General features: G+C 42.4%; 3 protein-coding genes across 3 annotated transcripts; 2 read left to right on the forward strand and 1 right to left on the reverse strand.

The window, feature by feature from the left end:
• The first annotated feature begins 17,152 nt into the window (after positions 1-17,152).
• LOC120033624 (chloride channel CLIC-like protein 1) lies at positions 17,153-38,767 on the forward strand. The gene is made up of 9 exons (XM_038980057.1): positions 17,153-17,418; positions 19,056-19,136; positions 27,043-27,267; positions 28,666-28,806; positions 29,432-29,489; positions 32,042-32,139; positions 32,532-32,630; positions 32,908-33,330; positions 38,333-38,767. Exons 1-9 carry the CDS (start codon positions 17,263-17,265, stop codon positions 38,438-38,440), a joined length of 1,389 nt encoding a protein of 462 aa, XP_038835985.1. The 5' UTR covers positions 17,153-17,262; the 3' UTR covers positions 38,441-38,767.
• Positions 38,768-48,917: 10,150 nt separating this feature from the next.
• LOC120033183 (glutaminase kidney isoform, mitochondrial-like) lies at positions 48,918-73,854 on the forward strand. The gene is made up of 18 exons (XM_038979466.1): positions 48,918-49,076; positions 50,705-50,865; positions 55,301-55,397; positions 55,858-55,976; positions 57,359-57,488; positions 57,605-57,684; positions 57,974-58,137; positions 59,563-59,621; positions 63,125-63,157; positions 63,270-63,328; positions 63,846-63,912; positions 64,047-64,097; positions 66,246-66,422; positions 66,734-66,865; positions 66,965-67,057; positions 67,281-67,342; positions 67,576-67,716; positions 73,016-73,854. Exons 1-18 carry the CDS (start codon positions 48,918-48,920, stop codon positions 73,170-73,172), a joined length of 1,941 nt encoding a protein of 646 aa, XP_038835394.1. The 3' UTR covers positions 73,173-73,854.
• Positions 73,855-74,873: 1,019 nt separating this feature from the next.
• Positions 74,874-119,809, reverse strand: LOC120033139. Its single transcript, XM_038979416.1, has 42 exons — positions 119,706-119,809; positions 118,496-118,623; positions 118,124-118,268; positions 117,790-117,885; positions 117,552-117,638; positions 117,337-117,415; positions 117,144-117,235; positions 116,745-116,896; positions 116,465-116,623; positions 114,484-114,576; positions 114,317-114,376; positions 114,119-114,230; positions 113,610-113,651; positions 113,389-113,472; positions 113,174-113,272; positions 112,835-113,032; positions 109,466-109,557; positions 109,144-109,283; positions 104,580-104,768; positions 103,495-103,570; positions 103,263-103,365; positions 100,169-100,296; positions 99,797-99,941; positions 99,463-99,558; positions 99,215-99,301; positions 99,000-99,078; positions 98,807-98,898; positions 96,460-96,611; positions 96,180-96,338; positions 95,940-96,032; positions 95,788-95,847; positions 95,569-95,686; positions 95,074-95,115; positions 94,853-94,936; positions 94,638-94,736; positions 94,299-94,496; positions 93,319-93,410; positions 92,979-93,118; positions 87,652-87,840; positions 81,489-81,561; positions 81,239-81,347; positions 74,874-75,930 (listed from the first exon to the last, which is right to left on the reverse strand). The coding sequence occupies exons 2-42, from the start codon at positions 118,621-118,623 to the stop codon at positions 75,886-75,888; spliced, it is 4,506 nt and encodes a 1,501-aa protein (XP_038835344.1). The 5' UTR covers positions 119,706-119,809; the 3' UTR covers positions 74,874-75,885.
• Positions 119,810-121,821: the final 2,012 nt, after the last annotated feature.

The raw sequence follows: 121,821 nt of genomic DNA on the forward strand, positions 1-121,821 counted from the left end.
TCCCACAACAGATAAATAGGGTTGAGATCCGGTGACTGCTGGTCACTCCATTATAGACAGAATACCAGCTGACTGCTTCTTCCCTAAATAGGTTTTGCATAGTTTGGAGCTGTGCTTTGGGTCATTGTCCTGTTGTAGGAGGAAATTGGCTACAATTAAGCGCCGTTCACAGGGTATGGCATGGCGTTGCAAAATGGAGTGATAGCCTTCGTTCTTCAAGAACCCTTTTACCCTGTACAAATCTCCCACTTTACCACCACCAAAGCACCCCCAGACCATCACATTACCTCCACCATGCTTGACAGATGGCGTCAAGCACTCCTCCAGCATCTTTTCATTTTTTCTGCGTCTCACAAATGTTCTTCTTTGTGATCCAAACACCTCAAACTTAGATTTGTCTGTCCATAACACTTTTTTCCAATCTCCTTTGTCCAGTGTCTGTGTTCTTTTGCCCATCGTAATCTTTTCTTTTTATTGGCCAGTCTGAAATATGGCTTTTTCTTTGCAACTCTGCCTAGAAGGCCAGCGTCCCAGAGTCACCTCTTCACTGTTGACGTTGAGACTGGTGTTTTGCGGGTACTATTTAATGACGCTGCCAGTTGAGAACTTGTGAGGCGTCTGTTTCTCAAACTGGACACTAATATACTTGTCCTCTTGCTCAGTTGTGCACCGGGGCCTCCCACTCCTCTTTCTATTCTGGTTAGAGACAGTTTGCGCAGTTCTGTGAAGGAAGTAGTACACAGCGTTGTACGAGATCTTCAGTTTCTTGGCAATTTCTCGCATGGAATAGCCTTCATTTCTCAGAACAATAATAGACTGATGAGTTTCAGAAGAAAGTTCTTTGTTTCTGGCCATTTTGAGCCTGTAATCAAACCCACAAATGCTGATGTCTAAAGAAGGCCAGTTTTTTTATTGCGTCTTTAATCAGCACAACAGTTTTCAGCTGTGCTAACATAATTGCAAAAGGGTTTTCTAATGATCAATTATCCTTTTTAAAATGATAAACTTGGATTATCTAACACAACGTGCCATTGGAACCCAGGAGGGATGGTTGCTGATAATGGGCCTCTGTACGCCTATGTAGATATTCCATTTAAAATCAGCCATTTCCAGCTACAATAGTCATTTACAACATTAACCATGTTTATACTGTATTTCTGATCAATTTTATGTTATTTTATTGGACAAAAAACATACTTTTCTTTCAACAACAAGGACATTTCTAAGTGACGGCAGTGTATATATATATCTCATTGAGTTAATAAAGCCACATACAAACATGGTCTCTGTTTTCTTAAGGCAGCTCCAAAATGCAGTTATTTCAGCCTTGCTCACCCAATGTTTATTGACTTGATTATTCCCGTTATTCTTAGCTTAGCTAAATGGTATAGTTGTTGTGCGTTGACAATGGATATTCGGTTGCTTTCGTAAATACGCTCTGGCTATCTACACCGATTTCAGAGCACTCTCGTGTACCAGAGTGCAGAATAATTAATTTACGAGCGCTCAACACCCATTTAATATGGCTGGTGTCAGTAAACGTCCGCAAAAAAAGCGTAATGAAATTGTTTCAGCAGCACAATTACGGTCACCAATGCTCTGGTTAACACAAACTGCCTAACCAGCTCTGCTAGGGCGAGTAAAATGGTCAGAGTGGTCTCATTTGTGTCTGGAAGTAGCTAGCAAGCTAGCCAACGTTAGCTTGGGTGCTTGACTGCCGTTGTAAGGCCAGAACGCTCAAATCAACCCTAACGTTACTCCTCAGCCCGAACGTCCAGTGTGCGATCCGAGAGCGAAACGGTCTGAATTTACAAACTGACAACGATCTGAATTTATGTGTGCAGGCACTCCAGATTGAATTTAAGAACACATCCAAAGTCGAAAAATGTCTAACTAGTAATTTGTTATGCTAACTAGCTAGCAAGAGGTTGCATACAGTAGCAACAGCATCAACTTCTTGTAGAGAAAGCAAAGAGCTAGTACGCTCAACTGAAAGTTTGGTTACACTACAATTAGGGTGTGGAAATGTTATGCCCCTTAGATATTAATTTAGAATCCTTCAATCCACTTATGCTGAAGCCTACTCAAGACCGCCACGTTGTACAGCGCCATATTTGGACACACCTACTCATTCCAGGATTTGTCTTTATTTTTACTATTTTCTAAATTGTAGAATAATAGTGAAGCCGTCACAACTATGAAATAACACATGGAATCAGTTAAGAACAAATTCTTATTTACAAGGACAGCCTACTCCTTCCTTCCTGTCGGGGAATTGAACCCCGGGTCTCCCGCGTGCCTGCAATATGGAAGACTATCAAATGCTTCTCAAAGATGCCCTCTGGTGGTCAAACTAGCAATAACTGGCATTAACATAAAAAATGGCTGACAAATAGATAACGTGCCACAGAATGCTGCAGCAGCCCGCAAGGTGTCCTGCAGTATGACACAACTTTTAAAGGAGGAACCACTGTAGGCCTGATCACCGACAATGATGGTAGGTGGTAGGGCAATTTTTCTTCCCTTTTCCTCATCATTTTTCCCTTCCCTCTTTGTGTCACAAAGTGTAATGAATTCACACTCTAAAACAGTAGGGGGGAAACATGGTTAGATACTGTATAGTAGAAGGGAGGCCTCACACTCCAGTAGGTGGCAGTGTATGCACTTTTCAGTTTGTTGCAATCCTCCAATACAAATTTAAAGCAGAAGAAGGGCCCAAACAACCAATGACAGAAGACTGTTCAAGAACACCTGCTGTAAAGCAAAGAGGACCTGTACCCTGCTAACATGTGCTGACTAGACCGGAAGATGGTGACGGGGCCCCAAACATAAAAATCAGAATGTTTCAGATTAAAATAACGTACTGAACAATATGTGTTATTAAATGTACTAACTATAAGCTTCTGCTGCTCTATACTACAATTGTGCAGATTCTAGTTTCCACCTTCATCCTTTGCCTATATATTAACAGTATTGCAAACATTTTTGGTTCCTAATGTTAACAAAAGCTGTCTGTCATGAGATTTTTAGGATGCTTTATTATAAATAACTACACAATTAATGACTTATTTTTTAATATATGGTATTGTAGTGTTGGGTTCTCATTTGTCAGAGTAAATAACCCACGGACACTAGAGAAGCTTTAACCAAGTTTAATTCTTCCCAAAGGTTCTGTACAGCTGAAAATCAGACAGCAGAACATTTCAGACATCACAGTTTATATACATCCTACTTAAGACACTCCTCTTCCTTACAGTTTATGGCTCCACGGGAAACTGCTTCAGCACATTCTGCTACACTCTAGCCGTGTCTGAATCCTGGCTTAGGAAGGCCACCAAAAATCCTGAAATTTCATTTTCCGACAAGATAGAACTGCCAAAGGGGGCGGAGGTTAGCCTGCAGAGTTCCGTCATACTATCCAGGTCTGTGCCCAAACAATTCGAGCTTCTACTTTTTAAAATCCACCTTTCCAGAAACAAGTCTTTCACCGTTGCCGCTTGTTATAGACCCCCTTCAGCCCCCAGCTGTGCCCTGGACACCATGTGTGAATTGATTGTCCCCCATCTATCTTCAGAGTCCGTACTGTTAGGTGACCTAAACTGGGACATGCTTAACATCCCAGCCATCCTACAATCTAAGCTAGATGCCCTCAATCTCACACAAATTATCAAGGAACCTACCAGGTACAACCCCAAATCCGTAACCATGGGCACCCTCTTAGATATCATCCTGACCAACTTGCCCTCTAAATACACCTCTGCTGTCTTCAACCAGGATCTCAGCGATCACTGCCTCATTGCCTGCGTGCATAATGGGTCCGTGGTCAAACGACCACCCCTCATCAAATCAAATTTATTTATAAAGCCCTTCTTACATCAGCTGATATCTCAAAGTGCTGTACAGAAACCCAGCCTAAAACCCCAAACAGCAAGCAATGCAGGTGTAGAAGCACAGTGGCTAGGAAAAACTCCATAGAAAGGCCAGAACCTAGGAAGAAACCTAGAGAGGAACCAGGCTATGAGGGGTGGCCAATCCTCTTCTGGCTGTGCCGGGTGGAGATTATAACAGAACATTTACATTTAAGTCATTTAGCAGACGCTCTTATCCAGAGCGACTTACATTTTTAACCTTTTTTATTTTTTATTTAACTAGGCAAGTCAGTTAAGAAAAAACTCTTCTTTTCAATGACGGCCTAGGAACAGTGGGTTAACTGCCTTGTTCAGGGGCAGAACGACAGATTTGTACCTTGTCAGCTCGGGGATTTGAACTTGCAACCTTTCGGTTACTAGCCCAACGCTCTAACCACTAGGCTACCCTGCCGCCCCAGAACATGGCCAAGATGCTCAAATGTTCATAAATGACCAGCAGGGTTAAATAATAATAATAATCACAGTGGTTGTCGAGGGTGCAACAGGTCAGCACCTCAGGAGTAAATGTCAGTTGGCTTTTCATAGCCAATCATTCAGAGTATCTCTACCGCTCCTGCTGTCTCTAGAGAGTTGAAAACAGCAGGTCTGGGACAGGTAGCACGTCCGGTAAACAGGTCAGGGTTCCATAGCCGCAGGCAGAACAGTTGAAACTGGAGCAGCAGCACGGCCAGGTGGACTGGGGACAGCAAGGAGTCATCAGGCCAGGTAGTCCTGAGGCATGGTCCTAGGGCTCAGGTCCTCCGAGAGAGAGAGAAAGAGAGAATTAGAAAGAAAAAAAGAACAGATATAGCCCCAGACTTGACTGCCCTTGAATGCCCTTGACCAGCACAAAAACATCCTGTGGGGTTCTGCATTAGCATCGAATAGCCCCCGCGATATGCAACTTTTCAGGGAAGTCAGAAACCAATATACTCAGTTAGGAAAGCTAAGGCTAGCTTTTTCAAACAGAAATTTGCATCCTGAAGCACTAATTCCCCAAAAGTTTTGGGACACTGTAAAGTCCATGGAGAATAAGAGCACATCCTCCCAGCTGCCCACGGCACTGAGGATAGGAAACACTGTCACCACTGATAAATCTACGATAATCGATAATATCAATAAGCATTTTCAAACAGCTGGCCATGCTTTCCACCTGGCTACCCCTACCCCGGCCAACATCTCAGCACCCCCTGCAGCAACTTGCCCAAGCTCCCCCCAGCTTCTCCTTCACCCAAATCCAGACAGCTGATGTTCTGAAAGAGCTGCAAAATCTGGATCCCTAAAAATCAGCTGGGCTAGACAATCTGGACCCTCTCTTTCTAAAATTATCCACTGAAATTGTTACTAGCCTATTGTTACTAGCCTATTCAACCTTTCTTTCATATCGTCTGAGATCCCAAAAGATTGGAAAGCTGCCACGGTGATCCCCCTCTTCAAAGGGGGAGACACTCTAGACCCAAACTGTTATAGACCTATATCCATCCTGCCCTGCCTTTCTAAAATCTTTGGAAGCCAAATTAACAAACAGATCACCGACCATTTCGAATCCCACCGTACCTTCTCCACTTTGCAATCTGGTTTCCAAGCTGGTCATGGGTGCGCCTCAGCCACACTCAAGGTCCTAAACGATATCATAACCGCCATCGATTAAAGACAGTACTGTGCAGCAGTCTTCATCGACCTGGCCAAGGCTTTCGACTCTGTCAATCACCGCATTCTTATCGGCAGACTCAATAGCCTTGGCTTCTCAAATGACTGCCTCGTCTGGTTCACTAACTCCTTCTCAGATAGAGTTCAGTGTGTCAAACCCTCCCGCTCGACTAGTATCACTACTCTGGACGGTTCTGACTTAGAATATGTGGACAACTACAAATACCTAGGTGTCTGGTTAGACTGTAAACTCTCCTTCCAGACTCACATTAAGCATCTCCAATCCAAAATTAAATCTAGAATCAGCTTCCTATTTCGCAACAAAGCCTCCTTCACTCTTGCTGCCAAACATACCTTTGTAAAACTGACTATCCTACCGATCCTAGACTTCGGCGATGTCATTTACAAAATAGCCTCCAACACTCTACTCAGCAAACTGGACGTAGTCTATCACAGTGCCATCCGTTTTGTCACCAAAACCCCATATACTACCCACCACTGCGACCTGTATGCTCTCGTTGGCTGGCCCTCACTACATATTCGACACCAAACCCACTGGCTCCAGGTCATCTATTAGTCTATGCTAGGTAAAGCCCCGCCTTATCTCAGCACACTGGTCACCATAGCAACACCCACCCGTAGCACGCGCTCCAGCAGGTATATTTCACTGGTCATCCCCAAAGCCAACACTTCCTTTGGCCACCTTTCCTTCCAGTTTTCTGCTGCCAATGACCTGAACGAATTGCAAAAATCACTGAAGCTGGACCCTTATATCTCCCTCTCTAACTTTAAGCATCAGCTGTCAGAGCAGCTTACCGATCACTGTACCTGTACACAGCCAAACTGTAAATTGCACACCCAACTACCTCATCCCCATATTGTTACTTATCCTCTTGCTCTTTTGCACCCAAGTATCTCTACTTGCACATCATCATCTGCACATCTATCTCCAGTGTTAATGCTAAATTGTAATTATTTCGCCTCTATGGCCTATTTATTGCCTTACCTCCCTACTCTTCTAAATTTGCACACAATGTACATAGATTTTTCTATTGTGTTATTAACTGTAACTGTGTAACTTTGTGTTGTTGTTTTTGTCGCACTGCTTTGCTTTATCTTGGCCAGGTCGCAGTTGTAAATGAGAACTTGTTCTCAACTGGCCTACCTGGTTAAATAAAGGTGAAGTAAAATAAAATAAAATAGATAGTTATGCTGCTGCTGGAAACCCGATATTGTTTTTGAGGGGGGCATAGTGGTTATCTCTCGTGAATGCTTAAGCTACATGCCGGAGCAACTGTCAGATCAGCTGTATTTTTTCTCTCCTCGTGGAGAATAGACCAAACCACGTGCATTGTGGGGGGGGGGTAGAGATGCCTGATCTGATTATGGTTATACGTTTTCATTTTCATCACAGATTCTTTTGGTCAAACATTTTAAAAATGATACACAAATAATTCTATAAACATTTAAGGGCCCCTACCAGGCTAGGGCTCCACACCACCCTTGGATGGTGGGTCAGTGATTCACATGTCTAATAAGCCAGTTTGTCAATCAAGTTATCCCCTCTTTGTTCTCTGACACAATTAAACACAATGTTGTGTGTGGTTAGTCCCAGGAGCAAAGAGCTTCATCTTTTGGAATATTTGGCCATTGTATGGATGTACAATGTACACAACCACAACATGTTTGTAGCAGACGCCCTCAGGCATACAGATGTGGGGGCCAAAATCATAGAGACACTGACCTAGCAATTTGAAATCGGGCACTCCCCCTCATCCTGATGAACGACCAGCAGATGGCGTATGAAGGACTACACCTTCACCTCGGCGAACAGATACCTCTGTCCAGACCTCCAGATCTGTTACCGGTAAGTAAAGTAATATTTTTTAAGGAATCTGCCTAAGATACTGGGTGATATTTGTAGTTATGATAATTTCCTTTTGTATTGTGATTAGTGTCATAGTATTAGTAGTGGTGTAGGAAATTGTGGACACATCGTTGTGCACAGTGGGGAGCTCTGCTTCAGTGATTCATCTGGGATCATAGCCAGAGTTACCTGCAGAGTTTTTTTTCCTTCTCCTTACCCACACCTGTCTCCCCCTTGGGGTTATCCTGACTCAGTCTGAGGATGAGGGCCTTCAACTGTTGAATGACATGCTGAGGGAGAACAGCTTTGCAGGGAGAGGTCAGATACGACCAAGTAGTGGTATGGTGGTGACCCTCTTCGCTGTAGTCAATAATATCATGGGATGAGATGGTTGTCCCCTTTATCAGCAGGCAAAACAAAACCCAGTTGTAGCCAGGTTAGTGTAGTATAACAGTATATTGATGTGCAATCTATTAACTTATGCTTTATTCTTAGTAACTGTTATGATAAAAGCAGGACTTGCTGATCAGTTTTAGGTTTTTTAAATGACATTTGCCCAGTCCATGTTTGGGATATGTTGTTATTTGGGATACATTTTCCCTTATTTGACACCAACATGTAATAGTACAAGACATTGTTCAATTACATATTTTACCCCAATTACAGGTTAAGAAACTCACGGCTGTCACGTCGTGTATGTAGGCGGCAGGGAAGTCAAGCGCAGGAGAATTAAACTTGGTATAAATGGAGTATTTTAATAACTTAAAACCTGTTGAGGACAGAGGGCGCTGTTTTCACTTTGGGGGAAAATCGTGCCCAATTTAAACGGCCTCGTACTCAATTCTTGCTCGTACAATATGCATATTATTATTACTATTGGATAGAAAACTCTAGTTTCTAAAACCGTTTGAATTATATCTGTGAGTAAAACAGAACTCATTTTGCAGCAAACCTCCTGACAGGAAGTGGAAAATCTGAAATCGATGCTCTGTTCTAGGCCCTGCCTATAAATGTCTTTGATATTTATTAGTATACATGCACTTCATACGTCTTCCACTAGATGTCGACAGGCAGTGAGAGAAGAAATGGAGTGTATAACTTGATCTGGGGTCGAATAAAAGCTCTCGGCATGACGTGTCACCAGTTTCCTGTTTTCTGGAGAGCGTGTGAAGGGACCTGGTTTTGCCTTCTGAAAAGCTGTCGTTATAGACGACTAATATCTCCGGCTTTGATTTTATTTGATACATGTGACAATATCATCGTAAAGTATGTTTTTTCAATATAGTTTTATTAGATTATTGAAATTTATTCGGGACGTTAGGCGTGTTGCGTTGTGTGCCTTTGTTCAGGAAGGAGAGCTTCGCGCTACTTTGCTAGCTTTCCGTGCTAATTGACTGGAGAAGAGGACATTCTAAAACCAAACAACGATTGTTCTGGACAAAGGACCCCTTGTACAACATTCTGATGGAAGATCGTCAAAAGTAGGACCCATTTTATGATGCTATTTCATATATCTGTCGAACATGTGAAATAGTCGTTTGCGCCCAGATTTTGGGTACTCTCTCGCTATAACTAAGCTGGATGTCGTAATTAAGTTATTTTTAGAATTCTAACACGGCGATTGCATTAAGAACTAGTGTATCTATCATTTCCTATACAACATGTATTTTCTAGTAACGTTTATGAATAGTTATTTGGTCAGAATAGTTGAGTGTCATAAAAATATCCGCACATTCTGGGAAAAAGATGCTACGTTAGCACAATGTATAACCACTGATTTCAGCTCTAAATATGCACATTTTCGAACAAAACATAAGTGTATGTATAACCTGATGTTATAGGACTGTCATCTGATGAAGGTTTATGAAGGTTAGTGAAAATTAATATCTTTTGCTGGTTTATTCGCTATCGCTAACGTGCCTATTGCTATCGCTAACGTGCCTTGATGAATGAATGCAGTAGTGTGGTAGGCTATTGTAGTAAGCTAATATAATGCTATATTGTGTTTTCGCTGTAAAACACTTAAAAAAACGGAAATATTGGCTGGATTCACAAGATGTTTGTCTTTAATTTGCTGTACACCATCGATTTTTCAGAAATGTTTTATGATGAGTATTTAGGTATTTGACGTTGGTGTCTGTAATTACTCTGGCTGCTTCAGTGCTATTTCTGACGGTAGCTGTGATGGTAGCTGCAATGTAAAACTGATTTATACCTCAAATGCACATTTTTCGAACAAAACATAGATTTATTGTATAACATGTTATAAGACTGTCATCTGATGAAGTTGTTTCTTGGTTAGTTTGGTTGGTTCTTGGTTAGTTAGGTTGGCTTTGTGCATGCTACCTGTGCTGTGAAAAATGTCTGTCGTTTTTTGTATTTGGTGGTGAGCTAACATAAATATATGTGGTGTTTTCGCTGTAAAACATTTTAAAAATCGGACATGTTGACTGGATTCACAAGATGTGTATCTTTCATTTGCTGTATTGGACTTGTTAATGTGTGAAAGTTAAATATTTCTAAAAAATATCTTTTGAATTTCGCGCTCTGCCTTTTCAGTGGAATGTGGGAGGAGTTCCGCTAGCGGAACCCCGGTGCCAGACAGGTTAAAACAAACTCCAAAACCAAAGTCCATAATAAAATAAATGTGGGTACAATATATATAATATATATTATATAATCCACCGACAGGTGCGACCACGGCCGTTGTGGAACGGGTAAGGGTTGTAACTTACCTCTGGGCAGGTGTCTAGGAGCCTTGCACTGAGCGCACACTGAGCAGGAGGAAACATAAACCCTTACGTCTCTTTCTAAAGTGGGCCACCAGTACCTCCCACTAAGACAGCGCACCGTCCGACCGATCCCAGGATGACCAAAGGAGGGTGACGTGTGGGCCCAATAGATCAGCCGATCGCGGACAGCAGACGGAACGTACAGACGCCCAGCTGGACACTGAGGGGGAGCGGGCTCTGCACGTGACGCCCGCTCAATGTCCGCGTCCAGCTCCCACACTACCGGCGCCACCAAGCACGAGGCTGGGAGTAGGATCCATGGACCGCTCAAAAAAAAAAAAAAAATATCAGGAAAAGTGACAGACACAAATATATGTGCGACAGAGGGCTCTGGGTGAGAATGGTGCCGACTCACCTGGGGTGGCGCAAGAGCGCCCTGCCTACTGCCTTGATTCCCAGAGGAACCAACCCGGAACCGACCAGCAGTGTGCCCTCTGCGGCCACAGATGGTGCATGAGCGGGAACCCCCTCCGGTCTCCCTGCGCACCGTCCCGCCCAGCTCCATGGGTATCGGAGAGGGGGTGCGGGAGGATGGAACCACTAGACCCCGATCTGGACGTCCGCGAGTAGCCAGCATGTTGACCAGCCGGATGGACAGATCCACCAGCTGGTCAAAGGTGAGGGTGGTGTCTCTGCAGGCCAGCTCCTGACGGACATCCTCGTGTAGACTGCAGTGGTAATGGTCGATCAGGGCCCTGTTGTTCCATCCCGCGCCGGCAGCCAGGGTCCTAAACTCCAGAGAAAACTCCTGCGCGCTCCTCGTCTCCTGACTCAGATGATAGAGACGCTCACCCGCCTCTCTGCCCTCGGGTGGGTGGTCAAAAACTGCCAGGAAACGGCGGGTGAACTCCTCAAAATGGTCCAACGCCGCATCTTCCCCTCCACACACGGCGCTGGCCCACTCCAGTGCTTTCCCGGTGAGGCACGAGACAAAGGCGAAAACCTTCTCAAGGTCCGATGGAGCTGGTTGGACCGTGGCCAGATAAAGGTTTAATTGGAGGAGGAAACCCTGGCAGTTGGCAGCACTTCCGTCGTACCCCCGTGGCATGGGTAGACGGATCCCACTGGCTTCAGGTGGTAAAGGGGCGCCCAGGATAGACCCCAGTTGTGCTGGTGGAGGCAGTGGAAGAAATCCCTGTCTCCCACAGCGGTCCATATTCTGGACAACGCGATCCATGGCGACGCTCAGATGGTAAAGCTTCTCCGTATGCTCCTGGACGCGTTCCTCCAGCTCCATGTCCGGGGTATTTTCACCTGCTGACTTCATATTTTGGTCAGAGATTCTGTCACGTCGTGTATGTAGGTGGCAGGGAAGTCAAGCGCAGGAGAATTAAACTTGGTATAAATGGAGTATTTTAATAACTTAAAACATAAACTCCAAAACCAAAGTCCATAATAAAATAAATGTGGGTACAAGAACCCGACGCACACCAATCCATAGAACATGAACATAACAATAAACAATCTCTGACAAGGACATGAGGGGAAACAGAGGGTTAAATACACAACAATTAATGAATAGGATTGGAACCAGGTGTGTAAGAAGACCAGACAAAACCAATGGAAAATGAAACATAGATCAATGATGGCTAGAAAACCGGTGACGTCGATCGCCGAGCACCGCCCGAACAAGGAGAGGCATCGACTTTGGCAGAAGTCGTGACAACGGCCTACTTCGACTGACTGTTCAGTCGTCGAGAGTGTTGGGTACTCCACTATCGGGAGGAGCTGCCAACCCAAGGGAACAACACAAAAAACTTTGTGTAGGCAGCAATGCGGGTCCTTAAGGAGAAAATCCTCCAGATGACAAAACGTTGAAACTCCCTGCCTGATTTGACCTGCTGACATGCCGCCTGGAGGCTGGGTGACTGAAGTTGCTCTTGGCCGCTGGAAAACGTTCCAGTGCTCACATTTTCTGGCCCAGGAGAGCAACGTCAACCCATCTGACATCGAGCAGGTAACATAGTGATGAATACAGGTTTGTAATATTACAAAAACCCATTGTGGTCTTTTTATTATTTGTTGTATCTTATAGCTCACATTATAAGTTGTCTATCCTCTCTCCTAATGTCTGCAAGCTGAGGGAGAAGCAGTACAGAGTTAAGGGCACCACACCAGGCCAGACCTATATTGTGGACATGAAGATGGACCTCTGCACTTGTCCAGTTGGGCACACAGGAGCTCCATGCAAGCACCAGGCTGCTGTGGTCCTGGTCCAGATATACAAATGCCTGTCCAGCAACTTCCTCCCGACAACAATGGAAATGAGGGCTGAGTTGCTGAAGATAACAGGAGGTAAAATAGTGACTATTTTATTATAGTTGATTGTTAGACAATCATTTATGTTTGTATTTTATGTACCAAAGCAGTGTGCTGACATTGATTTTAAATATATCTTACGGCAACAATACCTCTGGATTTTCTGCAGCCATTGAGATAGGCAATTCTGCCATTAGATGGTGAGTGAGCACATAAAACAGACAGGTTATGAATATGAGGCAACAATACAGAATGTCATCTTTTATTTCAGGGTATTTGAATAGACATCTATTTGAGCATTTCACAATGAAAACACATGCAACTAGTTTGAAGAGTTTCAAATGGCCATTTGAGGAATTCATAAGCATCTGGACAAATTAGTGACGTCCCAGCCCAGCTCGTGACCTGAAGAAATAACAAGTTTGATGCAGTCCGTGATGAATTACCACAGCTATGTTACTTATTTGCTTCATAAAATGATACTACAAAGTATATTTTGTTTTATTGTTCAATATATATACAGTATATATTATGTATTTAACAGCTATATTTCAGACGATGCAATGACTTCATAAGATACATCATGTAATCATCTGTACATACAGTATCTATACTCTAGACCACATATGTCAGAGTCAAGGCCCGCGGGCCACATCCGGCCCGCGAGAAGGTTTTTTACGGCCCCTGGGATGATCTTGATTTATTATTAGAACCGGCCCGCAGACCGCAGCAAGCCGGCAGCCCGCAGATCTTTTACACGCACCAATACTACATTTCCCACAATGCAACGGTGACGCACCGAGCAGTAGGCTGCTTCATTTCAATATTTATTGGCACAGCAGTCGTCAGCATCACAGTAAAATTAACTTTCAGATACCCATCAAAAATGGCAAAACGGAAGGTGGACACTGAGAACCGGGGGTTTCAAACAAGGTGGGAGTCGGAGTATATGTTCACGGAGGTAGCTGGAAAACCTGTGTGTCTTCTGTGTGGAGAAAGTGTGGCGGTACTGAAAGAGTATAATCTGAGACGACATTATGAAACGAAACACGCGGACAAAAACAAGAATATGGACATGGAACAAAGGCTACAAAAGGCTAGATTTTTGCACTTTATTTTATTGTATTTCAATCCAATTATATTTTAAAAATATTTCAGTTGAGTGGATGATAGAAAATTGCTATTATTGTTTTTTTCTTTGAAGTAAATTTAGCCCACTTTTGCTAAAATAGAAAATATAGGCTACTGATGGTGCCTTGAATACCGGTTTCTTTCATTTAATGTTCATGTTATGGGGATTTTTATATAAAGGAAATTTGTCTTTTGTGTCTGTTGAAAATTAAAGATTACTGACAGAGCCATAAGAAAATATTGCTTTATTTATCTGATCATATTGGAATATATTTGTTAGGTTTTCAGTAGGTTCAATTAGGTTCACTAGACTATATGCGTCATTTAAAAATGTTTCAATGAACATTCGAACAGTCCGGCCCTCGGCTTGTAGCTAAATTTTTTATTTGGCCCTCCGTCCATTTGACTTTGACACCCCTGCTCTAGACAAACAATCTTCTGTTTATGTCTAGACTAACAATGATGTTACTGCACTTACTTGACAGACATAACCACTGGCTTGGTGAGGGACGATGCAACCTCCAGTTCTCCTGACCACCAGCCTCTCGCTGTGCGTACCTCCAGTTCTCCTGACCACCAGCCTCTCGCTGTGTCAACCTCCAGTTCTCCTGAACACCAGCCTCTCGCTGTGCCAAACGACTCAGAAGAGGGTGAGTACATAAGGCAAGAACTTCAAAGAATTTGCTATTTTCTGTTATAGGAGAATATAAATGTATTGCTACAGCCCATACAATACCAGTCAAATGTTTAGACACACCTACACATTCAAGGGGTTTTCTTTATTTTACTATTTTATACATTGTAGAATAATAGTGAAGACATCAAAACTATGAAATAACACATGTGGAATCATGTAGTAGCCAAAAAAGTGTTAAACAAATCAAAATATATTTGAGATTCTTCAAATAGCCACCCTTCGCCTTGATGACAGCTTTGCACACTCTTGGTATTCTACCAACCAGCTTCATGAGGTAGTCACCTGGAATGCATTTCAATTAACAGGTGACCCTTGTTAAAAGTTAATTTGTGGAATTTATTTCCTTCTTAATGCGTTTGAGCCAATCAGTTGTGTTGTGACAAGGTAGGGGTGTTATACAAAAAAAATAGCCCTATTTGGTAAAATACAAAGTCCATATTATGGCAAGAACTGCTCAAATAAGCAAAGAGAAATGACAGTCCATTACTTTAAGACATGAACGTCAGGCAATTCGGAAAATTTCAAGAACTTTTTTAGTTTCTTCAAGTGCAGTCGTAAAAACCATCAAGCGTTTTGATGAAACTGGCTCTCATGAGGACCGCCACAGGAAAGGAAGACCCAGAGTTACCTCTGCTGCAGAGGATAAGTTCATTAGAGTTAACTGCACCTCAGATTGCAGCCCAAATAAATGCTTCACAGAGTTCAAGTAACAGACACATCTCAACATCAACTGTTCAGAGGAGACTGCGTGAATCGTGCCTTCATGGTCGAATTGCTGCAAAGAAACCACAACTAAAGGACACCAATAAGAAGAAGAGACATGCTTGTTTCAAGAAACACGAGCAATGGACATTAGACGGGTGGAAATCTGTCCTTTGGTCTGTATCCAGATTTGAGATTTTTGTTTCCAACCGTTGTGTCTTTGTGAGAGTAGGTGAACAGATCTCCGCATGTGTGGTTCCCACCGTGAAGCATGTAGGAGCAGGTGTGATGGTGTGAGGTTGCTTTGCTGGTGACACTCAGTGATTTATTTAGAATTCAAGGCACACTTAACCAGCATGGCTACCACAGCATTCTTCAGTGATACGCCATCCCATCTGGTTCCCGCTTAGTGCTACTATCATTTGTTTTTCAACAGGACAATGACCCAACACGCCTCCAGGCTGTGTAAGGGCTATTTGACCAAGAAGGAGAGTGATTGAGTGCTGCGTCAGATGACCTGGCCTCCACAATCACCCAACCTCAACCCAGTTGAGATGGTTTCGGATGAGTTGGACGGATGGTGGATGGTTTCGGATGAGTGAGGGAAAAGTAGCCAACAAGTGCTCAGCATACGTGGGAACTCCTTCAAGACTGTTTGGAAAAGCATTCCAGGTGAAGCTAGTTGAGAGAATGCCAAGATTTGTTTAACACTTTTTTGTTGACTACATGATTCCATATGTATTTCATAGTTTTGATGTCTTCACTATTATTCTACAATGTAGAAAATAGTTAAAAAATAAAGAAAAACCTTGGAAGGAGTAGGTGTGTCAACTTTTGACTGGTACTGTATATACATCTGTATATCAACAGTTAATGAGTTTTTATTAACTAAATGTCCCAGAATAAACCCTTTAACTCAAATCCAATGTAATGATACGGTTTGTCTAGAACAGTTTAAGTTTCCCTCATCTATATCATGTGTTTATCTTACAGACATTCTGCCTGATTCACCTGACCTGGTGGAAGACATGCTAAAGGGTTTCAGTTCCTTGACCAAGGATGACCACTACATTGAGGCCCTGGTAGAAATGGCTGAACAATACTGAGCAATGAAAGCAAACCCATCAAGGCTGGTGTCTGCAATGCATTGCTTCGGCGAAGCCCATGTCAGCCCAGCAGCCAAGAGAGCAGCTTGACATTCCGGGCACCATTATTTTAATTTAATTGTTTTATTTCACCTTTATTTAACCAGGTAGGCTATTTAAGAACAAGTTCTCATTTACAACTGCAACCTGGCCAAGATAAAGCAAAGCATTGCGACACAAACAACAACACAGAGTTACACATGGAATAAACAAGTGTACAGTCAATAACACAATAGAAAAAAAGAAAGTCCTATATACAGTGTGTGTAAATGGTGTGAGGAGGTAAGGCAATAAATAGGTCATAGTAGCAAGTAATTACAATTTATCAAATTAACACTGGAGTGATAGATGTGCAGATGATGACGTGCAAGTAGAAATACTGGTGTGCAAAATAGCAGAAAAGTAAATTAAAACAATATTTGGATCAGGTAGGTAGATTGGATGGGCTATTTACAGATGGGCTATGTAAAGCTGCAGCGATCGGTTAGCTGCTCGGATAGCTGATGTTTAAAGTTAGTGAGGGAAATATAAGTCTCCAGCTTCAGCGATTTTTGCAATTCGTTCAGGTCATTGGCAGCAGAGAACTGAAAGGAAAGGCGGACAAAGTAGATGTTGGCTTTGGGGATGACCAGTGAGATATACCTGCTGGAGCGCGTGCTACGGGTGAGTGTTGTTATCGTGACCAGTGAGCTGAGATAAGGCGGGGCTTCACCTAGCAAAGTCTTATAGATGATCTGGTGCCAGTGGGTCTGGCGACGAATATGTAGTGAGGGCCAGCCTATTAGAGCATACAGGTTGCAGTGGTGGGTGGTATATGGGGCTTTGGTGACAAAACGGATGGCACTGTGATAGACTGCATACAGTTTGCTGAGTAGAGTGTTGGAGGCTATTTTGTAGATGACATCGTCGAAGTCAAGGATCGGTAGGTGGCGAAGTGCACATTTTAATTGTTGCGAACGCCATTGTACCAACGAAGAAGAATGTCGCCAAAGAGACCACAGCTTGAAGTTATTGTTGCGTTTGAGGCACGAGTTAAATGTAGCTTAGCTAGAGTAGCTTCCAAATGTCATAGTAGTAACGTTAGCTAGCTAGCCGTCTTAAAGGGAAGAAAATGTCAACAAGTGCTGTCACGATGTTCATCATCATTGCTGCTGTATGCAGCCTGTTGCTCGTTGCTCAAGGGCAGATGGATGATGAGGAATGGATAGATCCCTATGATATGTTGAACTACGACCCAAGCACAAAGACCATGAGAAAGCCTGCTGAGGTACAGTACAATCAGCTGCTCAATGCCTGTTTTCGTGCCATGACTCGGTGCCATTAGTTTAAATTATTATTTTATTGTTTAGGGTGTCCAATCAAAAATGCATAGTTTGACCAATGGGTAAAATAATGTGAAAGGCTGCAATGTGTAACTTTTTAGGCGACATGACCAAATTCACAGAAATGTGTTATTATAGACCATTTTCCAGTACATTAAACTCTTGGCGGCAAGAAAGCCATCGCCCATTCAACATAGCCTAGATTTATGTTTTTATTACATCTAAACAAAATACATTTTTAGTGGTTGTCATACGCTTACAATGTTTTGATTATTGATTGAACAGTCGTTAAGATTATATTTGGTTGTGATCTTTGCAAAATAATTTATGGATGCCGCAGTTATTAGCTAGAATCGTAACGCTCGTTGATATAGTCTGTCGCAAAAGTTAGCCAAAGAGCCATTTTACTGGTTTAAGTATAATGGAGTGGATTTGCGATGACACAAACATTCTATTAAACAGGACATTCAAACGAACCGTAATCTTATTATAATCCAAAAGTAGTGTGAAATGCACTCATAAGCAACATGTAAATTGGAGCTTTTTTTTAATGGCGTTCTATAAGAACTCCCCCATGTTATGCCACCAGCACCAATTTGTCCGCAACCGGCAATGTTTTTAAACACATGAAGGGGTCTATAGATCGACCATTCTCATTGAAAGCAAATATAGGAAGCGGTATGTTGTATGCGCACTAATTCTATGCTTCCCGTTCTTAAGTTTCGTTTTTTGGTCTTTTACTTTCGGTTTTGTACACCAACTTCAAACAGAAGAAAATACAATATTTTTGGTTATGAATAATATATTTCACTCTGTTTTTAAATGGTACACTGATTATCTACACTAGACTTGCTTGTTTTGTCACAAACTGAAATGGCAGAACGACTTCTGCATTGTGCAGCTTTAAATGCGTAAGACACATTTCGGTTCAATGCATTCAGTTGTGCAACTGACTGGGTATCCCCTTTCCGATGGGTGGCCAGGCCAGATCGTTCTTCAAGATGTTCATAGATGACTATTATTATTATTAATAATAATAATAATAATATGTGGTTGAGGAGGACACGACAGGTCAGCACCTCTGTGGTAAATAAATGTCAGTTGGCTTTTCCTAGCCAAGCTTTCAGAAGTCGAGACAGAAGATCTGAAATTTGGCACACATGCTCAGGAATATGATTCTAGTAAACACACGTGATATATCAGACACCACTGTCCCGATTTTGGCAAATTACACTGATTGGCCCAAGGGGGCTGCTATAGTAATCAACTGAAATTCCACACTTTGAAAAAGCATATCTCCTGTCCTGTTTGAGCATTCATTTTTGTCACTAATTGGCCCAAAAGGGGGCGTCACAAGATTTGTGGGGGAGGACATGTTTAATGTTGCCATGTTTTGTTGTTTTCTTTGTCATGTTTCCTATTGCAGTAGCTAGCTATTTGAACAAAAACATGACGTGTGAAAATACAACCAAACATGACAAATACACATTATTTTGAACATCTCTTAAATGCTTATGACAGAATGGCGAGAAGGTGAAATGTCACTTTCCTGATTTTATTATTATTTATTTATTTTACACAGGTTTCACAGCTGCCTTCATGCAATCTGGTGTTCAAGCAATTCCTCACCAAGCTTCTGAAGGAGATTGAAAAATTTGGCCTGGTATGTTTTGGCATTGTCTCAACTTGTGTGAACACTAACAATCGAGTTGCTGCTCACCCTCCCCCGTCCGTCATGTTTCTTACATTTCTTCCCCCTCCCTTCACATTTTTCTTTACTCACCCTCTTCTGAACCCTCAACCAATTTGATTGACATGATGTAGCCTATGTCTCTGCCTCATATTTATGAACAGCAGAAATAAAAACCCTGCAGCTATTTGAAACAAATATTCTAAAAGTAAATATATTTTGTAGACTACAACCTTCTGTCTGTTGTAGGCTAACTAAGAATATTGCAGGGCACAGTCTACACATTGCATTGGGGCAAAGCAATCAGCGTTTTAACCAGATATACATTTGTGACGTTTGCAATAGCCTACTTTTACACCAGACAAAGACGTCCAAACATTTTGAAAGGCAAGAACAAATGAATTGTAAATAAATGCAAAAAAAATATATTCAGTGAAACGGGTCCCTCTTTCCCTGCAGTTTTTTCTATTTTGGTTACGTTACCCTGCATTTTGCTTTCACTGCCTAGTAGGGCTGGGTGATATGGGCAAAATCTATATCCCGATACAGGTAATTTCATATCCCGATAATGATGCATATCACGCTATAGCACATTTTCTGTAATAAATAAATAGTTTATATAAAATGATACTCAACAAATAAAAGATACTTAATCATGTTTTATTATTTTTCCTTTTATTTAGAACCTTTGTGCAAATTTTCAATTAAGCATGTAACAAAATATAAAATATGAATGTATAAAGTCTAAAAAGGTAAATGGAAAACATTTCAACTATAGTTGCAAACAAAATAAATATAGGCCTAAAAATTGTGAGGTGTAAAGGTGTACCTGTGGATATATTTCAAGGCCTACCTTCAAACTCAGTGCATCTTTGCTTGACATCATAGGAAAATCGAAAGAAATCAGCCAAGACCTCAGAAAGAAAATTGTAGACCTCCACAAGTCTGGTTCATCCTTGGGAGCAATTTCCAAACACCTGAAGGTCCCACGTTCATCTGTACAAACAATAGTACGCAAGTATAAACACCATGGGACCACGCAGCCGTCATACCGCTCAGGAAGGAGATGCGTTCTGTCTCCTAGAGATGAACATACTTTGGTGCGCAAAGTGCAAATCAATCCCAGAACAACAGCAAAGGACCTTGTGAAAATGCTGGAGGAAACGGGTACAAAAGTACCTATATCCACAGTAAAACGAGTCCTATATCGACAACCTGAATGGCCGCTCAGCAAGGAAGAAGCCACTGCTCCATAACCGCCATTTTAAAAAGACAGACTACGGTTTGCAACTGCACATGGGGACTTCTTGGAGAAATGTCCTCTGGTCTGATGAAACAAAAATAGAACTGTTTGGCCATAATGACCCTCGTTATGTTTGGAGGAAAAAGGGGGAGGCTTGCAAGCCGAAGAACACCATCCCAACCGTGAAGCACAGGGGTGGCAGCATCATGTTGTGGGGGTGTTTTGCTGCAGGAGGGACTGGTGCACTTCACAAAATAGATGCCATCATGAGGAAGAAAAATTGTGGATATATTGAAGCAACATCTCAAGACATCAGTCAGGAAGTTAAAGCTTGGTTGCAAATGGGTCTTCCAAATGGACAATGACTCCAAGCATACTTCCAGTTGTGGAAAAATGGCTTAAGGACAACAAAGTCAAGGTATTGGAGTGGCCATCACAAAGCTCTGACCTCAACCCTATAGAAAATGTGTGGGCAGAACTGAAAAAGTGTGTGCGAGCAAGGAGGCCTACAAACCTGACTCAGTTACACCAGCTCTGTCAGGAGGAATGGGCCAAAATTCACCCAACTTATTGTGGGAAGCTTGTGGAAGGCTACCCAAAACGTTTGACCCAAGTTAAACAATTTAAAGGCAATGCTACCAAATACTAATTGAGTGCATGTAAACTTCTGACCCACTGGGAATGTGATGAAATAAATAAAAGCTGAAATAAATCATTCTCTCTACTATTATTCTGACATTTCACATTCTTAAAATAAAGTGGTGAGCCTAACTGACCTAAAACAGGGAATTGTGAAAAACTGAGTTTAAATGTATTTGGCTAAAGTGTATGTAAATTTCTGACTTCAACTGTGTATGTGTATATATTTATTTTTTGGGGGGGGGGTGCTTGCTTGTTTTGCATGTTATTTTGACATTAATACGTGTCACATATCAATTTGGTACCTTGGGTTGAACGTTAGCACTAACACACAAAGCCGTTTATTATGTTCAACATAGGAGAGCCAAGCACAGGAAGCAGCTCTTTCAGTAGTTTAGTTGGAATAGGGTCCAGTATGCAGCTTGAAGGTTTAGAGCCCATGATTATTTTCATATAAAGTAGCTTGATTGCTCATTCCAGAAGTTAGATGTGTTGATTAGTATCACCTGGACTATTATCTTCAGCACCTAACCACAGAGTTTCTAAACCCAGAGGCGCAACATTGCGAGATTTATGGGAACGTTTGCGAAGCAGGCCGGGGTTTGAGGTTTGAGTCCTCTATGGGCTTGATATTGCAGCTGAGAGTGCAGGGAATTATTATTAACATAATTATTTGTTGATCAGTCATTCACAATTTTCCCACCATACATCACGGTTTTGATGATCTTAAACACAGCCAATGAGAGTGGAAGATTCTTCCCTAGTTGTTAATTTTCTCAATCTAAAGGCACAACCTGGATTAGAGCCGAAGTCTTAAGTAGTTGAACATGTATTACTCCAGACCTTGTGACACTGACGTGTTCCTGCGCATGAGCTTAGCTAGCCAATGTCACCATGACATTGCCTATAAGTGTGATCGGGGATTTCTATTGGTAGAAGCAGTTTCTGCCCATGGTCATACTGTACTACTAGCTAACAGGCTAAGAAGCTAGCAAGCAAGTTAATCAACACAAATGACTGTGGTCATTTCTAGATAGCTGCAGTGCCAAAACCAACTTTTTCTAAACCTCAAATTACACTGCAATCAAAGTATTCAGACCCCTTGACTTTTTCCACACTTTGTTACGTTACAGCCTTATTCTAAAATGGATTAAATAGTTTTTTCCCGCTCCTTAATCTACACACAATACCCCACAATGACAAAGCAAAAACAGGTTTTTAGAAATGTTTGCCAATTTATAAATAAAAAAAAATGGAGATATCACATTTACATAAGTATTCAGACCCTTTACTCAGTACTTTGTTGAAGCACCTTTGGCAGTGATTACAGCCTCAAGTCTTCTTGGGTATGATGCTATGAGCTTGACACAGCTATATTTGGGGACTTTCTCCTATTCTTCTATGCAGATCCTCTCAAGCTCTGTCAGGTTGGATGGGGAGCGTCGGTGCACAGCTATTTTCTGGTCTCTCCAGAGATATTCAGTCGGGTTCAAGTCCGGGCACTGACTAGGCCACTAAAGGACATTCAAAGACTTGTCCCGAAGCCACTCCTACGTTGTCTTGGCTGTGTGCTTGGGGTCATTTATCCTGTTGGAAGGTGAACCTTTTCCCCAGTCTGAGGTCCTGAGCAGGTTTTCATTGCTCCGTTCATCTTTCCTCTCCTGACTAGTCTCCCAGTCCCTGCCGCTGAAAAACATCCCCACAGCATGATAATGCTGCCACCACCATGCTTCACCGTAGGGATGGTGCCAGGTTTCCTCCAGACGTGACGCTTGGCATTCAGGCCGGAGAGTTCAAAGTTAGTTTCATCAGACCAGAGAATCTTGTTTCTCATGGTCTGAGAGTCCGTTATGTGCCTTTTGGCAAACTCCAAGCAGTCTGTAATGTGGCTTCCGTATGGCCACTACCATAAAGGCCTGATTTGTGGAGTGCTGCAGAGATGTTTGTCCTTCTGGAAGGTTCTCCCATCTCCACGGAGGAGCTCTGTCAGTGACCATCGGGTTCTTCTCCCCCGATTGCTTGTTTGGCTGGGTGGCCAGCCCTCAGACTCTTGGTGGTTCCAAACGTCCATTTAAGAGTGATGGAGGCCACTGTGTTCTTGGGGACATTCAATGCTGCAGGAATGTTTTGTTACCCTTCCCCAGATCTGTGCCTCGACGCAATCCTGTCTCGGAACTCTACGGACGATTACTTCGACCTCATGGCGTAGTTTTTTTCTCTGACATGCACTGTCAACAACTGTGGGACCTTTTTATATAGACAGATGTGTTCCTTTTCAAATCATGTCAATTGAATTGACCACAGGTGGACTCCAAGTTGTAGAAACAGCTCAAGGTTGAGCAATGGAAACAGGATGCACCTGAGCTCAATTGAGTCTCATAGTGAAGGGTCTGAATACGTAAGTAAATAAGGATTTCTGTTTTTATTTTGAATAAATGTGCAAAAATGTCAACCTGTTCGCTTTGTCATTATGGTGTCTTGTGTGTAGATTGAGGATGTTTTTTTCCCATCTATTTTAGAAAAAGTAAAGGGGTCTGAATACTTTCCAAATGCACTGTACGTACACTATATACAAAAGTATGTTGACACCCCTTCAAATTAGTGGATTTGTCTATTTCAGCTACATCCAAGCTGACAGGTGTATAGAATCGAGCACACAGCCACGCAATCTCCATAGACAAACATTGGCAGTAGAATGGCCTTACTGAAGATAGCAGTGACTTTCATTGTGGCACCGTCATAGGATGCCACCTTTCCAGCAAGTCCGTTCGTCAAATGTCTGCCCTGGTCAACTGTAAATGCTGTTATTGTGAAGTGGAAACATTTAGGAGCAATAACGGCTCAGCCGCGAAGTGGTAGGCCACACAAGCTCACAGAACGGGACCGCCGAGTGCTGAAGTGCAAGCCCTCGGTTTCAACACTCATTACAGAGTCCCAAACTGCCTCTGGAAGCAACGTCAGCACAAGAACTCTTCGTTGGGAGCTTCATGGAATGGGTTTCCATGGCCGAGCAGCCACACACAAGCCTAAGATTACCATGCGCAATGCCAAGCGTCTGCTGAAGTGTGTAAATCTCGCCGCCATTGGACTCTGGAGCAGTGGAAACGCGTTCTCTGGATTGATGAATCACGCTTCACCATCTGTCAGTCTGAGTTTGGCAGATGCCAGGAGAACGGTACCTTCCCCAATGCATAGTGTCAGCTTAAAGTTTAGGGGAGGAGGAATGATGGTCTGGGGCAATTTTTTCCCATGGGTCGGGTTAGGCCTCTTACTTCCAGTGAAGGGAAATATTAATGCAACAGCATACAATAACATTCTAGATGATTCTGTGCTTCCAGCTTTGTGGCAACAGTTTGGGGAAGGCCCTTTCCTGTTTCAGCATGACAATGCCCCCGTGCACAAAGCTAGTCCATACAGAAATGGTTTGTCGAGATCGGTGTGGAAGAACTTTACTGGTCTGCACAGAGCCCTGACCTTGACCCCATCTAACACGTTTTGGGATGAATTGGAACACTGACCTCACTAATGCTCGTGTAGCTGAATGGAAGCAAGTCCCCGCAGTAATTTTCCAACATCTAGTTATAGCAGCAAAGGGGGGACCAACTCTATATTAATGCCCATGATTTTGGAATGAGATGTTTGACGAGCAGGTGTCCACATACTTTTGGTGATGTAGTGTATATATTGCCAGTAACAATAACTCAAAGTTGTGTATTTGTCAAATTTTTGGAGACCGAGTAGATGGACATAACCTTGCCGTAACATTCTTTGAGTTAGCCCTTGGTGAAAGTGTTGACAAAGCTGTTTCTTGACTCTACTGTTAAAGTTGCAAGACATGGACATTATTGCATGTAGAGTTTTTCCTTCCTCTGCATAAGGCAGATAAGTGTTTAATTAGTGAATAGATTTGTCATGTCTATGCCGTAGCAATCAGTATACACAATTAACCATCACAAATTATTTTATTAAGGATATACCCCTTACTGTATGTACACTTGGGACCTGTGATAGAGGCAACAGTTATTGTCCTCATTTTCAAGAAACGGGTTACAATTGTTTTCAATTAGTTTTTCCTTGATAATGGTTTCCAACATTAGGCTTGGCAGAACTTCACTAAAGGGCGAGAACATTTCTGTATTGTAATTCTATTAGCAGAATACCTTATTGAACATGTGGCTGGTAACAAATTGTCACTGTAAACTTGACTGAAAACAGTTCAACAACAATGGATAAGTCTGCCCTACTTCTCATTGGTACAGTTAGAAATATTGGTAGTATTATTATGGGACAAAGTGATATTCCTCCTCGGCTTCTCTCAGCTATGGAGATCAGCCAAAACCTCCTATGAAAAAAGACCACAAAATGAATTATCAAATAAGGTTAACATGGGTGGAAACCTAATACAGTTTATCAATGTACAACTTATCAATGTACAACTAACGATAGTCACAATTCAAATATTTTTTTTTTTTTTTAATGCTCCGGTTTAGCGCATGTTTTCACATCCAACCATTCACTCAACTAAGGTCTTTACTCAAGTATGGTCTTATTGTAGTCGAATGGGTGTTTTAGCACAGGTAGGGATGACGATTTACACACTGCTGCTCTTCAGGGCCAAGAATGAGGTACACTAGTGCACACTTTGGGAGGAAGAGTGAAGAATCAGGACACAAGACTTGCAAACAGAAACTTGACTTGCAACAAAGAAATGTCACTTACAAGAACTCAGTGGTGGAGGATGGGACTACAATAATAATGTAATCAAATTTGAACTCTACTTTGAACATTACCATGCCGTAGAGTAGCACTTCAACATTGAATTTGAACTTACTGCTATTAGCCCATAGAAACACATCAAAAGGAAGTAAGTGTCGGTCCTATATCTGAGGGATGTAAGAAAGACGTGGAATTACCCGTATACCAAAACGGAGAACAGCATCCTGTTCGTGAGAGTCTCATCTTTCCATAGAGGGGTCATATTAGTGTGTAGCCCAAACCGTTCGGAGAGACTTTTTCGCTAGAAAACTGATTTTCGGGACGTCTCCTGGTCTGCCAAATACTGCTTTAGCTTTGCCACCTTCCACAGTAGATGCGGAAGGCCGACATGAGCAGATGCGGTGGATCAAGACGCAGCCCATGCAACAAAAAAAAAACATCTCTCTACGTTAAACATATTTTGATGGGGATTTTTGTATTATGCTAATTAGATGTCCACTCAGATATCGGCTGTAGGGGGTTATGAAATAAATAATTTATGCGGGCTGGTAAAATCCCCCCATGCGAGGTTGAAAACCAAATGGCCAGTAGCCTATCATAAAAGCGTCAAGAAAAGTTAAAGTTGTGACCCAGTAGCCTATTTCCCAAATATTTTAATAGCCTGAGAAGTTGTCCAAAATGTCCCGCATTCAAAAAGAACGAAGGTCAGTCTATTGGCCTAGGCATAGGCTATTCTCAATCGCAGCTTTATGAGAGACGGAACAAACAATATGACCGCTAAGAAAGGAAGATGAGGCAAATAAAGCAAATATTATCCGGTTCTGAAGACGCTAGACTTGCTTCTATCCAGCCCATGATTTATAACCTAATTCAGTACGGTAAGAAAGCCTGTTGCTCATCAGTTGACTGTCATTTCTTCATGGGCGTGCCACAAAGACGTGCACATAGACCTGACCTGGCAATGCTGAGATTCCACCAGAAAGATTAGAAGAGATTTGCCTTCACTTAGCCTTTGCCCACAACCATTATTTTTTGCCATAATTCGTCCAGTTATAGCATGTGATTTTTGCGCTATAGTCTGAGAGTGGTTATAGCAGAGGTATTTATAATAGGGGGTTTTACCATCGTTTATAAAAGTTTTGAGTACATAATCACGATGGGATAAAGGTTGACTTCACCCAACCCAAGTTTTACCTCCTTGTGATGTAATATGCTATCTGTATATGCCAAGTGCCTGTACTTTGTTGTGCTACTTATTTTCTATTCCTTTCCAACCACTAGCCCAGTGATTTCCAGAATGATCTCTACTACGACGCCAAAGTAAGACTGTCTCGGCAAGCGTTGGCAGAGATCTGGAAGCTTCTGGAGGGAAGGGACACCTGTGGAATGGAGGATCTGGACGATGCCCTCAGCCAGATCCTGGTGGATCTCAAACCACATGAACTCGAGGCCTCGAGATGGCACTTTGAGGACACCTTTGGTGTAGAGATCGACACAGTCATGAAGGTGATAATGAGGGGACTGTGATGCTCAAAATCAAGTGGATTTAATACCACACACACCACATGTGGTTTGCCTAATGGAATTGATGATTGACAGTTTGTAAAGTAGGCTACATAGGCAGGGAGGATGAAATTTAAAGGGAATGTCTTTTCTGGACTTACAAGTTCATACTTGTAAGAAAACACAGTAACTCATAGGCTAGGACTAACCTACACACAAACTAAAGGACATATAAAAACAAAACTACTCTCAATGGTGCTGGCTGGCATGTCTGATCTCTGCTTGAGGAGGCGAGTCCCATCTGCTCCACTGACTGACTAAGATGCGTATGAAGCTAACTGCCACTTTTGTGTTCAACAATATGACTTAACCGCTCCGATTCAGAGCACAGTCATTTACTGTACGCTCAAGACAAGACAGAACTGATACCACTCGTTGGCGTCACAACGCCAGTAATATTTCTCATCGTCATCGCAGTTATTTAAGGAGCGACTGCCCCTAAAAACTTAAATGGCCTATGTGGCATCAATATGAGCCAGAAACATTTATTCTTGTGTCAACATTGACTACAAAATGTAAATAGGATCATTTTGGTCATAAAGTAGTTCTCGTCCAAAACAGATTTGCACGATAGGAAAGAATGGAATGTCACGGAATGAAGGGTACCGTAACAGTTTTCCGTGCGTTGGGTTTATTATAATCCTGCCCACAGCTGGCAGTACCCAAGTAATCATGAATTAGGAGCGCAGCTGCACGCAACCTGATCGTAATGCCCATGGTCAATTTGGTTTGACATTCGATATCCCTATGTGGCTAGTTGGAGACATCCGTAAATTACACAATGCACATGGGACAATATTTTAAAAGGTCAGTAGCTCCAAATTTTTACGACTTAACCTCAAACCATCTATACATTTTAGGAATTCCGATACAAATTTTGAAAGCATTCAATGAGACAACTAAAAGATGTGCGACATGAAAATATTGTCCCAGAGGTGGGCTATCCAAAGTCGAGCTAAATTTTCCACGGTCGCTCACCAGCCGGCTCAAGCGAAATGACAAAATGATTTTGTTAACTCTTCCCACGTGCGAACACGAGACACCCACATCAAACCACACCCCGAAACCAAATCCTGTTAAAATTCAGTCATGGCTGCTAGCATTTCTTAATGAACCAAATCAAAACAAAGCCAAAGCAGGGTTTCCCAAACTCTGTCCTGGGGGCCCGCCTTGGTACACGGTAAAATTTTTGCCCTAGCACTTCACAGCTGATTCAAATAACCAACTCATCATCAAGCTATTATTTGAATCTGCTTGTGTAGTGCTAATGAAAAATTCTAAACTGGCCCCCAGGACAGAGTTGAGGAAACCCTGCTCTAAAGGACCTTCTCTCTCTTCCAGGTGTTTGTTTGTGTCGTAATGATGGTGGTCATCATCTGCAGCGAGCTGTGGTCTACAGTCTCCTGGTTTGTCCAGTTCAAGCGAATCTTCGCCATCTTCTTTCTCATCGGTCTGGTGTGGTTTTGCTTCTTCCTCCACAAGGTAAATGATCAATACACACTTCCATGCATTCTGTAAAATGTCCACTTGCTAATAGCCCCTTACTGTCTATGATGTTCTATGTCTAGTAGTAAATAAATATTAGAATTCATTTTAAAGAATATTTGAAGGTACAAAATTACTTATTTACAGACAGAGTGGCCAGTCTGGCTACTTTCAGTGTAGGGTCTGTCTGATTCAGGATTGATTCATGTTCTCAGAGGTAAAAATAAATGTAGGCTAAATGCTACAACAGTATTTTATGTCTTTGCAAATAATATTTTGGGGGGGTTTATGAACAGGTAAGGATGACTTAAGCTAGTTCAGCTATTTATAATATGCCATAGTCTATTCTTTAAAAAATCTAAGCCAACTAAATAAATTGAAGGAACACCAAGGAATATCTTGAGGGAAAAACAAAATGTCTTATCAGGAGAGTTGGACTATGATGTGTTTTTTTGTGAGATTGATTGATAGATAGATGAGGGATAATAGCAGTTGTGGAACCAGGGTTTGAACTGTGGGTGTGTGAGGGACGGCAGCACTGCCACTAAACCAGCTCCTGACCCAGGAATGGTACAATGCTAAATCCATCATATCTGTCATTGTAATTTTATTGTCCTGTCAGATTGACTTTGCCGTCGACGCGAAATGCACCGGGAAAATTGACTGGTGGGACTTAAATGGTGAGATGATGCAAAAAACATTAACATTTGAATAAATGCGTCATTCTTTTATAATAATTGGTGCATAAAGAGATAATATATTAATTTTGTAATGCCATTAAAAAAATAGATATTAAGACACATGGATGTTGTTAGAGACATAGTATGTGAGCGGAGAGGCGCTAGCATGCCCAATTTGTCTGGAGCGTGGAGTGAGATTTCCAAAGGCTGGGGCGTCGGCCTTTTAGCCCGCTCCAAAGTAGCGCTCCGGTAGCACTCGCTTCACGAGCTCAGAGCATGCCAGTGTACGTGTGTGCTGCGATCTACAGACCCTTCCTTTAGCTACTGTCACGGAGTTCGCTAAATATTTTCAAAAAGAAACTGATAAAACACACAGATGCTAAATCAAGTCGACTTACAAAGATGAGGACCAAGAACAAGAGGGAATGCGGTGATATAGTGTCCACAACTAAATAATCATTGTGGAATCTGAAAAGACACCAATCCCATACTTTCTACGTGCACATGCCGACAGAACGGAACGAGGTGGGTATAAAAAAATCGGGTGTCTCAAACGTTTCGTTCATTTTTGTTCTATTATCTATACTATAGGCCAAAGTTGATTTTGGCCCAATAGGACTGGCATATTCCCACGTTCAAGGAGCTTTCCGTTTTGATTGGGTTATTTTGTCTAAAAACCTTTTAGGCCTACCTATAGAAATATTTAAAAACAACTCTGCATTCCTGCCCAGCCTGGCAAAAGTGTCCCGACTGGTATTTAGCATCCCCAGTGGCTTTGCAAGTATACAGCTCTCCAGGCACTTAGCATGAGCCTGAAGCCACAGACTCTGGCCAAAGTCGTGTTTCTAAAAGTGAATTCAACGGCACTGAGCCGAATCAGGGATTTTTCGTTTCATTTTTATTTAATTCTAAGTAAGTCACAGCTTATATGCGCAATTTGGAGACTATAATGATTTAATACAACGAAATGTTGTTTAATGCTGAGAGCTTAATGCACTTCTGCCCAGCCTGGCAAGAGTGGCCAAAAGGGTGTTTAGCATCCCCAGTGGCTCTGCAAGTGTGTAGAGGGTATTCTCCACGGCTGGCCTGCTCTCCGGGCACCATCGCATGCGCCTGAAGCCACAGACTGGCCAAACTCGTGTTTCTAAAAATTAGTTCTAAAAATGAATTCAAAGGCACTAATAAGTCATTTTTTATTACATTTTTATTTAACTCTGAGTCACAGCCTATATGCGCAATTTATAGACTATAATGATTTAATACAACCAGCCTATTGTGTCGCACACGCAAATGCTTCACAATGTATTTATTTGTAGGCTATAGCCTTGAAATCATATAGCCTTAATCATTCATTTTCGTTCCTGACTACCTGCTATTTAATATGACATGTAGCCTATTTTCGCTTCTTACATTCACCTTTTCATGTTTATTCAAATACTTTTCATTCAAATCCATATTTTTGGTTTCAATACTTAAAAAACAATTGGTAGATCCAGGTAGTCACAAATAGTGTTGGTTAAATTGTGATTTGAATGAATGGAGCGAATTTGGAGCAGCAGTTGTTTTTTGTGTGTTTTTGTCAGCATGGAGCGATTTTGACCTTTCCATGTGCGACGAGCGATTTCCAACCACTCAACTCCGCTCACATACTCTGGTTGGAGACCATTTAGACCAGAACACATTTTCTTGTATAATTATCAGTAGTAATAATCATTTTATGGGTTAGGGCTGATAAAATAGTAATTTACAATCTCTCTCTTTACTGGTTTATATAATGATGTTCTCTTACTATGAATAGATGTTTTTTATATATCCTTGGAGATTTGAAAGTGGTGTTTGGTTTAAGCTCTTTGTGTATGAGAAGTGGAGTTATTCAGTGAACTGCAGGAATGTGTACTCCCAATAACTCAAGGCCTCTCTCCACTGGTAAGAAGTCCTGTGATATGCACAGAGGTTCTAGATGTCTGGTACAAACTCCAGGCAGACAGCAAAAAAGCTCAAACTAGATTTGTTACACCCAACTGGATGTGTCAGCTAAGAACATACATTCAATACAGTGCAGTGCCCATTTTATACCTTTAGTTCTCACCTCTTCCTTTCCAGAAAGATGTGTTTCAGTACTTTTCCATCATCCAGTATTTCTCTGTGCTCCTCCTTGCATATCACAGGACTTGTTATCAGTCAAGAGAGGGCTTGAGTTATTGGGAGAACACATTCCTGCAGTCCACTGTAACATTTCACTTCTCATACAAAGAGCTTAAACCTAACACTACTTTAAATCCCAAAGGATATATAAAAAAAACATCTATTCAAGAGTATATAAGATATAAAATAGTCAGATTGTAAATTGCTATTTTATATATCAGCCCTTACCCATAATTATTAGAACAGATAAGTATACAATAAAATGTGCCCAGGTCTTAATGGTCTCCAACAGCGTCAACATTTTGTTACACTTTGCACTGTTTGCAGTAAGCTTACTGTGGAAATGCATATGGGTTTATGTTGTCATGAAGCCTACTGTATTGGACTCCTTCCTACCTTTACCCCAGATTGGTACAGAGGTGCCATGACTCTCCAGGATGGTCTCTGTACGATGTACAACAAAGTCCTCAACGTCACCCCAATCCGTCTCATACCCCAAGCTAAGGTAACCTGTAGTTGACAACCGGGGTTGGGGACAATTCCATTTCAATTCAGCCATACAGGATGTAAGTGCAGAGCCTTTGGTCTAGCGGTAATGCTCTAGGCACACAAACTGCTCCCTACCGGAGACTAGCGATCAAACCCCAACTCCAACCCTTATCCTTCCCATCTCTCTGTATCTGTCTCTAATTCTACCTGGCCAAATAAAGTAAACAATGAGTGAATCCTTCCTGCATTGACTGCACTGAAATGGAATTGACCGCAACCTTGTTGATGACCAATAACCTGTGTAGTATTTAGCCTATTTCCAATAGGACGTGGTGTGATGGTGTGTTGTTTTGTCTCTCTCTGAATGCAATCACTTTGACCATCACCAACTTCTTCACGGAAACTCAGAAGCACTTTGGCCAGAGGATCAGCGAGTTGCTCGTAGCCATCAATGACCTGCCGGTCACCCGGGATATCCCTGTGCTCCTCATCGTGCTTTCCATCCTGGTGCGCGTGCACACACACACACAAAACACTTTTAGAAGGCCTGGGGTAAATTCCATTTCAATTAAAACATTTCATAAAGAGAATTAGTGTTGAAAAATCCTGAAGAAAATAAATGGCCCTTTTCAATGCTTGAATGAGAAATTACATTTACTTCCATATTGAAATGGAATGGAATTGAACCCATCCCTGACTATCACATAGCAGTCATAGTAACTGTTTCCAGTTGTAGCCAGTTCCCTACATGTCACTGAAGCAGTATATTCCTCATGTTCCTCAGGTGTTTATGTACTGTAGATGCCAGGCAGCCATCAAGCACGGCATTACGAGACTGCTGCGCATCGGCAGGCCCAGGGACCCCCCTCCTCCAGCCATGGACCAGCCCGAGCCCCAGGCCCATCTGAGAGGTACAAACCACGACCCACTGGCAGGGGGGGAGGCCCCTCAATGCTCCCCTCCCAGGAACGTGGAGACCCTGAGGAACGACGACCGGCCGTTTAGCAACGTCCAGGAAGAGATACAACAAGAACCAGTTGTAGCTGGGGCCACAACTGAAGGCAATGACTCACAAGAAGCTAAACCCTCTCCAGCTAAAGCCAAACCCAATGAGAGGGACGTGACGTCTGCATCTAAGGTGGCTACTGACGGGGAGTCTAAGCAGCTGGCCGAGAGGCAGCCCTCACCAACTACACAAGGGAATAATGTAAGTGTTTTGATCTCAGCTGAGTTATGGATGCAAAGGTGTTCCCTTATGAACCTGGGGGCTTATCAAAAGCATCATTCTAGGTCTTTAGCCGCTACACTGGAAGTGTATACCGGAGGTAAGGAGAGAGCAGAGAGCAAGCCACTCCAGCAAGTGGTCTCAGCCGCGAGCTGTACAACGAATCCTTAAAACTACAACCAAACTTAATTTTACACTTCAGAGCTGCAAGCCACAGAGGGAACCCGCCAGACTCTTTAGCAGTGGAGGAAAAGGTTGCGTAGAGTGGGGATTTGAGGAAATTGTATGTAGAAGGACTGAGAAGTTCAACCGTTGACTTTTTAAAAGGACGTTCAATCCAAATGAATTCAAATCTAAAATATAATTTCCACCTTCAGAAATAAGCCCAATAAGATATTGGTAAAATGATTTTAACATATTGGACCATGCGTATAGCCTATGCATGGTCCATCTTATCAGGTATGCTATAACCATTATCACCTGTAGCCTAACTGATGCAGCATAGTGGCTATAAATAAATAGGCTGACGCATTGGTTTGGCTATCTGCATTTAACATGGGCATAATCATTAGCTAGATCGGAAATGGGATCTTTTAACTAGTTAGCATGTTTTGATAAATGTTATGTCGCAGACAAATTGCATAAACACACTGAATATAGGATAACTTGGGGTAACACGCCACACGGGCTAACACGCCCCCTCCTGTACTTCTCACAGAAACCACTTGATGTCAGCATGCTCCTCGGATCCAAATGCTGGTGACGGGTAGCACTTTACTGGGTAGCTGGCATTGAAACCCCCCCTGCTAGGCAAAAGGTGTTCCAATGACGGGCCTTAAGGTTATAGCTGGTGGTGGATGGTTGTGAGACTGTTGAAAAACGATCATTCAGACCAGCCTTCCTGATTTGAACTTTCGTAAACTACATTATGGATATTGGAAAATTACCTATGTTTATGGGTATACGGTCAGTAAGTCCTCTGTCCTTGTTTTTAAATGCCAACCACAGCACCTTACATGCGTTAATGGGATGATTCAGATTCTACATCAGTTGGTTAATTGCAGAACCTGTATTTTTTTTCTAGATTTTTTTTTATTTTTTACCCAAATTGTTTAACGCCACTGTCCTTTATTGTGCTTTTGTTTGCCTGCCTGGTCATGGTCAATGTGCATGTACCTTCAACACATGATTGTGTATCTTGTGTGCAGTCATCCTGTCAGTGGTGGCAATGTTTTTAGATAATGTGAATGATGTTCTGTATGGTATTACAATAGACAAATCCACATGAATAAGCAGGTGCACATCATTGGGTATTACTAATATACACTGAGTGTACAAAATATTATGAACACCTGCTCTTTTGATGAGACTGACCAGGTGAAGGTGATGATCCTTTATTGATGTCACTTGTTAAATCAACTTCAATCAGTGTAGATGAAGGGGAGGGGACAGCAAGTTTGTGGGTGTACTATTTTTAGATTTCAGTGCAGCATTTGATTTAGTGGATCATTAAATAATTTGACAAAATTAATGCATTATAGTTTTAAGGAGGTAGCATTGAATTGGGTACAGTCATATCTAACTGACAGGAAACAGTCCACCTATATCAATGGTTCATTTTCTTCCCCTCGTGTTAAACTGTGGAATACCGCAGTGCAGCTGCCTTGGGCCACTTCTCTATTTAATATATGCCAACGACCTTCCCCTGTGCCTTAGCTGAAACTCAAGCTACTATATTTGCAGATGATACTACAATTTATGCAGCAAGACAATCGGTTCAACAGGTACAGCAAGCTTTACAAGGAGATTTGGAGAATATTAGGGAGTGCGTTTGCCAAAACAAACTTGTTTTAAACACCAAGAAAACCAAAGTTATGTTGGTCTGTTCCACTAGGAAAAGGCCAAAACAGCATGGGATACAATTAAGTATGGGAGGAGTACAAATTGAAGAAGTGGCAGAAACCAAACTATTGGGAGTGCAGCTAGACAACTGCTTATCATGATCGTCTCAAATAACTAATCTATGTAAAAATAAAAAAACAGCATGCATAATCAGAAGGATAGCTAAATATTTACCAGGGGGAAAAAATCTGCAAATAACACAAGCATTAATTGAGAGTCAGGTGAACTACTGTTCTGTGGTCTGGGGAAATGCATCATCAAGTGAAGTTAGGAGGCTGCCGAATGCACAGAACAAAGCAGCAAGGATTGTTTTAAGGTGGAGATATGGTTCTTCTGTTGCAGTCATGCGGAATGTTCTTGGTTGGTCATCAATCGATAAGATAATTGAAAGGAACATGCTTATTTTATTTCATAATATTCAGCATTTAAAACAGCCAAGTTCTATTCACAACGGTATTCAGTTGGTAAGAGACAGACATTCCGTAAATATTAGGAATAGATTGTCCACAAAATAACATTTCGATTTAGAGCAATAAAGAAATGGAATAAATTAACTGAGCAAACCAGAAACCTTTCAATATATACATTTAAACATTATTTTAAAACGATTTAAATATAATACATAGAAATGTTGTGGGACTATAGTAGATGAAGAATGTATATTTTTTAGATTGAGTATTTATTGGGTCATTATGTCAGTATATTATGTATGTTTGTAATAGTGTGCTATATGTGGAAATGTGTTCGTATTATAAATTGTATTTTAATGTTTAAGCACTCTTGGAAGATTAGTCCAAATGGGGACTAAAAGAGATCCAAATCAAATCAAAGGGGTTGCGCTACTCAATATTAGGAAGGTGGTGTTAATGTTTTGTACACAGTGCATTCGGAAAGTATTCAGACCCCTTCCCTTTTTCCACGTTTTGTTACGTTACAGCTTTATTCTAAAATGGATTAAATAATTTCCCCCCCTCATCAATCTACACACAATTCCCCAAAATGACGAAGCTAAAATAGGTTTTTAGAAATGTTTGCTAATTTTATTAAAAATAAAAAACAGAAATACCCCTATTTTCACAACATTTCAGACCCTTTTGCCATGAGACACAGAATTGAGCACAGGTGCATCCTGTTTCCATTGATCATCCTTGAGATGTTTCTACAACTTGATTGGAGTCCCCTGTCGTGTCAGGACCATCATTAAATGTGAAGACTGTTATTTTATCAATTCTCTGTAATTATTATTACGTAATTAAACTTATTATGTAAACTTGAATTAACTAGGAAGTTGGGGCACCACGGATTTAAAAAAAATAAAGTCTCTATTTCCCGAATCGACTCTTCAGATATTTTCATATCTTAACAAAACAGTCTCTTATTAAGGAATTATTATTATTATTATTATTATTATTACCTCATCTGTTCTCATTACTGAATGTCACAAACCCTTGAATATCTGCACGAACCCTAGCCTAAATCATGAATCAGCGATATACAAATTGGCTTATTTATTTACTAACTAAATAATCACACAGAATTACTTACAAACAAACAGTAGATATTTGGTTACTACATGATACAAAGAAAAAGTCCCTAGCGGACGAAGCCGATATGACGGCTTGGTAGACAAACGAAACAGGTTGGGACTGAGCGTGAGCGGGAAAAACGAAATAGATTCACTACACACAGTTGATAATTATATTAGTTGAAATGCTAATCCTTTGCACATGAATGGCCGCTCATTCGAGAATAATTGCAATGTATATATTTATGCCCGTATGTCATTGTTGTCTTCTCTGTTGGAATCCGGTCCGTCTGCTGGAGAGTCAGTTCATAATTGTCCGTAGAGCGCCAAGACAGGATTGTGTCGAGACACAGATCTGGGGAAGGGTACCAAAAAAATTCTGCAGCATTGAAGATCCCCAAGAACACAGTGGCCTCCATCATTCTTAAATGGAAGAAGTTTGGAACCACCAAAACTCGTCCTAGAGCTGGCCGCCCGGCCAAACTGAGCAATCTTGGGAGACGGGCCTTGGTCAGGGAGGTGACGAAGAACCCAATGGTCACTGACAGAGCTCCAGAGTTCCTCTGTGGAGATGAAAGAACCTTCTAGAAGGACAACCATCTCTACAGCACTCCACCAATCAGGCCTTTATGGTAGAGTGGCCAGACGGATGCCACACCTCAGTAAAAGGCACAATAGCCGGTTTGGAGATTGCCAAAAGGCACCTAAAGGACTCTGACCATGAGAAAGATGATTCTCTGGTCTGATGAAACCAATAATATGAAACCAACCAATATATACTCTTTGGCCTGAATGCCAAGCGTCACGTCTGGAGGAAACCTGGCACCATCCCAATGGTGAAGCGTGGTGGTGGTGGTAGCATCATGCTGTTGGCATGTTTTTCAGCGGCAGGGACTGGGAGACTAGTGAGGCTTGAGGGAAAGATTAACGGAGCAAAGAACAGAGAGATCCTTGATGAAAACCTGCTCCGAAACATTCAGCACCTCAGACTGGAAGGAAGGTTCACCTTCCAACAGGACAACGACCCTAAGCACACAGCCAAGACAACGCGGGAGTGTCTTTGTGACACGTCTCTGAATGTCCTTGTGGCCCAGCCAGACCCCGGACTTGAACCCAATCAAACATCTCTTGAGAGACCTGAAAATAGCTGTGCAGTGACGCTCCCCATCCTACCTGACAGCTTGAGAGGATCAGCAGAGAAGAATGTGAGAAACTCCCCAAATACATGTGTGCCAAGCTTGTAGTGTCCTACCCTTGAAGAATCAAGGCTGTAATCACTGCCAAAGGTGCTTCAACAAAGTACTGAGTAAAGGGTCTGAATACCTACGTAAATGTGATATTACTGTTTTTTTTATTTTTAATAAATGTGCAAAAATGTCTAAACCTGTTTTTTGTCATTATGGGGTATTGTGTTAAGATTGAGAAATCTATTTTAGAATAAGGCTGTAACGTAAAAAGTCAAGGGGTCTGAATACTTTTCGAATGCACTGTAGCTGTGGCTTCTCATAAGTTGGAATGATTTGTTTCTAAATATTGCTCTTTGCTTACTGTTTGCAGACGCAGGAGAAGTCATCAGAAGAGAAGATTTCATCTATCTCAGGGCAGCATGGTGAAACTGATGGGGTGCCTGTACAAGAGACTGAACCATCGTCGCTAGCACTATAGACGATGTTCTTGTCATTGACAGCAGTGCGAAATCTCAAATCCGTGAGTTGGATGCCTTAAGCCAGTTATAAAGATGCAGTTTCTCAAGAGAATAAAGAATACTTTTTATTTCATTTTTTGAAAATGTTTTTCAGTTTACAATGTAGGCCGTAGTGATTTTTATCTTTTAAAAAAAGCTGTTTGTTTACCTGTCTTACATAATTTTTTTGTTAGGGAAAGACCAGGCTTAATATTGCATATAGATTGTATAGATTCCATCAATGTAATTGTCTGCATCATTTACAATCCCCCATATATATATATATATATATATTTATAACACACAGTACTGTTCAAAACACCAGTCTCAACATCAACAGTGAAGAGGCAACTCCGAGATGCTTGCCTTCTAGGCAGAGTTCCTCTGTCCAGTGTCTGTTCTTTTGCCCATCTTAATCTTTTCTTTTTATTGTCCAGTCTGAGATATGTATTTTTCTTTGCAACTCTGCCTAGAATTCCAGCATCCCGTAGTCGCCTCTTCACTGTTGATGTTGAGACTGGTGTTTTGCGGGTACTATTTAATGAAGCTGCCAGTTGAGGACTTGTGAGGCATCTGTTTCTCAAACTAGACACTAATGTACTTGTCCTCTTGCTCAGTTGTGCACCGGTGCCCCCCACTCTTTCTATTCTGGTTAGAGCCAGTTTGCGCTATTCTGTGAAGGGTGTAGTACACAGCGTTGTACGAGATCTTCAGTTTCTTGGCAAATTCTCGCATGGAATAGCCTTAATTTCTCAGAACAAGAATAGACTGACAAGTTTCAGAAGAAAGTTATTTGTTTCTTGCCATTTTGAGCCTGTAATCGAACCAACAAATGCTGATGCTCCAGATACTCAAGTAGTCTAAAGAAGGCCAGTTTTATTGCTTCTTTAATCAGCACGACAGTTTTCAGCTGTGCTAACATAATTGCAAAAGCGTTTTCTAATGATCAATTAGCCATTTAAAATTATAAACTTGGATTACACTATCAAAATAAAGTCGCACACCATGTGTAATCTCCCAGCAATTTAATGGGTATTTACCAACATTTCGGCATCACTGTGCCTTCCTCAGGGTGATGTCATGAATACTTGAACCAGGTTATGTAGACAAACAGTGCAATTAGTGTAACCAATGACAATAGTGAGGGGTGTGTCATAATGATTAAGTTAATTAAAATTAATGAAACTGTTAAATTGTATATGGCATATAAAATATATTATGCTATTGTTATCATATAGAAACAATGGAGTAGTGTACATCATATTAGCATCAGCATATATTATTAAATTCAATTTCACATAATCATTTCGTATATCGTTTTTGTTACATGTAATCTTTTGGTTCAACCTTAATATATAATGAACATCGTCAACAGGGGGAACATATTAGGAATACGCTAATAAGCTGTAAAAAAAAATAATAATAATAGAGGAAAATGTGTTCATAAGAATGGCCTGAGATGAAAGTCAATATTCAGACCACTAGGGGTCAATGTTTTTAGATAGGATATCCAGTAAGACTCTCTTTAGTAGTAGGATCTCAATGTTACCTCCTCTCCTTGGTAGAGCAACATGCTCAATGCCTGTGTATTTGAGGGAGGAGATGGGATGGTTAGCTTCAACAAAGTGAGCTGCTACTGGAGAGTCAGTGTTCTTACACCTGATTGAGCTACGGTGCTCAGCTATGCGTTGTTTTAACTGTCTTTTCGTTTGTCCCACGTAGGCTTTTCCACATGAACAGGTGATGAGATAGATTACTCCCTTGGTCTTGCATGAGATGATACCCCTAACAGGGATCTTTCGACCTGTATGTGGGTGTCTGAAGAAATACGTTTTTATAGTGCTATTGCACTGTGTGCATGAGCCACATTTTTGTAGTTAACATTTTGGATGGGTGTCAAGAGTGTCTGAATGGGCTCAGGGGTCATGTCAGATCTCACCAAACTATCTCCAATATTGCGACCACGCTTCTAGACCACCAGTGGGGGTTCCTTGAAGAGATGTGTGATTTATTTATTTACATTTTGTCTGATTGCAGAATATGCCAGTGCTTTTCCAAGATTGCTTTCATTTTCTCCGAACCCCTTGGTTTACTTAGTACAAAAGACGGTTGCGGTTGCGTTGTTTTTCTTCTTTAGTTGAGTTTTTAGTAATTTCGCTCTTGGTTTTTGAGATATTTTCATCATTGCAGCATCAAGAGTTTTGTCCTTGGAGCCTCTCATTTTGAATTTCTTTTTAGCATTGCTGTCAAAATCTGACTGGTGGACACAGATTCGTTTAGCCCTGCATAACTGGCCATATTGTAGGCCATTCTTGAGGGGAAGGGGATGCATACTATCGGCACATAGCAAGGTATTGCGCTCTGTGGGCTTTGTGTATAAGTCTGTCTGTGTAATGCATCATTCTCCTTGATAATCCATAAGTCCAGTTAGTTTATTTTTCTCTCATCAGTCTGCATGGTGAATTTGAGATATTCAGAGCTCTTGTTTAGTAGAGTTTTTGGAGTTCATTTAGTTCCTGCTGACTTCCTTCCCAGAGCACAAAGACATCATCTATGTATCTCTTCCATAGAAGTATTTTAGAAAGTAAGGGGTGTGTCTCTGTTTTATAAAGGAATGCTTCTTCAAATTGTCCCACATACAGGTTTGCATAGTTGGGGGGGAAAGGGGAGCCCATGACTACACCCCGAATTTGAAGGGAAAAGTCTGACTGAAAGACAAAGTAGTTATGGGATAATACCAGTTTAGTAAATTGTAAGATGCAATCATTGGATGGAGCACGGGTAGAGTCTCTCTGCTGAAGGAAGTGTTGTAGCGCCTGCAAGCCTCCTGTGGGATGTTAGTGTACAAGCTCTCCACATCAAAAGTGCCCAGGAGGATGCCCTCTGGTATCCTTCCTAATGGGAACTGAAACTTGGATTAGCTAACACAATGTGCCATTGGAACACAGGAGTGATGGTTGCTGATAATGGGAATCTGTACGCCTATGTAGATATTCCATAAAAAATCAGCCGTTTCCAGCTACAATAGTCATTTACAACATTAACAATGTCTTTCCTGTATTTCTGATCAATTTGATGTTATTGTAATGGACAAAAAATTTAGTTTTTGAAAGAAAATAAGGAAATGTCTAAGTGACCCCAAACTTTCAAACGTTAGTATGTGTATACATACATGCATACACACACTCACAGTTGAAGTCGGAAGTTTACATACACCTTAGCCAAATACATTTAAAATCAGTTTTTCACAATTCCTGACATTTTAATCATAGTAAAAATTCCCTGTCTTAGGTCAGTTAGGATCACCACTTTATTTCAAGAATGTGAAATGTCAGAATAATAGTAGAGAGAATGATTTATTTCAGCTTTTATTTCTTTCATCACATTCCCAGTGGGTCAGAAGTTTACATACACTCAATTAGTATTTGGTAGCATTGGCTTTAAATTGTTTAACTTGGGTCAAATGTTTGGGGTAGCCTTCCACAAGCTTCCCACAATAAGTTGGGTGAATTTTGGCCCATTCCTCCTGACAGAGCTGGTGTAACTGAGTCAGGTTTGTAGGCCTCCTTGCTCACACACACTTTTTCAGTTCTGCCCACAGATTTTCTATAGGATTGAGGTCAAGGCTTTGTGATGGCCACTCCAATACCTTGACTTCGTTGTCCTTAAGCCATTTTGCCACAACTTTGAAAGTATGCTTGGGGTCATTGTCCATTTGGAAGACTCATTTGCAACCAAGTTTTAACTTCCTGACTGATGTCTTGAGATGTTGCTTCAATATATCCACATCATTTTCTTGCCTCATGAAGCCATCTATTTTGTGAAGTGCACAAGTCCCTCCTGCAGAAAAGCACCCCCACATCATGATGCTGCCACCCCCGTGCTTCACGGTTGGGATGGGGTTCTTCGGCTTGCAAGCCTCCCCCTTTTTCCTCCAAACATAACGATGGTCGTTATGGCCAAACAGTTCTATTTTTGTTTCATCAGACCAGAGCACATTTCTCCAAAATTGTACGATCTTTGTCCCCATGTGCAGTTGCAAACCATAGTCTGGCTTTTCTATGGCGGTTTAGGAGCAGTGGCTTCTTCCTTGCTGAGCGGCCTTTCAGCTTATGGCGACATAGGACTCGTTTTACTGTGGATATAGATACTTTTGTACCCGTTTCTTCCAGCATCTTCACAAGGTCCTTTGCTGCTGTTCTGGGATTGATTTGCACTTTTAGCACCAAAGTACGTTAATCTCTAGGAGACAGAACGCGTCTCCTTCCTGAGTGGTATGAAGGCTGCTTGGTCTCATGGTGTTTATACTTGGGTACTATTGTTTGTACAGATGAACGTGGTACCTTCAGGCGTTTGGAAATTGCTCTCAAGGATGAACCAGACTTGTGGAAGTCTACAATTTTATTTCTGAGTTCTTGGCTTATTTCTTTTGATTTTCCCATGATGTCAAGCAAAGAGGCACTGAGTTTGAAGGTAGGCCTTGAAATACATCCACAGGTACACCTCCAATTGACTCAAATGATGTCAATTAGCCTATCAGGAGCTTCTAAAGCCATTACATCATTTTCGGGAATTTTCCAAGCTGTTTAAAAGGCTATCAATTTAGTGTATGTTAACTTCTGACCCACTGGAATTGTGAAACAGTGAATTATAAGTGAAATAATCTGTAAACAATTGTTGGAAAATTACTTGTGTCATGCACAAAGTAGATGTCCTAACCGACTTGCCAAAACTATAGTTTGTTAACAAGAAATTTGTGGAGTGGTTGAAAAACAAGCTTTAATAACTCCAACCTAAGTGTATGTAAACTTCCGACATCAACTGTATATACACACAAATATATACAGTACCAGTCAAAGTTTGGACACACCTACTCATTCCAGGGTTTTTATTTATTTTTACTATTTTCTACATTGTAGAATAATAGTGAAGACATCAAATTATGAAATACCTCATATGGAATCATGTAGTAACCAAAAAAGTGTTAAACAAATATATTTGAGATTCTTCAATATAGCCACCTTTGCCTTGATGACAGCTTTGCACAAGTTCCTTATTGGGAAAAAAATAAGAAGTATTTGAGTTTAACCACTATTTATTGTATTATTTGATCTTATTTGAATAAAGGGAAAAAGGCCATTCTTGAACATGGGGTGAGACATTTTTGCTAATCTGCTAGAAAAACCATTCAGATTTAAGTATACCTGACGCATTTAGTGAGAGGTCGGTTTTATTATTTCTGCCCTCCAAATTCATATTCATTATTTAAATAGGCCCATTTTTAATTTTGTCTGCCTTGCCATTCCAAATCAAATTGTATATTTTTTTGCTCATATAATAAATAAAAAAAGGTTGTTAAGTGTAGGCAAGACCATAAGCAAATAGGTAAACTGGGATATGACAAAATAGTTAATCTGATTACCCCCCCCCCCCCCCCCCCACAAATAGAAGGCGATTTTACTTTTCATGGTAGCAAGATCTTATCTATCTTTCAATTAAAAATGTATTGTAGTGAGAATTTCTTTATTTCGCCATATGTATACCGAGTATGTCCACATCACCGTCAGACCATTTTATTGGTAAACTACACAGTAATGTGATAGTTGTATTTTTATTTTTGCCGATATTGGACAACCTTGTTTTACTCCTCTTGACAGTTTAAAACTTTCTGAGAAGTAGCCATTATTTACTATTTTACACCTAGGGTTACTATACATAACTTTATCCCATTTTATAAGATTCTCCAAAATGTAAATATTCCTGGCATTTATATATCAATTCCAGTCGTACTTTATCAAAAAGGCTGTAACGTAACAAAATGTTGAAAAAGTCAAGGGGTCTGAATACTTTCCGAATGCACTAAGTCCCATGGCATTATTTTTATATTATAGGATTTTGTAATAACAATAATATAATTGAACTTAGCTGAATAAAATAAAGGATATTTTTCCCATTCCGGCGTGAGTGTGCATATGAAGTGACTTTGTTGAGCGTAAAAGTGATCATTTGAAACAGGGTCCTATATCCTAGATGTATAGTTATTTGGCAACTTTAGTTGTCAATGATACGAACCTTAATGTCGTAGAAATCGAAACATATATGATGCAACTAGTGATGATTTGAGGATGCTTGTGCGCTGTTCCTTGCTTCAGGCTACACAGCTGTCCTCTCATCAAGTGATCATATTTTCACCCGTCAGACTATTCTCAATTGAATCTTTAAAAAAAATAGATTTATAATGGCCCATTAATACATGTCATCCACATGCACTCTAATAGCGAATGGAGGCTGCATGCTTTCCCGCCAGCCCTTTTTTAAATGATGCCTGGTAGGCTACTTTGGTTTTATAGTGGAGATGTGCTTAATGAATATGAGACGCAGGGAAATGAATATAAGAACACTTTCACTCCATGCATCGACCGCTGTTTGAGGAACATGCTCTCGCTGCGACACGGGTGATATTCTGCCCAAACTCTGTATGCCATGGGCTCTCCAACCCTGTTCCTGCAGCTACCTAGTGCTTAATATGGGGAACCAAGAACCAATCTGTTCTGGAACATGTTGACATCCCCTCTGCACGCTCAAAAAAGGAATTAAGGAGAGCAAGGAGGAGATGGAGACGCACAGTGGTGAGATATTCTGTATAGCTAAAGGTAATGTCACCCCCAAAAAAAATTATGGAAATATAAAAAATGCCCTATTACTACGCTATTCAAAATCAAATTCGCTGTAATTGTAGGCTACCTGTAAGCCGCCCTTGCACAATCAATGAACCAAAAGCATCCCCTAGGGCTATACGTTCTCTCCCAGACTCGTGGATAGACATTCTGGACTTGGGCTCATAAGCCTATGAGTATGCATAAAACATAAGATCTAATGTGCTTATTGGTGTTTTCAATGAATCATCACCTTAGAAAGTGCTGTCCATTTCGTTGTTAGGCTTGGAAACAACATCCACAACGACCATGTTTCACACTCAGTTTCAACCTGCTGTTGAACTCCTTTCTTCAAATGGATCATCACAGTGAGGTGAGTTTTAAAAGCATGATACTGTTTTGATAAGTGTTTGAAGTCATTTTTGATTGCATTGATGTCAGTGGTTAGAGGGATAATAGAGCCCTGTGTACCAGGCTATTAGGACCTGATGATCGTTAGCAAGTTGGGTACTACCAAAGCATGTCCAGAGTGCATAAGAGGAGATTACCGTGACTCAAAAGTCACATGGAATGTTACTGCCGACATGACTCATGCCTGCCGGTGTGGCAGTGAAAAGGTCACTGCAACTGGGGTGGTCCCACATGCCAAAATGCAAATCTCCCATTAGGAAATTCCTTAGAACAGTGCCAAAGAGGTAGCCTAGTGGAATGAGCCCTTCCGGCCTGTAACCATTGATATTATATTTTGCAATACAATAGCCGCCATATCCAAAGATGTACATTAATGAGGTAGGGGGCCTCCCCTTCCAGGGAGGTGCCCAAAAAACACAGGGGTTGACCTTTTAGTGGTCTTCCCACTACAGTCACCTGGACCCCAGAGTTCAGTGCAAAGTGAAACTCAGAAGCTGCTGATCCCCCACGAAGAAATCATCCCCTTCAGGATGCGGTTTACCCTCTCGGTCAGGTTGGTCTAAGGATGGTAGGCTGTGGTCAGCTTGGCAACTACACCCCAGTAGGTACAGAGCTCTTTGTAGATTCCTGATATGAACTGCAGACCTCAGTCAGAGAGAATTTTGTTTGGAATTTGGAATCTGGTAAAGACCTCCCTTCGCAGAATTAGAGCAATGGTGGATGCAGTGGCTTTGCGGAGGGGAAACAACTCCACCCAATGTGTGTAGTAGTCCACTAACACCAATACAAATTCATCCCGGGTCCCCCGGCTGGGAGGAAAAGGCCCCATTGGGATGGTTCACCATGGTCTGCTGCAGTTTCCCGGCAGGTCAATGTCTGATTTGTATTTCTGGCAGACTTCACACTGCTGTACACCACCACCTCTAATCTTTGGTAGGTCTTGAAGACTCCAAGATGGCCAGTCATGATAAGCTTGGATCATCTAATCAGTCAATGTAGAGGGGATGAAGACGTGGTAATGGGTGCTGTGGTTTCAATCTCCTCTTGGAGTTTTTCGATACACTTTATCCTGAATTATGACTCTTGTGGATCGCAATGATGGCGGCATTATTCTGCTGTGCTCTCCACAAACTCTCATCCAGAGGGAAAGAATCATCCATACACTTAGCGGTAGTGTAAGTGCTGCACAATGGAGGACAGACGTTGGCGGTGTCTGTAATCTGAGAATGGGCATCCGGTACAACATTCCGTTTTCCTTTGCGATACTCAATGATGACGTCGAAGTCTGATAGACCAGCAATAAGACGGCTGCTGGTCTTGCCTGATGCCAGAACCCACTGCAGAGCAGCGTGGTCTGTAACAACAGTGAAGACCTTTGCCTCCATGTAGTAGCTCCATTTCTCCAAAGCCCAGACCACAGCGAGGCACTCCCATTCAGTCGTTGAATAATACCTCTCGGCGGAATTAAGGGTGTGATTTGCATAGGCAAGAACTTCTTCTGTTCCAGGTCCTGTTTGTTGAGCCAAGACTGCTCCGAGTCCTGTTTGACTTGCATCCGTGTACACTATGAAATTAGAATTCAGGTTAGGTTTCCAAGCACTGGAGGAGTGATGAGTGCTTCAACTGCGCTCTGGCATGCAGGAGTCCATTGGAACTTCACCCCTTAAGGTGGTTGAGTGGTTCGGCAACCTTTGAAAAGTCAGGCACATCTGGGATGTGGGAATTGGGAACTCCTGCAACTTTTGCTGGATCTGCATTGATACCTTTTGCATTAACCACATGACCAAGGAACTTGAGCTCCGGTAAGCAGAAATTACATTTCTTCGAGTTCAGGGTCAAGCCTGCATCCTTTAGTCTGTTGGAGACTGATTGTATGTCTTGCAGATTATCAGTGACAGAGGAGTAGATCATGATGCCATCCAGATACACAAGAAAACATTTTCCCCTCAGATCTCCCAGGACAGTCTCCATCAGCCTTTGGAAGGTTGCTGGAGCATTCTTCAAACCAACAGGCATTACTTTAAAGGAGTACAAACCAGCAGGGGTGACGAAGGCAGTCTTGTCCTGACTGGCGGGATCCATTGCCACCTGCCAATATCCGCTGTTCAGATCCAGATTACTGAAGATTGTTGCTCCTGACAGAGATTCCAGTATGTCATTGATGTTTGGTAGAGGGTAGGCATCGCTTTCTGTTATGGCATTCGGCTTCCTGTAATCTACACAGAATCGATATCCACCATCTTTCTTTGGAATCAGGACAACCGGAGAAGCCCATCCGGAAAAGGAAGGTTCCACAACTCCATTAGCCAACATGTTCTCGAGGTATTCATTGAGAATCACCAGTTTGGCAGTGGACAACCTGTTGGGATGCTGCTTAATGGGGACTTCATGCCGGGTATACATTTTGTGTTTGAAGACTGTTGTACGGCTGAATGTAAGAGTACAGACCTCACCGTTCAACGCCAACATCTGGGATAGCTGCCACCTCTCATCATCTGACAGACATGCCTTTTCCACTGCTTGTTTGATGTAGAAATCAGCATCAGGTTTGTTTTTGCTCTCGAATAGGGGGGTGGGGGGGTACGGCCGTAATCAGTGTAATAGCCGGGTTCTCTGGCTTCACTGTTGGAACTTGGTTTTGTCTTTTCTTTGTATTTTCTCTGTCTTTGTCATTCTCTTCGCCTTTGTCTTGACCTAGCCGGGACTCTGGATAGTGTAGCAGGCTCCAGCCTGAACTCAGTGCATTTTCAGAGTGAAATGGATGTGGCCAGGAATTGTCAGAGCGCAGGCGATAGGATGGTTCAGATATTGAGATGGTCAGTCCACTGAATAATATGAAGTCCAGACCAAGGGCTACAGCAAATGCAAGGCTCAGATCTGCAAGAATAGCCGCAGTAAGGTTAATAATCTCATCATGCAGATTTATTTTCATATCAATCCAGGCCAAGGGAGTGGTAGATTCTCCATTGGCCAAGTACAATGGGCCTTCCTCCCTGGTTTGAAGCTCCTCATGAGGTAATGCCATGTTTTGCCACAGCGCTCCTGCATCAGGATGTAAGTTGCTACTCTGTCGATTATGGCCTTCCCTCTCCAGTTCCTAACAGTCAGAGGAACCAACAGTTGTTGCGGAATAGGAATAAGACCGCTAGTTGAGCTGTCTGAAGCCGGGCTCCAGCCGACCCAATTGTATGCAAGCCACCACGCCTTTCTAGACTGTCGGTCTTCTGTCCTTTATGACCTTTTTTTGAATCCTGACGCTGGCCATAGACGGGGCAAAAACCTGGAGGATGTTGGACTTTACACCTCCAGCACATCACTGGACTTTTGTCTTGGTTCTTGGGCACAAACGGCTGAGACAGTTTAGCCCCAGGAGAGTTGTTGGGATACCGGGATGAGGGAACAGGGTTTGGAGGTGGTGCTTCCAGTCATTCTCAAACTGAGTCCAAAGACACACCAGATCATCCAGATTCTGAACACGTTCCCGAAGTTGACTGGCAAGGCGGGGAGCCATGTTTTTAAGAATGAGTTTGACCATCTCATGCTCAGTAATGTCAGCCTTCCATCTCCTACATAGAACTCGATAGGAGAAGGCAAAGTCCCGTATTGGCTCCGCTTCACCCTGGACTCTGTTACGAAACCTTTCCGCCAGTTAATCCTCATAGTCCTCTGAGAGGAATATATATTTTTTAACTCAGCCCGTGAACATGTCAACCTGGGAGATCTCCCTCCATTCTCTTACTATACCATGGAGAACACTGCGGAGGGTGGCAAGAACCTCCCAAGTCTATAATGGGCCAGAGAAAGGAAATCATTACTCTTAGATAGGAAAAACAGCCAATCAACATCTCCTGGGTTGCCAAAAGTGGGGGAAAGGTAGTTTAATAGGGAGGGAGCTCTCTAGAGGAGGCATGACCGTGGCAAGGGGTCTTGGGGAAACGGGAGTTCTGTTGTTTAACAGTATCTTCAGAGGGGTTTTTGTGGTGCTACCTGTTCCTATTCCCTCAATGGCAGAGCCTGAGGCAGAGGTAAACCCTGAGGGAGGTACAGAGGATTTGTCCAGAAGGGAAAGCACTGCATTACCTCTTGGTCCAGCTCCTCCAGTTGAAGGTCTGTGGCCTTCTGTGCTTTTTCCATCTCATTAGAGGTGTCCTTTTGTGACTGTTCAATCAAAAATCGTAGTTCCCCTGTGAGAGACTTCTTCATGTCCTCCACAACATCTTTCAGATAAGCACAAATTCCCTTCACTGACGACTCTGCTCTGTTTTTGTTCCTCCTCAAGATAGGTTATGACTAGATGATGGTTAGTTTCTATAAGTGTTTTGAAACTTTGCATTTTCCCTTGAACGTCCTGCTTCAGAGAATCTTCAAAGTAATTTCCTATTTTTGTATGTGGACCTGACAGAGACAATGGAATATTTTCAATGTTTTGAAAGTTGAATTTTTTTACTTTGGAATTTCAATTTAAAAGCTCTAATCATTGCAATGTCATTATTTCATAATGCATTTAATGTAAAATGTTTTTTATCGAATCAAAAACAAAGGCGACATCAAAAAGCACAAATTGCTCAGCACTAATGTCAGTCACATCATAGAGGAAGAGGGGGACCAACTCTCCGGAAAATCTGGTTAGGCGGGAGCTAGACAGCCCGCCATGCCGATTTGTGGACAACGACTCCCATTGTTAGGGCGGCGGAGGGACATGTATATTCATAATCTTTTGTCACATTCACCCGGTACATTTGACGCCATGATGCACTGGAAATTAGCATGAATGACAGCCAACAAGACCAGCCAATCGGAGGATGATTTACGCGCTAGCAGGAGCCAATGGGAGTCGAGTTGGGCGTGAATGAGAGGTTTTGTCCACTAGAACACATTTGAGAATCGTGACTCACTGACTGAACCGTTCATCACGACTAAGACCCAACGCATTAGGGAGATATTGCTTCATATTTATTCAATATCTAGCTAGCTGAGTTATAAACAGCCTCCACTATTTAGCTTGATAGGATTGACATGTTACATTTCCGGTCTTCGGTAGTGCTTAAGGAGTTGTTTCAATCTAACCTGAAGCGCCCTTTGACAGGTATCGCCAGAAAGACATCACCATCAGTCGCGTATTGCTTTAGCACCGCCTGTGCAGATGTCAGATCCTTGACCAAAGTAAAGTGTCTCCAGCATGCGGTTGGATGGAGAGCTACGCCATACACTACCAACGCCCACGGAACTCGGAACCTCTCCACCAAGAGCGATGACGGTTCGGTGCCACCGCCAAAGGACACCAAACATGTCACCGCCACCAGCAATGAAACAGCCACCAAAGAGGCAGCTGCCGAGAAGTGAGTACCGTTAGCTAGCCGGTACAGCTGATAAAGCTATTAAATTATATTTACGGGGGGGGGGGGGGGGGGGGGGGTTCTTAACGTTCTATCCAGAATAATCACACGGACTGAGTCTAGCAAGCTAGATTGATTTCTCATGAACTTCAATAAATTATGCGGACCTCATTTGTCTCGAGATGTTGTTAACCTGGCCTGTGTGTCCTGACAGTTTCAGTTCTGAAGAGTCCAGAGACCCATATTACATCAGTCCCGCACACCTGTCCTGGCCTCATACAGCGTCTTTGCTTTTGATGTTGATACAGCTCGGAGGATGCATGCATAGGCCTCGCACCTCATCAAATACATCAAGCAGAAAAGCTTCTTCCAGGGAACTGTTGTTGAATGTCACACAAGCTCCCTTTATAGGCCTAGATCTACGTTCATTTAGTCATTTCGTTTAGAAGGTTATGCATTTGGGATGTTACGAAATGATCATGTCTATGAAACAGCACTGCTATAATATTATTATAACAGTAATAGCCTGTAATAACATGACTATGGAACAGTCTATATCTGGCAGGAATAATTGTATAGCCAGGTACGCTCCTTCAGGCCTTAGCCTATATCAGAAAGGGGTTTTAATTTTTTTCATCAATGACACCTAGAGGTCGGTCATCAAGCTGTGTTTGTATTGTTTGCTCTAGAGAAAGCTCTCCATCTGTTCTCTCTGTTATGAGTGTCATTCTACTTCAATACTGAACAGCCTCTCTCATTCTATACTTTCTTGCAGGCTATATAGCATGATAATAACAATTTGTTGGGTGTTTCAACAACTTGTATGTTTCCCGGACACATCTCTACATTGGAAGTCTCCATTTGAGTTGGCATATCATGATTATCTTATCAGATAGTGAGTGTTTGTTCTCGTCGTGTTAGGCCAGCTGATAAGGTAGGCTATTTGTTTACCTCCCTCCTCTGCCAAAGGCAACTGTCCAATATTAGTGCTGTCCATGGTGGCAGGGACCACTTTGCTATTTAGAAAGACCTTGGTAAAGGGTAGGCTATTGGATGTCCATTATGAGCAAGTCATTTGATCTAATCTCCTCTCAGCCAATCTTGCAGGAGTCAGACACTTTAGAATCCTGGAAGTCTATTACCATGGAGAAAGTCTCAGATCTGGCACTGCAGACTGGGCAGAGTGGTGCTTTCTGCATCAGAATGGGTAGAATGGCATTTTGGATCTAGTGTGACAGTCATTGGGGATTTGGAATGGGGATGGATGTCATCTAGGGGGCTACCATTTTGGAATTATAATGGGTGTGGCTTTACATAGGCTACAGTGTATTATCCTGATCACCATCTCTTTGACAATGGATCAGTTTCCTAGCATTAAGGCCTAGCTTTAATATGCTTGGTGGGATCTTAGGAATGGAGGGATCTGACACCCAATTTAGATGTGAAATCATTAGGCCATACCAACTAGTCTGATTGGGGTAATGCCCATTTATTGCATAATTTCTCACTGCAAAAAACATAACAATTCCCTGTTGCCAAATCCTGCCCATCCCCTTGTGCACACGTGGACGTTGCTACTATTGCCCCTGTTGGTGGCTTTAATTTGAGCATCATGTCATAGTCACCAATAACACTTTGACCCTGGGAGAGCTGGTACAGCGAACAGTAATACAGCAGCCCCAGACGGGAACAAGATAAGAGAGTTCTCTCTAGGCCCAGTTTTTAATCATACATAACATTTGATGGCTCATTTTGATTCATTCTCCCACAGAGGGTTACAGGTCCCTCTTCTGAGAAAAACAAAATAGTCACACGATAATGGGGCCAGGAACTCCTGAGTTCACTCATGCATTTTACTGCAGACAGGTGTAGAGTCGACCAGGAATAGTCTCTCTCTGTCACATCCAGTCAGTTTGCTTTTTCACAGACAACAAATGCATCTACTGGTAATGATATGCCTCATTGCCCACAGCTTAGCAGGCACCCTTCTTGTTTTATCCATAGCCAATTTGCTTTAGCTGTTGTCAAACCAGCTGTAGTACATGAATGACAACAACATCCTCCGTCAGGGTAGGTTCAATCACAGATACACAAACCATTAGGCCTAGTCAGTCCAAATGGGTCCTCTGCTGGAAGGTAGCCTAGGTAGGCCTATAGCTTTGTGCCTAGAGCAGAATTACCAATGCACAGTCTGGTCACTTTAAAGGTTTTCCCTGGGTTGCATTGTGTTAGCGCGTGCAGCTGCAGCATATTGTGAGTGAATAGAGATTGAGTCCTTCAGACTCTGCCCTGACTCAGATTGATTTTTGCGGTTCCCTCCTGTCAACAGACGATGATCAATGCACTTCGGGCCAATTTACCAGTGACATGTTGGAGGTAGTGAAACCAGGCTGATGAATTGGATCGAATACAAATGGTAGCCAAAATGGCTCCATCAAGTCGGTTAATGTTTGTGTCGGGCGCAAACATATTCATCAGAGCTCTGCCTTGAAGTTGCAAGCATTTAGGCCTATGACCATGTTATTACTGTCACACATTAATTAAAGAATTCTATTTTGCATAGATTGTTCATTTCATTTGGTCACAGTTGAAGTAGTCGCGCTGCCTTGAACTCCAGTGTATAAATAGCACAGTAGATGTGACACACTGACTGTAGGCTAGGCTTGGCAGATTTCCCCAAGTATTAATGAGGATCAGTGACACCAAGTCATAGCCTCTAGTTTCTGGCCAGGGATACCAAGCTCTCTTTGCAGGAGAGACCCAAAAGTGGGGCAGGCAGTGTGCTGTTGGAGGCCGAGGGCTAGGCTATGTGGCGGGATCCGTGCAGGCCTTCTGATGAGGCACTCTACGTGCTGCACACAGTTGACCTCACGAAGCTGCATGGAGATACAGATCGAGGCAGTGGAAGAGAGGGGAGGGAGGGAGGAAGGAAGGCCAGCTAAGGCTGGGTGAGAATGAATTAATTACCGGAGCATCATCAGCACCAGTCCAGATGCTTCACACCTGCTAATAGCCTGTCTGTTTGGACTTCCTATTATCCTGGGGGGAGGGCAAGGGCTTGGAGACACAAAGCAGAGAGGGTGATGTTTTGTTTTACAGTGTGCTTTGGTGGAAGGGAATAATGATTTTTCTTCAGGTTCTGCCATGCCATGGTTTTCACTGTTGTTGTGGAGTGTTGGAAGCGTCCTAAATATTGAATGTGTTTGTTAATCCATGAATCTGTGTGTCTTGTCAGTAGGTCTATCTGCTTGATGATGATGATGATGATGATGATGCACTATGTCACTGAGTTTGTTCTAATGCCACTCACTTACTCTGCATATTTTCTCTCCTTTTTTCGTTTGATCCGCTTGCTTTGCCTTGGTGTGTAAGTATATGTCTCAATTTATATATTCGTTCTCGTGTAGATGTACTGTAGTTTTTCCAGGCTAAGCCTTGATGCTGCTGAGTGCTCTCTCTTCAATGCTCTACCTCCAAATGTCCTCAGCCTCTACTGCGCTTGACTTCCCCAGCCGTCCCACCGACTGTTTGTTCTCGCGTTCCTCTCCGGCAGGCATCAGCAATCCAGAAATGACTCCAGAAATGGACCAATCAAATAGGCCTTATCAAAACATTTGACATGGAAATGATAAAGGATCATAATCATTCAAGAGTAGGTCTCAAAACAAACGGATACGGCTTAAACAACAACAAACTGAAAGATACGCAGTGTCCGGAGTCTGAGTCATTCCTGGGTAGCAGAAGATGTAGAGGGTCAAATCCCCTCATCAATCAGTTTTTAAACATTGTGACGTCGTCTTAATCGCTAGGGCAGGCTACGGAGCTGGGTTACTATAGCTATATTGCCTGTCTGTCCCATGATGCATTGCGGGACTGACACAGCCTGAGCTCCCACCCTCCTCCCTCAGAGATCCTATTTGGTGTATGGTGAATCCTGATGTAATACATACTCCTCATTTAGGCCTAACTACAGTATTCCTCCCATCTATCTACCTCTAACATTACTGTACTAACTCTCCTCTCCCAGAGTGAGTGGAACGGATTTGGAGCTGCTATGCATAATACCAGTCTGTAAATAGGCCAATGACTCACTTCAAGCCCCCGGGCATTAGTTAAAACTTGACGCTATAATTTGTAACTGATATGCATGTATTTAAATGGACATAAAACCAACAAAGTCTACCTTATTTCTGATTGAAGAGCCATGCCAACAAGATATTGTCTATAAAAATTCTCCAAACTCTCCTTGAACTATCTGACTGGTGATTTGGAAGCAGTGTTCAAACCCTTTCCTTAAAGCTGGGGCTGTAACGTGAAATACTCACCACCTCTCCTCTACAGTATTATAGCTATTTAATCCCGGCCCCCTGCTGCAGTTCCCCATTGCCTTTAGAGAACCCTGGCTGTTCCTTACTCTGTGTGTCTGTGTGTGTCCCAGGAGAAGGAAGGCAGGCATCCTGCCCAGTCTGGAGGATTTGCTCTTCTACACCATTGCCGGGGGCGCTGAAAAAATCCCGGCTCACAAATTCACCACAGTGAGTGTCAGGCAAGAGCCAACCAGGCAGCCACATGGTTGGGCCAGCTGGATGGTAGTATAGCAATGGTGCCTGCTGTGTCATGATTACTGCCACAGCCTTATACTGTATATCTGAATATAAGGCTTGTTACTACTCTGGCTGTACCAGGAAGCAATAGCTCACTCATGTATGGCCCCTTGCTTGGGGTGACATTTATAGAATTAGATTCTTGTTAGATTAGAATTCATTCTATTTCTATGGTGAAATGTTGATCTCCCTCTATCTGGCATGGAAGAGCAGTTTATTCAATAGGCCTTATTAGTCTTGACATTTTACATTGGATCCCTCTAGAAAAAAGCGTACTATACCATTCAAGTTATAACCTTGTTATAAGCATGACAAACATAATAAATGTGTTGTAAACATGTAATTAACATGATAATCGTCAGCCCCCTGACACGAGCCATGCTTTCTGCAGGCGCTGAAAGCCACAGGGCTTCGGACCGGAGACCCCCGGCTGAAGGAATGTATGGAGAACCTGAAAGTCATCATGAAGACCACGTCAGACGGAAACCTGGACCGACACCTCTTCAAGAAGTAAGACAGTCTCGAACTGGGATGTAGAACAGACGCTAGAAGTACTGTTTATCAAGACTTCTTCAAGAAGTAAGACACTAGAGCTGGGTTCTATAACAAGTTAGTTCTAGTTCCAGAACACTATAGACACTAGACCTAGAATAGAAGGCTTTAGTGGTCATTTGAGATGTCAAGCACCGGTCATCATTTAGTCATTTTTGTGCCTCCTTTATTTGAACACAGTTCATGTAGGCCATAACTTATTCAGGTTCCTTAGAAGTATTTGCTCAATGCATTTCAAGTAATTAATTATTCATAATATTTCAGGCTTTTATAAGGAAGCACGTTATAGTCTAGTCCTTTCAGATTGTCAAGGTCATATCAATCCCATTCATTTAAACATATCCTTTTTACAAAAATAGTAAATGCCGATTTTTGTCAAGAGACTCATCTCTACGATCACAAGAACTGTCCTTTCCAGATCAGCTGATATTTGCTTTAAAAAGATTGTTCCTGTTTACAACCCTAGGACATACCATGTGACATAGCACACCTAGCCCAGTGACCGCTTGAGAAACCACTCTGTAGGCAAGCCACCCTGCAGGATACAGATCATAAGACAACACACTAGGAGCTACACAAACATGCTAGGAGGAGCTGCACTAGCTTTGACTGGAAGCCATCTGGGAGGCAACTATTTATAGGCAAGAGAAGCCTATACTGTAAACACACCAGTGGGCGCATACAGTAGCAGGGATAGGACAGTGTAAATAGATATCTGATTTTATACAGTAGCAGGGATAGGACAGGGTAAATAGATATCTGATTTCATACAGTAGCAGGGATAGGACAGGGTAAATAGATATCTGATTTTATACAGTAGCAGGGATAGGACAGGGTAAATAGATATCTGATTTCATACAGTAGCAGGGATAGGACAGGGTAAATAGATATCTGATTTCATACAGTAGCAGGGATAGGACAGGGTAAATAGATATCTGATTTCATACAGTAGCAGGGATAGGACAGGGTAAATAGATATCTGATTTTATACAGTAGCAGGGATAGGACAGGGTAAATAGATATCTGATTTCATACAGTAGCAGGGATAGGACAGGTTAAATAGATATCTGATTTCATATAACATCTTATACAAATCTATGAGCTAATTCCTCACAGTTATCTATCCCTTGTATCATGTGTACAATAACAATGTAGTAATATATTCCCATTTAGCAGACTTGCATGCATAGAGTTTCTTATGGATGTTATTGAACCCATGACCCTGGCATTGCAAGTGCCATGCTCTACCAACGGAAGCACACAGGACTCCATGTGTTACACTAGTCATAAGGAGACTCTGGTACCTAACATAAAGACCACTGTCGCCTTTTCTCTCCCAGGTGTGTCCAGAGCAACATCGTGCTGCTCACCCAGGCCTTCAGGAAGAAGTTTGTTATCCCCGACTTTGTGTCCTTCGCCTCCGAAATCGACGCGCTCTATGAGAATGCCAAAAACCTGGGAGGGGGACAGGTGGGTGAGGGAGAGGCCCCGGGGTCAGTGAGACGGCATGGTGATGATCCTTTCCTGATTAAATGCCCATGGGGAATGGTAAGGGTTGATATGTTGCCTTCTGTTTTGTTGTGTAGGTGGCTGACTACATTCCCCAGCTGGCAAGGTTCAGCCCGGACCTCTGGGCCGTGTCCATATGCACTGTGGATGGACAAAGGTACAGTAGCTATAGTCATGTTTAACATGCAGTAAACATGTAGTAGCCTACATTTGTATTTCTACAGTTAACTGTACTGACGTATAGTGTTCCTGTCAAACTGCTTACAGCAGCATTGTGACAATGTCACACACTGTAAAGTAGCTAATTAGTTACCCTACATAACGAGACATTCATTCATATTGTTCAAATTTGCCTTTGCTTATTGCCTTTATCTCCTGGTTCTCTCCCCACTCATCCCTTCCTCTCTCTCTCTCTCTCCATCCCCTTCTCTCTATCCCTTCTTTAGACACACAGCGGGGGACACCAAAGTCCCGTTCTGCCTGCAGTCGTGTGTAAAGCCTCTGAAGTACGCCATTGCCGTGCACGACCACGGGACAGAGTATGTGCACCGTTTCATCGGCAAAGAGCCCAGCGGCCTGCGCTTCAACAAACTGTTCCTCAACGAGGAAGGTGAGGGCTGCACGTAATAGAGATATAAAATACTAGAGTGGCCGGTGTCATAAAACCGACAAGAGGTTCAGAATGAGATTCTGTAATTCTATGGTCGCAGGCAGCACCAGTCTGTCTGGAGCTCCACTGCTCGCTGTGTGGCTGTTCATTTCACACGCAGAACTGACAACAGAGGTGTTAGTCACAGTGCTGCTGAGGTGGTCCTATTTTACGTCAAACCTAGCATACCCTGTGAAAAGATATTGTCCTTTCATTGAATAGTTTATTTCTTGTATACATACATTGGACAAGGCAGTTGTCCGGGTTGATTAATTGAGAGAAACTAGTCCCTCTGGGTGGGTTGTCATTTGATTCAATGCAAGGTGATCCAGCCTGTGGTGCAGTCTGTTGCCATGGTAGTGTTATGTAATCTTAATGAGAGGTGTTGGTGCAGCCGGATAGAATCAGTCCATCGGCTCTACTCAACCTGCAATAGTCTACGTAGACCTGGAGAAGAACACCAACCTCATGTATCATGTCTTTGATAAGATCCTAGTTTAAAGCTGGAATCGGTACTTGGCGAAACGGCCACGTCCGTTTTGCTATATTACAACGAAGTTACTTCGAACACTGTTTTATTCCCTCGGACATCGTATGCAATGTGATTTATTATTTTTACCACGAGGCTGAAGGATCCTCTCCTCCGTCTCATCAACGAAACAAATGCAATAACAACTGTGCTGGCTTGAACGGTGTCAATGCTTCACCTTCTGTGGATGTCAGCTTCAAGTATGAAGCACATACAGCAGCTGTATGGAGAGCAGCAGTTGTCAAGCGCTCTCAAATCAAGCCTTGTCTGTTTCAAATCAAATCAAGGCATTGTAACTCATTGCTCCGATTGCTGTGTTGGTTTGGTAAAGGATGCTGTCTGAGCTCTGTAGATTGTGACTCGGGTTTAGTACAGGGTTTCAGTAAATCCCAGGTCGGTTTTGGTTGTTGGCCGTGTTATCTAATCAGTTTAGGCAACCTGCTAGCAGTGGTAGGAATGTTGTTGTTTTTTCTTTTGTGTGATTGCATAAGAAGATTAAAGGGTTTAGGGGAAGGGAAGGGGAAGTGGCGTAACACAACAGACCTACAGTACAGCTAGTACTGAGCTGTGAGTGCGTGGCTATGTACCTTCAATATCACTAGTCTGGTCTCTAGACTACAAAGGCAGCTGTGGTGCCATCAGCATTCATTCATTATCCATCTGATTTGTTATTCTGCTAATTTCCTCACTTCAAGTTCAATGTTACATGATCTTTGGGCATATTTGCTTCTAACATTGAATGTGTTACGTAATGTGTGGTGATTGTGCAGGAACTGTAACCTTGCTGTGTATGAACGTGTACTCTGTCCACTGCATTTGTAAATATGTTGTAATGTAATATACACTGATTTCCACAGATAAACCACATAACCCTATGGTTAACGCCGGTGCTATTGTGTGCACGTCCCTCCTAAAGGTAAATAACATTTGAATTTCAGATAATAATGTATGTTTTTTTTGGGGGGGGGGCATGTCGAACCATGCCTTTGTTCAGTACAGTGTGTAGTTGTACCAATAGTAGGCTACATAAAACATTAGGTCAATTCTGTACGTACCTCGTTACCTCTGGAGTGACAAAGTTGCATTGAATTACATTTTAAATCAATGAAATAACAGGGGGGGACTTCATTGCTTTAGCCAGATTACAGGTTTGTACTGTATATGGAGAGATTAAGACTATAGATCATCCCGCTGAAAGGGGATTTGTTTGGTGAAGGCATCAGTGAGCTGCCTGCCTCTCAGTTATGCACATAGCCCATGCAGTACACACAAGGCTGAGTTTGTGTGAGACAGCGCTAGCGTATCAGGCAACGGTTCTCAGATTGGTCTAACCAGCCCAGCCATATAGATCAAGAAATACATTTAATCATGGGTAAAACTGCTTTGGTATATGAATGAAAGATCAATATGTGGGTGTGTTTCTGTGCATCCGTCACCTGCTTAAATCTTATGTCTTTGACCAGGTAGAGGCAAAGCCAACCGGGCTGGCTATTGGCTGAGAGGAGTAGAACATCTTTGCTATTGGCTAATAGTCAGGAAATGGCTTACTGGGCCTCCCGAGTGGTGCAGTGGTCTAAGGCACTGCATCGCAGTGCTAGCTGTGCCACTAGAGATTCTGGGTTAGAGTCCAGGCTCTGTCGCGACCGGGAGACCCATGGGGCGGCGCACAATTGGCCCGGCGTCGTCTGGGTTAGGGGAGGGTTTGGCCGGCAGGGATGTCCTTGTCCCATCGTGCACTAGCGACTCCTGTGGCGGTCCGGGCGCAGTGCATGCTGACATGGTCACCAGGTGCACGGTGTTTCCTCCGACACATTGGTGCGGCTGGCTCCCGGGTTAAGTGGGCATTGTGTCAAGAAGCAGTGCGGTTATGTTTCGGAGGACGCACGGCTCTCGACCTTCGCCTCTCCCGAGTCCATAAGGGAGTTGCAGTGATGAGACAAGACTGTAACTACCAATTGGATACCTCAAAATTGGGGAGAAAAAGGGGTAAAAGAAACAAAAAATAAATAGGTTACTGTATGAGAGCAGTGAGAGGAGTAGAACATCTTTGCTATTGGCTATTAGTCAGGAAGTGATGTTAGAAATAGCTTACTATATGGGAGCAGTGCACCCTCTGCTGCTGAAACTGTGATGAATTCTCTGTGTGTTTATTGTGCGATATTGTAGGGTAAAACACATTCACCTCCAATGCGTTGTAGGTGCCTCGCTGAAGACTAGAACCAAGAGGGGACACATACATGTATGTTGTGTGCATAAGTCTTCTGTAGTGTTGTCACTACATAACCCACCACCAGCCCATTTATCATATCAACGTGAGGAACTACGCTTGTTTCATACTAAGCTTTCAACAATCACATACCGTAAGCTAAGCTAACGATACAAACTCTGTCACCTTCAATGTATTCAGAGAAGTAATACTTCTTTCTCTGCAGAAATGAGGTTTCATCTCCAATAATTAGTGGCTGCAACCTACTGCAGATACCTTTTCTCTTCCTGTATGTAGCCAAAGCCCATATCTACAACTGTCTGTCTTAGAATGAAGACAGTGTAGGCACTACATTATCACCTTCAAAACAAGACTAGCACTTTAATCCATATTTCAACGTAACATGGCATATGGACCCAGATAGATGAGGCCTGGCTACTCATCAATCTCAACCACAACCAAGCCAAGTTACTGAATGACGCCTTGAGTTTTCCTGTCTGGTTTGATTTGGGGTTGAACTCTGATGGAAAGGTGCCGTATGATTATCCTGTCTAAGAGTTTATAGGAATAACACCTATAAGGAGTAACAACTATATAGTAATTAATGTTAACAAACTTATGTTTTTGGGACTTGTATCATACTGTACACTATGTACTCTATGGTACATAGTACAGTACACAAAATATTACACCTAGTGATATACAGATGTAGGATCTTAATTTGATCCAGTTTGCTACAGCAGGAAAATAATCCTGCAGCAATAGGAAATGTGAATTATTATGTGAATTATAATTAATTTACATTTTTTGTAGGGGTTGATATATTTTTCGTTATGGCAAATCAAGTCTTGACATTTTAAAGTGGAAATTATAAACTTTAGAAGCCTTTTTAAACGTTTAATACATTACAAGTTTGCATTTTTCCTGCAGTGAGTGATAAAATGAAGATCCTACATGTGTAGCCTATCAGTAATTTGGTTATTTGGATGGCAGCCTTTTGACTTGACAGGGTAATGATGTGGTATCTTTCTGCTTAAATCTTCATTATAACCTTAAACCAATCACTGTAAAGGTTGCTAATGGTGGGCTCAATAATCAATCCACTGATTGGATGCCCCCACATTCTAATTCTAATCTAATGTATTCAGTAATATAGACCAGATCTGTCTCTCAAAATGTGGTTCCCGTATGGTAAATCTGGGACTAAACTATGGGAACGTTGTAATGTATTTTTGAAGCCTCGTTTGTGGTTTATTTGTTGTTGCATATTTTACAGCATTAAGATCTGTGGGAAATTATGACCACTGCCACAGGTCAATGACGTTGGTAATTTTTTTACTTAAATTATTCTCCCCATTGAACAACATCTGGATTTGTTATAATATGCTACAGTTGTAGTAGTTGCTATTTGTCACCTGGATTTTACAAACGGTTTACAAAATAAACAAAGGCAAAAAAAATGTTTTTCAAAATCATGATAGTACAAACATACCATTGTTTTTAGATTATTGATTAGTTGTGTTATTTTTTAAATGTATTTAACTTTTTTGTTGCACTATTTGTATTATTAGAGTTAAATGTAATGTTTCGTTTCTGTAGTACCTCCTCTCCTCAGCTCACACTACATATCCCAGAAGTCATTGTGTTCTACAATATTAAGTGAGGACTTCACTAATTAATCTGCACATATAGATCCATAACCTTCTACAACACACAGTCACTAGCATACATCACTAACTTTCAACAGACACTCAGACCCCTACAGTACAAAGGCTACTAACACGACTACAGATTAAGTTCACATATACCTGTCTATGCAGAAATGCAGATATAAGGAATTGCATTTACCTGTGGTGTGTTTTATCTCAGTCTGGTAGAATGGCCTACACATTGTTTTGCTGATTGTCTTTTGGTAGATTATTTTCTAATTTGAAAATCCGTGACTCTTTGATTAGTGATTCATTTCATCTCCAATTAGCTTAGTTGCCCAGTAATCCTAAATATTCGTAATATTAGGACTAAACTTATTTCTTTAGGGCACATACTTTTTTTGTAATGATTATTGCTAGATTTTGTAATGATATTGGTAATTTGGAATTGAATTTGTCATAAGGTAGTCCCATTAGCTAGGCAATATACAATTTCCTGTATATCTAATTTGATATACAGTATGTAGTCATTCATACTGATGTGATCTTCTGTTTCTCTTTTAGCAAGGGGCAAGCAATGCTGAGAAATTTGATTATGTAAGTAACGCTACCCAGTTCTTTTATGTTTAGCCCTACGCTGCGCTGAATATTTGGGATTATCTTTGTAATGATGGGTGTACTTTGTGACCTTTTGGACTTTGTATTGCAGGTCATGAACTTCATGAACAAGCTGGCAGGAAACGAGTATGTGGGTTTCAGCAATGCCACGTGAGTTCTCAAGAGGAAGAACTGGGGTTGTGGTTTGGTTCAGCACCTTGGCTCACCACCATTGGCCAGGTGCCATGCCTTAGTATTCATCGGTGTTGTTTTCATCACTGGCATTTTTAGTATGATAATCAGTTTCAAATCAGTACTTTATTCTGCTTTAGAATAACACCACGAAAACAACAACCATAGAGATAAATCTTGATCTCAACAACATCAAAAACCATAGCCGCGGGAGGTAGGGGTGCTTGAGGGTGCTGCAGCACCACCTAAAAAAACAGAATATAAAAATAGATGTTTAAAAAAATAAATAAAAATAATTATTATACAGTTCACAAAATTGCACTGGGCCTTTACTAGTCCTGTATTAGCAGACCGATATAGCCGCCATTTTTTTCCCGCCCCTAATCCACTTCCTGCGGCTATGTCTACAACACAAAAAGCTTTACTGGTTTTTCCAAATTGGAATTTTACTTAGTTGAAACAGGACTCAGAATGTCCCTGCTCTCTCTGCACCCAGATTCCAGTCAGAGAGGGAGTCTGGAGATCGTAACTTTGCTATCGGCTACTACCTGAAGGAAAAGAAGGTTGGTGACAGCTGAAACAAGCACACACATTTTACATCAATCAAGTGTACCTTTTCTACATCACTTTGACATTTTTAAATAGGCATTTACAAGGCGTTGTCTGACTGTCAAATCAAACCACTGTTTCTTTCTAGTGCTTTCCAGAGGGGACAGACATGACCTCCATTTTAGACCTCTACTTCCAGGTGAGTATTTGTATTTGGCAGCAGCTACTCCTCCTGGGGTCCAAACACATTAAGGCAGTGGTTCCCAAACTTTTATAGTCCCGTACCCCTTCAAACATTCAACCTCCAGCTGCGTACCCCCTCTAGCACCAGGGTCAGCGCACTCTCAAATGTTGTTTTTTGCCATCATTGTAAGCCTGCCTGCCACACACACACTATACGATACATTTATTAAACATAAGAATGAGTGTGAGTTTTTGTCACAACCCGGCTCGTGGGAAGTGGCAAAGAGCTCTTATAGGACCAGGGCACAAATAATAATCAATTATTTTGCTCTTTATTTAACCATCTTACATATAAAACCTTATTTGTTCATTGAAAATTGTGAATAACTCACCACAGGTTAATGAGAAGGGTGTGCTTGAAAGGATGCACATAACTACAATGTTGGGTTGTATTGGAGAGTCTCAGTCGTCAATCATTTTCCACACACAGTCTGTGCCTGTATTTAGTTTTCATGCTAGTGAGGGCCGAGAATCCACTCTCACATTTGCCAAGGCAGGATACTCTGAGTGGAGCCCAATCCAGAAATCTGGCAGTGGCTCCTGATTTAAATTCAATTTTCACAGAACCGCTTCTTGCAATTTCGATGAGGCTCTCTTGTTCAGATATCGGTACGTGGACTGGAGGCAGGGTCATCTGTTTCGGGAAAGTACCTGCGTAATTGCACACCCAACTCACTCAGGTGCTTCGCTATATCTCATTTGACATTGTCCGTAAGCTTGCGTTCATTTGCACACAGAAAATCATACAATGACGGAAAGACTTGTGTGTTGTCCTTGTTAATGCAGACAGAGAATAGCTCCAACTTCTTAATCATAGCCTCAATTTTGTCCCGCACATTGAATATAGTTGCGGAGTCCCTGTAATCCTAGATTCAGATCATTCAGGCGAGAAAAAACATCCCCCAGATTGGCCAAACTCATGCAAGTGGTCAGACAAGAGAAAATGATGGTCAGTAAAGAAAACTTTAAGCTCGTCTCTCAATTTAAAAAAAAGTGTCAATACTTTGCCCCTTGATAACCAGTGCACTTCTGTATGTTATAAAAGCGTTACATGGTCGCTGCCCATATCATTGCATAGTGTGTGCGAGCACACGTGTCTCTTCACAGTCCCTGCTGTTCCATAAGGTGTTTTAAATCTGATTCTACTGCTTGCATCAGTTACCTGATGTGGAATAGGGTTCCATGTAGTCATTCTCTTATGTAGTACTGTGCGCCTCCCATAGTCTGCTCTAGACTTGGGGACTGTGAAGAGACCTCTGGTGGCATGTCTTGTGGGCTATGCATGGGAGTCCGAGCTGTGTGCTGGTATTTTAAACAGACACCTCGGTGCCTTCAGCTTGTCAACTTGTTACAAAAACAAGTAATGACGAAGTCAATCTCTCCACCACTTTGAGCCATGAGAGATTTACATGCATATTATTGTTGTTAGCTCTCTGTGCACATTTAAAAGGCCAGCCGTGCTGCCCTGTTCTGAGCCAATTGTAATTTTCTTAAATCCCACATGGCACCTGACCACACTACTGAACAGTAGTCTAGGTGCAACAAAACTAGGGCCTGTAGGACCTGCCTTGTTGATAGTGTTAAGAAGGCAGAGCAGCGCTTTATTATGGACAGACTTCTCCCAATTTAGCTGCTGTTGTATCAATATGTTTTGACCATGACAGTTTACAATCCAGGATTACTCCAAGCAGTTTAGTCACCTCAACCTGCTCAATTTCCACATTATTTATTACAAGTATTTAGTTGAGGTTTAGGGTTTAGTGAATGATTTGTCCCAAATACAATGCTTTTTAGTTTTTGAAATATTTAGCACTAACTTATTCCTTGCCACCGATTCTGAAACTAACTGCAGCTCTTAAGTGTTGCAGTGATTTCACTCACTTTAGTAGCTGACGTGTATAGTGTTGAGTCATCCAAATACATAGACACACTGGCTGTGACGACAGTATGTATACATGGTGAATTGGTGTGGGCATCGAGGGAGCTTTTTTTTTTGAAGCTGTATCATTTCAATGGGCTTAGTGGAGAAACATCCTGTTTGTTTTTCTCTCTCCGTCAGCTGTTATTCCCGATGGTATATTAAACGTTTTCTATTCTTCTCTAGCTGTGCTCCATCGAGGTGACCTGTGAAAGCGCTAGCGTCATGGCGGCCACCCTAGCCAATGGCGGCTTCTGTCCAATCACAGGCGAGCGCGTGCTGGGCCCAGAGGCGGTACGGAACACCCTGAGCCTCATGCACTCCTGCGGCATGTACGACTTCTCGGGACAGTTCGCTTTCCACGTGAGTCTCCAAGTTCCTTCCCTCAATACTTGTGTTTGTTGATTTGACAGGGATCATGTACAACAGACAATTTCTAGTCCCCTAATTTTCCTAGTCCCCCCCCCTAGTTTAGCATGGTTTCCTACGGTCTGTTTGGCCTGCTGTTCTTTGGAGACACAGTGGGAACAACGACAATCTACCACCATTTAAGCATTACACGTTACACTGCAGTAGATCTTCCACTCCATGATGTTTGTCCATCCACTGCTGTTCATTTCTGCTGATATGTTTTGACACTGTTGTCTGCACTCTTCCTCTATGCTGTCTGGCAGGTTGGACTTCCAGCTAAGTCAGGTGTGGCAGGGGGCATCCTGCTGGTGGTGCCCAACGTCATGGGTATCATGTGCTGGTCCCCGCCACTGGACAAGCTGGGTAACAGTGTACGAGGAATCCAGTTCTGCACGGTATGAGAAACTGACCGTTTTCACTCTGTTCTCTCTCTGTCAGTGATCTGATTGATTAGAAAACCAGCAGAAAGCCTGACAGGGATTGCTCTGTTCCAGGATCTGGTGTCCCTTTGCAACTTCCACAACTACGACAACCTGAAGCACTTTGTCAAGAAGCTGGATCCTCGCAGGGAAGGCGGAGACCAGAGGGTGAGTCGAGTTCAGCTGGGAGCCTCTCTCTCCTTCTCCTCTCTTTTTCTACTTCCCTACGTTCACCAAGGTGCCTTCATGTACATGTAGTCGACATGTTCCCATGAAAAGGCTGTCGTTGGACTGAGTGTTTTTTTAAAGCAACAGTGCCATCCACTGGAAGATACTGATAGTGGTAAAGGAAAGGGGTTGACATGCAAACTGCCCCTCTGTTGTCTTTCAGGTGAAGTCGGTCATCAATCTTCTCTTTGCTGCGTACACTGGCGATGTGTCTGCACTGAGGAGGTACACAGCACTGCATCCTCTCCATGTTGGCCAATAAGGCCTTGAAAATAAGCTATGAAAGGAATTATGTCATGTTTTAACATCTTTGGAGAGTAAATTCCAAATCTGTCGCTGTGTCAGACAGAGACCTTGTAATGTTTCCCTGTGTGTCTACATGGGGACTAGAGGTGGTGTGTGTGCTATTTTGGCTGCTGTACTGTACTCATCACTGTCCTTCTGTGGAATGTGTCCAGGTTTGCTCTGTCTTCCATGGACATGGAGCAGAGGGACTACGACTCCAGGACGGCCCTCCATGTGGCTGCAGCAGAAGGGCATGTAGAGGTGGTCAAGTTCCTGTTGGAGGCATGCAGGGTCAACCCTGTTCCCAAAGACAGGTGAGCGTAGATTCAATGGCCTCAAAGAATACCCAGTGTCTGTCAATGTAGCTAAGATCCAATGTCTCCAATGGACAAGAAGACGTATGTTCACCCAGTGTCTGTCTGTCTAACCAGTTTTCCATCCCACTTTTTTATGAGAGTAAAGTACATGTTGGATAAGAAATGTCACGACAGGCCGAATGAAAACAGCAAATTTGTCAGTGAACTTTCCATATTTCGAAAAACCAAATACGCTAGACATGATAGGATATTTTTGTCTGTAAAATGTATTATGCAAGAAATGGTGATGGAAGCACTACATGCGCAAATAACCATCATATCAAAGTAAACTTGGAGTCGCACAATGATATGTTGTGTGGTCCTCCCACCACAACTTGGGAAAGCATGCAGTTTATTAGGCTGCAGGTGAAATAAGTTCACAGGGTGGTAAAAGTGCATGGTGATGAGCTTAACCTACAGTTGAAGTCGGAAGTTTACATACACTTAGGTTGGAGTCATTAACTTGTTTTTCAACCACTCCACAAATTTCTTGTTAACAAACAATAGTTTTGGCAAGACGTTTAGGACATCTACTTTGTGCATGACACAGATAATTTTTCCAATAATTGTTTACAGACAGATTATTTCACTTATAATTCACTGTATCACAATTCTAGTGGGTCAGAAGTTTACATACACTAAGTTGACTGTGCCTTTAAACAGCTTGGAAAATTCCAGAAAATGATGTCATGGATTTAGAAGCTTCTGATAGGCTAATTGACATCATTTGAGTTAATTGGAGGTGTACCTGTGGATGTATTTCAAGGCCTACCTTCAAACTCAGTGCCTCGTTGCTTGACATCATCGGAAAATCAAAAGAAATCAGCCAAGACCTCACGGGAAAAGAATTGTACACCTCCACAAGTCTGGTTCATCCTTGGGAGCAATTTCCAAACGCCTGAAGGTACCACATTCATCTGTACAAACAATAGTACGTAAGTATAAACACCATGGGACCACACAGCCGTCACACCGCTCAGGAAGGAGACGCGTTCTGTCTCCTAGAGATGAGTGTACTTTGGTGCAAAAAGTGCAAATCAATCCCAGAATAACAGCAAAGGACCTTATGAAGATGCAGGAGGAAACGGGTACAAAAGTATCTATATCCTCAGTAAAACGAGTCCTATAACGACATAACCTGAAAGGCCGCTCAGCAAGGAAGAAGCCACTGCTCCAAAACCGCCATAAAAAAAGCCAGACTATGGTTTGCAACTGCACATGGGGACAAAGATCGTACTTTTTGGAGAAATGTCGTCTGGTCTCTTGAAACAAAAATAGAACTGTTTGGCCATAATGACCATCCTTAAGTCTGGAGGGAAAAGGGGGAGACTTGCAAGCCGAAGAACACCATCCCAACCGTGAAGCACAGGGTGGCAGCATCATGTTGTGGGGTGCGTTGCTGCAGGAGGGACTTGTGCACTTCACATAAAAGATGGCATCATGAGGAAGGAAAATTATGTGGATATATTGAAGCAACATCTCAAGACATCAGTCAGGAAGTTTAAGCTTGGTCGCAAATGGGTCTTCCAAATGGACGATGACCCCAAGCATACTTCCAAAGTTGTGGCAAAATGGCTTAAGGACAACAAAGTCAAGGTATTGGAGTGGCCATCACAAAGCCCTGACCTCAATCCTATAGCAAATTTGTGGGCAGAACTGAAAAAGTATGTGCGAGCAAGGAGGCCTACAAACCTGACTCAGTTGCACCAACTCTGTCAGGAAGAATGGGCCAAAATTCAGCCAACTTATTGTGGGAAGCTTTTGAAATTCTACCTGAAACGTTTGACCCAAGTTAAACAATTTAAAGGCAATGCTACCAAATACTAATTGAGTGTATGTAAACTTCTGAACCACTGGGAATGTGATGAAAGAAATAAAAGCTGGAAAAATGATTCTCTACTATTATTCTGACATTTCACATTCTTAAAATAAAGTGGTGATCCTAACTGACCTAAGACAGGGAATTTTTGCAAGGATTAAATGTCAGGAATTGTGAAACTGAGTTTAAATGTATTTGGCTAAGGTGTATGTACACTTCCGACTTCAACTGTACATGTAGTCGTGGCCAAAAGTTTTGAGAATGACACAAATTAATTTCCAAAGTCTGCTGCCTCAGTGTCTTTACATATTTTTGTCAGATGTAACTATGGAATACTGAAGTATAATTACAAGCATTTCATAAGTGTCAAAGGCTTTTATTGACAATTACATGAAGTTGATGCAAAGAGTCAATATTTGCAGTATTGACCCTTCTTTTTCAAGACCTCTGCAATCCGCCCTGGCATGCTGTCAATTAACATCTGGGCCACATCCTGACTGATGGCAGCCCATTCTTGCATAATCAATGCTTGGAGTTTGTCAGAATTTGTGGGTTTTTGTTTGTCCATCCACCTCTTGAGGATTGACCACAAGTTCTCAATGGGATTAAGGTCTGGGGAGTTTCCTGGCCATGGACCCAAAATATCGATGTTTTGTTCCCCGAGCCACTTAGTTATTACTTTTGCCTTATGGCAAGGTGCTCCATCATGCTGGAAAAGGTGTTGTTCATCACCAAACTGTTCCTTGATTGTTGGGAGAAGTTGCTTTCGGAGGATGTGTTGGTACCATTCTTTATTCATGGCTGTGTTCTTAGGCAAAATTGTGAGTGAGCCCACTCCCTTGGCTGAGAAGCAACCCCACACATGAATGGTCTCAGGATGCTTTACTGTTGGCATGACACCGGACTGATGGTAGCGCTCACCTTGTCTTCTCCGGACAAGCTTTTTTCCAGATGCCCCAAACAATCGGAAAGGGGATTCATCAGAGAAAATGACTTTACCCCAGTCCTCAGCAGTCCAATCCCTGTACCTTTTGCAGAATATCAGTCTGTCCCTGATGTTTTTCCTGGAGAGAAGTGGCTTCTTTGCTGCCCTTCTTGACACCAGGCCATCCTCCAAAAGTCTTTGCCTCACTGTGCGTGCAGATGCACTCACACCTGCCTGCTGCCATTCCAGAGCAAGATCTGTACTGGTGGTGCCCGATCCCGCAGCTGAATCAACTTTAGGAGACGTCCTGGCGCTTGCTGGACTTTCTTGGGCGCCCTGAAGCCTTCTTGACAACAATTGAACCGCTCTCCTTGATGATCTGATAAATGATTGATTTAGGTGCTATCTTACTGGCAGCAATATCCTTGCCTGTGAAGTCATTTTTGTGCAAAGCAATGATGACGGCACGTGTTTCCTTGCAGGTAACCATGGTTGACAGAGGAAGAACAATGATTACAGGCACCACCCTCCTTTTGAAGCTTCCAGTCTGTTATTCAAACTCAATCAGCATGACAGAGTGATCTCCAGTCTTGTCCTCGTCAACACTCACACCTGTGTTAAAGAGAGAATCACTGACATGATGTCAGCTGGTCCTGTTATGGCAGGGCTGAAATGCAGTGGAAATGTTTTTTGTGGATTCAGTTAATTTGCATGGCAAAGAGGGACTTTGCAATTCATCTGATCACTCTTCATAACATTCTGGAGTATATGCAAATTGAGGCAGCATCATACAAACTGAGGCAGCAGACTTTGTGAAAATACACTGCTCAAAAAAATAAAGGGAACACTTAAACAACACAATGTAACTCCAAGTCAATCACACTTCTATGAAATCAAACTGTCCACTTAGGAAGCAACACTGATTGACAATACATTTCACATGCTGTTGTGCAAATGGAATAGACAAAAGGTGGAAATTATAGGCAATTAGTAAGACACCCCCAAAAAAGGAGTGATTCTGCAGGTGGTGACCACAGACCACTTCTCAGTTCCTATGCTTCCTGGCTGATGTTTTGGTCACTTTTGAATGCTGGCGGTGCTCTCACTCTAGTGGTAGCATGAGACGGAGTCTACAACCCACACAAGTGGCTCAGGTAGTGCAGTTCATCCAGGATGGCACATCAATGCGAGCTGTGGCAAAAAGGTTTGCTGTGTCTGTCAGCGTAGTGTCCAGAGCATGGAGGCACTACCAGGAGACAGGCCAGTACATCAGGAGACGTGGATGAGGCCGTAGGAGGGCAACAACCCAGCAGCAGGACCGCTACCTCCGCCTTTGTGCAAGGAGGTGCACTGCCAGAGCCCTGCAAAATGACCTCCAGCAGGCCACAAATGTGCATGTGTCAGCATATGGTCTCAAGGGGTCTGAGGATCTCATCTCGGTACCTAATGGCAGTCAGGCTACCTCTGGCGAGCACATGGAGGGCTGTGCGGCCCCCCAAAGAAATGCCACCCCACACCATGACTGACCCACCGCCAAACCGGTCATGCTGGAGGATGTTGCAGGCAGCAGAACGTTCTCCACGTCGTTTCCAGACTCTGTCACGTCTGTCACATGTGCTCATGTGCTCAGTGTGAACCTGCTTTCATCTGTGAAGAGCGCAGGGCGCCAGTGGCGAATTTGCCAATCTTGGTGTTCTCTGGCAAATGCCAAACGTCCTGCACGGTGCTGGGCTGTAAGCACAACCCCCACCTGTGGACGTCGGGCCCTCATACCACCCTCATGGAGTCTGTTTCTGACCGTTTGAGCAGACACATGCACATTTGTGGCCTGCTGGAGGTCATTTTGCAGGGCTCTGGCAGTGCACCTCCTTGCACAAAGGCGGAGGTAGCGGTCCTGCTGCTGGGTTTGCTAATTGCCTATAATTTCCACCTTTTGTCTATTCCATTTGTACAACAGCATGTGAAATGTATTGTCAATCAGTGTCGCTTCCTAAGTGGACAGTTTGATTTCACAGAAGTGTGATTGACTTGGAGTTACATTGTGTTGTTTAAGTGTTCCCTTTATTTTTTTGAGCAGTGTATATATGTGTCATTCTCAAAACTTTTGTCCACGACTGTGTATATATTACCTCAATTACCTTATTATTATTATTTTTTTGTATTTTTCTTAACTGCATTGTTGGTTAAGGGCTTGTAAGTAAGCATTTCACTGTAAAGTCTACACCTGTAGTATTCAGCGCATGTGACAAACTGAATTTGTATTTTTTATTCGGTACATGGGAATTTAACAAAAGTTATTTTTATGTCCACTATGTCATCATGCACAGCCTTTTATCTGCAACAAGTCCATTTCATGGAAACATCTCAGGTGGGAAAAACGCACACATTTTTATTTATGCAGATTTGAGAATATTCGCGTGAAAATCTGTCGCCAATTGGATGGAAACTTAGCGAATGTAAAACGTGTCAATTTAAGAGCAGTGTTTACAATGTCTCTCGTCTGTTCCATCAAGGTGGGGTAACACACCGATGGAAGAGGCAGTGCACTTTGGACACCACGACGTTGTGACCATGCTCCAGGACTACAACAACAAGTACAGTCCACCGGGGGGCGCCACTGAGGACAAAGAGAAGGAGATATCAGAGAAGAACATTGACGGCCTACTATGAGCCAACTAAGACTCTTATCTATCCATAGAAATAAAATAACTAGAACGGACATTCCCATTGAAATTATATATACGTGATCTGAGGCTTGGTCCTTTCCAGTCATTCTATTTCTATGGCCCCTTTAACTATCTGGAAGACTTACTGTAAGTGTGTGGTCCATTTGTCACGTCAGTGGTAGGTCACGTATACTGTTGATAATACTGTATTGTTGATTTTGTATAAAAGTATTGTATTTCTAGCGTTTAAAAAAAAAAAATATTGACCTTTGACTTTTCCCCGGATGTTTTTTGTTTTTTTTGTTTGTTTCCTTTCGCGTCGCTTTTTTATGTCGTACTGCTCACTGCGCAACTCTCCCTCGGTGTGTGTCAGCACTATGTGGAATGTATTTTCTACATTTAAGTGCACAAAACATTTCTCTTTATGTACAACCTGAACGTATGCATAAGATAAATGTACACGTTGTGTAACGTGTGTATATCCCTGAAATGAATATAATATCAGAGGTAGATGGATTCAGTGTAAATACTATTTAATCTGAAGTGAAATCAAGTGACTCACTGGCACAGCTTTTGAAGGAAATTGGTAAAGTCCACACAGTTAGGCTTAAGTTTGACTACTTATGAGGCAGAATGTGTTACATAAACTATTCCACATGTTCACAGATCTAGGTAGCCTGGTTGCGCTGTATATGGCACTGGCTATACAGTTGGCTATACAGGCTAGACAGATCTGGGACCAGGCTATCTATGGTTTAAGACCTCTGGTCTTTTGATTTAAGCCTAGTAGCTTCATATGAATTGAAAGTATGGCATTATGTGGAGTGAGTTTAGTTTTGTTGGTTTGCTATTTGATAGCTAGACATTTTTGCACCTTTTTCTCCAAAATAACAGAAAATAATTTATTTATTGTTCTAGAATCTTATTTTAATTTTGAGTAGAAAGGGGGTTATTTGTTTAAGTGTCAGCCAAAGATTTTCTGTACGTTTGCTCCACCTGATAAGTCTAGTCGGCGACTTCAAAAAAGAGCATATTATACGTGAGCCGCCTCAGGAGAAATACAATACAATTCAACCAGCAGCCATGTGCTCTTTACAGACAGGTCTCCCACCTAAGTCAAATTTTAGGGCATAAACATAAAACCCTTTGAAACATTGATTTATCATGGATACAGCAGTGTCAATGGTGTTACTATTATGTCTTGTCACACAAGTTTACTTATTTGTCAGATATTTGGTTTTACATGGATTTTATCTTCAGTTATAGACAGTGCATTACACTTTTAATGAATGTTTTTAGTTCGGAACAACTCCACAATGGTGGACTTTAAATCTTGCCGTACTCACCCAAATGCATCTTTTGGGTAGAGATAAAATAGTTATCCTCATGGGCCTATATGAAAGCAGAACACTAAGACGATTCTACACACAACTAATTGATCACTTTTTATGTAGAGATATGCATATTGATTGTTTAACTGTTTAGAGTGTAAAAATAACGTATAAGCCTATACTTAAAGTCAGGTTGTTTTGGTGAGAACTAGTGTGTGTATTTGTTTGTGTTATTGACTATGGGAGGGACAGCGACTACAAATCTGGTAATGACAGAGGACATTGCCATCAATCTCAAGCCCTACACTATTGTTCTCAAAGTACCTAAGGCAACTTGTGATTTGATGAATTAATATATTTTGATTGAATAACTCATCTCAAGTGTTCCGTGTTGCTTTCATTGGACTTGTCTCCCCAGACCCTGTTGCACAAGAAGCATAATATGTTTGAGTGTTTAATGTTCCCCTGTGTAGGTGCAGGTCAACTTCAACATTAGCTAATTATTTTGAATGTACCACAGGTGTATACTGATGTCATCAGTTTGTTTTCATTCAAGTATATCTGCTTTAGCTGTGTGTTGCAGGCAATGGAGATATTTATTTCAATGATCAAACAATAAATAAAGAACTTTAAATATGGATATCTCCCTTTACTCCCACTGTATATTCTTGAATATAGGCATGTAAAGACTTGGGTATCTTCATTAATTCCATGAATGTTACAAATGATCACCAAATTAACATCAAAGTATGAATTGTTTCCTGTGCAGTGAGTACTACATGATTATTCATACTGTAATTTTATTTACATCGCCAGTTTATCAGTTCATATATTTTAAAACTTGTGTGAGAGAAAATTGTACTGTCTGAAGAGAGAGTGAGAAGAAATGTACAATTCAAGGCTATCTTGGTTCTTGCAGAACTGTGACCTCCTCAGACCAATTGACAGTATGCCCAGAACATTGCTCTGGGAACCAAAACGAGTATCTCAGTTTCAAGTTCCCAGCTTTGAGAGAAGAAGCCTCGTCAGTCATGCAGGAATCTGTGTTAATAATGAATAATGTAAATCATGCTTATATGACTTGTTTGTGTAGCAGTATATAATGACTGAAAGGGAACGCCCTTTTTCAGAGTTATCACGCTTGGATTGAGTTTGTGAACCTCTCAAGTTAACCGATAAAGATGTATTAATTTACATTGAGTTTGAGGCCTTAGTGGTGAATTTCCACGACACTTGCTCTGTACAAAAAAAAAAGTTCTGAAACGTGACAAAACTGAAATGGAAGGAGAGTAATGGGGAAATATAGTAAGTGTACAGTATGCAATTTTGCTTCAGTATAAAACATATCTTCTGGTCTAAAAGATCAGGTCCTGCCTGTCCATCGGCTCAGTTGCGGTCCAAGTCCAGTGTGTTCTCAAACTCTGCAGTCATCTACAGAGAATGATAAAAAAAAAGTCAATGTGAATAAAATGTATTTTTCATGAATGCAAAACTACATTAAGGAACCAGAAAATGAATGCCATGATGATAATGAATGACATGCTGTACAACAATATTTTCACAAAGTCAAATTCATTTGTGTTCTAGGCTTCCTGATGCTTGTATCTAAACCAAATTAGATGGTTAGAAGATTGTTTTGTACATCAGTTGGGGTCTCTATAATCTACAATATGTGAGGTCCTAAACCTACACTACATCCCTAAAATTATGTGTACACCCCTTCAAATTTGTGGATTCGGCTATTTCAGTCACACCCGTTGCTGACGTGTATAAAATCGAGCACACAGCCATGCAATCTCCATAGACAAACATTGGCAGTAGAATGGCCTTAACTGAAGAGCACAGTGACTTTCAACGTGGCACCGTCATAGAATGCCACCTTAACCAACAAGTCAGTTAATCACATTTCTGACCAGCTAGAGCTGCCCCGGTCAACTGTAAGTGCTGTTATTATGAAGTGAAAACGTCTAGGAGCAACAACATCTCAGCCGCGAAGTGGTAGGCCACAAACTCACAGAACGGGACCGACGAGTGACGAAGCGCATAAAAATAGTCTGTCCTCGGTTGCAACACTCACTACCGAGTTCCAAACTGCCTATGGAAGCAACATCAGCACAAAAACTGTTCGTCGGGAGCTTCGTGAAATGGGTTTGCATGGCCGAGCAGCCGCACAAAAGCCTAAGATCACCATCCGCAATGCCAAGTGTCAGCTGGAGTGGTGTAAAGCGCGCCGCCTTTGGACGGAGCAGTGGAAACGCATTCTCTGGAGTGATGAATCACGCTCCACCATCTGGCAGTCTGACAAACAAATCTGGATTTGGCGTATGCCAGGAGAATGCTACCTGCCCGAATGCATAGTGCCAACTGTAAAGTCTGGTGGAGGAGGAGAAATGGTCTGGGGGCTGTTTCCTCGTTCGGGCTAGGTCCCTTAGTTCCAGTGAAGGGAAATCTTAACAATGACAGTCTAGAAAATTCTATGCTTCCAACTTTGTCGCAACAGTTTGGGGAAGGCCCTCACCTGTTTCAACATGACAATACCTTGGTGCATAAAGTGAGGTCCATACAGAAATGATTTGTCAAGATCAGTGTGGAAGAACTTGACTGGCCTACACAGAGACCTGACCTCAACCTCATCGAACACCTTTGAGATGATTTGGAATGCCGACTGGGAGCCAGGTCTAATTGCTCGACCTCACTAATGCTTGTGGCTGAATGTTTAGTTTACTAATTCGACCATTTCAAAAAAAACAAGCACGCTTAAAACTTGAAAAGTTGGTCCTCTTAAATGGAATGGAAGCAAGTCCCTGCAGCAATGTTCCAACATCTAGTGGAAAGCCTTCCCAGAAGAATGGAGGCTGTTATAGCAGTAAAGGGGGGAACAACTCCATATTAATGCCCATGATTGTGGAATGAAATGCTCGACGAGCAGGTGTCCACATACTTTTGGTCATATAGTGTAGCATAAAAGTGCATCCTTGTAGCTGTGTAGGCTACTATTGTCAACAGTTTTGCCTTGGGGTAAGTTGAGCCAATGGCCTTGGGGTAGGTTGAGCCAATGGTTTTATGCATAATATATTTAGAAAGTGTTATTCATATGAACTTGAGTGCATTTTCTATGTTAAAGAGCAGACCCCGTGGGGCCGTGTATACAAATGTAAAGCACGCAGGGGTCTAACCCCCCTTGAGGTTCTTAAGAGAACAGCCAGTGTAAAGCACGCAGGGGTCTAACCCCCCTTGAGGTTCTTAAGAGAACAGCCAGTGTAAAGCACGCAGGGGTCTAACCCCCCTTGAGCTTCTTAAGAGAACAGCCAGTGTAAAGCACGCAGGGGTCTAACCCCCCTTGAGGTTCTTAAGAGAACAGCCAGTGTAAAGCACGCAGGGGTCTAACCCCCCTTGAGGTTCTTAAGAGAACAGCCAGTGTAAAGCACGCAGGGGTCTAACCCCCCTTGAGGTTCTTAAGAGAACAGCCAGTGTAAAGCACGCAGGGGTCTAACCCCCCTTGAGGTTCTTAAGAGAACAGCCAGTGTAAAGCACGCAGGGGTCTAACCCCCCTTGAGGTTCTTAAGAGAACAGCCAGTGTAAAGCACGCAGGGGTCTAACCCCCCTTGAGGTTCTTAAGAGAACAGCCAGTGTAAAGCACGCAGGGGTCTAACCCCCCTTGAGCTTCTTAAGAGAACAGCCAGTGTAAAGCACGCAGGGGTCTAACCCCCCTTGAGCTTCTTAAGAGAACAGCCAGTGTAAAGCACGCAGGGGTCTAACCCCCCTTGAGGTTCTTAAGAGAACAGCCAGTGTAAAGCACGCAGGGGTCTAACCCCCCTTGAGGTTCTTAAGAGAACAGCCAGTGTAAAGCACGCAGGGGTCTAACCCCCCTTGAGCTTCTTAAGAGAACAGCCAGTGTAAAGCACGCAGGGGTCTAACCCCCCTTGAGGTTCTTAAGAGAACAGCCAGTGTAAAGCACGCAGGGGTCTAACCCCCCTTGAGGTTCTTAAGAGAACAGCCAGTGTAAAGCACGCAGGGGTCTAACCCCCCTTGAGGTTCTTAAGAGAACAGCCAGTGTAAAGCACGCAGGGGTCTAACCCCCCTTGAGGTTCTTAAGAGAACAGCCAGTGTAAAGCACGCAGGGGTCTAACCCCCCTTGAGGTTCTTAAGAGAACAGCCAGTGTAAAGCACGCAGGGGTCTAACCCCCCTTGAGCTTCTTAAGAGAACAGCCAGTGTAAAGCACGCAGGGGTCTAACCCCCCTTGAGGTTCTTAAGAGAACAGCCAGTGTAAAGCACGCAGGGGTCTAACCCCCCTTGAGGTTCTTAAGAGAACAGCCAGTGTAAAGCACGCAGGGGTCTAACCCCCCTTGAGCTTCTTAAGAGAACAGCCAGTGTAAAGCACGCAGGGGTCTAACCCCCCTTGAGGTTCTTAAGAGAACAGCCAGTGTAAAGCACGCAGGGGTCTAACCCCCCTTGAGGTTCTTAAGAGAACAGCCAGTGTAAAGCACGCAGGGGTCTAACCCCCCTTGAGGTTCTTAAGAGAACAGCCAGTGTAAAGCACGCAGGGGTCTAACCCCCCTTGAGGTTCTTAAGAGAACAGCCAGTGTAAAGCACGCAGGGGTCTAACCCCCCTTGAGGTTCTTAAGAGAACAGCCAGTGTAAAGCACGCAGGGGTCTAACCCCCCTTGAGGTTCTTAAGAGAACAGCCAGTGTAAAGCACGCAGGGGTCTAACCCCCCTTGAGGTTCTTAAGAGAACAGCCAGTGTAAAGCACGCAGGGGTCTAACCCCCCTTGAGGTTCTTAAGAGAACAGCCAGTGTAAAGCACGCAGGGGTCTAACCCCCCTTGAGGTTCTTAAGAGAACAGCCAGTGTAAAGCACGCAGGGGTCTAACCCCCCTTGGGGTTCTTAAGAGAACAGCCAGTGTAAAGCACGCAGGGGTCTAACCCCCCTTGAGGTTCTTAAGAGAACAGCCAGTGTAAAGCACGCAGGGGTCTAACCCCCCTTGAGGTTCTTAAGAGAACAGCCAGTGTAAAGCACGCAGGGGTCTAACCCCCCTTGAGGTTCTTAAGAGAACAGCCAGGTCAGTGAGAGAAGGGAAGAAGTCCATTTGAGCAGCAGCAACGGATGAGACAAATAGACTGAAGGACACTGAAGAGTTCCATTGATATAAAAGAAAACTAACATGTATTGGTGTGAAAGAGAGGCTATTATAGAGTAGCAGAGACACACAAGTTCATATCTGATGACATGGAGTCTGAGCTTGCTAAACATATCAAGAATCTCGCAGACCTGTTTCATGGGCTTAGTAGCCTCAAATGTAGAGTACTTGCCTACGAATTGAAACAACATCCCTGTCTAAGACAACTGGTCAAGAAATGGAAGAGTAAGTGATATTGAACAGAGAGATCTACAGTATATCGGAATGTAGGCATTCATTTAAGATATACAATATACAACAACCTCATTCATTTAATTAAACTTTGACCTACCAGCACCATCACCCACTGTCACAACACTGTCAGGGGACGCCATCACCCACTTACCCCAAGGTGGCTCAATTTACCCTGTCCCTATGCTCAATTTACCCCACACCGGGGGTAAGTTGTGTCAAGAAACCACTTTTTTTGGGACAAGCTGTGTTTTCAGACCTGTTATGTTTACATGAATTCAGATTATTTCCAGGGATGCACAACATCCTGAAATATACCGTATGTATACTGAACCTAAATATAAACACAACATGCAACAATTTCAAAGATTTTACTGAGTTACAGCTCATATATGTAAATCAGTCAATTGAAATAAAGTAATTAGGATTTCACATGACTGCCCACCCACTAATCAGAATTAGTTTTCTGGCACAAAATGTCTTTATTATAGACAGAAATACTGCTCAAACAATCGCACAGGTGAATAAGCCGGATGTGGAGGTCCTGGGCTGGCTTGGTTACAAATTGTCTGTGGTTGTGAGGCTGGTTTGACATACTACCAAATTCTCTATAACGACGTTGGAGGCAGCTTATGATAGAGAAATTAACATTAAATTCTCTGGCAACAGCGCTGGTGGACATTCCTGCAGTCAGCATGCCAATTGCACACTCCCTCAGAACTTGAGACATCTGTGGCATTGTGTTGTGTGACAAAACTGCACATTTTAACGTGGCCTTTTATTGTCCCCAGCACAAGGTGCACCTGTGTAATGATCATGCTGTTTACTCAGCTTTTTGATATGCCACACCTGTCAGGTGGATGGATTCTCTTGGCTAAGGAGAAATGCTTACTATCAGGGATGTAAACAAATTTGTGCTCATAATTTTTGAGAAATAAGCTTTTTGTGAATCTGAAAAAGTATTTATTATTTCAACCATGGGACCAACACTTTACATGTTGCGTTTATATTTTTGTTTAGTGTAGATAGCTTTGGTAGAAATAAAACTACACTCTTACAAAAAAAAGGTGCTATCTAGAACCAAATAGGGTTCTTGGCTGTCCCCGTTGGAGAACCCTTAAAATAACCCATTTTGGTTCCAGATGAAACCATTTTGGATTCAGGTAGAACCCTTTTGGGTTGCATGTAGAACCCTTCCACAAAGGGTTCTACATGGAACCTAACATGGTTCTACCTGGAACCAAAAAGGGTTCTACTATGGGGAGAGCCGCAGAACCCATTTGGAACCCTTTTTCTAAGAGTGTATATTTCCCTTGACATAGTAATACTGAATATCACAGTAAAGACCCAGAGGGGAAATTGCACTTACCACAGCAGTATCAATATTCTTAGGGCTTCCACTCCAACAATGGAGCACTAGCCATCTTTTCAGCTCTTCAAACACTTCTGGCGACATGAGCATCATCTTGTCTTGCAGTCTAGATGGGTGACAAAAACACATTGCAAAAATAAGGGTTAATTAAATCAGATTATGGATTATACCCAAACCAGAACATTGAAAATAAAATGTCTTCCTGTTATAGATTAAGAAATATGTAACGTATGAAGGGTAAACTTACACTGACACTGGTATGAAATATTTCTTTATGTATCCTGTGTCGGTGGGACTCTCCACTTCCATGGGCTCTGATGCTGGAAAACAAAATGGTGGACCAGATGGACGATTAAGAGGTGTTGTTTAGGGATGCACCGATATTACATTTTTGTCCGATACTGATATATTCCTTGCCAAAAAACCCCGATACCGATAATCAATATTAACAATTTTTAGCGGCCTTTTAAGCGTTCTAGTACAGTTAAATAGTTAGCACATACACACACAGACGCAGCGGTCTAAGGCACTGCATCTCAGTGCAAGAGGCAACACTACAGTCCCTGGCTCGAATCCAGGCTGTATCACATCCGGCCGTTATTGGGAGTCCCATAGGGCGGCACACAATTAGCCCAGCGTCATCCAGGTGAGGCCGTTATTGTAAATAAGAATTTGTTCTGAACTGACTTGTCTAGTTAAATAGAAAGGATACACACACACACACACCACTGACTAAAAAGTAATTTTGTTGGCATTTACGTACAGTGGCTTGTGAAAGTATTCACCCCACTTGGCATTTTTCCTATTATGTTGCCTTACACCCAATAATTAAAATATAATTTTTTTGGGGGGGGGGTTTGTATTATTTTATTTACACAACATGCCTACCACTTTGAAGATGCAAAATATTTTTTATTGTGAAACAAACAAGAAATAAGACAAAAAAACAGATAAACTTGAGCGTGCATAACTATTCACCCCCCCAAAGTCAATACTTTGTAGAGCCACCTTTTGCAGCAATTAAAGCTGCAAGTCTCTTGGGGTATGTCTCTATAAGCTTGGCACATCTAGCCACTGGGATTTTTGCCAATTCTTCAAGGCAAAACTGCTCTCGCTCCTTCAAGTTGGATGGGTTCCACTGGTGTACAGCAATCTTTAAGTCATACCACAGATTCTCAATTGGATTGAGGTTTGGGCTTTGACTAGGCGATTCCAAGACATTTAAAGGTTTTCTCTTAAACCACTTGAGTGTTGTTTAGCAGTATGCTTAGGGTCATTGTCCTGCTGGAAGGTGAACATCCGTCCCAGTCTCAAATCTCTGGAAGACTGAACCAGGTTTCCCTCAAGAATTTCCCTGTGTTTAGTGCCATCCATCATTCCTTCAATTCTGACCAGTTTCCCAGTCCCTGCCATATGAAAAACATCCTCACAGTATGATGCTACCACCACCATGCTTCAATGTGAGGATGGTGTTCTCGGGGTGATGAAAGGTGTTGGGTTTGCACCAGACATAGCGTTTTCCTTGATGGCCAAAAAGCTACATTTTAGTCTCATCTGACCAGAGTACCTTCTTCCATATGTTTGGGGAGTCTCCCATATTCCTTTTGGCGAACACCAAATGTGGTTGTTTATTTTTTTCTTTAAGCAATGGCTTTTTTTGGCCACTCTTCCGTAAAGCCCAGCTCTGTGGAGTGTACGACTTAAAGTGGTCCTATGGACAGATACTCCAATCTCTGCTGTGGAGCTTTGCAGCTCTTTCAGTGTTATCTTTGGTCTCTTTGTTGCCTCTCTGACTAATGTCCTCCTTGCCTGGTCCGTGAGTTTTGGTGGGCGGCCCTCTCTTGGCAGGTTTGTTGTTATGCCATATTCTTTCCATTTTTTTAATAATGGATTCAATGGTGCTCCGTGGGATGTTCAAAGTTTCAGATATTTTTTTATAACCCAACCCTGATCTGTACTTCTCCACAACTTTGTCCCTGATTTGTTTGGAGAGCTCCTTGGTCTTCATAGTGTCACTTGATAGGTGGTGCCCCTTGCTTAGTGGTGTTGCAGACTCTGGGGCCTTTCAGAACAGGTGTATATATACTGAGATCATATGACACTTAAGATTGCACACAGGTGGACTTTTTAACTAATGATGTGACTTCTGAATGTAATTGGTTGCACCAGATCTTATTTAGAGGCTTCATAGCAAAGGGGGTGAATACATATGCACGCACCACTTTTCCGTTTTGAATTATTTTTTAAACAAGTAATTTTTATTTATTTCATGTCACCAAATTTGGACTATTACATGAAATCCAAATAAAAATCTATTTAAAATTACAGGTTGTAATGCAACAAAATATAAAAAATGTCAAGGGGGTGAATACTTTTGCAAGGCACTGTATGTCCCCATTACCAGTAAAACAAAACCTATTTTTCACTTACTTGCTGTTTCATTGTTCATTTGTTCAGTTGTTTCATTCTCAACCAGGATTTCATCATGCATGTCAAGCAGTGAAGTTTCAGCTCTGTCTGTCCGTGGCCTCTCTTCCTCGGTGCACACTGTCATTGTGTCTTTTTCCATCTTGTCCAGCTGTGTACGTAACATTTCACGTAAACCCTGTTTCTTGTCTGCAGCGAAGTAGCGGTCCTTGTACCTAGCATCGAGCATGGTGGCGACACAGTAAAGAGGCTCAGAGAGAATACCACCGAATCGCTTGTTCACAGCCTCGAGTACTTTTGTAAGTTAACCCAACGGTCTGTGTCGGCAGTTTTGTTGAGCAGGCGTCTCAATGCCATGACAGGGGGTATCACGTCTGCTGCAGATGCAGTTGAGATGATTTCTCGAGTCAGTTGTTCGAATGGAGCTAGGAGTGTTCATGTTTCCAAGTTTCAAACATGTTCTCAAATGAAATTGAAATGGCAGCAGCGGTATGAGAACCAGCACATTCTTGAGCATGCAATACGGCTTTCCTCAGTACAAAATCCTCGTCGACCCGCTGTGCTGTCAGACTCATAATGCTCATGGGGCTGACATCGCTGGCCCAAATGACAGCCGTGGAGCTAATAGCAGTGACGCTCATGGATGTGAGTTTCAACAATAATGTGTAACTCCGGTAGGGCAACATCTGAAAAATAGTGTGCTCGACCAGTCGGCGAAAGCCAACATCATCCACGACAAAGCACGGTTGATTGTCAAGGGCAACGGATTCCATTATCTTGGCGTTAATGGGTTTCGCCTTTTAGTTGCTCACTGAATGTTCTTACTCTTTCAAATGACTGCTGGACTTGAACTTGTTTAGTTGTTGGAAGTGTGCGCTTAGTATTTTTCTGCTTTTGTTCTGTGTAGCGCTGTATTTTCTGTGGCGTCATTACGTCATCTACCAATGGTATATAGGTATGCACATCAGCTTTGACATCGGTTTTGCACATCGGAGTTAAACTAGACATCATGCCGATGCTGATGTTGCCATTTTTTAGCTAATATCGTCTGATTCCGATATGCTCACCAATATATTGTGCATCCCTAGTGTTGTTCATAATAAACATCCCCAACATTTTTACCAGACATCATGGTCATTAAGGGGATTTTAAACACAGAAATATAATGCCTAATCTTATCACTTCTATTTTCATATCAACATTAGATTTTTAATTCCTATAATTCTATAATGTGAAATCTATCATGACTTATTATTATTTTGTAAACACTTATATTTGATATGCCGATAGTCGATGTCGGTGCCCGCATGGAAAACTAATCTGTCTGTTTAACCTAGAGACTTTTGTTTTTTGCATGGACTGCGTCTCAATACACAACATCTGCCGATGATGTCGGTTGACCCCATCTGCGGTGGAAACAGGCAGTTCTACAGCAGAGTGACCCCATTATGGAAAGCTAAGACTCATGGCTGTTTTGCTTCACGGGACTCGTTTGAAGTCGGTCCCTTCGGCATGCCAACTTTGTTTTTCTTCCCACGAAAACATCTGTCAAGTCCGAACTGTTTAAGCCAGAAACAAAATCACCCCACTATGGAAAGCTGAGACACACACGAACGGGTCAGCTGTTTTGCTCTACGACACCCACAAGCTTAACCCCTAGGAGTCTAAGGCGATATCTATAAAGCTAACATATAGAATTGTTTTATTTTGATCATAAGATGGACCAGCTATTTTTAGGACCTCTGTAGGTATACCCAAAAAAAACTTTAGAACCCTTTAGAATTACCTGGATTTATGCATAAATGTCTCGTAAAATGTGATCTGTTCTTCCTCTAAGTAACAACAATAGACAAACAGTGTGCTTAAACTAATAACACACAAACTATTGTATTTTTCTTGTCTATATTGAATACATAATTTAAACATTCACAGTGTAGGTTGGAAAAAGTACCCCTAGGCTAATGACTTCACCCAAAGGAGTCAGCTAACCTGGAGTCCAATCAATGAGACGAGATTGGAGATGTTGGTTAGAGCTGCCCTGCCCTATAAAAAACACTCACAAAATGTGAGTTTGCTATTCACAAGAAGCATTGCCTGATGTGAACCATGCCTCGAACAAAAGAGATCTCAGAAGACCTACGATTAAGAATTGTTGACTTGCATAAAGCTGGAATGATTAAAAAGGTCTCTCAAAAAGCCTTGATGTTCATCAGTCCACGGTAAGACAAATTGTCAATAAATGGAAAAAGTTCAGCACTGTTGCTACTCTCCCTAGGAGTGGCCGTCCTGCAAAGATGACTGCAAGAGCACAGTGCAGAATGCTCAATGAGGTTAAGAATAATCCTAGAGTGTCAGCTAAAGACTTACAGAAATCTCTGGAACATGGTAACATCTCTGTTAACGAGTCTACGATACGTAAAACACTAAACAAGAATGGTGTTTATGGGAGGACACCACATAAGAAGCCACTGCTGTCCAAAAAGTTCGCAAAAGAGTACCTGGATGTTCCACAGCACTTCTGGCAAAATATTCTGTGGAAAGATTAAACTAAAGTTGAGTTGTTTGGAAGGAACACACAACACTATGTGTGGAGAAAAAAAGGCACAGCACAGCACACCAACATCAAAACCTCATTCCAACTGTAAAGTATGGTGGAGGGAGCATCATGGTTTGGAGCTGCTTTGCTGCCTCAGGGCCTGGACATCTTGCTATCACTGACGGAAAAATGAATTCCCAAGTTTATTGAGACATTTTGCAGGACAATGTAAGGCTATCTGTCCGCCAAAGGAAGCTCAACAGAAGTTGGGTGATGCAACAGGACAACGACCCAAAACACAGAAGTAAATCATCAACAGAATGGCTTCAACAGAAGAAAATACGCCTTATGGAGTGAACCAGTAAGAGACCTGACCTCAACCCAATTTAAAATGCTTGTGGCATGACCTCGAGAGCGGTTCAAACCAGACATCTTAATAATATTGCTTAACTGAAACAGTTTTGTAAAGATTGTTGGAATCAGCTAAACTTTGAACATTGAGATATTAAATAAATGATAGAGACAAAGCCTTGAATAGAAAGAGTGTAAAAAGCCAGAAGGCTTTGGAATGTGTTTGATGGAGGAGAGGAGAGCGATGTGTTGATATAGGGAAGACAGATGGATATCTGTGAGTCAGGAGGTGAGGTCAGTTCCCCTTAAGGGAGTAATCAGGGTTGCTATCTGGTTACCGTATTTCCCGTGGAGCCATAAACTGTAAGGAAGAGGAGTGTTTTAAGTAGGATGTATATAAACTGTGATGTCTGAAATGTTCTGCTGTCTGATTTTCAGCTGTACAGAACCTTTGGGAAGAATTAAACTTGGTTAAAGCTTCTCTAGTGTCCGTGGGTTATTTATCTGAAAAATAAGAACCCAACAAGATAAATGGTCCAAAAATCCTCCTGACCGTTGTGCAGGTCTGATCCGCAACTACAGAAAACGTTTGGTTGAGGTTATTGCTGCCAAAGGAGGGTCAACCAGTTATTAAATCCAAGGGTTCACATACTTTTTCCACCCTACACAGCGAATGTTTACACAGTGTGTTCAATAAAGACATGAAAACATATATTTCTTGTGTGTTATTAGTTTAAGCAGACTGTGTTTGTCTATTGTTGTGACTTAGATGAAGATCAGATCAAATTGTATGACCAATTTATGCAGAAATCCAGGTAATTCCAAAACGACGCTGAGCCAATTATGCGCCGCACTATGGGACTCCCAATCACGGCCAGTTGTGATCCAGCCTGGATTCGAACCAGGGTGTCTGTAGTGACACCTCTAGCACTGAGATGCAGTGCTTTAGCCCGCTGCGCCACTCGGGAGACCAACTCACATGGCCAAAAAGAAATCAAAATGAAGTATGGTTTGAGGTGTCTGAAAAGCATCTGAGAGATATAGGAAAGCATCAGGAACAAAAAAAACAACACCAAAAAGGTTGCTGGATGCTTACCCTCAGAGGCCCTGGTGTAGTACTTTCCGAAAGCCTCGTCTTTGGGGATGTCTGGGTAGAGGAAGTGGAGTGGGTTCTCTGGGATGTTCCCAGCTGCCATCACCTTGTAGTTGCGGATGATTTCAGGCAGAGAGATGACAGACAGCTTCTTCTTGGTATAGGGCTCCACAGCATGGAATACAGGCTTATCTGTGGAACATGGGTGATAGGTACAGTTGAAGTCGGAAGTTTACATACACCTCAGCCAAATACATTTAAACTCAGTTTTTCACAATTCCTGACATTTAATCCTCGTGAACATTCCCTGTCTTAGGTCAGTTAGGATCACCACTTTATTTTAAGAATGTGAAATGTCAGAATAATAGTAGAGAGAATGATTTCTTTCTTTCATCACATTCCCAGTGGGTCAGAAGTTTACATACACTCAATTAGTATTTGGTAATTGTATTTGGTAATTGTTTAACTTGGGTCAAATGTTTTAGGTAGCCTTCCACAAGCTTCCCACAATAAGTAGAATTTTGGCCCATTCCTCCTGACAGAGCTGGTGTAACTTAGTGAGGTTTGTAGGCCTCCTTGCTCGCACACGCTTTTTCAGTTCTGCCCACAAATTTTCTATAGTATTGAGGTCAGGGCTTTGTGATGGCCACTCCAATACCTTGACTTTGTTGTCCTTAAGCCATTTTGCCACAACTTTGAAAGTATGCTTGGGGTCATTGTCCATTTGGAAGACTCATTTGCAACCAAGTTTTAACTTCCTGACTGATGTCTTGAGATGTTGCTTCCAATATATTCACATAATTTTCCTCCCTCATGATGCCATCTATTTTGTGAAGTGCACCAGTCCCTCCTGCAGCAAAGCACCACCACAACATGATGTTGCCACCCCCGTGCTTCACGGTTGGGATGGTGTTTTTCGGCTTGCAAGCCTAACCCTGTTACCTCCACGCATACCGATGGTCATTATGGCCAAACAGTTCTATTTTTGTTTCATCAGACCAGACGACATTTCTCCAAAAAGTACGATCTTTGTCCCCATGTGCAGTTGCAAACCAGGTCGCTAGGTGTTTCGTCATTTTTTTTTTACCCCCCTTTTTCTCCCCAATTTCGTGGTATCCAATTGTTAGTAGTTACTGTCTTGTCTCATCGCTACAACTCCCGTACATGCTCGGGAGAGACGAAGGTCGAGAGCCATGCGTCCTCCGAAACTCAACCCAACCAAGCCGCACTGCTTAACACAGCGCGCATCCAACCTGGAAGCCAGCCACCCGGGAGGCAGTCTGGCTTTTTTATGGCGGTTATGGAGCAGTGGCTTCTTCCTTGCTGAGTGGCCTTTCAGGTTATGTTGATGTAGGAATCGTTTTATTGTGGATATAGATACTTTTGTACCCGTTTCCTCAAGCATCTTCACAAGGTCCTTTGCTGTTGTTCTGGGATTGATTTGCACCTTTCGCACCACAGTACATTCATTTCTAGGAGTCAGAACGCGTCTCCTTCCTGAGAGGTATAACGGCTGCGTGGTCCCATGGTGTTTATACTTGCGTACTATTGTTTGTACAGATGAACGTGGTACCTTCAGGCATTTGGAAATTGCTCACAAGGATGAACCAGACTTATGGAGGTCTACAATTTTTTTTCTGAGGTCTTGGCTGATTTCTTTTGATTTTCCCATGATGTCAAGCTAAGAGGCACTGAGTTTGAAGATAGGCCTTGAAATACATCCACAGGTACACCTCCAATTGGCTCAAATTATGTAAATTAGCCTATCAGAAGCTTCTAAAGCCATGACATAATTTTCTGGAATTTTCCAAGCTGTTTAAAGGCACAGTCAACTTAGTGTATGTGTAAACTTCTGACCCACTGGAATTGTGATACAGTGAATTATAAGTGAAATAATCTGTCTGTAAACAATTGTTGGAAAAATTACTTGTGTCATGCACAAAGTAGATGTCCTAACTGTCTTGCCAAAGCTACAGTTTGTTAACAAGAAATTTGTGGAGTGGTTGAAAAACGAGTTTATGACTCCAATCTAACAGGCTGACTACAACGCTCGCGTCGCGTGCGCTCGCGTTTCTAAATAAATTTTGAATCTATATTTTTCAATTATTGCACCCTCACTGCTCGCGCGCGCACCAGCGAGCATCCACGTTGCCAAGGGCTAAAATAGAAGTCAGTTCTATTTGTGAGACAGATCGCGCTGCAAGTCCTGCCTCTCCCATCTCCTCATTGGTTTATAGAAGCAGGTACCCACATGCCATCTCCTTATTGGTTATACCCACGTGGGTGACAGAGACGAATGAGGTCAGAGGCGGTAATGCACCTAATTTATGAAAGTTGCCAATCGCAATATAAAGTCAAGAGAAGAAAAATCCTGTTTTATGTGTGGATTAATTGGCGGAGTAGATGACCTTGTGCATTTCAGGTAAAATAACAACTCAATGTTTATATCCCAGGACAAATTAGCTAGCAACAGCAAGCTAGCTAAATAGGTCAAATTACCTAGCAAGTGCAAGCTAACTAGCTAAATTTCCATAAATGTTTAATGCTTCTCGACGTGTCTCCAAATTAATATAATTGGTTCAGAGTTTGTTTTGATATTTTAACTGCGTGTCGTGATCGCGTTTGGTGTGGGGGGACAAAATACATTTATGCACGATGGCGCACGCGCGTAGCCGGTTTGGGTTCCGTGTAAGTGTATGTAAACTTCCGACTTCAACTCTATATCACTGGCGACAGGTTTAGCATTCATCTTTGCATTCTAACAGAAAGTAGGCTGGCCCTCTTTGACATCGCATTGGTCAAAAAATTGCATTCTGTTAATTTATAAAGCCCTTTTGCAACAAAAAAACCTGCATTTACCTAACATTGTTACTAACATATAGAAGTACGATGGAGAGATGGTTAACTCTTGAAATTCATTCTGTCACTACAGATTTAGGATAAAACGGCTTTTAGTTGATTTGCACCTCATTTATGGAACCATTTTGAGAATAACCTACAGTTGGATGCATTGGTGGTCAGATGACGCGGATGACTACACTACAGACTGTTTTGCAAGCACAGACTGGAATACGTTCCGGGTTCATCCGCATTGAGCTAAAGGCTAGAGCTGCCGCTTTCAAGGAGCGGGACACTAATCTAGACGCTTAGACGAAATCCCGCTATGCCCTCAGACGAACCATCAAACAAGCAAAGCGTCAATACAGGATTAAGAATCATACTTCACCGGCTCTGACGCTCGTCGGGTGTGGCAGGGCTTGAAAACTATTACGGACTACAAAGGGAAACCCAGACGCGAGCTGACCAGTGACGGGAGCCTACCAGACGAGCTAAATGCTTTTTATGCTCGCTTCGAGGCAAGCAACACTGAACGCTCTCGCATGCACGAGAGCACCAGCTGTTCTGGATGACTGTGTGATAATGCTCTCGATAGCCGATGTGAGCAAGACCTTTAAACAGGGCAACATTCACACCAGGACATGTACTCAAAGCATGCACGGACCAACTGGCAAATGTCTTCATTGACATTTTCAACCTCTCCCTGACTGAGTCTGTAATACCTACATGTTTCAAGCAGACCACCATAGTCTCTGTGCCCAGGGAAGCGAAGGTAACATGCCTAAATGATTACCGCCCCGTAGCACTCACGTCGGTAGCCATGAAGTGCTTTGAAAGGCTGGTCATGGCTCACATCAACAACATCCTCCCAGATACCCTAGACCCACTAATTTGCATACTGCCCCAACAGATCCACAGATGACGCAATCTCAAATCACACTCCACACTGCCCTTTCCCACCTGGACAAAAGGAACACCTATGTGAGAATGCTGTTCATTGACTATAGCTCAGCGTTCAACACCATAGTGCCCACGAAGCTCATCACTAAGCTAAGGACCCTGGGACTAAACATCTCCCTCTGCAACTGGATCCTGGACTTCTTGACAGGTCGCCCCCAGGTGGTAAGGGTAGGCAACAATACGTCTGCCACGCTGATCCTCAAAACTGGGGCCCCTCAGGGGTGTGTATTTAGTCCCCTCCTGTACTCCCTGTTCACCCACGACTGCGTGGCCAAACACGACTCTAACACCAGCATTACGTTTGCTGACGAATCAACAGTGGTAGGCCTGACCAACAACGAGACAGCCTATAGGGAGGAGGTCAGAGAACTGGCAGTGTGGTGCCAGGACAACCTCTCCCTCAATGTGAGCAAGACAAAGGAGCTGATCATGGACTACAGGAAAAGGGTGGGCCCGAACAGGCCCCCATTAACATCAACAGGGCTGTCGGGGAGCGGGTCAAGAGCTTCAAGTTTCTTGGTGTCCACATCACCAACAAACTATCATGGTCCAAACACACAAAGACAGCCGTGAAGAGGACAAGACAAAAAAAACTCCCCTCAGGAGACTGAAAAGATTTGGCATGGGTCCCCAGATCCTCAAAAAGTTCTACAGCTGCACCTTCGAGAGCATCCTGACCGGTTGCATCACTGCCTGGTATGGCAACTGCTCGGCATCTGACCGTAAGGCGCTACAGAGGGTAGTGAGTACGGCCCAGAACATCACTGGGGCCAAGCTTCCTGCCATCCAGGACCTATATAATAAGCGGTGTCAGAGGAAAGCCCATAAAATTGTCAGAGACTCCAGTCACTCAAGTCATAGACTGATTTCTCTGCTACCGCACAGCAAGCAGTAACGGATCGCCAAGTCTAGGACCAAAAGGCTCCTTAACATCTTCTACCCCCAAGCCATAAGACTGATGAACAATTAATCAAATGGCCACCGGACTATTACATTGACCCCCTCCCCCTCCATTTGTTTTGTGATCTGCTGCTACTTGCTGTTTATTCTCTAACCATAGTCACTTCACCCCTACCTACATGTACAAATTACCTCTAACCTGTACCCCCGCACACTGACTCGGTACCGGTACCCCCTGTATATAGCCTCGTTATTGTTATGTTACATTTTATTATTTTTTACTTTAGTTTATTTGGTAAATATTTTCTTAACTCTTCTTGAACTGCACTGTTGGTTAAGGACTTGTAAGTAAGCATTTCACGGTAAGGTCTACACTTGTTGTATTCGACGCATGTGACAAATAAAGTTTGATTTGGTCCCTTTTGGGCAATTCAGTTTGTTGGTTGAGGACCTCTTTATTGAGAATTTATTATTTATTTTTATGCAAGTGTTTGGTCTATACTCCCATGCTGCCTTCTGGATTCCACTCTGCTAGAATCAAAAATAAATAAATAAACAAACACATATTAAAATATAACACCTTTAATTGTAAATGGCTACAGTGTGTGTCCGTGCGCACGTGTGCTCCTCACCGTTTAGATCGTGTTCCACCCAAGTGAATGTGATGGCTCCGTCTCTGCTACTCTCACTGAAGCGCAGCAGGAACGTGCCTGGACACTTCCCAGTCAGCATGGCCTTTGCCCTCTCCTTACTCACAAAGCCCAGAATGCAACTGTAGTGGGAGAGAACAAGCACCATTTCTTTATTACTTACATTACTGTATTTGTTTTAGTAGGAAGGGACAATGCACATTGTTCCTCATGTCTGTCAATGTGCCAGAAGTAGCCATTCAGCTAATATGTCATCCCTGTAAGAGCACTAGTTATTTGCTTTTGTAATGTGCAATTCCAAAAAGAGTAAAGAAAAACTCACCCATCATTCCACAGGGACAGCAGATGTCTCTTGATGAAGTCCAGGATGTCTTTGATCCACAGCCAGAAGGGAAACCTCTTCTCACTGAGGCTCTGTAGTTGACACAAGGAAACACTTACTAGAGGTCCTCCTCATATATATATACAGTATATCTTTGTGAACTGTAAATATTTTAAAACAAAGTACAACTTATAAAAGGCTTTACATAGCATACATAAAGGCTTCATACGCACTACATAAATGCTTCACAAATCATCTTTATTTTTATTTATTTTATTTTACCGTTATTTTACCAGGTAAGTTGACTGAGAACACGTTCTCATTTGCAGCAACGACCTGGGGAATAGTTACAGGGGAGAGGAGGGGGATGAATGAGCCAATTGTAAACTGGGGATTATTAGGTGACCATGATGGTTTGAGGGCCAGATTGGGAATTTAGCCAGGACACCGGGGTTAACACCCCTACTCTTACGATAAGTGCCATGGGATCTTTAATGACCTCAGAGAGTCAGGACACCCGTTTAACGTCCCATCCGAAAGACGGCACCCTACACAGGGCAGTGTCCCCAATCACTGCCCTGGGGCATTGGGATATTTTTTTAGACCAGAGGAAAGAGTGCCTCCTACTGGCCCTCCAACACCACTTCCAGCAGCATCTGGTCTCCCATCCAGGGACTGACCAGGACCAACCCTGCTTAGCTTCAGAAGCAAGCCAGCAGTGGTATGCATGCATCTTCAAGTGCATGTCATATTCTATAAATGGTGTATAAACATACATAGTACATTGTCACATTTGGCAAGTCACCCTACAGTGGGAGTTGTTTTGTCACCCTTTCTACACCAATTGTAGTGTATGATTTGTGAAGCATTTATGTAGTGTTTAGGAAGCATTTATGTTTGCTAAAGTATATACATCCTTTATCAGTTGTACTTTGTTTAAATTGGGACCAAATATTCTGTGTACTGTAATCCTAACCTACCTTGACAGCACCGAACATGGCCCAGGGGATAAGGCCCTCAGGATTCCTCTGTGCTTTCTGGCCCAGTAGTTTGTCAGCCAGCATGCCTAGCTGCTCATCATTGAGCCCCCTCTTGGTGACAGAGGAGAACTGCCAGCTCAGCACCTCAGATAGCTGACCCCAGGACGCTGCAGGAGGGCTCAGGAAGAACTCCAGGTTCTGTTCCAACAAATCAGTCATATTTATTTAAAAACTCATTTTTAAATCAAGTTGTCACAAAGTGCTTGACAGTAACCAGGCATAACACCTTCAAGGCAAGGAAAAACTCCTTCGAAGGAAGGAACCTTGAGAGAAGACTACCTGGGGCTCGCTGGTCAGCATGTTGTACCACAGGATGGAGGCCCAGCCACTGGGCAGCTGGGTGACGTTGGAGATGACCACGATAGGCAGGGAGATGGTCTAAAAAGGACCAGAGGCCAGAGAAAGTCAAAGTCAAATTAAATAAGGCCAGAGCGCTGTTGGACCTCATAACAATGGGAGTGTAGGCCTGAATCTCTATATTTCAGATCACTTACCCCTAGTTTGATTTCCAGACCTGACTGGTTGAGTTCCGACTCAAAGCAGATGCAGTGCAGCTCCTCTGTCACAATGAGAGGCCCCTGGAATAACATGGACAGACAGAGAAACATAATCCGCACCAGAATGTATTTAATAGTTATCATGAAATTCACAAATACTGTACAGATTACATGGTCATTATAGCCCATTAAGACCAATCAGAAACCAACTCTATTACCTCTTTCTTTCCTCTTCCAGTCACTCTCTGCTCTTGTAGTTGCTGTATTGATATCAAAGAATAAACTGTAAAGCAAGGATCATCAACTACTGTAGATTCAGCTGCAGGCCGATATTTTCTTGAGAGGATGGTCAGGGCATAATTACAAATCATTTGTAGCCTACAAACTGACCGCAAGAAGCCCAAACAGATCTAATATTTGACTAAAACATAATCATTTCCAACGTACTTACGTTTGTATACGGTCACATATATTTATTTAATATGCATGGGAATACTTTAGAACAGATTTCCAAAATTAAAATCACTCGGAGCTGATTTGCTGGGGTTTTTAACAGTAATAAATAAATAAAAATACAACTTTAATAAATAAAATGACCACCAGTTGGGGAACCCTGCTGAAAAGAGTGATGACAGTGCAGGTCCAAACAGACAAATGGGACAAGTCATTCAGATTTAGTGCCCTGTATGCCATTTGAAATGGTGCTAGCTTACCAAATGTAAAAACTCTGCAGCCAAGCTTCCATTCGACTGCTCCATAGTCATAACCTTTGTGTTGGTACCCAATATGCTGAACTTACGAACGTTGAACTGAGGGAACTTATGGAGTGAACTGACGGAGAGAAAATAAAAAGTGCATCCACTTTTAAGGTAGGTTTTCACATCCCAAATTCAAGAGCAGGACAAAATAACACACAACACTAATTTACTTACTTGTCAAACAAAGCTTTCACTTTGAGTTGATAGTTGAATTCCTGGAGCTTCACAAGAAATCTAGAGGAGAGGAAATACAAATTAAACCTCTCCCAGGACTGTAAGGATCCATAGGAACTACAGATGGTAGGTGCTGTTGTGTTTGTGCTTACCTGAGCTTCACAGTGAACTGCATCTTTGTCTGCAGCACCAGAGGTCTCTGTGGATGTGTGAGCATACAGGGCTGTCTCTCTACCACCAAGGAACTAAGACACACCACAGAGACACAAGGAATTTTGAGGTGATATACTGTATAGAGGAATATATATATATATAATTTAAATGATCAAAAACGGCAGCAAAAAACAAATAGTGGGTCTTTAACTTCGGAATACAAGTGTTTTGTCACTCACTGTTCAAGGAGGTTCCGGAACAGTGCCAAGGCCCGCCCCTCCAGGAAGCCTTTCTGCTGTTTGATTGGGTCGCTGTCGTATGTATACTTCTGCTCTAGTTCCTGGAGCTCCTTCAGCTGCTGCCTCACCTGCTGCAGGCTTTCTGCCACCGCTGTGAACCTACAGGAGAAGAAGAAGATGAAGCAGAATAAGAACAATACTTTATTTTGTTGGGTTCCTAAATTCATCTTTTTGCTTGATCAGACAAGAGATGCCCAAAAGAATGAACAAGTCTCCTCACCAGTTCTGCAGTTTGTCCAGACATGCGTTGGGTGGTCCTCCAATACAGGAGCTCTGCTGCCTCTTCTTCCACTCAGGCAGCTCCTCTGAGATCAGGTCTGACTGGACCGCCTCGGCCATGTTGAGCACCTCCGCCAACTGGCCAACCACTTCCTGTGGAGGCAGACAACAACATACGTATAGTTATTATTTACTCTATAAACGTCATCTACTCTTCAATATGAGCATGCTGGTTATAACTAGATAATACACTCTTAGTCATTCAGACAGACTATGATACATGGTATTCTTAGCGGTGCTTGATGCATGATTATTCATGCTTTTTGTCATTGCATTTTTTTATTCACAGTACAATGTCATGGTAAAATGTCCCTGTTTCACCTCATCATGACTACAGGTCGACCGATTATGATTTTTCAACGCCGATACCGATTATTGGAGGACCCAAAAAAGCTGATACCGATTAATCGGCCGATTTTTATATATATGTAATAATGACAATTACAACAATACTGAATGAACGATGAACACTTATATTTTAACTTAATATAATACATAAATAAAATCTATTTAGTCTCAAATAAATAATGAAACATGTTCAATTTGGTTTAAATAATGCAAAAACAGTGTTGGAGAAGAAAGTAAAAGTGCAATATGTGCCATGTAAAAAACTAACGTTTAAGTTCCTTGCTCAGAACATGAGAACATACGAAAGCTGATGGTTCCTTATAACACGAGTCTTCAATATTCACAGTTTAGAAGTTTAAGGTTGTAGTTATCGGAATTATGATGCGTCAACTATTTCTCTCTCTACCATTTGTATTTCATTTACCTTTGACTATTGGATGTTCTTATAGGCACTTTAGTATTGCCAACCTAATCTCGGGAGTTGACAGGCTTGAAGTCATTAACAGCGCTGTGCTTCAAGCATTGTTAAGGGCTGCTGGCAAACGCAGTCAAGTGCTGTTTGAATGAATGCTTACGAGCCTGCTGTTGTCTACCACCGCTCAGTCAGACTGCTCTATCAAACATCAAATCATAGACACACAAAAATACGAGCCTTAGGTCATTAATATGGTCAAATCCAGAAACTATCATTTCGAAAACAAAACGTTTATTATTTCAGTGAAATACGGAACCATTACGTATTTTATCGAACGGGGGGCAACCCTAAGTCTAAATATTTCTTTTACATTGCACATCCTTCAATGTCATGTCATAATTATGTAAAATTCTGTCCAATTAATTACGGTCTTTGTTAGGAAGAAATGGTGCGGCCAAACGGCTGCATATACCCTGACTCTGCTTGCACTGAACGCAAGAGAAGTGACACAATTTCCCTAGTTAATAGTGCCTGCTAACATGTATTTATTTTAACAAAATATGCAGGTTTAAAAATATATACTTCTGTGTATTGATTTGAATGGAGGCATTGATGTTTATGGTTAGGTATATTTGTGCAACGATTGTGCATTTCTCGCAAATGTGCTTTTGTTAAATCATCACCAGTGTCACGATCGTCAATGGGTGAGAGAGAGGACCAAGGCGCAGCGTGTGCAAAATACATTCTCTTTTATTGAGAGAAGGGAAAAAACACGCAACGAACACTATAACAAAACGAAACAAAACAACAAACGATCGTGAAGCTATAAACGTAAGTGCACACAATAGCTACAAACGTACAACATAGACAATTACCCACATAAACCTAGTGCCTATGGCTGTCTTAAATATGGCTCCCAATCAGAGACAATTAATGACATCTGTCTCTGATTATGGTTGCCTGAATGGTTCTCAGACACAGCTAGACACCTACACTAAACACAAACCCATCTACTCTACTTAACCCCCTAAACCATACAACCACCCTAGACAATACAAAAACACATACCTTCCCCATGTCACACCCTGACCTAACTAAAATAATAAAGGAAACAAAGAATACTAAGGCCAGGGCGTGACAACCAGTTTGGCGAAGTTGAAGTAGGCTGTGATTCGATGATAAATTAACAGGCACGGCTTTGATTATACGCAACGCAGGACAAGCTAGTTAACCTAGTAATATCGTCAACCATGTGTAGTTAACTAGTGATTATGTGAAGATTGATAGTTTATGAGATAAGTTTAATGCTAGCTAGCAACTTACCTTGGCTCCTTGCTGCACTCGCATAACAGGTGGTCAGCCTGCCACGCAATCTCCTCGTGGATTGCAATGTAATCGGCCATAATCGGCATCCAAAAAGGCCAATTACAAATTGTTATGAAAACTTGAAATCGGCACTAATTAAAATCGGCCACGCCGATTAATTGTTCGACCTCTAATCATGACCCATCATGACCCCTCTTACCACTCTCTTGAACTTCAGCTTGAAACACATCTCTGCAATCAGCAGCTTCTCGTGTTCCAGCTGTTTGGGTGTCAGCCCGTTCATTTCATGTTCTAAAGTGGGAGAAGGAAAAACATTCACTTACTGACCATATTTGAAACACAGACCTGTAAATAGATGATATATTACAGACAGAGAGAATAAAACACCTCACCTCTGTTCTTAAGAGTATTTTCCTTAAAGTCATGCTCGTCTTGAAGGTATTCCAGAGACTTTACATTCTGATCCGCTTCCTAGCAAGTGAGATAAACACGTTGGATCAGATAGATGGCAAACCTGACATGCACGAACATGTACTGCAAATCACTGATGGAACTGTTCCACCAGGAAACAATCAACATATAGTATATGATGGAAATGATAACTCACCTGAACCTTGTTTTTCATGTCTTTCACTTTGTTGTCCAGCTTTTGCTTCTCCAGAACCATGCTGGTCTGTGTGTTTTCTCTGTCGGTCTGAGAAGAAAATACTGTTCATTTAACTCTACAGTTAAAGCATGTAAACACTCCGATATACAGTTATGTATCATCTACAATATCTGACAGCACGTATAGAGAAAGATGTGTGGTGATTTTATTAATTACAATGTATGTCAAAACAAGTTCATGTAGGGCACCTCTATGCTTTTGGCAGCAGCCAGAATCCTCTGCTCCTCCTTCAGGTTTCTGGAGATGATCATGGCCATTTTAACGGGGTCCTCCTGAAAGAGGTCCTGTAAAAGTGGGTACTTTATTACTATAAACCCCAAAAACATTTACTGACACTGGGGTCATAAATTCCACATCAACAACTCATTCAAAATCAATATATTTCAGGAGTTAAAAGGGGAAATTAGCAACAGAATGTATAACTTCTAATTAATCATTCCTGTAACATACAAGCAATAAAGTATGGAAGGCCACATGCAGTAAGGTCTGTCCTGAAAAGATGTAACTGAGATAATACTACACCTGGAGGTTTCCCTTGATCTTGCGGATGTTGTGTTGTCGCGGGAGGTCTTTCTCCAGGGCGAAGCGGCTGTGTTGGTCGTCAAGATGGGCTAGGAGGTCGTGGAAGCGGACAGTGGCCAGGGATTCGTCAACAGCCACATTATCCCTATGGATTGGATCATTGACATACTGTATATCAATCTCAGAACAGCAACATTATCTCTACATAGATATGGATTCACAGGGGAATCAAGATTGGATGAACGAGATGAAATACAATAAAATACAGATATAATTGAAAAGGGTAGAGTACAGTAGAATACCGGTCAAATAGAATAGATCTTTGTATATCCATTTAACAGCAGCCTGCAGTCTTCAACCCTGCTTGCTTACCAGTCGATGCTCTCAATCCACTTGCTGAGGGACTGTCTGATGTCCATGGGGAAGGAGTCATCATAGAGCTGGTGGACCTGCTCCTGGTATTTAGGGTCCAGTAGGGTCAGCTGGCACCACTGGGCCATCTAGACCAATGAGCAATAACAGTAAACTTATTACAGAAATGTATGTCTATGATAGAAACAGGAACCTGGCTACAACATGAATAATAATTCACCTTTATATGCCTGGTATGCATCAGCTTGTTGTCCTCCCTGCCCCATTACATCAATCTCAACACAACGGTTCTGCCCCATTTCCAAACAGTAGCTAGGTTTCCATCCAATTTGCGACAGATTTTCACGCAAATACTCTATAATCTGCATAAAACAATATAGGCATTTCCTCTCAGGGATGCGTTTCCATCAAACTGACTTATAACCAAAGTAGATGGTTATAAGATTGTTTTGTACATCCGTTCGGGTCACTATAAGATACAATATGAAGTCCTAAACCTAGTATTAAAGTGCATCCTTGTAGCTGTGTAGGCTAATATAGTCAAAATGTTTGCCTTGGGTAAATTGAGCCAATGGTTTTATGCATAATATATTTAGAAAGTGTTATTCATATGAACTTGAGTGCATTTTCTATATTAAAGAGCAGACCCCATGGGGCAGTGTATACAAATGTAAAGCACGCAGGGGTCTAACCCCCCTTGAGGTTCTTAAGAGAACAGCCAGGTCAGTGAGAGAAGGGAAGAAGTCCATTTGAGCAGCAGCAACGGATGAGACAAATAGACTGAAGGACACTGAAGAGTTCCATTGATATAAAAGAAAACTAACATGTATTGGTGTAAAAGAGAGGCTATTATAGAGTAGCAGAGACACACAAGTTCATATCTGATGACATGGAGTCTGAGCTTGCTAAACATATCAAGAATCTCACAGACCTGTTTCATGGGCTTAGTAGCCTTGCCTACGAATTGAAACAACATCCCTGTCCAAGACAACTGGTCAAGAAATGGAAGAGTAAGTGATATTGAACAGAGAGATCTATATCTGAATGTAGGCATTCATTTAAGATATACAATATACACCACACCCTGCACTCACCTGGATCACCGGATCGAATCCCGGAGCTGACAAGGTAAAAATCTGTTGTTCTGCCCCTGAACAAGGCAGTTAACCCACTGTTCCCCGGTAGGCCGTCATTGTAAAATAAGAATTGGTTCTTAACCTCTAACGAGCCTCAACCCCGGATCCGGGATCCGGGATCACCCCCCCACCACCACACTGATTAGCATCGCTAGCATAGCGTCACAATTAAATAGTAGCATCTAAATATCATTAAATCACAAGTCCAAGACACCTAATGAAAGATACAGATCTTGTGAATAAAGCCACCATTTCAGATTTTTAAAATGTTTTACAGGGAAGACACAATATGTAAATCTATTAGCTAAACACGTTAGCAAAAGACACCATTTTTCTTTGTCCACCATTTTTTCTCTCCACCAGTAGCTATCACCAATTCGGCTAAACTAAGATATTGATAGCCACTAACCAAGAAAAAACCTCATCAGATGACAGTCTGATAACATATTTATGGTATAGGATAGGTTTTGTTAGAAAAATGTGCATATTTCAGGTATAAATCATAGTTTGCCATTGCAGCCACCATCACAAATCTCACCAAAGCGACTAGAATTACTACAGAGAGCAACTTGTATTACCAATTTACTCATCATAAAACATTTCTTAAAAATACACAGCACATAGCAATGGAAAGACACAGATCTTGTGAATTCAGACAACATTTCAGATTTTCTAAGTGTTTTACGGCGAAAACACAATAAATCGTTATATTAGCATACCACATATGCAAACGTTACCACAGCATGAATTCAAGCCAAAGAGAGCGATATCGTTATCATCGCCAAAATATATTAATTTTTTCACTAACCTTCTCAGAATTCTTCCGATGACACTCCTGTAACATCATATTACAACATACATATAGAGTTTGTTCGAAAATGTGCATATTTAGCCATAAAAAAACGTGGTTATACAATGAAAATAGTAGCAAAACAAGCCTGGAAATGTCGGTCGCCATCTTTGAGTGATCTAGTTTAATCAAAAGCTAATCATATACTTGACTAAAAAATACAGGGTTGACAGGAATCGAAAGACAAATTAGTTCTTAATGCAATCGCTGATTTCCATTTTTTTAATTATCCTTACTTTTCAATACAGGTTGCGCCAAGCGAAGCTATACAAAACAAAATGGCGGCATAAGCGTTTAACATTTTTCGACAGAAACACGATTTATCATCATAAATTGTTCTTACTGTGAGCTGTTCTTCCATCAGAATCTTGGGCAAAGAATCCTTTCTTGGGTCTAATCGTCTTTTGGTCGAAAGCTGTCCTCTTGCCATGTGGAAATGCCCACTAACGTTCGGCATGAACTGGAAACGTGCCCAGCGGTTCAAAGTGTCTCAGAAATAAATGCCTCAAAATCGCACTAAACGGATATAAATTGCTATAGAACGGTTTAAATTAACTACCTTATGATGTTTTTAACACCTCTAACGAGTAAAAACATGACCAGAGAATATTACTGGCTAAACAAAAGCTTGGAAGGAGGCGAGTCCGACATCCTTCGTGCGCCAGGCGCAGGCAGCAAAGGGAAGCTACTTCCGGTATTTGCTGTTTTATACAGCCCCTGATTGCGCAATCGACTCCATTCAAAGCGTCATCACGTACTGACATCCAGGGGAAGACGTAAGAAGTGTCTGTTTCTCCATAGCATTTACACGGACCTTTAAACTGACTCCAGATCAGGGGCCAAGATGTCTGAAATCTGACTCCCTATCATGAAAAGTGCTGTAGATTGAGTTCTGTTTCACTCAGAGACAAAATTCCAACGGCTATAGAAACTAGAGAGTGTTTTCTATCCAATAATAATAATAATATGCATATTGTACGAGCAAGAATTGAGTAGGAAGCCGTTTAATCTGTAGAGGAAATTATGCTAATGCGAAACAGCACCCCCTATAGTGGCAAGAAGTTTTAACTGACTTGCCTAGTTAAATAAATAAAAATATGTAACTTACCACAGCAGTATCAATATTCTTAGGGCTTCCATTCCAACAATGGTGTCTACTTTCCACTTCTGGCGACATGAGCATCATCTTGTCTTGCAGTCTAGACGGGGGACTAAAACACATTGCAAAAATAAGGGTAAATTAAGTCAGATTATGGATTATACCCAAACTAGAACACTGCAAATAAAATGTCTTCCGGTTATAGATTACGAAATATGTAACGTATGAAGGGTAAACTTACAGTTTTGACACTGATATGATATCGGTCTGTACGTATCCTGTGTCGGTGGGACTCTCCACATCCATGGGCTCTGATGCTGAAAAACAAAATGGTGGACCAGATGGAAGATTGGGGATGTTTATTATGAACAAAACCTCTCAAAGGTTTACCAGACATCATGGTCATTGAGGGGATTTTAAACAGAAATAGAATGCCTAAGCTTATCACTTCTATTTTCTGACCAACATTAGATTTTTAATTCCTATAATGTGAAATCTATCATGTCTTATTATTATTATTTTGTATACACTTATATTTAATATGCCGATAGTCGATGTCGGTGCCCGCATGGAAAACTAATCTGTCTGTTTAACCTAGAGACTTTTGTTTTTTGCATGGACTGCGTCTCAATACACAACATCTGCCGATGATGTCGGTTGACCCCATCTGCGGTGGAAACAGGCAGTTCTACAGCAGAGTGACCCCATTATGGAAAGCTGAGACTCATGGCTGTTTTGCTTCATGGGACTCGTTTGAAGTCGGTCCCTTCGGCATGCCAACTTTGTTTTTCTTCCAACGACAACATCTGTCAAGTCCGAACTGTTTAAGCCAGAAACAAAAATCACCCCACTATGGAAAGATGAGACTAACAGGAACGGGTCAGCTGTTTTGACCTATGACACCCACAAGCTGAACCCCTAGGAGTCTAAGGCGATATCTACAAAGCTAACATATGGAATTGTTTTATTATGGTCATAAGATGGACCATTAAGCTATTTGATTGAGTTTTAGGAACCTTGTAGGTATTCCCATAAAATACATACAAATGATTTGATGAAAGACTGAATTTGGCCTTAGCCCATAGAAACACATAGAAAAAAAAATTCATACATGGCCAAAAATAAATCTAAACGAAGTATGGTTTGAGGTGTCTGTAATGCATCTGAGAGATTTAGGAAAGCATCAGGAACAAAACAACAACAAAAAGGAAATAACGGTTAAATCCTATTTATTCCATACATTTTTTACCTCAGTCACGGGTGACCTTCTCACGAGACCTTGTAAATAATATATGATTTGAAACAAAAAGGTTGCTGGATGCTTACCCTCAGAGGCCCTGGTGTAGTACTTTCCGAAGGACTTGTCTTTAGGGATGTCTGGGTAGAGGAAGTGGAGTGGGTTCTCTGGGATGTTCTCAGCTGCCATCACCTTGTAGGTTCGGATGATGTCAGGCAGAGAGACGCCAGACACCTCCTTCTTGGTGTAGGGCTCCACTGCATGGAATACAGGCTTATCTGTGGAACATGGGTGACAGGTATGTCACTGGCGACAGGTTTAGCATTCATCGTTGCATTCTAACAGAAAGTAGGCTCTGATATCGCATTGGTCAACATATTGCATTCTGTTAATTTATAAAGCCCTTTTGCAAAAAAACTGCATTTACCTAACATTGTTACTAACCTATAGAAGTATGAGATACCATACTCCGTCACAGGGATGGTTAACTCTTGAAATTCCTTCTGTCACTACAGATTTAGGATAAAACAGCTTTTAATTGATTCACACCTCATTTATGGAACCATCTTGAAAATAATCTACAGTTGGGTGCATTGGTGCCCTTTGGGCAATTCAGCAATTCAGGTTGTTGGTTGAGGAACTCTTTGTTGAGAAATGTGCTTGTTTTTTTATGAATGTATTTTGGGGGGAATCCACCCTGACTTCCCAGTTGGAGCGAGTAGTCGCATTCCGCTTCGCTCCACAGGTAGTATTACATTTCATTTCATTACAGTACAACGGTGTGATTTGTTTGATCTTAGCTAGCTACATAGCCGTCTTTGTATCAAAGATAATTGTGTAGTTTAGAGTATTTATCGAGGTTCGCTAGCCAGCTATTTTCGTTCTTCTAACGTAACGTAACGTAGTCAACACTGCTAGCTAGCCAGCTAGCCACCGAATAGCAGCACTGTAGAAACTATTAGAAACTATTACATTACAACGGAACAACGGAACGACTTGATTAGCGTAGTGTTAGCTAGCTACATAGTTGTCTTTGCTGTCTTTGTATCTAAGATAATTGTGTAGTTTAGAGTAATTATCGGTTAGCTAGCCAGCTATTTTCGTCCGCCGCGCTGCCGTTCTCCTACCTAGTCAACACTGCTAGCTAGCCAACTTCTACCGAATAGTAGAAACTATTACATTACAACGGAACGACTTGATTAGCGTAGTGTTAGCTAGCTACATAGTTGTCTTTGCCTTTCTTTGTATCCAAGATAATTGTGTAGTTTAGAGTAATTATCGAGGTTACCTAGCCAGCTACACTTTCAAACAAAGTCAACAACGTAGCCACTGCTAGCTAGCCTACTTCACCAGCCAGCCACCACCAGCCAGCAGTACTATATCATTTTAGTCAATAAGATTTTTTTTGCAACGTAAGCTTAACTTTCTGAACATTCGAGACGTGTAGTCCACTTGTCACTCCAATCTCCTTTGCATTAGCGTAGCCTCTTCTGTAGCCTGTCAACTATGTGTCTGTCTATCGCTCTTCTCTCCTCTCTGCACAGACCATACAAACGCTTCACACCGCGTGGCCGCCGCCACTCTAACCTGGTGGTCCCAGCGCGCACGACCCACGTGGAGTTCCAGGTCTCCGGCAGCCTCTGGAACTGCCGATCTGCGGCCAACAAGGCAGAGTTCATCTCAGCCTATGCTTCCCTCCAGTCCCTCGACTTCTTGGCACTGACGGAAACATGGATTACCACTGATAACACTGCTACTCCTACTGCTCTCTCCTCGTCTGCCCACGTGTTCTCGCACACCCCGAGAGCTTCTGGTCAGCGGGGTGGTGGCACTGGGATCCTCATCTCTCCCAAGTGGACATTCTCTCTTTCTCCCCTGACCCATCTGTCTATCGCCTCCTTTGAATTCCATGCTGTCACAGTTACCAGCCCTTTCAAGCTTAACATCCTTATCATTTATCACCCTCCAGGTTCCCTTGGAGAGTTCATCAATGAGCTTGACGCCCTGATAAGTTCCTTTCCTGAGGATGGCTCACCTCTCACAGTTCTGGGTGACTTTAACCTCCCCACGTCTACCTTTGACTCATTCCTCTCTGCCTCCTTCTTTCCACTCCTCTCCTCTTTTGACCTCACCCTCTCACCTTCCCCCCTACTCACAAGGCAGGCAATACGCTTGACCTCATCTTTACTAGATGCTGTTCTTCCACTAATCGCAACTCCCCTCCAAGTCTCCGACCACTACCTTGTATCCTTTTCCCTCTCGCTCTCATCCAACACTTCCCACACTGCCCCTACTCGGATGGTATCGCGCCGTCCCAACCTTCGCTCTCTCTCCCCCGCTACTCTCTCCTCTTCCATCCTATCATCTCTTCCCTCTGCTCAAACCTTCTCCAACCTATCTCCTGATTCTGCCTCCTCAACCCTCCTCTCCTCCCTTTCTGCATCCTTTGACTCTCTATGTCCCCTATCCTCCAGGCCGGCTCGGTCCTCCCCTCCTGCTCCGTGGCTCGACGACTCATTGCGAGCTCACAGAACAGGGCTCCGGGCAGCCGAGCGGAAATGGAGGAAAACTCGCCTCCCTGCGGACCTGGCATCCTTTCACTCCCTCCTCTCCACATTCTCCTCTTCTGTCTCTGCTGCTAAAGCCACTTTCTACCACTCTAAATTCCAAGCATCTGCCTCTAACCCTAGGAAGCTCTTTGCCACCTTCTCCTCCCTCCTGAATCCTCCTCCCCCCTCCTCCCTCTCTGCGGATGACTTCGTCAACCATTTTGAAAAGAAGGTCGACGACATCCGATCCTCGTTTGCTAAGTCAAACGACACCGCTGGTTCTGCTCACACTGCCCTACCCTGTGCTTTGACCTCTTTCTCCCCTCTCTCTCCAGATGAAATCTCGCGTCTTGTGACGGCCGGCCGCCCAACAACCTGCCCGCTTGACCCTATCCCCTCCTCTCTTCTCCAGACCATTTCCGGAGACCTTCTCCCTTACCTCACATCGCTCATCAACTCATCCTTGACCGCTGGCTACGTCCCTTCCGTCTTCAAGAGAGCGAGAGTTGCACCCCTTCTGAAAAAACATACACTCGATCCCTCCGATGTCAACAACTACAGACCAGTATCCCTTCTTTCTTTTCTCTCCAAAACTCTTGAACGTGCCGTCCTTGGCCAGCTCTCCTGCTATCTCTCTCAGAATGACCTTCTTGATCCAAATCAGTCAGGTTTCAAGACTAGTCATTCAACTGAGACTGCTCTTCTGTGTCATGGAGGCGCTCCGCACTGCTAAAGCTAACTCTCTCTCCTCTGCTCTCATCCTTCTAGACCTATCGGCTGCCTTTGATGCTGTGAACCATCAGATCCTCCTCTCCACCCTCTCCGAGTTGGGCATCTCCGGCGCGGCCCACGCTTGGATTGCGTCCTACCTGACAGGTCGCTCCTACCAGGTGGCGTGGCGAGAATCTGTCTCCGCACCACGTGCTCTCACCACTGGTGTCCCCCAGGGCTCTGTTCTAGGCCCTCTCCTATTCTCGCTATACACCAAGTCACTTGGCTCTGTCATATCCTCACATGGTCTCTCCTATCATTGCTATGCAGACGACACACAATTAATCTTCTCCTTTCCCCCCTCTGATAACCAGGTGGCGAATCGCATCACTGCATGTCTGGCAGACATATCAGTGTGGATGACGGATCACCACCTCAAGCTGAACCTCGGCAAGACGGAGCTGCTCTTCCTCCCGGGGAAGGACTGCCCGTTCCATGATCTCGCCATCACGGATGACAACTCCATTGTGTCCTCCTCCCAGAGTGCTAAGAACCTTGGCGTGATCCTGGACAACACCCTGTCGTTCTCAACTAACATCAAGGCGGTGACCCGTTCCTGTAGGTTCATGCTCTACAACATTCGCAGAGTACGACCCTGCCTCACACAGGAAGCGGCGCAGGTCCTAATCCAGGCACTTGTCATCTCCCGTCTGGATTACTGCAACTCGCTGTTGGCTGGGCTCCCTGCGTGTGCCATTAAACCTCTACAACTCATCCAGAACGCCGCAGCCCGTCTGGTGTTCAACCTTCCCAAGTTCTCTCACGTCACCCCGCTCCTCCGCTCTCTCCACTGGCTTCCAGTTGAAGCTTGCATCCGCTACAAGACCATGGTGCTTGCCTACGGAGCTGTGAGGGGAACGGCACCTCCGTACCTTCAGGCTCTGATCAGGCCCTACACCCAAACAAGGGCACTGCGTTCATCCACCTCTGGCCTGCTCGCCTCCCTACCTCTGAGGAAGTACAGTTCCCGCTCAGCCCAGTCAAAACTGTTCGCTGCTCTGGCACCCCAATGGTGGAACAAACTCCCTCACGACGCCAGGTCAGCGGAGTCAATCACCACCTTCCGGAGACACCTGAAACCCCACCTCTTTAAGGAATACCTAGGATAGGATAAAGTAATCCTTCTAACCCCCCCCCCCTTAAAAGAGTTAGATGCACTATTGTAAAGTGGTTGTTCCACTGGATATCATAAGGTGAATGCACCAATTTGTAAGTCGCTCTGGATAAGAGCGTCCCTAAATGACTTAAATGTAATGTAAATGTAAATAAAAAATAAAAAACACAGATTCAAATATAGCACCTTTAGTTGTAAATGCCCATGTGTGCTGCTCACCGTTTAGGTCGTGTTCCACCCAAGTGAATGTGATGGCTCCGTCTCTGCTACTCTCACTGAAGCGCAGCAGGAACGTGCCTGGACACTTCCCAGTCAGCATGGCCTTTGCCCTCTCCTTACTCACAAAGCCCAGGATGCAACTGTAGTGGGAGAGAACAAGCAACATTTCTTTATTACTTACTTTCGTTTTAGTAGGCAGGGACAATACACATGTCTGTCAATGTGCCAGAAGTAGCCATTCAGCTAATATGTCATCCCTGTAAGAGCACTAGTTATTTGCTTTTGTAATGTGCAATTCCAAAAAGAGTAAAGAAAAACTCACCCATCATTCCACAGGGACAGCAGATGTCTCTTGATGAAGTCCAGGATGTCTTTGATCCACAGCCAGAAGGGAAACCTCTTCTCACTGAGGCTCTGTAGTTGACACAAGGAAACACTTACTAGAGGTCCTCCTCATATCTTTGTGAACTGTAAATATTTTAACAATGTACAACTTATAAAAGGCTTTATATAGCATACATAGGCTTCATAAGCACTACATACATGTACAGAGCATTCGGAAAGTATTTAGACCCCTTGACTTTTCCACATTTTGTTACACTACAGCCTTATTCTAAAATTGATTCAATATTTTTTTCCCTCATCAATCTACACACACTACCCTATAATGACAAAGCAAAAACAGGTTTGTAGACATTTTTGCTAATTTATCTAAAAGAAAAAGACTGAAATATCACATTTACATAAGTATTGAGACCCTTTACTCAGTACTGTTACGATCTAAATAAAGAGTCAAATCTCATGGGCGATTAGTAAAGCTCAAACCAAGTTTATTCACCCACTGAGTCAGAAAGCTGAACAGACCAATACATATATTTACACAAGCACTGGTATTTAAACCTTCCTCGTATACTGAGCCTCCTCCTTACACATCTGGACAGCCAATTCATCTCTTAAGCTAGACAAAACATGAGTGATATCTGTCCTGACCACGGCACAATTTCCTCACTCCTCCCCAACTCATGGCTGTCCTGTTGACTTGTACCAGACTGTGGCCCTTCTCCTTCCATAGGATCCCTGATGTCTAACAATAACGTATTCTGACAGAATGTAAATGTTCTACATTCCCCTCTCGCTCTCACTCAGTGACATGAATAAGGATATTTCATATTTTCAAGTTTAGAAGTCAGCACCCATCAGTACTTTGTTGAAGCACCGTTGGCAGCGATTACAGCCTTGAGTCTTCTTGGTTATAACACATTCAGAGAGTTGACCTGAAGCCACTCCTGCGTTGTCTTGGCTGTGTGCTTAGGATCGTTGTCCTGTTGGAAGGTGAACCTTCACCCCAGTCTCTGGAGCAGATGTTCATGCTTTTGAGCCTATCAGTTGTGTTGTGACAAGGTACTGGGTATATAGAAGATAGCCCTATTTGGTAAAAGACCAAGTACATATTATGGCAAGAACAGCTCAAATAAGCTAAGAGAAAGGACAGACCATCATTACTTTAAGACATTAAGGTCAGTCAATACCGAACATTTCAAGAACTTTGAAAATTTCTTCAAACGCAGTCGCAAAAACCATCAAGCGCTATCATGGTAAGTATGTATTTCACTGTAAGGTCTACACCTGTTGTATTCGCCGCATGTGACAAATACAATTTGATTTGACTTTATGGCCTGATTCACACAGTCTCCTGTGAACAGTTGATGTTGAGATGTGTCTGTTACTTGAACTCTGTGAAGCATTTATTTGGGCTGCAATTTCTGAGGTGTGTAACTCTAATGAACTTATCCTCTACAGCAGAGGTAACTCTGGGTCTTCCTTTCCTGTGGCGGTCCTCATGAGAGCCAGTTTCATCATAGCGCTTGATGGTTTTTACAACTGCACTTGAAGAAACTTTCAAAGTTCTTGAAATGTTCCATATTGACTGACCTTCATGTCTTAAAGTAGTCAGAACACAACTGATTGGCTCAAACGCGTTAACCTCTACGGGATCGGTGTCCCCCCATGGGTCGGTTGAGCTAACGTGTGCTAATGTGATTAGCATGACGTTGTAAGTAACAAGAACATTTCCCAGGACATAGACATGTCTTATAAGGCAGAAAGCTTAAATTATTGTTAATCTAACTGCACTATCCAATTAACAGTAGCTATTAGTGAAAAAATACCATGTTATTGTTTGAGGAGAGTGCACAACAACAAAAACTTTTATCACGCAACTGGTTTGATACATTCCCCTCTGAAGGTAAATAATGTACTTACATTCATTAATCTTGCTCTGATTTGTCATCCTGAGGGTCCCATAGATAAAATGTAGCACAGTTTTGTTTGATAAAATACATTTTGATATTCAAATGTAGGAACTGGGTTCTACAGTTTGAACCCCTGCTGTGTCTCACCCCCCCATCTAGATGTGTGAAGGTTAGTGTATTTTCTGTAGGGAAGCTAATTATCCATAATTTATGACATTCCTGGGAGTGTGTAAACTAAACAACTTTATTACCATATAATTTTTGCATGTTCTCTATAGTTATGTACTAGAAATGTATCAATTTACCAATTCGAACATTTGGGCAGACTTGATACAATATTTTGAACAGTAATGCAAGTATTCATTGGATCAGTCTAAAACTTTGCACATACACTGCTGCCATCTAGTGGCCAAAATCTAAATTGCATCTAGACTCCTAAGTGATATATTGGCCTTTCTCCTGCACTTTAAAGATGATGGAACATGCATTAACTTTTACCAGATCTAACGTGTTATATTCTCCTACCTTAATTTCACATTTTCACAAACTTCAAAGTGTTTCCTTTCAAATGGTATCAAGAATATGCATATCCTTGGTTCATGTCCTGAGCTACAGGCAGTTAGATTTGGATATGTCATTTCAGGCGAAAATTGAAAAAAAACAGTCCGATCCTTTTAAGGAGGAAAGAAATTCCACAAATTAACTTTTAAGAAGACACACCTGTTAATTGAAATGCATTCCAGGTGATTGCCTCATGAAGCTGGTTGAGAAAATGCCAAGAGTGTGCAAAGCTGTCATCAAGGCGAAGGGTGGCTATTTGAAGAATCTCAAATATAAAATATATTTTGATTTGTTTAACCCTTTTTTGGTTACTACATGATTCCATATGTGTTATTTCATAGTTTTGATGTCTTCACTATTATTCTACAATGCAGAAAATAGTAAAAATAAAGAAAAACCCTTCGAATGACTAGGTGTTCTAAAGTGTAAATAGTGTAAATATATATATTTTTTTATACATTTGCAAAAATCTCTAAAAACCTGTTTTTGCTTTGTCATTAGTGTGTAGATTGAGGGGAAAATAATTATTCTATCAATTTTATAATAAGGCTGTAACGCAACAAAATTTGGAAAAAGTCAAGGGGTCTGAATACTTTACGAATGCACTGTAAATGCTTCACACATCATCTATATGTGCATGTCATATTCTATAAATGGCGTATAAACATACATTGTACATTGTCACATTTGGCAAGTCCCCCTACGTTGGGAATTGTTACATCACCATTTCTACACCATTTAAAGAGTATGATATACACTTAGATAATTTATGTAGTGTTTATGAAGCATTTATGTTTGCTACAGTATATAAATCCTTTATCAGTTGTACTTTGTTTAAATTGGGACCAAATATTCTGTGTACTGTAATCCTAACCTACCTTGACAGCACCGAACATGGCCCAGGGGATAAGACCCTCAGGATTCCTCTGTGCTTTCTGGCCCAGTAGTTTGTCAGCCAGCATGCCTAGCTGCTCTTCATTGAGCCCCCTCTTGGTGACAGAGGAGAACTGCCAGCTCAGCACCTCAGATAGCTGACCCCAGGACGCTGCAGGAGGGCTCAGGAAGAACTCCAGGTTCTGTTCCAACAAATCAGTCATATTTATTTAAAAACTCATTTTTAAATCAAGTTGTCACAAAGTGCTTGACAGTAACCAGGCATAACACCTTCAAGGCAAGGAAAAACTCCTTCGAAGGAAGGAACCTTGAGAGAAGACTACCTGGGGCTCGCTGGTCAGCATGTTGTACCACAGGATGGAGGCCCAGCCACTGGGCAGCTGGCTGACGTTGGAGATGACCACGATAGGCAGGGAGATGGTCTAAAAAGGACCAGAGGCCAGAGAAAGTCAAAGTCAAATTAAATAAGGCCAGAGCGCTGTTGGACCTCATAACAATGGGAGTGTAGGCCTGAATCTCTATATTTCAGATCACTTACCCCTAGTTTGATTTCCAGACCTGACTGGTTGAGTTCCGACTCAAAGCAGATGCAGTGCAGCTCCTCTGTCACAATGAGAGGCCCCTGGAATAACATGGACAGACAGAGAAACATAATCCGCACCAGAATGTATTTAATAGTTATCATGAAATTCACAAATAGTGTACAGATTACATGGTCATTATAGCCCATTAAGACCAATCAGAAACCAACTCTATTACCTCTTTCTTTCCTCTTCCAGTCACTCTCTGCTCTTGTAGTTGCTGTATTGATATCAAAGAATAAACTGTAAAGCAAGGATCATCAACTACTGTAGATTCAGCTGCAGGCCGATATTTTCTTGAGAGGATGGTCAGGGCATAATTACAAATCATTTGTAGCCTACAAACTGACCGCAAGAAGCCCAAACAGATATCATATTTTACTATAACATAATCATATCAAACCTTGCTTACATTTGTATACGGTCACAAATATTTCTCTATTATGCGTGGAATACTTTGGAACAGATTTCCAAAATTAAAATCACTTGGAGCTGATTTGCTGGTGTTTTTACAGTAAAAAAATTATTAAAATACAACTTGACCGCCAGACCGCCACTTGACCACCAAATAAAATGACCTCCAGTTGGGGAACCCTGCTGTAAAGAGTGATGACAGTGCAGGTCCAAACGGACAAAAGTCATTCAGATTTAGTGCCCTGTATGCCATTTGAAATGGTGCTAGCTTACCAAATGTAAAAACTCTGCAGCCAAGATTCCATTTGACTCCTCCATAGTCATAACTTTTGTGTTGGTACCCAATATGTTGAACTTACGAAATCCTTTCTTTTCTGTAACGTCCCTGGAGAGAAAATAAAATGTGCATTCCCCCTTTAGTTATGTATTCACATCACAAATTCAAGAGCAGGACAACACTAATTTACTTACTTGTCAAACAAAGCTTTCACTTTGAGTTGATAGTTGAATTCCGGGAGCTTCACAAGAAATCTAGAGGAGAGGAAATACAAATCAAAACTCAACCAGGTCTGAACAGATCCATAGGAACTACTGACGGGAGGAACTACAGACAGGAGGTGCTGTTGTGTTTGTGCTACCTGAGCTTGACAGTGAACTTCAACTTTGTCTGCAGCACCAGAGGTCTCTGTGGATGTGTGGGCATACAGGGCTGTCTCTCTACCACCAAGGAACTAAGACACACCACAGAGACACAAGGAATTTTGAGGTGATATACTGTATAGAGGCATAGAAACAACACTTATGTTTCTACTTCCAGCTTATACATAATATATACAGTACCAGTCAAAAGTTTGGACACACCTACTCATTCAAGGGTTTTCTTTATTGTTACTATTTTCTACATTGTAGAATAATACTTAAGACATAACTATGAAAAATACACATATGGAATCATGTGGTAACCAAAAAAGTGTTAAACATATCAATATATTTTATATTTAAGATTCTTCAAAGTAGCCACCCTTTCTTTGCCTTGATGACAGCTTTGCACACACTTGGCATTCTCTCAACCAGCTTCATGAGGTAGTCACCTGGAATGCATTTCAATTAACAGGTGTGCCTTCATAAAAGTTCATTTGTGACATTTTTTTCCTTCTTAATGTGTTTGAGCCAATCAGTTGTGTATACAGAAGATAGCCCTATTTGGTAAAAGACCAAGTCCATATTATGGCAAAAACAGATCAAATAAGCAAAGAGAAATGAAAGTCCATCATTACTTTAACAGTCAATACGGAACATTTCAAGAACTTTGAAAGTTTCTTCAAGTGCAGTCGCAAAAACCATCAAGCGGTATGATGAAACTGGCTCTCATGAGGACCGCCACAGGAGAGGAAGACCCAGAGTTACCTCTGCTGTAGAGGATAAGTTCATTAGAGTTAACTTCAACTCAGATTGCAGCCCAAATAAATGCTTCACAGAGTTCACTGCGTGAATCAGGCCTTCATGGTCGAATTGCTGCAAAGAAACCATTACTAAAGTACACCAATAATAAGAAGAGACTTGCTTGGGCCAAGAAACACGAGCAATGGACATTAGACATCTGTCCTTTGGTCTGATGAGTCCAAATGTGCAATTTTTGGATCCAACTGCTGTGTTTTTATGAGACACAGAGTAGGTGAAAGCCTGATCTCCGCATGTGTGGTTCCCACATTGAAGCATGGAGGAGGAGGTGTGATGGTGCTTTGCTGGTGACACTGTCAGTGATTTATTTAGAATTCAAGGGACACTTACCCAGCATGGCTACCACAGCATTCTGCAGAGATATCTGCCATCCCATCTGGTTTGTGCTTAGTGGGACTATCATTTATGCATAGTCCTTTTAAATCTACCCACAACTAGCCGGTGCCAACGCACATTGACTCTGTACCGATACCCCCTGTATATGGCCTCGGTATTGTTATTTTACTGCTGCTCTTAAATTATGTTACTTTTATTTCCTAATTTTTACTTATACATTTTTTACTTTACATGTATTTTTCTTAAAACTGCATTGTTGGTTATGGGCTTGTAAGTAAGCATTTCACTGTAAGGTCTAGATCTGTTGTATTCGGTGCATGTGACAAATCCAATTTGTTTTGATTTGAAACACACCTCCAGGCTGTGTAAGTGCTATTTGACCAAGAAGGAGAGTGATGGAGTGCTGCCTCAGATGATCTGGCCTCAACCCAATTGAGATGGTTTGCGATGAGTTGGACTGCAGAGTGAAGGAAAAGCAGCCAACAAGTGCTCAGCATATGTGGGAACTCCTTCAAAACTGTTGGAAAAGCATTCCTTATGAAGCTAGTTGAGAGAATGCCAAGAGTGTGCAAAGCTGTCATCAAGGCAAAGGGGGGCTACTTTGAAGAATCTCAAATATGAAATATATTTTGAAAATATAAAATATATTTTTTGGTTACTACGATTCCATATTTTGATGTGTTCACTATTATACTACAATGTAAAAAATTGTAAAAACAAAGAAAACCCTTTAATGTATATAATTAATTTAAGTGATCAAAAACGGCAGCAAAAACAAAGAGTGGGCCTTTAACAGTGGAATACAAGTGTGGTGTCACTCACTGTTCAAGGAGGTTCCGGAACAGTGCCAAGGCCCGCCCCTCCAGGAAGCCTTTCTGCTGTTTGATTGGGTCGCTGTCGTATGTGTACTTCTGCTCTAGTTTCTGGAGCTCCTTCAGCTGCTGCCTCACCTGCTGCAGGCTTTCTGCCACCGCTGTGAACCTACAGGAGAAGAAGAAGATGAAGCAGAATAAGAACAATACTTTATTTTGTTGGGTTCCTAAATTCATCTTTTTGCTTGATCAGACAAGAGATGCCCAAAAGAATGAACAAGTCTCCTCACCAGTTCTGCAGTTTGTCCAGACATGCGTTGGGTGGTCCTCCAATACAGGAGCTCTGCTGCCTCTTCTTCCACTCAGGCAGCTCCTCTGAGATCAGGTCTGACTGGACCGCCTCGGCCATGTTGAGCACCTCCGCCAACTGGCAAACCACTTCCTGTGGAGGGAGACAACAACATACGTAGTTATTATTTACTCTATAACCGTCATCTACTCTTCAATATGAGCATGCTAGTTATAACTAGATAATACACTCTTAGTCATTCAGACAGACTATGACACATGGTATTCTTAGCGGTGCTTGATGCATGATTATTCATGCTTTTTGTCATTGCATTTTTCTATTCACAGTACAATGTCATGGTAAAATGTCACTGTTTAAACCTCATCATGACCCCTCTTACCACTCTCTTGAACTTCAGCTTGAAACACATCTCTACAATCAGCAGCTTCTCGTGTTCCAGCTGTTTGGGTGTCAGCCCGTTCATTTCATGTTCTAAAGTGGGAGAAGGAAAAACATTCACTTACTGACCATACTTGAAACACAGACCTGTAAATAGATGATATATTACAGACAGAGAGAATAAAACACCTCACCTCTGTTCTTAAGAGTATTTTCCTTAAAGTCATGCTCGTCTTGAAGGTATTCCAGAGACTTTACATTCTGATCCGCTTCCTAGCAAGTGACATAAACACGTTGGACCAGATAGGTGGCAAACCTGACATGCACGAACATGTACTGCAAATCACTGATGGAACTGTTCCACCAGGAAACAATCAACATATAGTATATGATGGAAATGATAACTCACCTGAACCTTGTTTTTCATGTCTTTCACTTTGTTGTCCAGCTTTTGCTTCTCCAGAACCATGCTGGTCTGTGTGTTTTCTCTGTCGGTCTGAGAAGAAAATACTGTTCATTTTTCTCTACAGTTAAAGCTCCAATATACAGTTATGTATCATCCACAATATCTGACAGCACGGATAGAGAAAGAAGTGTGGTGATTTTATTAATTACAATGTATGTCAATACAAGTTCATGTAGGGCACCTCTATGCTTTTGGCAGCAGCCAGAATCCTCTGCTCCTTCTTCAGGTTTCTGGAGATGATCATGGCCATTTTAACGGGGTCCTCCTGAAAGCGGTCCTATAAAAGTGGGTACTTTATTACTACAAACCCAAAAAACATTTACTGACACTGGGGTCATAAATTCCACATCAACAACTCATTCAAAATCAATATATTTCAGGAGTTAAAAGGGGAAATTAGCAACAGAATGTATAACTTCTAATTAATCATTCCTGTAACATACAAGCAATAAAGTATGGAAGGCCACATGCAGTAAGGTCTGTCCTGAAAAGATGTAACTGAGATAATACTACACCTGGAGGTTTCCCTTGAACTTGCGGATGTTGTGTTGTCGCAGGAGGTCTTTCTCCAGGGCGAAGCGGCTGTGTTGGTCGTCAAGATGGGCTAGGAGGTCGTGGAAGCGGACAGTGGCCAGGGATTCATCAACAGCCACATTATCCCTATGGATTGGATCATTGACATACTGTATATCAATCTCAGAACAGCAACATTATCTCTACATAGATATGGATTCACAGGGGAATCAAGATTGGATGAACGAGATGAAATATAATAAAATACAGATATAATTGAAAAGGGTAGAGTACAGTAGAATACCGGTCAAATAGAATAGATCTTTGTATATCCATTTAACAGCAGCCTGCAGTCTTCAACCCTGCTTGCTTACCAGTCGATGCTCTCAATCCACTTGCTGAGGGACTGTCTGATGTCCATGGGGAAGGAGTCATCATAGAGCTGGTGGACCTGCTCCTGGTATTTAGGGTCCAGTAGGGTCAGCTGGCACCACTGGGCCATCTAGACCAATGAGCAATAACAGTAAACTTATTACGAAAATGTATGTCTATGATAGAAACAGGAACCTGGCTACAACATGAATAATAATTCACCTTTATATGCCTGGTATGCATCAGCTTGTTGTCCTCCCTGCCCCATTACCTCAATCTCAACACAACGGTTCTACCCCATTTCCAAATAGTAGCTAGGTTTCCATCCAATTTGCGACAGATTTTCATGCAAATACTCTATAATCTGCATAAAACAATATAGACATTTCCTCTCAGGGGATGTTTCCATCAAACTGACTGTTTGCGGATAAAAAGCCATGTGCGTGTGACGTAGTCTACATAAACAAATCCCTTTTGCTGTTAAATTCTCCTGTACCGAATGAAAAATACAAGTTAAATGAGGTTCCATCGCATTTTCAACTCTACTGATGGTTCTGTCACAAAACCTGTCGCGTTAGCTTTATATAGCAAATGTGCCCACTGGTCTTGACACATGCGTTCTAGCCAACAGCTCGCAGATATATCTGCGGGTAGGCAACCAACATTATGAGATTGTTATGGATAAGAGCGATATTGTTTTATTTGTCAAACAGCAGCCATGGCATCGATCATCATGTCACCAGAATAAGACTCTCGATATTCATTGGAAAGGAGCGTCAAGTTCCTCAACTTACACAATCAGACCCTAATCCTGTTTAGTTCATCATAATGTATTTATTTTGCCTAATAAACTGTATGCTTTCCCAAGTCGTAGTGGGAGGAGCACACAACACATCATGATGTGACAACAAATGTACTTCGATATGATGGTTATTAACTATACCAATAGCCTATTTGCCCATAAAGACGATTTCTCGCATAATTAATTTGACTCACAAAAAAAAAGATCCCACCATGTCGAAAAAAACAAGTTGTCTGTCGGCATTTATAAAATGTTAAAAGCATTTCATGTTTCCATAGCGCGGTCGTGACTTGTTTCATGCGTCGTGTAATTAATATGCATAAAGTTTCAAGTGAATGTCCTTCTCCCTTTGTGGGATGTTGGTATAAAGGCTGTAACACCACTGTTTAAAAAAAAATGGATTGCCTTACCTTTGATGAGGGAAAATAAATCACAGAGAACAGTATTCTCTGTTAAAATGTACGGCCAGTAGGCTACACAAATCGCAAACGCAACAGTCTCGAAGGCAGTGAAATCTGAATGCGGAAATAAGTATTATCGTATTTCCTCTGTCACGAATCCCGCTTCCTGAGTCTGTTTTTGCCTGTGTTCTGTCCTGGAGTGTTTTTCCGGTGTCCTGGAACGCACCCTGTCTGGTTGCCGGGCGACGTAGCTAGTTGGGAGATCTCTGATTAACCGCACCTGTATCCCATCAGCTATCTGCACACCTGGTCCTGATCATCACCTCTCCACCGCATAAGCTCGGACCTGACATCCATTCCCTGCCGGATCGTTAGCCATGAACAGTATGTTGTGCCAGCGTATCAGCCTCCAGCTTGATAGAGTTTGTTTTGTTGTTTTGTACGTCTTGCTTGCCTTGAACTTACCTCCGTTTGTTCTGTCTACAGTTATTCACCCGGATCACTTACCACATTCCTGCCTGGTCATCAGTGGCTTCCGCTACTCCCTTGGATCTACCTATTCACTCCCATCAACTCACCGCCGCTGCCCGCTCCGCCACCTGGATCTTTTTACCTCTACATTTACACTTGTAAATAAATACTCACCTTCTTCCTACTCTCCTTGTCCTGGTTTGCTTCTGGGTTCTATTTTGGAAAAACGTGACAGAACGATCCGGCCAAGGATAAACCCAGCTGACCTGGACTCCGTTTGCCATGCCATTACCCAACAGGGGAAGATATTTGGACAACACAACACGGCGCTACAGGAGACAGCGGGTTCAGTCCGGAACTTATCTGCTAGCTTGACGAGTATCCAGGATCAGCTCAGTTTGCCGGCGGGTTATCCACCACCTGTTTCACCCATCTTCCCTGCCGATTCTGGAGTGGGTTCTTTCCGTGAGCCCAAGGTTCCGACGCCTGATAAGTACGAGGGGGATTTGGGAGGATGCCGTTCATTTCTTATGCAGTGTGGGTTAGTTTTTGATCTGCACCCCTACTCATACGCCACAGATAAGTCTAGGATAGCTTTTGTGATTGAACTGCTGCGTGGTAGAGCTCTGGAATGGGCTTCAGCCGTTTGGGAACGACAGGACACCTGCATGGCGTCAAACCAGGAGTTCACGGCAGAGATGAGAGCTTTTTGACCATCCAGTCCGAGGTAAGGACGCAGCTAAACGTTTGTTCTCTCTTCGCCAAGGAGCTCGCAGTGTGGCAGACTTTGTGATCGAATTCAGGACATTGGCTGTGGAGAGTGGTTGGAATGAGGAGTCACTACAAGCTGCTTTTTACCAGGGGTTGTCGGAGCAACTCAAGGACGAGCTGATCTCCTATCCAGAGCCTAGTGACCTAGACAGTTGGGTCACATTATCTATTCGGGTAGATAATAGAGTCCGAGAGAGGAGGGAGAAGCAGTGGGGTCCGTCCAATCAATCAGCAACTCGGTTACCATTCGGTTCAGGAAGTGGACCAGAACGTGTTGATCATTATTCCCCACACGGGATTAGTGGAGGGGTCTTGCCTCCAGATCCTGAACCCATGCTAGTGGGGCGACACGGGTTAACTAAGGAGGAGCGCCAACGTAGACGTGAGACCAACAGCTGCCTCTACTGTGGTAGCTCGGGACATTACATCTCCGCTTGTACTCAGCGTCCGTTAAACTGCCCGGCTCGCTAGTTTTGGGAGGTCTTTTAGCGAGCAAGTTTCAACCTCTCAAGAACCATGTCAGACCCCGTTTTCCTGCGACCCTTACGCATAAGAATCAGAGTTTAGCGATGAACGCTTTTATTGATTCAGGTGCCGATGGCAGCTTTATTGATGCCGACTTGGTGGAACAGCTGGGGCTTTCCAAGGAGCAATTGCCGAAAGCCATTGAAGCAACCACTCTGAACGGCAGTAGTCTGGCACGGATCACTATGAGGACTGAACCGGTTAAGATGTTGTTGTCGGGGAATCATTCAGAGGTTATCTCCTTCATTCTGCCCTCGCCCCATGTTCCTCTGGTTCTTGGTTACCCCTGGCTGAAAGAACACAATCCCTCGTTTGATTGGGTGACGGGTAAGGTAACTAGTTGGAGCATTGAGTGTCA

Source organism: Salvelinus namaycush, chromosome 40 (genome assembly GCF_016432855.1).
Source record: "Salvelinus namaycush isolate Seneca chromosome 40, SaNama_1.0, whole genome shotgun sequence".
Taxonomy (NCBI): Eukaryota; Metazoa; Chordata; class Actinopteri; order Salmoniformes; family Salmonidae; genus Salvelinus; species Salvelinus namaycush.

What these genes read in the sequence shown, in the direction of transcription:
- LOC120033624 (XM_038980057.1), top strand. Translation starts at nt 17,263, where the DNA reads ATGTCAACAAGTGCTGTCACGATGTTCATCATCATTGCTGCTGTATGC. An exon ending in GTCTCATACCCCAAGCTAAG is followed by an intron (nt 32,140 to 32,531) that starts GTAACCTGTAGT and finishes ACGGAAACTCAG; the next exon opens with AAGCACTTTGGCCAGAGGAT. An exon ending in TCATCGTGCTTTCCATCCTG is followed by an intron (nt 32,631 to 32,907) that starts GTGCGCGTGCAC and finishes CATGTTCCTCAG; the next exon opens with GTGTTTATGTACTGTAGATG.
- LOC120033183 (XM_038979466.1), top strand. Translation starts at nt 48,918, where the DNA reads ATGAGGGAACAGGGTTTGGAGGTGGTGCTTCCAGTCATTCTCAAACTG. An exon ending in AAAGAGGCAGCTGCCGAGAA is followed by an intron (nt 50,866 to 55,300) that starts GTGAGTACCGTT and finishes TGTGTGTCCCAG; the next exon opens with GAGAAGGAAGGCAGGCATCC. An exon ending in ACTACCTGAAGGAAAAGAAG is followed by an intron (nt 63,913 to 64,046) that starts GTTGGTGACAGC and finishes GTTTCTTTCTAG; the next exon opens with TGCTTTCCAGAGGGGACAGA.
- LOC120033139 (XM_038979416.1), bottom strand. Translation starts at nt 118,623, where the DNA reads ATGGCCCAGTGGTGCCAGCTGACCCTACTGGACCCTAAATACCAGGAG. An exon ending in TGGATTGAGAGCATCGACTG is followed by an intron (nt 118,269 to 118,495) that starts GTAAGCAAGCAG and finishes TCCAATCCATAG; the next exon opens with GGATAATGTGGCTGTTGATG. An exon ending in GTGAAAGCTTTGTTTGACAA is followed by an intron (nt 95,687 to 95,787) that starts GTAAGTAAATTA and finishes TCTCTCCGTCAG; the next exon opens with TTCACTCCATAAGTTCCCTC.